The following is a 120,225-nucleotide window of genomic DNA, read 5'->3' on the forward strand; positions in this document are numbered from 1 at the left end:
GTGTGCACACCTGAGGCTACAAACTGGGTTTCCAGATAAGGGACGGGCTGGTAAGAGGCAAATCCTTCAAAGTGGGATAGTCCTTCTTACCATGCCAATATCTTCATTTACATGGCTCAGCTGTGAGAACTCCCTTCTGAAGTACCATAGGATGAAGGTATTTATCTCGGCTGATGCGCCATGATTAATTGAGCTATAATGGGTAAGAGATAGATGCAACACCTTAGAAGACGGTCAGTGACTTATGGAATGCCCCGTGATCCAGTACTGCATCATCCAGGGGAATTACAGGGGCCTTTCCACCTAGCCTCAGCTAATATAAACCCCATGGACCTGGTGTTTTGTGGGCTCTGTCCTCCCCACTTGATGGATTCAGTCTGCAACCACCAACAAGACAAAAGAACCAACTGTCATGGGAGCTGTCATTGGAGCCTATGGGGTGGTGATACTTCTGATGTTTATTCTGTTTCTCAGTCTCTTTTTCTCCCTTCTCTCCCTCTCCTCCACTTGTCTTTTTCCTATCTCTCTCTACCTCACATTTACTGATAAATAAAAATTGAGACTAATGCCGTTGGCATATGGTCTCTCTTGCACCTTTAGTTGGGCAGACACTTGTCTCTAATAATTTTAATAACCAGTCAGATCTTAACAGCTAGAGGCCAGGCAAATGTGTCCTGTAGTAGAAGCTTTGTCATCTTAGAAGTTTCTCGCTTCATTAAATTACTAAGGCTCAGGTGGCCCATGGCAGAGAGCATGGGATCTTCAGTACAATCATAATGAATGCTCTGCTGCTTAAAGACCCAAGATGATGGAGGGCATTGCTCAGGCATTCCTGTGTGTTGAAGAGTGGCATTAACAGTAGGGTATCCTGGTAATTCCCTTTTAGCTGAGGGCCATTTTGCTGCCATCTGCACTTTGGTTTTGAAACTCAGAAAAAGCATAATTAGAACCAAACTCAAAACTATTGACACATACAGTGTAGTTATAAAACACTATACATGTCTTGTGCATAAATGAAATGGATACATACAAACATATTAATGTTTGCCTTTCTTACTCCTTTCTGCATTGGCTGGACTTCCATAAAATGGTGAAATCAGAGAAGTTGCCGCATAAAGCTCAAAATTACTTCATGGATGTTATAAATGATGCAAGTTAAACTAGTCTCTAGACAAATCAGGAAGCTGTCCCCTTCAGCCACATAATGATTATCACTTAACAATCGATAACAATTGCTCTGTTCCATTTCTTATCAGACTGTTTCGACTTGGATCCTGACAATTTTAGTTGAATGTTAGCTGATGACTTTTCACAGAAGCTGTCTTGAAAATCAGAAGTGCAATTCCAGAGCAATCCTACCTTATTACAGTTACACAAAATAATCTTAAGTCTTTCTTTTCAAAGTCCTTGACCATTTGCACTTCCTAGATTTAAACTGCACTTACGCCTGACTCTTGTATCCAGGATGAGTTAGGACAACCTGTAGAAGAAACACAGCAGAAAGCAAGAAGGCTGCTTCCGTTCAGCACTGATGAGCACACACGTTCATGGATTTTGCACTTGCACTTTAATCATGGAAATCATTCTGCACGCTCCTACTGCTAATGATCTGATTGTTAGGAGAAAGGCTGGCCCCAGTCCTCTTGACTGTTTACATCCTAATGTGCTGGTTTTTAAATCTGTTTCCAAACTGACTGAGGTTCTATTGTCTGATGTTTCCTCCACAGCATCACACATTTTCAATCAGCACCAGCTCCTTAGCCATAATCACTTCCTGCCTTGGCTTGTGTTCAGTCTTGTAACTCAGTGCAAAGCAGAACTGTATATTTGGTCTGTATGCATGAAATGGTACAGATGAGGTGGTATTTACATGGCAGTTGGCAAGAAATAGTTTCATTAATTGGAAATGCTACAAACCAAATTTCAAACTATTATAGATAGCTGGGGGCAGGAGCAGGGGTTAATGCAGAATGTTTTTTCTTGGTCTTTTGCATGCACACGGCTTTGAATACAAGCTTGACAACCTGTCCCCTGTATCCAAGATCTCTACATCACACACAGATTCACCAGTGTGAATGCTGCAGACCCCAACCATACATCACTAGCAGCTCTGGCCAATTTGCAGAAACATGGCAGCATTTATGTGCATACAGGTTTCCATCTGCATCATAAACAGCGCTGAAGTCTGAAAATTACACAAGTAAGAATTACCAAAAACTTAAGCATAAAACTACAAGGCAATAACCATAATTAAAAAGATTTTAGGATAGGATGCTTCCATATAAAATTCCAGTGCCTTAAAATATTTCTGAGTAGAAAATGTTTTCTCACAATTTCTCAGTATTTCTTACGATTTATACAGATACAATAACTGTACCTGTGTTTAAGTGAATTTCACTACAATGACCACTGCTGTAAAGCCCAACTTTGCTCACATGCAACAGATTTCCATCCTAGTTATTTCTATTTTTTATGCATTAGAGTACTTCAGGTCCAACTTCTTCAATTTCTCCACTGAATAATTTCCACTCACATTTCTACACAAAGCACTGTAATCATCACTGCTGCATTCAACACTAAAGATAAAATAAACCTAGAGTATAAAACAAGATGGCAGGAAAACCATTAAAGAGGTTTTAGCAGACAAAAGCAGTGCATGCACATGTGCTTGTCCTCTCTAAAGCAATGAAAGCCTTTCATCTAAAAGTGCAAGGAAAGAAGTTGAGCACTGAGTGAAATTTTTTGGCATCCGGTGGCACTGTTAGTGATGTAAGGCTGAACAGCAGCAGCACATTGTTCCAAGCAAGTTCCAGAGCTCCTGGAACGTGCTGCAACGCTCCAGGAAGGAACATTAACAAGTAGATAAGTCCTGCTTTTATGGCTAGTAAGCAGGTTTTGGCAAAAGTCTGAATGCTATTGTGTTTTCAGCTTTGCTTTTCACCTGCGTCAGTGGAGCTTTTTATTTTCTTCAGGGAAAATGCTACTGATGTAAGAAATATCACATTTCTGCCATTACTGTAAAAATTACAGAAAAAAAGGCCCCTGAAAAGGATTCAGCAAAAATATAGCACTTTGAGAGAGACCATCAGGAACAGGATTTCCAGAACAAACACCTGGCTCTTTACTATCTTCTGTCATGTGTTTTTGACCTAGGTCTGGTATACACTTTCCCTCCCTCACCTCAATAATCTTGAACTTCTGGCACGTCTGGGTTTCATGGTTATTTGTCCATGAATACCTGATACTTGAAGTTATAATGCCTTATTATTTGAGCAACAGAGAAGTTAAAACTAATTGATATGACACAATTTTTCTGGCTACTTCAAGTTCCACTTAATCCACGGAATTCCTTTCAGTATTCTTATCAATAAGCTGCAGTTCTCTCAATTGGAAAGCAGACATAAAAAGCCATTAGTAAAAATTAGTAGGCTAGCATACACAGGTGTCACAAATGTACCACAGACCAAATATAACTAGCAAACACACCTTGGTGTTCTAACTGGCATAACTCACATTCAGTTTCCAAGTCTCTTCAACTGAGGCTTCTCCTTCTGGAGAAGTGCTGTTGTGGTCATTGCAATTTAATTCCTAAAGAGTAACAGCACGACTTACTATTTGTCATGTTAACAATGGAATAAATTAAATCTTTCATACCAATGCATGGAGAACACAACTCTGGTATTTAAGGATAATTTCTATATTAATCTCCAGAATAATATTCTCAGCAGAATGCAGCAGCATGCAGCAGAGGCTAATTGGTAGAATTATGTTGCCACGGGTACAAAACACCTATTCAGGCACACAGATCTGGTACATCTGCTACAAAAGTAGTATGGCAATGGCCATGAGATAAATACCATCAACCTGCACTTCATCTTCAGTTCTAGATGTGTATCTCAGCTGTTTACTTATAAAATGGATTGAAGAACAAACACCACCTCCAGGGCTAAGGACAACAGGCTATAGCTGATAGGAAAGGTCAAGTGGTACAGAAATTGTCTACTGTGGGATTACATCCTCAAAAGAGAATCCATGTTCTTTCAATCCAGTACAGCCAGTAACCTGCTTGTAGGCCACGCAATATTTGAAGCACTTTGACTGCAAGTATGTGAAAGGGACAGGGAGGTCAATTTAACATGGATTGCAGTTAGAGAAATTGCCCTTGGAGCACAGAAGGTAGTTTCTGTGTTTCTTCATGCACACCAAATTTACTTTATCTCTTCATAAACCAACTCATTCATTACACTGGAGGATTTTTCCACTACTAGTCAAGAGTTGTCCTTTCACTCCAAGATCTCTACTAACCAAACAAAAGGAGGAAGTGACCAGCCTATGACAATGCAGGAAATTTAATGGCATACGACAATTACCTCCAATTCAGCATTACTTCCTTTTGGCCTTAGTATTACCTTTCTCTGCCTCTCATTTTTGTACAGTATGTTTATTACTCCGCAAGGACTCACTGGATTTTATTGAATATCACCTCTTATTTACTGAATATTTAATCTAGGCTCATTGCAGAAAGACAGTTTCAGGAAAAAAGTATTAATGATCTCAGCAGGGCTCATGGGATCATGTACCCCATGGAACCAGCTGACAGTCATAAGGCACCAGCAATCAGAACTCTTAGGGAGCACCTTCAGTTCCAGAGAGTTACTCTTTTTTTGTTAAGAGTAGTTTTCTCTCCAGGAAGAATAAAGCAAAGGCTTTTAGCAGACAATACTACTTATCTCCCAGGAGAAATTTGCTTTGCTACATTTCTGCAATCAGTGTTAAACAGGAGAACCTTCAACCCAGCCAGCTGGAACACAGCAAACATACCCCTGCTCAACACAGAACTATTATCTGTGGTGCTCTTTTCTCACTCCATCCAGTCCTCCTTCATACCTCCTCAGCATCTGAGGAGTTAAGTTTTCCTCTCAAAAATTCAGCTCTACTCTATTTGCTCTGTTGTACCTTTTGACTACCTTCAATGTGCTTGCACTCTGACTGCAGAGTTTCTCTAGTGTGAAGACACAAGACACATACACAGGATTTACATGTGCTGAGCTTCCACCCCCCCACTCTTCCTCTGGGGACTAACACTCTCTAGCTTTCCTCAGAATCACTAATATTAGGCCATCAGTCTATGTCACTTTGTGGTTTCAATTGCATTGATTTTTCCCATCTTTCTTCATTTATAAAAACAATGACATAAATTACTCTCATTGGTGATCTGTTTTGTAGCCTAGATTGTGCTGCAGTCTTGATTCAATGAAAATAGTCTTTCAGACTGGTTATAATTCAACTCCATGCATTAAATACTATTTTACTGAGTGATTTCTCTGCAGCATATACTTACAGGTACCTAGTTAGCCACTATAGCTTAGAGTCACCGAAAGTTCACAAAGCTTTGACAGCATCTTAAAATTTTAAAAAGAATTATCAAGTCCTACATTTGATTTCAAGAAATCCCTTCTGACGAGGTCTCCTGGCTTTGATCCCTTCACCATTGGAAATGATGTGTTTGAAGTAGATGGTCTCCAAAATGCATTAGCATTCCATGATTAATCTTCAAACATAATTTCTCAGCTATAAGACAATGTATTTCCATAGTTTTTCCAGTGCTACTAGAAGTATTCAATCCATGTGTTTCAACTATAACTCTCCTAATACATCCAACAATAAGTAGTGCATTAAAAATCTGCTCATTCTGACTCCTCTTTGCCTCTGCACTTTTTGCTGAGCTCTAAAAGATCTAATTGAATAAACTGCTTTTTCTTTATCAATAAATTCAGTTCCTATACTTTTCTCTTGTGAAGGTATCAGCACTTCAGTAGCAATAAGGCTTTTTTCTTGACTTTTTAATGAAACTGATTCTCTTGACATAACCAATTACAGTCAGAGTTAGTACTGACTTCTGGTAATCACAGGAAAACCCTAATTTGACTTATTCAATGTTTGCTCAGCAGCTCCTGGTAGAAATGTGCAGAGTACTAGACCAAAAGATGGGTAAAGGCAAAAAAAGGTTTGCTGGGCTTCACATGCCCCACCAAGAACAATTTTAGAAAACGAGGTAGAAACTACAAGACTTGAGACACATTTTATGGAAAACAAGTACCTTCAATGTATTTGGCTTCCAAACAGTGAACTTGCAGTGAAAAATACTAAATCCCACTTAATATTAAAATTAGTATAAAACCCCCTAATATGCATATTGAAATTCCTTTTTTGTTTGTTTTGACAGCACATTTATATACAGGGGGAAAATACCAGACCTGTGGGACAGTGGAGAATAAAACAGCTTTGTTCAAGAGTACAGACTTCATGCTGATGTGGCATCAAAAACACTACACTGCACAGAGCTTGTCCCACCTAGCTTGGTACAAGAGGTCTGTATGTGATCATTGTTACATGGGATCCTCATATTCAATATGAGGCAAATTTCTTTCAAAATAATGATTTACCTACCAAAAGTACCTCTGTGTCTTCTAAACTACATTCTAAGACAATGGTTACACATTAGCAAACACCAAATTCTCTTTCTGTAGGTCTTACCCAAATTTTGAGCAATATGACAGCTGTTGAAAGGTGAAGACAGAGAATGAGTTGGTCTGGAATTTAATGTCCTTCAAATAAATGAATGCATTTGGGTTTTTTGTTCCTGCTCAAAAGTCTGTTTCTCCAATTTGTCTGCAAGGATTAAGACATTACAAACTCCTGCACCTCCAGTGGAGTCTTGGAGAACAAGGTCTGACACCACAAAGAAAAAAAAAAAAGTATTATGTGCATAAGTCATTAATTTGACTGTGAAAGCTTTTAACATTCTTCCCTTCTGCATACACACATGCACAGAAAAAATTACAAAGAACAGTTTTCTACATACAGCCACAACTACACTTAGAGATGGTTAAACATTAAACTGACTGTTACAAATCTACCCTCAAATAATCTGGGATAACTTGAAAAAACCTTGGTTTACCTTTAGGAATTAGACCTTATTTTAAGAACAAGGTATATATACACAGTATCAGGACCATCACTGATACTGATTGCATTTCCCAGTGAAATTACGTAGCATGAAATCCCAAAAGAAATTCAATGAAAGTATCTTTAGCAAAATGTAGAAACTTTAATTTACATGCAAAACTACAACATATTCATAAGAAAAAACTGGTGACTGAACAGATTAAACACAATTTGTAAAAACGGTCCACATTGCTAAATAGGTCTGTACAACCAAAGATTTACAAAGTCCCTGTGCATTTTTATCTTTTCAGTGCACAACTGAGTTTAAAGGTTCTGCTCGAATATTCCCCAAGTCAAGAGCAGAATCTGTCTCTTCATCAATTTCACCAATCACAGCACTGCAATTAAAAAAAAAAATCAGGTTATTATTTGTTGAAATCAAATCACACAGTTCTAAAACAGAAGCTGTATTTTATCTTCTAACAAGCCTTACTTCCTGTTGAACTATACCAACTTCTGATCGCTGCTGTTTATTCCATGAAAGCTTCTAGTGATGGACACAGAGTGCTCAAAGTACTTTGTACCATGTACTGTTTCTTTCCTTTTATTTTTCAACAGCTTCCCTATTTCATGAGAGTCCCCTATTTTGAAGTTACTGTTACTTAGCTGTTGATTCTTTTTACTTCTTCCTATATGGACAATGAATTTCAGCATGTTGAACAGTTGCATGAGTACATAATTATTACCCATAATAAATGTTTGAATCTGTTAAGACTGCAAATAATTATATATCACAGAAGCATATTCTGAATATATTTCAGTAATGTGGCTGTATGATAATGTCTTTCATCATACACTTCAACTGTATGATGAAACAGTGAAGTAGTAAACCATTATTTGCTGTTTTACACACATTTTTACTATCTGCATGAAAAGCTACTGGTAGAATGGCATACATAGTCCCACCTTTGTACATGTGTCAAATTACTTTTTCTTAAAAGTTTAAGTCGAAAGTGATGGAAGTATTCAGAATGACCCACTTTCTCAATGATGTTAGATAAATGCACCTAGATATCAATTTAGGCCTTGGCATTTTGTTATACAGAAGTATCTATTAGAATTAGAAGATGAAAATTCCTATCCAGGCTCATGTGGTCACTGCAACATGGTCTTTTTCCAGCTGTGATAAAAAAATAATCTTACTTTTGCCATTGGTTTCACAATGCTGCTGCAAAAGTGATCTTCCAAGCTGGCCCACTTACCAGGCCTTCTTCCACTTCTCTTGTGACCCTCCCATGGGCTTGGTACACCTACAGCTACTTCCCTCTGCACTCAATGAGCTTTCACCCTCATTTTGTGAAGGAATTTTATATCAAATACCAACTCATACATTTGACATGTTACTACACTGGCTTCAATACTTGCTACACTGTCAAGTCAGAACCTTCAAGGATTTTCCAGATTATAAAGTGTTCTCTGTGAACATCTGCTCTAAAGTTAAAAAAAAAAAAACAAAAAAACCCAAAAAAACCAAAAAACAAAACAAAAAAAAAAAAAAACAAACAAAAAAAAAACCCCAAAACAGTTGCAAGTCAACTTTGTATACCAGATTGCTGACTTTTTGCACACAAGTTCTATCTCATTTTTTAGTGATTATTCTTTTCCTCCATCATCTCCCAGCCTGTCCTTGGAGGAGAGATGCTCCAGCCCTCAGATCATCTTCAATCTCAACATTACAAGGTAAAAGAAGCATAGATGTTTGCTATTTAATATAGAATTACAGTCATTTGTTTGGGAAGATCAAGTCCAACCATTAACCTAACACTGCCAAGTCCACCACTACTCCATGTCCCCAAGTGTCACTTCTACACATCTTTTTAATACCTTCAGCTTTGACAGTACTTTCAGTGCTACCCACAGAGATGCAAGCTGTGTGGGGCTATCACAATTTACAGAGATTATGGATGTATAAATACACACACAAACACGTGTGCACCCACACACTAAGTCTGTATGAAAGGATTTAAGCAGGAGTAGGCTATACTTACACGTTATCACCTCTTACAATGTATAAGCCCAGCACTACTTGCTCAACTCCTTGTGAAGAGCTGAACACTCGTTCATGGCTTTCATCCAAAATCAAGTTTATGGTCTGATCAAAACCTTTGAGTGTTCCCTGAAAAAAAACACAGAAAGAAGCACAATGCCACTGCCCTTAAAAATTTCCTCTTTGCTGTCAAGGATATCTTAGAGTGGCAAAGTAAAGGTACTGGAGAACAGATGCTCTATTCAGTTTTTACTCTTTGGCTTAAACACAAAAGCTAAGGAATGAAATTTTAAAAGCAATAACCAATTTAAGAAAAGCAGCCATGCATTATTGTGTGTTCATGCTAAAAGACACAATAAGCTTAAGCTTTATTATTAAAAAAAATGTTTAATTTTATCAATGATGTTCCTCTAGACAGCAAATTTTACTATTTCTACACTGTTTTTTTGTATGGACGATGGACGTTTGCAGAAATTTAAAAAATTAAATAAAGACCAGAAAAGTTGGATTCTTGTGGTCAACAATAGTGAAACCATTCCTAACAAGCAATTTTAAGTGGTATCTCTTTGAAGATCGCCTTGTGTTTACTAAATTATTTTTAAAAAATGCAGGATTTTGTGGCACTTAAGTACATGTTTGGAAAATTGTTAACATAAATTTACCATCACTAATTGATTAAGAAATTCACACTCACATAAGAGATCAGCTTTACACGAAGCAGCCATAACATGCATTTCTATCACCTAACAACGGGTCATAGACACCAACTCCATTCAGATCTTTACTGACAGGAAGAACCTTGTAGCACACACAAAGTTTAGCAGACTGACTTCAGCCAAGCAGATTTGGTGAAGCCAACACATTTCTGCTTTCTCTTTCCAGAGGCTGCACAATGCTAAGTGCAGACAGAAAGACACAATCCTCCTGCAACAACCACACTATTAAGTCACACCCAAAACACAAAAGAATAAAGGATAGGGGGAAGCAATGCAAGGGAAAAAAGCCCAGAATAGAGAAGCAAAAAACCCAAGAATATTATACAGTCCAATATTAAGTTGGCCTATCCTCAGGTTTTCAGGTATAAACAGAAGCCCACAACACTTCTCCAGCTGATGTTTTTCTACAGCCATAGGGAAGAAATGGTTTTAGCAGGAAAGCTGAAGAGCATACAGAACAAAGTGGACGTTTTAGACAGAAACTAAATTACTGAACAGAAGAGGAATGCATCTTTTGGTTATTCCCACAGGAAAAGCCATTTGACAAAAAGGCCAGAGCAGCTGCACACACAAATTTATCAATGGAAAAAAGATGACATGACATGCAAGAAACAGTAAGTGTTCATACAACTATTTTTAAAGCTTTATGGCAATTGTTCTATACAATATAATTTAGTAGTGTGAGTATATGAGACTGTCCTAACAGAGTTTCTTTACTGCCATGATGGGAAGTCTTTATGGGGGAAAATAAAATGCTAAAAAAAATAAGTCTTACCACAATCATTCTTCCATCAGAAGTAATTACTGCAACAGTACCTGATATTTCATTAAGGAAACATTTAGTCATATCTGAAATGGAACCATTAATGCTTTCTGAAGCATACAGGTTTTATGAGCCACTTAGAGCCTAAAGCCTGTCAGCACCTTTTTTAAAGCAGCATGGTTGACAATAACATGTGACAACACAGTATTTTTCATTAACATCTCCTTGGAAGTCTCTCTTCACCTACCCATGGACAGTCACACACAAACATGAAAAGCCTTAAAAACAGAATATAGATTTGAGATCACCTCTGCTCCCATTACTAACTGCACTGCCTCAAAATGAAAACAACAATTTCACAAACATTTTAAGTCCTTAAAAAAAACTTTAAAAGGCCTTAAAAAGCTTTGCAGTGGTGATCTCGAGGCTAGTATTCTGCACCCCTTCTCCCTGAAGATCTGATTACTCCAATTCGATGTTCATATATTCATCATCTTGACTAATTCTGGGTAACTACCTTACCGTTTGTGAATAAAACTGAAAATGCCCATGGGTTACAAGAAGCACAGAAAAATTCACACCAAAAGCGCTGCAAGAAGCCCAGCTCACAGGCTGTGAGCAATCTAAAGGCACGCTAACAGCCCTCTAAGGGACAGCCCGCCGCCAACCCCGCTCATCACAAAGCTCAGCGGGCAGCTGAGGCGGGGCGCTGAAGGGGACCCTGCTCTCGGCCTACCCTCCGGCCCGCCAGGCCGGCGTGCCGCCAGGCGAGGCCGGCAGCGCGGCAGGGAGGCCGGGCTGCCGGGCTGCCGGGCTGCGGGCCCGCAGGATACGGTTGATGTAGTTCTCCAGCGCGGAGGTCATGGCGCCCGCCTCGGCCCGCGCGGCGCCGCCACCGCCGGCGCGCTGCTGACGTCACGCCGGCGCGCTGCTGACGTCACGCCGCCGCGCAGGCGCACAGCCCGGGGGAACGGGCCGACCGCCAGCGCGGGGAGCGCGCACGCGCCGGGGGCAGGGAGCGGCAAGGCGGTGGGAGAGGGCCGTACCAAGGAGCGATGGCCGCGTGGGGGGGGGGGCTGCGGCGCCCCCTCCGCGGCACGTGGCACCGCCCGGCGGGGCGGGCCGGTTGGTCCCGCGCGCGAGCGGCCGCCATCAGCCCCGGGCGGCGGGGCGCCGTCAGCGCCCGCGGGCGAACGGCTGAGGGGCACTGCCCACCCCGAGACCCGCGACTGGTGGTGTCCCGCCAGGGGCCGGTGCTGGGGCCAGCACTGGCCATCGTTATAGGCCACATGGAGAGTGGGACTGAGTTCGCTCTCATCAAAATTGCTGATATACCAAGCTGTGTGGTGCCATCAAAAGGATGCCATCCAGAGGCATCGGGATAGGCTTGAGAGATGGTCCCATGTGAATCTCATGAAGTTCAGCAAGGCCAAGTGCAAGGTCCTGCACCTGTTCAGGGCAATCCCAGAGGCTGGGTGATTGAGAGCAGCCCTGCAGAGAAAGACTTGGGGGTAATGGCTGATGAAAAACTCAGCTTGAGGCAGCAGAGTGCACTTGCAGCCCAGGAAGCCAGCCATGCCCTGGGCTGCATCAAAAGCACTGTGGGCAGCAGGTCAGGGGAATGGATTGTTCCCCTCTCCTCCTGGGAGACCCTGCTGTGTCACAGGCTCTGCCAGCAGAAGGAGGACATGGAACTGTTGGAGCAAGCCCAGAGTAGCACCACGAAGTTGATAAGAGGACTGGAGCACCTTCCTTATGAAGACAGGGTAGCAGTTAGGAATGTTCAGCCTGGAGAAGAGAAGGTCGCATGGAGACCTCACGGCAACCTTCCAGTATCCAAAGGGGTTCTACAGGGAAGCCACAGAGGGACTCTTTTTCAGGAACTTTAGTGACAGGACAATGAGTAATAGGTACAAACTGAAAGAGGGGAAATTTAAGTTAGATATTAGGAAGAAATTCTTTACTGAGGGTGGTGAGATACTGGAACAGGTTGTCCAGGGAGGCTGTGGGTACCACAGCCCTGGCAGTGTTCAAGGTCAGGTTGGGTGAGGCCTTGAGCAGCCTGGTCTAGTGGAAGGAGTCCCTGCCCATTGCAGGAGAGGTTGAGATTAGATGATCTTTAAGATCCCTTCCAACCTGTAAATTCTTATGAGTCTTGCTAGTATGGGAGCCATGTAATCCTCTCTAGGTTTCCTGTGGGCTGCTGGTGTGAGGTGGGCAGGAAGGAGGCCTGACTGCTGCCTTTCCACACAGCTACCAAGTCCCACACAGCAGCTTGCCCATTTCCCAGTCATGGGATGGGGGAAGGAATTGGGAGAATAAAAGCTGGAAAACTCTTGGGTTAAGATAAAAATAGTTTAATAGGGAATGCAAAAGCCGTGCACACAAGCAAAGCAAAACAAGGAATTAATCACTGCTTCCTATGGGCAGGCAGGTTTCCACCATTTCCAGGAGAGCAGAGCCCCATCACATGTAATGGTGACTTTGGAAGTCAAATGCCACCACTGTGAACATCCCCCCTTTCTCCTCCTCCCCACTTTATGTACAGAGCATGATGTCATATGGTATAGAATATACCTTTGGTCAGTTTGGGTCACCTGTCCCAGCTGTGTCTCCTCCCAGTTTAGATTGTCCCTGTTAGTAGCCCAACTTCCTTTTATTTCAGTAAAAGAGACAAATTGGCAAGAGGTCCAAACTAGGACTTTGTGTCCAGCCCATGGTTTAATTCCTGTAGGGAATACAATTTCTTGAAAGGAGAATGCTATTGTTTGTTCTCCTAGTGTGCCAGTTGTTTTCTTGCATACTATAGCCATCTGAACCACAAGGAAAGCAAAATTAATTTTTCTAAGGCAAATTAGCCAGGGTAAAAAAAAAAGAAAGTATTCTTTGGCACTTATGAAGGTACCTACACCAAAGTAGTCTGTGAAGAATTTGTCTAATGGCTCAGCCTTTATCAGAAACATGACAAGAGATGTCAGAGAACAAAATACTTTTGGAATTGGGCATTACATAATTCTCATCCTCTTAAGCTTTTATTATAAGGAGCTTAACAATTTCTACTAATGGTTAGACCAGGATTGCAATAATTATTCTGTAAGAGGCTAAAGGGTTTTTGTGGGGCTGGGGGGTTGACATTTTCCTTTTCATACTCTTCCTTCTCTCTATAAAGAGACATTCTCAAAGGCCAAGAGCATTGGGATACGAGGACGTAGGATGAAATCTTAAAATACTTGCAGAACATTGCCACAATACCTGATGTCAAGGATCTCTGATCCATCTGTTTATATTAAAAGTGTCCCTGAAAACCAGAGAAGGGCTTTTTTTAAAACTGTTTTTATTTTACAAAGGAAGATTAGAACTCAGAGAGTAAGGCCAGACTCCTGAAGTCCGGTCCCCAGGCTTTGCCAAACCAGGTGCTTAAAAGCAGTTAGCATCCTCAGGATAAAGGAACTTTGAAAGGAGAATTACTGGCATCATCTACTCTTGGGCTCTTCCTGAAGGCAGGCAGCTCTGCCCTTTTTCTCACAGCCCTAACTGAGCTTCGGTCTCCTGTTTGAAGCCACCACTGCTCTTATTCTCTTCTTACAAAACACCCCCACACACAGAGGAAATGGAGAACTCTAATTCAAGCCCGTATCTTTGGCGGGGCGGGAAGTATTGCCTGCGTCTCCCTTCAGGAGCAAGGTTTGGCAGGCTAAATGGCAGCTTGGGGCCCAGGTCGCAGATTTTGAAGTCGTGCCGGGCGGAGGGAAGGCCCGCAGCTGCGGCGCGTGCCCAGCAGGGGGCGAGCCTGGCCCGCCGCCCAGCGCTGAGGGCAGCGCGGGGAGCGGGGCCCTGCGCCCCCGCAAGGCTCCTCCGCCTCCTTCGCTACCCGAGAATGAGGTGCGTTTCCCACTGAAGATGCCTGTGCTTCGCCAGTGCTTACAAAGCGAGCCTACTGTGACTAACTCACATACGGACATTTCACAGATTCACATTTGCATTAGACCAGTCACGTTTTATTTCTGGTGACTGTATAACGCTGGCAATATTTGGGATCAGAAAACTGTAGATAGCATCCCTTTGCCTGTTCCTTCTCTTCAGTTGCTGCAGAGCTGCTCTTGGGGACATACTGAGTAATAATAATGCCCATTAAACTCTCAGTTGAAGAAACAAAATACCCTTTTAAAAAAGCTTCCTTTCTCTTACATTGTTTAGTTATAGCTTACTTGCTAATTACATTTCCTGCAGTAATTAAAATCAGTTTATTTCTGCAGTTGATTGTCCATACGTTAAGGTTGCTATGGCAAGTGATTGCTCCATGTTATGCTTTCTGCAGGGTATGTGACCAACTAATCGTGCCCTGTAGTGTCTGCACACTTTCCGGCTTCCTTAAAGTCTGCCAGGGCAGGGAGGAAGCCCTGCAGTGGCACTTGTAAGGTGTGTGTGCAAGCAGCTGTGTGCAAAATAGTTATCTGGCCTAAGGCTGGTAGAATGCCTCAGTAAATGCTTTGTTGCTAGTCACTGTATAATGCTTATCAGTTTTACATCTCTTAAACCGTGCTAGCTGCTGCCGGCTGTGCTTTCCATAGTTACTCAGAACAGCCAGATTTTATAGAGCCTGCCATGCTGAAGGGTGAAATGGCTTTGTGATGCTCTCATGAGAAGAGGGGCCCTGACCACTACTGCTGAGCCATGGCATGTCAAGCCATGTCCCTGTCAGATCAGATCAAGAAAGGTGCAAGACTCTCTCCTCCAGCTACCTTGGAAGCTGAAAATCTAGTATAATCACCTAATGACTGTTGGAACAGGAGTTTTAAAGAATTTAATATAACAAAACTGCTCAAATTAGTAAATCTGTCAGCCTGCTCAACAGGAGTTGCATTCCCTGGTTGCTGCTCAAGAAAAAAATAGCACCTGAGGTAGGGAATAATGGCATGGTACAAACAGAAGAAGAAGAAGAGGAAGAATCAGGCAGTATGTACTCCACAAGAAAACTAAGCATCCCCAAATCCCACATACTTAATTTACTTAATCCGATAGCCTTACTAATACTTTCTGGGACTCAAAGTTTTAAATCTCTCTGATTTTCACCTACATGCTCAGAATAACACTTCATAGAAAGAGCTTAGCCCTTTAGCTTGTCTTTAGTTTGCACACACCCAGGCTGGCTAAACATGATTGGTTATGTGTTCAGGAAAAACAGAAGCATCCCTTCACCTCTGCTTTATTCCTCTAAATCTTTAGAGACTTTAGGGCCCATTACCAGCAATTCAAGGACATAGGGTTTTTTTCTGGTAGCTGGAGAAAAGTAGCAATCTCACTCATCTTACGCATGACTAGCTGCAATCTAAGCTGTGTTTCATGTATATTATTATATCAAATGACAGGGATTTGCAATGAAACAACTGGAAAATATCACAGAAAGTTAACAGTCTGAAAAGGGTTGGTAGACTGTGAATGTGTTACAATGCATTAGAAACAAATCTGTAGCATAAGATCTCAAAGTATTTTTTATTTATCTTTAGAAATTCATAAACAAACACCTGATCTAAATTTTGTTATGATAGCAACTGCTGCTATGGGAAACATTAAAAAATATTACTCCAAGTGCTCCTTTATATGAGAAAGTGCATATTTTCCCCAGCAATTTTTGCTAAAATGTGCAAAATACCATACCAATCTTAATGAGAATATCCCTACTTTATGTCTTAGCATAAAAAAATAACTGCATGTTTCTGTTGGCAGGAAAACAAACTCTTTTCCATTTTCCTCTTTTTTTTTCTGAAGAAATGGATAACAGCTGTAGAAGTTCAGTACCATTATCCTCTTAGCTAATAATTTTAGGGGATGTTATGAGCTATTGGTAGGAAAAATGCCATTGGTAATGGGTCATGTACCTACTACAAAATAACAGAGCTAATGGATTCTTGTTTTCAGTTGCTCTAAGCAGAGCATAAAGACAATTCTGTTGAACCTAGAATAAATAATAAGCTTCAAGTAAGTGACATTTACTAGTATGTCACAGAATCATTTTTACAGTCATAGCTGAATTGCATTTGCTAAATTGCTTTCATGAAGTAGGCTTTTCCTTCTGATAGATTCCCTCCTTCTCAAAGTATAATTCATCTTCCTGTAAAAGCACTGATCCTAATCTTTAGTCTGCGTTAGGATGACTAGATCTTCCAGTTTTAATTATAAAGTCCTTTATCTTAATACTCTGCAGAGATGCCCATTTGACCCCATTCCACTTCGTGTTTCATATGCTCTGTGGCACATAATCACCATGTAAAAGGAACAGCACATTGTCAAAGGGCTCTGTTCAGAGGTGACTTACATTTTGCCTGCTGCTAGATATAATGTAGATTGCACTAAAAAATCAATATATTTCTGCTTTGTAATTTATATAGCATCATTATATTTTGAAGTAGCTTATCCATTGTACCACAGAGCAGTCTTTTGGCACCAGGACCTTTGAACCAATTATGAAAGTGGAGAAAGATTATACTGCAGATTTTGTCCTGCCCAGAAGAGGTGTTGGAATCCTTGTTGGAAACCCCAATGAAAAATGATCAACAGGAGAAGATAAATAGGACTACCTGCATTCCTTTAATAGGCACTGTGTTTTTTCTGATAAAAGACGTAGGACCAGAGGGCAGCAGGAGGCTATTTTTCTTGTCAGTAGGCAATGCTGTGAAAAGCAAACCTTGAAGAACAAGAAACAGAATTGCACCAACAGAATGAAGAGAGGTGGTACACAGGGATGGCAGATGCTATTCTTTCTTCAGAGCCCTGAGGCAGGCTGTCTGTTTTGTCATTATTTCTAGCCTAGGATTTTACAAGCTACTGCTTCAGCTGGGTATTTTCTCTTATTACTTCCATGATCTCCTTGGTAATCACAGCTGGCATCCTTGTTCACTGCCAGAGTATGTGCTTGTACTTTTAGGCACTCTCTTCTTGTCCTCTGGTTCATGTTTCAGCTGGCACTTGAGACATCTTCTAGTGATGAGTCTTTTTAGCTGCTGTTGTTGAGATACCTAAGTTGTTTAATGTGTGGGGAGTAAAAACAGCTTCAGTGAGATATTTGAGCTTTACTGAGGACCTTGCTTGTCCCAACTGAGGTAGCTCATGGCTCACTCAGGTGGGCAGCTGACACCAATGGCAGGCTAAGCACTGAAGCCTTTGGTGTGAAAAAGAGAGCTTTATATATATGCTGCACCTTGGACACTGTCAGCACAGGGGTATCTGGAGGGGAAGGAGGAACTACAATTGCAGAGATTAATACATGTAAAAGCAAGGGATAGCAGGAAAAATCCTTTTGGTTGGCTTTCTGTTTGTACAGTTGGTCTAAATTGGGGAACACCTTTGTAAATAAACAAAAAGGGAAAACCAGGACTTTGGATCATGACGAGATGGAATTTTATTGTAACTTCTTGTTTGAAGAAATATTGTCATGGGTAAAGCTTTTTGTTTGAGGCAGATCAGCTTCATAGCAAGTTGCACAGTGCTTAAGATTTTTCCCCCTTTTAACTGCAGGAAAAAAGCTCTTAGATTACCATGATCACGTGTCAAAGGCCTAATTGTGACTCTGGAGTGATGGATGGCACAGATAACCTCTGTGATATTTCTGGGCTATTTGAATTGGCACATCTAACACCTGACCTGAAAGTACTGCTTTGGTTTTGCAGCTCTATAGTGCTGTAAAGCTGAGGGGGGCAATGATAAAAGGCCTTGAGAAGTGTCCTCCTGTTGGGCTCTGAGCTGCTCACCTGGCTCTGGTGTAGAAGGGTTACCTGCACAGTATCTACATGAGAGGAGAGCAGTGTGTCAGAGAGCACAGTGCTAACCACTGGTAACTTCTGCCTTTTCATTATCATCCATTGTGCTATTGCATTATTGATTAATGCTGTTGAAAGCCATCCATGCTGGTGTCTTATGTTCTTACTGAAAAACACTTAATATCTCAGCCACATCTAATTGAATAGCAAGAGGAATGAGTGAAATACAATTCATAAGCACTCCTTTTATAGTCAGTGACAAAAATATATATCACTGAATGTTGAACCCATCCTGAAGGCATAAGATTTCAAATTTTAATGGTTTTTTAAAATATTTTACTCAATTTCTGCTAGCTATGGTGCTGCTATTAGTGTTCCCAAGAGTCACATGCTTCATTTATTGTAGAGGCTAAAATTATTGTTTCCATTAGTTGAGCATTACCATGTCTCAAAATTATTGGTAAATATTATTCTAATCATGTACTAAATCTGCAAGTTGAACTATATAGATGCTCACTGAAATAGCAGAGTTTCTTTTGAATTCAGTGGTGAAACTATAAATAGAAATTTTTTTAAAGCTGATTTTTAAATGTGGGAATTACAATGGCTCCAGAAGGCATCAGTCAATATTAGGGCCTCATGGTAAACCCTCCACACAGACATGTGAAGAGAGAGAAAAAGTTCTGGCTACAAGTACTTTGCATAGTGAATAGTCAAGAGAAAGTGCAGAGGGAAGAAGGTATTAATGTCTCCATTTTGAAGCCCTTAACAGCATGCCTTAACTTTTGTTCAGCCCAGAAGTGGTTAGACAGACTTCATGATCATTAAAGCTCCCTTCCACCTGAAAATAATCTATTCTGTTTTGTTCCATAGTATTTTACAGAGAGAATGCAAAGAAAAGTAATTTGCCTAGGGCTGCTCTGTTCCACCTATAGAAAAAAAATCAGGTTTCTGAACTATGTTCTAGGCAATTTCTAATAGTTTATTTTGCAACACCCTTTTGGTCTTTGAGGCAGGCTCTTCTGCTTCCCCCTCAGCATGTAATTTGGTACAGAATATGTAAGATCATTCCTCATCTTGCCCCTTCTCCTGTCCTTTCCAGAGACTTCAGGACTTTGCTAATCACCTTCATTCTCTTTCAGCCTCAGAAAGAGAAGTTTCAGAGTGGAATATGGATGCTACGTGTGATGTAAGTGACTATTATCATCTGCCTCACCTACTTGTCTGACTTTAAATAATTAAACAAACAAACAAAAAAATATAATTACAGGAATCTGAAATAAATTATTAGAATGGAAATAATATTCATTGTCATTCCTGGTGATACTGGCTTGACACATTAGGGTCTTTATACGTCTTTCAAAAATGGTTTGTGATTTTTTAATGTCAAATAAGTGATGGAGCAGGTACCACTCTTAGGCAAAAAAGGCCACTGCAAATTAAATCACAGTAACAAGATAAGGCTGTCACTATGCAAGTCTCTGCTGCCCTGAAGCTAATGTGCACAATCTGTTTTTGCAAGTGCTTTCGTGTTTTTGCTCTTTATTATGAACATATACAGCATGTAAGTGTTTTTAGTATTGGCTGACTCTGGTATTTTGTAGTCACGATTGTGGTATTTAAACAGGAGATGATCTGTTCTGCACATGGAAAAGGGACTGTGTTAAAGAGGAAATAATTTTAAAAAGCATTGCTTTTTTTTGGCAAGAGGATGTTATGTTTATTTCTCAAAGAACATACTCAGTGTTCATTATGTTCATGTACATACCCATGCTGATTTGAATCTGATTTCTATTCCGTACCTCGGAAGCATTATCACCATGTTAGAAATGCAAGTGTGCTATTAAATTGCAAAGTTCTTACATGTATATAGTCTCATCTAATTCAGATGTTGTATAACATGACTTCCCAATTTCACTCTAGGAGCTGTGATTACTTAGATTAAATAAGCAATGTCACTTGAATAGCAACTTCCATGAATAATGGGGATCTTTTTATAAAACTTCATCATCTTGTTAATACCCAAATGCATTTGGTATGGTAAAACAGCACATTGCCATTAATTAAGAAAATTTCGTTGAAAGAATCTGCCTGGCAGTGATTTTTAAAACACATTTCAAGACTTTCTGAAAGTCTTTAAATACAAACATGACATGATTGTGTTATGAAGATGTGTTTGATGAGGTGAAAGCAGTGAAGATTTGAGAGAAGTGAGTACTGATGTTATCTCCTGAATAAATTAAGAATCAATAAGTTTCTTAATGGAGAGCAAGAGTCAAGGTGAAGGTGAGAAGGACAAAACAAAAGAGTAGGAGGTGAGAATGAATCCAAACAGGTCCTAAGGCAAGGAGGAAGTACTTTCTCTCTGGTTGAGATAGTCTTTAGATTTGGTTCCATAGGATATGATGGAGTTGCATAAGGGCATAATTCTGAGCTCCATGGTCAAGGCACTGGTTTGACATAGTAAAGGAAGCTCTCTTCATGTGATCTAAAGATAGGTAAGTAAAAACAGTCATCTTTTGTTTCTGTTCAGCCATTTTGGTAACTTCTGTTTCTATTCAGCAGTTTTAAGTGAGAAGTATAGTGCTCTAGGCATAATTGCCTACCAGCAGATGGGTCCTCTGGGGGAGTGGTATGGCTATCAGAAAATGTGAAAAATTAGGTAGGATGACTGGACCCTGAAGTAATCTTAACACTCCCTTTCACTTCTTCCTGCCCATCAACTTCAATAAACCAGTGCACAAAAGCTGTTTGGAAAACGGCCAATTCAAAACAAAATTTTGTGTGTCATTGTAGTTATATGAATGCTAAGCAACACCTACAATGAAGCAAACTGTGGAGAAGCTGTGCCCTTTCAGAAACATTTCATAGAGTTCCATAAAAAAAAAAAAAAAGGTAAAATGTCTTTGGTAACAAGTCTAGCCTAGAAACTTTTCACAGCAGCTTTCCATGATGGTTTCAGAGTAATTTATGTCAAAAAATTCAAATATCAGTAGAAACTGTGATTTCCGTAGGTATAAAGTGACTCAGTGTGATATCATGGTGATAGAAGTGTGATACCATGGTGAAAAAACACACAGGAACTTCTGTTACACTTGTGTGAATAGGTGTGCAGAACAAAAAACCTCACTGAATGTCAAAGATGTGATTCTGTCATAGGTATTATCCCATCAGGCCTGAGGTGATGACATAAAATTGTGCATCTCTTGACTTAGTAGGTCTTTCATAGTTGATTTCTGAAACTATATGCCAAACAGTACCACCATCTTTCAGTTCATTCTAAGTGACAGATGGGAAAGACTTGTCACCCTTCCCTGTGTGCTGTGGCCCAAGCTTGTCCTGGAGAAGACAGTGAAATGTGTGCACATTGGCTGTGATGTCACCCCAGGAGGCACAACTCCAAGGCTAGACTGTAATCCTTATCACATGTATATCAGTAATTCCTTTCTTTTCACTGGAGTTTCACTGCTGATGTGAGGAACATCAGCTACAATTCCTGACTGTTGGAAATCAACCAGAAATTTGATTTCTGTAGATGAAACAATAGTTTAAAACAGCAGATTTATTAAGTCTTTGACTATGAACTGGAAGATTTATGTATGAGCCTAAGTCTTATGGCTTTAAACTTTATAATTTTAATGTAGCCTTATTTTTAAAATGGAATTCATTCATGTTACTACTGTGTAGTAATGTTTTACAGGCACTATTAATTCTTATCCAGGATTACAAATATGCCTAAGAATGAAATGGATGTAGATGTTATGGTATTAATTTATGTATTTTTGGAAAACATCAAAGTCACATAACTTTATGACTAATGATTTAATTTCATTATACAGGTCTGCATTTTCATCTTCAAAGAAATCTGCAACCAATGACTAATTAATCCTTGCAACAGTGCTTTGAAATAGGTAGATAGATGTAATTAATTCCATCTAACCAATTCCTTGCCAAAGGCAATATGTTGAATCAATATTTAAACTAAGATTAGAGGTCATTCTTACTTTTCAGTCATTTCACTAAAGTAGCAATTCCCAAGTGTCCTTGATGTGATAGTTTAGATGGACATATGCTTTGGCCTGTGCCAGATCTTCAGTCTCTATCATCCACTTCTCTGCCAAAATGCTTTCTGTCCTTCTTCCCCTCAGAAAAGTCTTCCACTCTGGTCAAGCCACATGTGCAATGTCCTGCTTTTCACCTCCAGAATCCCATACCTGCCTTTTTCTTTCTTATTCATATCCCTCCTTAACCAAGTCCTTGCAACCACAGTCCTCCTCCCACGACTTTTCTGTCTTCCAGGTGCCATTGCCCCTCTCTGGTGGATCCTTGCTTCTGTGCTTGGCATGCATGTAGCATCCCCTAATGAAATAGCATTGCTTTCCCCTGCCCTGGCCTCCCCAGCAGCCATGAGGAAGCTCTGCTGGTGTAGCTGCTTTTCTCTTCTAGCTGGCTCATTCTTGTGTGGTGAGCAGAGAGAAGATTGAAGGTAAGCCTTGCACCATTAAAGAGCACACACTGTTCTCATAGGCCATGGCCCATACCAAGGTGCACCTGCAGTTCACGTCTGTTGTTCTAGGTGGAGGTTCCTGAAAGGCTTTGCCTTTCATTGTGAGTCACAAAAGCAGTTTATAGGGTCAAGGGCAGGCATTGTCATTCAGTTAATATTGATGTCAAGGGAAGTTCATGAGTGTGGAACCAAAGAGAATCTTATCTAGTCAAAAAGAATACTACGTGCCTTGAAGATGGACTAGTGATAATATTGACTGGAGTGAGGCAGGTCTTGAGCACCATGGTGACCAGCAGGGATTGCAAAATGACAATAGTTGTCTGCAGCAGACTGTGATAATCTCCTGATTTGACAGAAGAAACTAATTCTGCATTGCATTCAGTGATGGATGTGGTACAAGAAAAGAGAGGAAAAAACAACAGAAAAGGAGATCCCCATCTCATTTCATCAAAGATTGGCACAAAACCATCAGAAATAGTGCCAGAGCCTGGACTTCCTACTGTGGTGGTGTTTAAGATCTGGTCAATCTTATTTGGCTATAGCTTTTCTTATCTGGTACGAAATAAGAGTTAATGTGGTATATTCTGTAACTTTAGATAATAATGCATGTTTGTATTTTGCTTTGATGTAATATGTCAGACCAGAAAAAGTATTCACAGTGACTGTAGGTAGTCTGCTCCCCAACAAATTAGTGAAGGAACCAGAAGTATTCCTGCAGGCAGCTGATCTGACTGCCCTCAATTGACATGCCAAACATTTTTGGACCCGTCATTACTTTATACAAAATGTTATGTCTTCATGTAACTGCAGGAGACAAAAGAGGAGGATACACAGAGAACCTGAAATTCTTTAGCAGCATTGCATAGTAGCTAAGGATATATTCTAAACCTGATGCGGTATTGCAAAAACTCTGATTTCTCTCAGCATTCCTAAAAGTGTAATTTTCTATGGGTGAGACTGCATAGCTATGTCTTCTTTCCTTTAGAAAAATGTTTGATGCTCTGCCCCTTATTTTCAAGTTCTCTGCAGCTGACTAAAAGGGCAGATAGCTTCCTAAAATAGACAACCTGACACAAACACAAATTGACTGAGATATGACTACATAGAATTTTATGTGGTGCAGAGGATCAGATAGATGATCGGAATTGTCCTGCTTGGCTTTAGATCACTGGATTTACTTGGGTACTTAGTCTCTCCATTCAGCATGATTCAAGAGAGTAAAATCCAGATCTCTATAAAATAGGAATTGTCCATTCAACCAAATGGAGAATGGCTGAGTATAGACATATGGCAAATTCATTTTTTTGCAAGCTGTTGATAATCTCAAAGAACATGTAGTAACAGAACAAATCAGCATGATGGTGGAGGTTCCCCCGCCACCCACAATGGGTGATATTTTGGGGCATATAAACAGGATTGAGTTACAATAACACATCCTTTTCAGTCTGAGTAATTTTCACTGAAATCCAAGATGACTGGATGCATCTGGTTCTTTCTGGTTTAAAATAATTATATACTGCAAATATATTATATACTGCAAATATATGCAGGAGAAGGCAAATCACTTAAGGACTTGTTTTAGAGGAAGTAACTTAATGAAAATATGAATGACTGTCAGTTTCCTGATATAGTTCAAATGTTAAATGACAGGTAAGCTGAGATCACACAAACTGGATGGCAAAGCTTTATTGAATGATGCTGTTAATGAAATCCTGCTTCTTGACGATTGATTTTTTTTTCACAGCAATTTTGGAGGTTGCTGCTCTGATATTTTCTCTTGCACTTACATGACTCTACAAGCGCATAAGTTATATAAAACAAATATAGTAGGGAAAATTTGTTGCATAAAATCTTGAAGGAAATTTTCTTCTGGTTTAGAAACATATTTTTTTGATTTCTGGAATTAAGGACCTGAGAGCATCTGACAAGCACAAGGCTAAAGCCTAACCCCACTGAAGTGTTACCAGGTACTGTAATGAACAGAATCCTTTAATATGATGACTGCTGAGATATATTTGGTGTTCTTTGTCTGTCTTAAATGGAGAGGAGAAAATGAAATGGTGACTTTTCATTATGCAGATTTTGCAGGCAGTTTACTGTGTTTAATGAACTCTTACAGCATATGCAGATGAACACTTCCCACCCTCTCGCCACAGATCTGACACACAGTAATCACATGTTCTGTGTTTCTGTGCTATATAATGGGTACCTCTACCCATAGAACCACAGCACTCAAAACTGAAGCAAAGGTCTTTGGTAAAGACTTCACTTTGCCAAAGGTTAAATCTGTCATGAGAGACTGACCACTGGTGTCGTCTCAGCTTTAAATCAAGCCAAAGGCTAGGTGGTAAGTAATAAAGTCTGCTGCCCTTTCTGTCCTACAGCAAAGACCAAGCAAGATGATTATTCCATTTTGGCTTTCTCCTTCAGAGTCACTGAACTCCCGTTGCTTTGAGCTCCATCTGACCGGAGTGACTTTGCCAGTATCCTATTGGAATTGAGGTAGTCCTACAGTACCAGTTCAGGTAAAAGGAAGCATATTGAGCACTTTCAGTGAAATTTGGCTCATTACAGAGAACACACATCCATCTGTAGGGTGCCTCTTAAGGTCAGCTACGTATAACCACAGACTTTCGCAGATCTCCTTTTTGCTGCTCACATGTTAGGCATAGTACTTCCATTCCTTCCTTTTCTCTCTTTGTTAATATATAATTGTGTCTGCATGTGTATGTTCAAGAATATTTGTTATTCAGAGTCTGTAGATAACTGCACGATAGCTTCCTGTCTCTTAGCTTAACTGGTATGGTGCTGCTCGGGTTAGGTCAGAGTATGAGCAAGAAACTTTGTGAACAAGTCAGTGGCTAGACTGCCAGGTGGGAAATGCTCATGCTGGGGGACTATTTTTCTCCATTTATACTACTAGTCCTATCTTCATGGTGGGACTGGTATTTGGACAGGTCTTTGAAAATGTTTTAACTATCTTACCATTACTTGGAAACAAAAGTGAACTTTCTAACAACTGGAATGTCTTTCACCGTGACAAATTGTTTATCTATCTATCTATCTATCTATCTATCCATCTATCTCTGTATATCTCTATATCTCTGTATCTCTCTCTATATATATCATATATAATATCTACTTATATACCTTATGCATAAAATAGGTATGTATGTACATCCACATATATATATAAAATGCTTACGCTGCCATTGCCTCCAATGGTAACATACTTCAATTGTGGTCCAGACAAAACTGTGAAAGTATTTTAAGGAATGGTTCAATGGATTTAAGTTGCCAGTCTTGAGAATTGCTAAGCATGTATGCTTGGTACACTGTCAATATCAGACTCTTTAATTATCTTAAGTTCAGTCTATAAAAGTGAGAATACCTTATGCTACTTGCAAGTTTAGTTCTCACAGACCTGCTAGATTTTGCAGTCAGCAGCTTTGCAGATGAAGCTGTTCAAAGTCCAGATTTTCAGGGAGGCTCTTCCCTCTCTTAAATCAGTCCTGTGACTTAGCTAGTGAATTGAAGGCTTGATTGTCTTATAAAGAAATCATCTGCTTTTGTGCTGGGTTGGGCTGCAGTTAATCAGCTCTCCAAACCTCTGCCTGATCATACTGCTTCAGTGTAAAACCAGGTAGACAAGGCTTAAGAAAGATATTTAACTCCTAGGTGGCTGTAGGCTAGTGTCTTCTGTACCTAAGAACAACGTGTCTTGCTCTTGATTTTGCCCCCAGCCTGTCTTGTTTTTACCTGCAGAACAGTGCAAGTAGAGACCACAAAATAATAAGCATGTAACGTACTTCAGAAGTGACATAAGAAATAAATTATATCAATACTGCATCCCTTTTGTTTGCTGTGAATCAGCTTCAGCTCAGCCTGACTAGAAGTTCTTTAAGACTACCTGGCCACCTCTTCCCCCATGAGCCTGGGAAGACCTCTGTCTTCTCCACTCTACTGCAGGTTTTGAATCCAAGTACTGCCTCTATACATACTGTAATCAAGCTAGAGTTACCTGCACAAAATCAAAGGGAGAAATTCCTGCAGTCAAGATGTTTTTTTAAACTTTTGCTCTCAGTCCTTACTAAACTACATGATATTTAGTGATCCAACAAGTCCATAGTCCCTGCCCAGGAAATAAAATGGTAGTATGTTCTTGGCAGGGATTAACGACATTGAAATACTGGAGAAATTGAACAAAATGGGGATATTGTGTAACAATGAAATAAATCAAATTACCTGAGTTGCCCAACCTACAATTTCAAACTTCCGTGTGAAGTTTTCAGAGTTTGTGTAGCAGGTTTATTTTGCCTGCAGTGCTAGGCAAAATTAGAATAGTTAGGCATTTCTGTAACTATTTTCTTTTCCAGCACAAGTATTTATGTATTTTATTTAATTAATTTTTAATTAAATTTAAGATACTGTTGTCCATCTGTTTTCTTCATCAGTGGTGGCTTTAAAGAAATACCACTAGAGGGCAAGCTGACAGCTGTAAGCCATCTGAATTTTGGAACTTCAGTCCCCCAGATGCTGAGGTTGATGAGAAATTATTAGCTCCAGTGGTGCTAAAATAAACCTTAAAAATCCATTCGCTTCCTGAAATTCTTAAAAACTTCCCCAAAGCCCTTAAATATGGAAAAGAAGCTATTTCATTTAAGCTAAGATGTTATGAAGGACTGTTAAATGTAATGAAATATCTATATGTATGTTGTTGATCAGTTTTATAAAACAAGAATATACAAGCATCACATCACGTGTCCTTCTTAAATTAGCTGGAGTTCTCTAATGTAAATAAACGGCAGATCTTAGCAATTCTGTTATAGGTGAATAAGGTATTTCAGCATGCATACAACATACAACATACACACATCTATCCATGCCTACAAATACATTTACCTCTACATTAACAGTATAGATGGAGTGCTGACAAACATGAAAAAGCTGAATTTGATTCCTAATACTGTTTTATTGTTCCCTAGAGCTTCAAAAAGTGCTTTAAAAAGTACCTAATGCAGTCCTAGAGCCAGAGGCTTAAAACTTGTTAGATGCCATAAACAAAGCCACAATGCCACAATGGTCCTGGTCAGTGCTTGAATGAGAGGCCTCAGAGGCAAGAAGGGACTCTGTGGCATGCATGTATTTTTTACTTTTAATCCTGTTACTCCTTCAGTTTCCTGCAGAAGTTCTTGTATTTCAGTTTGTTCTCTTTAGGAAACCTTTGTTTCCTTTTCTCCTTGTATTTCAAAAGAAAATTGTATACAAACAGTTGGAAAAATCCTACATTACCAGCTGGTATTTTATTCTAAACACTGTGTGCATAAGCCTTCAAAGGAAATAATAAGCAGAGTTTATAATTAAGTCTTTAGCATTTGGCTCTTTATTTAAAGGATGCTGTGGATAACATCTCAATTACCAAGTTACTGTGCCTGGAGCCTTTTCCCTCTAATTTTGTCCCACAAGTGCATGTTCCTGTGATAACACTTTTCTGGTACACGTATACAAGTCCCTAAACAGACTTCATGAGGCATACAGCTTGTTGTTATAGTAAAGGGGTTTCCTCCTGCAAAAATTGTGCATTAAGCCTAGGAAAAAAATAAGACTTTCAACAAAACTTTTGGAGGCTTCCTCCTAGTGGAACACCCTGAAACTTTGAGCTCTTCTTGCGTGACAGAGTGGGCCTGTAAGTCCCTATATCAACACCCTTTAAATCCCAAACCTGGTGTGTCAGGTCCAAAAGAAGTAGACTTTTGTGTCTGATAGGTCCTCATGAGCAGATCCTGTTGGCCACAAATCCAGCTGAGATGCCTGCCCTTTTTCCACACAGCTCAGGTCTCAGAGGAGTTCCAGAACTGAGCCTTGAGAGCCAGCCAGTTCCTGCACAGCATGGACATAGCAACAACACCTCCTGGAAGGTTGCATGAAGCCCCTTTCCTATGGAGGTGGCATCCCTGGGGTTTGGGAAAAAATCATGGAATGTTGAAGTGGGGGAGAAAAGTCAGGCGCTACCTTTTAGGACAAAGTGGACTGTGCAGATGTTATTTGTCCTGTTTGTCTTTTTCTCTTGCTGTCGGTCTCTCAGCTAATCTGACTGTTGGTAACAGTGGAGCCATCAGAGGTGCAGGCAAGGAGTGCAAACAGAAGCATCATCCTTATGATCCAAGATGGGGAAGGAGATTCCATTCAAGCGACTCTTCTTTATGAAATCCTGAGAGATCCTTAGTTGCTAATGGAATCCTGCAAGTAGTGATTGCAGTCCCTCATGGGGTATTAGTGGCATTGGGGACCAGACAGCTCTTAGAAGCTAGCACAAACCCCAGAGAAGCCCATTGGTTTTGGAAGGCTTCTGTAGGACTGAGTAATTTATTTAATGGATGGACGCACAGCTAATATTTTTCCAAGGAGCTAGATCTGTAATAGATAGGGTATGGCACCATTTTCTGGCTTGACTATGCAGTGGATGAAATTTCCCAACTTGTTTGGGGAAGAGTGTTTCTCTAGTTTCTGTGATCTAAGTATTCTTTCTAAAAGTTTGCATCACCACTGTTAATCATGCATATTTGAATAGCTGTGTGCCCTGTACATCAGGTGGCTAGATAAGATAGTGTTATCTAATGATGATCTTTGTAGCTGGTTGGGTATAAGTACAGATAGTCACATTTTCAAAAGAAGCATACACAGACACATGCACACAATCTGTGAGAGTTTTTCAGTGGCTTATTCTTTAATTTTGCAGGTAATGATTAATTTTTTTTTGTGTCCAGTTTCTCCATTTGTCCTTTATCTGGTACCTAACTACTGCTAAATAATGCTGATCACTGGAGTTCCTGACAACAATGCGCCAGTGGAAGTGCTCTCAAGACAGCATTATAAGAAAAGACAAGGGATAATGAAACTCACAAGACACCTGATTTTATTTCCAAACATAAAACTTTAAGTTTCAGAGAAAATGTTTTGTCTTTCATATTTTCATATTTCATAGAAAAATCAATGGAGCATGAAAAACAGACCTTGGAAAATTAACCAAAGCTGTAATTTTCTGCAAAAAGACTGCTTCGGTAGAAACACTTTCATCAAGCTGTCAAAAGCATGAGCCCCCCTGCTGATATAGTGCTCTGCTGTGAATTGGAAAAATGAGTGTGGATTCTTAGATATTTGCATACATCCTAAAGACACAAGTCAGGTTCCAGCAGAAGTTTGTTTTCATGCAAGATGTCAGTCTCTTGAACTCCACTGAAAGCTTTTACTCCCAGGCAATACATAGGAGATCTGCTTCCAGCTCTTAACTCTCCTCTTGCCTGATCTCTCTCAGAGCATCAATAAGAAGCTATTTGCACTTCCTGACTAAGATGCTCCTGACAATATTAAGCTATAATTGATCCTCAACTTCACCATCTGTATCAGTAACAAAGTAAAGCATACATTATCTTTTTGTAACACTTGCTTGAGTTGTGCAGTGGTTTGCATCAAACTTTTTTTTGTGTTAATGATATCTCCTTGGAATTCCTTTCATAGTATAAAATAGTTAATTATCAATGACAATCCTGCTGTGGGTTCTCTTTATTAGCCCTGTTGTCAAACAGCAAACAAAAACTGTGAGTGGTCTCTCTTAGTTCCTGTTGCTTTGGAAGCTAGTTACATGTCTTAATTTGTAAATTGGTAGTATTTTTTAAAAAAATAAATTTCAGAGAATCTTGGCTGGTTTTTTTAATCTTTCTTTCTTTCTTCCTTTCTTTCTGTATTGTCATTAATGTGCTCTGTTTAAGAGCTCTATTTCAAATTGGTAGGCTGCAGATTCTGAATCTTCTCAACCAGCCTTCTGGAAGCTAATTAACTCATAATTCAATTTAGAGCAGGACTTTATCAGCAGAAAGTCATAATCAGAGAGGAAGGATGGGGTAATGACTAATGAAGTATTTTTCCAAGGTCTTTACAGTCTTCCTTGGTGACCTTAGAAAATCTGTGTAAGCACTCTTATTTTCTTTTCCTATGTCTGTTTTATCTAGAGAAGAATTATTTTGATCAAGGACTATTGCTGTACATGAGAATGACTTCAAAGTGCTGCTGTCCTGATAATATTCTTCAAATATGTGTCATGTTGCCTTTGAGTCAGTAATGGGTCTCAGGAGCTTTTCCTAACATAAACAGGTTAGAAGGGTCCTCTGTTACTTAAAGTCTTGCAAGTCAGAAAGTAGAAAAGCATGGAAAAGTCTTTCAAAGTCCATGGTAATAAGGTCTCCACTATAAAATTTTAATGCAGTATAATTGTCATTATTTAGTTGTAGCTTTTAAATGGCATTTTCATTTGTTTTGAGATGCATCTGTCTAGCTAATGAGACTGAGAAGGAACTCACATGAAATATCAGCTAAGTCCATGTAATTTTTAAAAATAGTTGTTTTGGGAGATAAAATGTAGAATGGGTACACATCCATCCCATGACATTTCCTCTAAGTACGGTGTTAAAAACACATCTTCATCTAACATCTAGTAATTGCCTAGTTAATACAAAAAAAACTGTTAGGGTACTTTGTCTTCTGTAGCATACTCAGACATACTGAGTTATTTTTACATTGGAAGGCAGGAGAGAGTCTTATTTTAGTACTACCTATTCACCACAGTGCAAGATTTCTGGCATTAAACTGAAAAAGGCTGTTTTATTTTTGCCAGGAGTTGAAATGCCTTTGAAAGTTGCCAAGCTGACAACTCTGAAGACTGGCATCATGGTTTTATCTGTGGGATGGGTACAATGCTGGCAGTGATTGCTCAAGCTGTCCTGCATTGTTCTATTGCCATCTACTTCAGGCAGATGTAGAAGGCCCACCCATAAAAAGGAGAGAGACAACCTTCATGACTTCATATTGAAAAACAGTAACAGTTCTGCAGGGCTTTTAAATACTGTAATCTTTTGTTGGAATGACACTCACACCACCATGTTTATTTTACATCTGTTTTTGACTGATACAAGTTGAAGATAATTAAGTCCATTGAAATAAGATATTTTCTCCCTAATTTTTGTGTAATCAATACAGAAGTGAATTCTGCCAAAGTAAAGTAAAGAGTCTAAATTTAGGAGCAGCAAACTTCTAATGTCACTCCACACTCCCCATCAAATTGAAAAAGGTTGAGTATCCCTACAACAGACTTAGAGCTCAACTCACCAGTCTCCCTACAAGCTCTGAAAGTCATTACCTTTAGTCATTCTCCTAAACTACCTGAAAGGATGTTGTACCAAGATGGGAGTTGGTCTCTTTTCCCAAGAAACAATTGATAGAATAAGAGAAAATGGCCTCAAACTAGAGGAGGTTTGGGATATTGGGAAAAAAAATTCACTAGAAGCAGTGAAAAGATTTCACAGCCTGCCCTGGAACAGGCTTCCCTGCCCAGGGAAGTGGTTGAGTCATCATTCGTGGGGGTATTTCAAACAGTGTAATAGATTGATTTGGAAGGAATCTTTAAAGGTCATCTACTCCAAGCCCCCTGGCATGAGCAGGACTTCTTCAACGAGATTTCCCAGAGCCCCATCTAATTTGGCTTTGAATGCTTCCAGGGGTGGGGCATCTACCACCTCACTGAGTAACCAGTGTGAAGAAGTTTTCCTTGTATTGAATTGAAATTAACCCTCTTTTAGTTGAAAACCTAAAAAGTTTGTTCCCACCTTGTTGTAGGCCCACTTCAAGCGCTAGAAGGCTGCAATAAGGTCTCCCCAGAGCCTTCTCTTCTCCAGGCTGAACCATCCCAAGTTTCTCAGCCTCTCCTCATAAGAGGGCTGCTCTATCCCTCTAACATCTTGGTGGCCTTTCTCAGGACTCACCCCAACAGATCTGTGTCCTTCCTGTAATATAGATGTGGTAATTAGGAACATAGTTTAGTGGGACTTGGAAGTATTACAGTAATGGTTGGATTCTTAAAACTCTTAAAGGTCTTTTCCAAGTAGGTGATTCTGTGAATCTAGGATTCTAACCCACGAGGTTCCCGTTCTCTCCCCAGGAAACACTGTACAAGATAAAAGTGTTGTGGATAATGTATGGTCTTGAGAATGCACTTTTCCATATCCAGTTCCCAAAATACTTCAACAGAGGAATGCCTTGATACTTTTTAATATTCTGGAGCAATGTATTTATATTTCTCTGAATATTGCCCAGGACACCGATACTAATGAATCACATATTCTTATAGGTTTGAGATATTTTACTTTTACCTAGATATTCTGAGTTTGTAATACCAAAGAGATAAAATTTCAAACAAACAAAAGTACTCAATTTTAAAATTCCCCCCAAAAATACTATTTACTATTGTAAATATTTAATAACAGCCTAGCTAAAAATGTTAAAGAAAACCATCAATTGATCCTAAGCTTGTATCTGGAAGTCATCTAGCTCACAAGCCATAAACACTAGTAGTTGCCCAGTCCGTATGATCCATATGAAGTAGAATTAGCACACAGTATCTAAAAATATTGCATTCCTGGGAGATGGTATATTAATGTTGGACTGTAAAAGAGTGAGTGTGTTTCTTTTTAATCTTTTTGATGATGCCTACAAGGGAGCAGCAAGGTACTGGGACTGGGTTTCCACTGAGATTTCTACCTCCTTTGTGACTAGTGATCCTAAAGTTTTTCAAGATGGAGACTGATCCTCATAGCCTGCTTTTCCTTGTGTGGAAATGTTAATGCCCCTTGTACAGTCATCTGCTCTCTTATGGTAAACATGGCCTGTCTAATCTGCTAGCAAATCATTACTGTAGTGAGAGGTAAAATGCTCTGCCTGCCCTGGCATTCTGTAGAATTCATCCTGAAGCCATTCTCTACCGGGCACCTTAAATTTACTGTGGACATGTATCAACATGGAATTTGAGCAGCATCGCATTTCTGTGGCTCTAGAGACTAGAGGGTTTGATGATCAGTTTGGGATGGCTAATTTCCAAACCTTGTCCTTAATTTGGTGCAGTAATACTACTGCTTCTGCATACACATGCTCATTCTCTGCCCAGAAAATAGCCCATTCACTGCCTGACATTTTTCTTAGCCTCGTTTTTTAAGCACCCCTTTCAATTTGCTACCACAAGGTACATGCAACCAAGGCTGTTAAGCTGTCAGAAGTCTGAGTGTTAGATTGAAGCATGTGACACAAGCATCAGACACTCAAGACAAGTAGCTGAACGTTGTAACTGTCATAATTACTTTTCCTTTCTCAAGTAAGAAATATTTATTCCTGTTTAGGATCTATGTACTTACATTTTTCACAGAAAATGTTTTGCTGGTCTTTGAACTGCAAATTCCTCAGGTCTCCATAGGAACATATGCTAAAGGATGAAACTAGATGTTCTTGTGAAAGCTGAAATCTGCAGTATTTGAAAGATTTAATTCCTAAAAATGTGCCTCTTGATCTATTGTGAATCAGACATCTCAGTCTATCCACTCCCTACTTAATGCAAGAATAAAAATCCCCAAAATATTTCAGATTTATTAGAGACTTCTTCAACAACACAACAGAATGGAGAGTATTAAGTTATTTTCTTATAACCATTAACTACAGTAACTTTGAAATTAAGATAAATCTTACCTTCAGGTTAGTAATCCCAGCAAGAGTAATGAACAGCATTCTGAGTATAAGAATATATTGACCTCATGAGCATTTAAGGCAACTTGTCACCTCAATGAGCTTGGCAGAATAGTCAAGGGATTTTTTCTATAAATTATCTCATTTTGTTCCTCTTCCAAGGATTAGCACTTACTGTTCTGGGCTTAAATTCTGGCTTCCTCAGAAGAAAGGTAATTATAAAGTTTTTGAAAAACATATAGAACATTATACTTATTGTTACAAATGAAAAATATGCCTGGATACATCTAATTAGGTGAAACATAGTTGTACATGAAATGTATTTGCATGCTGGTGGTGACACTGCAACATGCTGAATGTCAGAAAAAAGAAAAAAAAAGTGTTGCCTCAGGACACTTTTTGTCAGATGATAGGGAATGAAATATGTATCTCAGATTTTCTCTTTTGGCATGCATTTAGTCAGAAGTCACTGGGTAGCAAAAGATGCTGAGTGACAAAGAATCTTAAGGGAAAAGCTCAAATGCTGAAAAGAGACAGAAGAGAAGCCTTCACTTGCAGCATGTTCTGGAGCTTGTAAAAATGTAATCAGTGCCTTCCTTCACTGTGGATAAAAGGATGTTTGAGAAGCATCTCTACTCTGATTATATTTTGCTTCTTAAAAATGCACTAGGACTACTTAATTGCTCCATCTGCCTATATACAAATTCTAAAACCAAAGGATACTAACTTTTCACATATCTTTGATTGTTTCTAGTAGAGATGAAAAAACACCCAAACCACCTCTGTGAAAAGAGCTGTGATCTCTGTTAAGATCCCTATCCAGAAGTTTTATATTTATTTAATGCCTCAAGAAGGTTGCTGTCTCTCACAACATCATTATTAGAGCCATAGACAAGGAATATATTGCTTTCTTGGAAAGCTTTCTGCAAGAGCATCATACTGTTCAAATTGTAAACAAAGACATAAACAATGTGCAAATGAAAAATATTATTATTTCATGTATCTGGTGGAACATATTATTTTTATTTATGCCTACAAGTAGTAGGCAATGAGGTTCAGCTCCCAGTGGGTGGAGACCAAGACAACACATAGGACTGAGACCTGAACCTTAGAAATATTTTTTGATGACAACAGTATACTTTTCCTGACATTTGATGTCTTGCTTTTCTGACTGTAATTCCTTCTTCCATCGTTACCTCCTGGAACATTATTTTGAGTCTAATAGGTTGAAACACTATTGCTTCAAATTAAAAGGTGATGCTTTAATCAAAAATCTCTCTTAATAGAGTTGTATTTGAGATGATGCATTTTTCTCACATTTAATTGCACCACGTTTAGTTTGATGTTTTGAAATATGATTCACATCACCTTTGTACCGTTAATGTAAGACAGTTTGATAGTTCATCCATCAGCTATTAGAAAATAGAAGGCCAAAGGCCTATATTCACAAGTAAGTAATGCAAGTATAAAGCAATGTCACCATAGCAACTTGGCTTGCACACAGGATGCTGTATTTAACCTTAAAAACTCTTGATTTCTGAGATAAGTGAATTCTGTGTGATAGTGGGACTCTGCCTTCAATGCTATAGCAGTAGATTTATCTTAGAAATACACAATTGCTTTGACCCAATATAACTTACAAGAAACCAATGGTGTATGAGCACTTAAGGACATGCCTCATGGAAATCTTGACTTGCAGGAAGAAATGTGCAAGATTGCTTGCTTTTTTTGTGGGACTGGGAAGGAGTCAGCTGTAGAGTTTATTGCAGTAAGACAGAAGCATCTTAACCAAAAATATCTGTAGGAATTACTCTTAGAGTTATTGGAGGGGTGGGGGTTTTTGTTGTTTTTGGTTTTTGTGGGGTTTTTTGTTTGTTTGTTTGTTTGTGGGGGTTTTTTTGGTGTTTTTTTTTTTTTTTTTGTTTTGCTAGTTTACACACGCCCTTCTATCTTCACGGTTACTGAGAGCTTTGTCAGGTAAAGGGAGAGAAATAGGCATGCTTTTGTGTTTCTCTTGTGGGTTTGAATTTTCAAGATCCTAAACTAGCTATGTGGATGGTATTAATTAATAATGTGAATCTATATGTCCTCAAGTGAGGTAAAAATCATGTGAATTAGCTTCACTAGAGGGTCATGCTGCTAATAAAACAAGCTCTAGATAGCCAGTTATTGAAAAACTGACATTTCAATAACCTTTGGTAGGGAACACAGGAGTTTTAGAAGTGTGAGATCATAGGATCAAAATGAATTCTTAGAAAGTACAAACAGTGGCAGGTTTGAATACTATTCCCTCTCAGCAGTCAGGCTGTAATGCTTCACCATTTCCCCATCTAGCTCAACGCTGGCTAGCATGATAAAATACCCAGGTCAAGAGGCCAGATTTGCTGGAGGGCCTGTTACCTAGCTGCCTTTCAGGGTGCCTAAATCACGTATTATTGAGTTTCACAAACCCCTCTTGAGCTACTTTGTATCTACAACCCCTTGGCACCTCAGTTTCCAGTGGTAAGTGGCCCCAAGTTCTTACATTTCTGCAGAAACAATGAATACACAACTACTCAGTGTCCTACTCATACCTCCTGCTCTGGCAAGACTGGCAAATGAGGCCTTTCCTGTCTGTATCTCACCTATAAATAAAAGTGCTCATGTCTTTATATATAATTATTTTCTGTTGAGAATCATCCATTTGGAGCAAGGAAATGTGAAGGGCAACTTTATGGATGCCTAAATTCCAAGGGAAGATTTAACAGAATAGTCCCCTTTAGCCTTCTAAAGAAATTATCAGCAGGTTTACCAATGATTGAAAAAAAAATACTGGTGTTCATAACATTAAAAAAAAAAAAAAGAGCCACTATTATAGAATTATATAATTCCTGAAATAGTGTGGATTTCAAGTATATAACTAAGAAATAGGCATAGAAACAGTTGTGTTAAATGTTTGGGGTTTTTCTCGCACTCTGCTATTGCACTCTTGTTCAGGTACATGTGCTTGTACTATGTTTTAGTACCCTGTCTGAACAGATAGTTTAAAACCCTCCATTATATTTAAGTGTATTTTTATTATTTCACAACCAGAAACTGTCATGAAAGTAGAAAAGTGCTGAAAAACAATCTGTTAAATAAGAGGACAAAAAGGAGCATTACTACTTTTAAAATTCCTGCCAAGTATCAAAATCAGGTTGCGAGACTAGCTGAGAGTATTTTGTCCACCCCTTCAGTTTCCAAGTCAGTAATTTGTAAAAGCTGTAGGTTTTTAAAGAGTCAGGTCCAATGCTTAGTAAATTCAGATGCCAGAGATTCCCCATTGCAGCAGAAATCCCTCTTTTAGGAGGGATAAATGTTGAAAATTTCCTCCTTCAAGACAAACACATTTTGGCTCAGCTTTTCAGTAAGGTACAATCCTATTATTTGCTGTGCTGCTCCAGTGACAACTTCTCAGTGGATGACTGCGATTAGAGACTGTCTTGGGGCCAGAGACATCCATCTGCCCGTCTGACCATCCTGCTGGGACATGGGCTTCTTGACTAATTCAAAAACCTTAGGCACAGTGGAAAGACTGTTGAGGCATATCCAGTCCCTGACTGTGACTCATGCTATTCATGTTACTCATCCATGTGGGCACTAATGAAGTGACTGTGAGGTTCTGGGAACACAGGGGATGGAGTCCAGGTCACAAGTGATGCTTGCCAATACTCCCATTCAACTGCAGAGGCCTACCCTGGGTCATATGAGTCATGAATTTGGATGCAGATCTTTACTAATAATGTCAGCACTGGGCTTCAACTTCCTTAAAAATAACATACTGCTTTTTAAAGGTGGAACGGTGGGAAGGTGGGAAGAGGGGGACTGTGACAGGGAAACTGTTTATTACCAGTGCTCAAGCTGGGAGAAGGACTTTGATCTAGGGTTAAAAAGATGCAGCCTCACTATCCAGAGGAGCCAACTACAGAATTTCAAATACTGTTTGAAATGTTACATGTCATTCATGTCATATTGCAGAGACTAGCAAAATGTCTAGCCTGGTTCCCAGGCTGACCTTCAGCTGCAGATCAGACCATGACTTCAGGTTATTTAACATTATTGTTATGGAAAGTTAAACTGCTTGCAAAACACTCTCTGAATTCAAAGAAGGACATGTAAAACAAAGGGTACTATCTTATAAATTCACAGAATTGCAGAATGTTTGAGGCTGGAACAGACCTCAGGAGGTCTGTAATCCATGCCCCAGCTCGAGCAGAGTCAGCTACAAGAAGTTGCTTAGGTCTGTGTCCATTCACGTTTTGAGTGTCATCAAGCTGAAGACTCCACAAACTTTCTGGGAAACTTATTAAAAGTGTTCGGCCACGCTCACAGGAAAAAAAAAAAAAAAAACGTAAAATTCTTGTGCGTATGAGTATAATTTCCTATATTTCAGCTTGTTGTCATTGCCACAGCCTCTCAGGAGATGGCTGAGAAGGGTCTGGGTCCATCTTCGTTACTTCCTCCCGGTGCATAACTTTTCTGGAAAGGTGGATGTTGGGAAAAAGTGTCATAACAGACTATAATGCTAGGCACTTCCACAGCCACGGTTGTGGTTTACCCATACCCCGGTAAAGTGAGTGCTGAACCACCTCATGTGGTCATGGAGTGACTGCCAAGAATAATTTTCACATTAAGAATGTGAACCCTCATGTGGAGTCCCATTTCTTCTAAGTAGCTTTATTAATGATTGAATGATGAAGTTGAATTAATATGTTTAGAAAATCTACAGTCAATATGAATGGAGAAGTTGTTCTGACTTCAACTGGATCAAAACTGGAAAATAATGAGTCTAAAAAATCAGACATCCTCTGAAATTAAAAGCAGATGAACTTCAACAAAGACATGAAAATAGACATGTAACAGAAGTGACTTTACACAGAGAAGGATCTGAGGATTGTGGTGAATCACAAATTGACTATGAGTAACAACACAGTATTTTTTCCAAGAAAAAGTCTTGGTCAAAAATACATTCCTGGGAATACAAAAATACATTCCTGTATTCAACCCTTGGGAAGTAACTGTTTTGCTCTGCTTCAGAGCCAACTGGATCTCAGACCAGGTATCCACTTTTACACACCACACTTTAAAAAAGATGACTGAAAAAAATCCACAGTATGGAGCAAAAATGCTAAAGTATTTAGCAAATGTAATCCATAAAGGTAATCCCATTCCTTTAGGCTACAAAAGGGAACATTAAAAGGGGATGTTTAAATCTTGTAGTATCTGAAAAAGATAATTATAAATAGAATAATGGCCACTTGTTACTTAAGACCAGAAAAGGACAAAAAAAGCTATTGCAACTAAATATTGTAATTTCTGAACTGCATTATTAGTTTAGTCCTTTAAGAAGTAATATTTTGACTTTTGAAGTATTTAATACTGAAGTATTTAAAAATATGTGTGAGTGTGTTTTATTGGATGTATTTAAGGACAGTTCATACTAGCACCTGTTGGGGACAGTGCACGGGATGGACACAGGACAGCGTCCTGTTGTCCTTCCCAGATCTGTATCTCTGTGGTTTTAGGACAATGAGTCTCAAAGTAAGTTAACAGGCAAATGTAAATTCTGGCTCCAACAAAGAACACACCTTGGAAGGGAAAGGTTCACATTTATCACAGTCAATGGATAGGATAAGGATAAGCAGAAACAAAAGCCCCAGATATTTTTTTCTCAAGTGTCCTGAAAAAATAATACCTAAATTTTTCCTACACAGACCCCAGACTTGGTGTAAATCAGTGTCTCTCCATTGGCTAAGAATGTGCACTTTGTGGAAGATGAATGGCATCAAATTTTTGTAGGTAATTAAATTAGAGGTATCAAAGCTGTGTTCTGAGTCTGGCAACAATTCTTAGAGAGACAGAAATCCAACTTTAATTTACCAGTCTGCAGTGTAAAGACAAGGTTATTAATCTGGTACATTCAGTTTTTATTAGTAAAACTTAACTACACAGCAAAGCTCTTGTGAAGGCAATGGCTGCTACCGCTCTCCCCCAGAAAATGCAGTTGCAGTGCCAAACCAACTGCATACGTGCATACAGAAACAAACCTGCTGCTTTTTGTCAGCCAGAAGATCTGAAATGAACTTTGACTAAACTGAAAAGGCACAGGCACCCCTGGGTGTTTCTTAGCTAAAACCTTGCTCTCTTTCCAGTTGCATGGGCTGCACTCAGAGCAGGAAGATCCTTCTCCTTAGTGGAGCAGTCATTGATCTCAGTCACTGTGAACTGGCACTCCTTCTTGTGGATGCTGTATCATTCCTCACTAGAACTAAAACAATCTAGGAATATAATGTTTTCTTGATTTTTTTAAAGTATAATTCCAAATGGCCTAATATATCGTGCAAACTGATCCCATAAAGCATTTTTGTTGCTGAATCTTAAAAGAGTGTTGCTCCCTTTTGTTAAATTCTATGGATTTTTCCCTAGAAGAAGCCATTGGTAAGTGCCTTTCTCTATGGCAAAGTCATTTCAGGGCAATATGCAGAAATTTCTTTACCTACACAGAGTAACTTCATCAACATCTCTCTAAATAATTTTATAATAAGTTTTGTGGGACAGATTCATTCCTGAGGAAATACAGCAGAAGTCAGTATAAACAGACTTATATGAGTGCCTTTTTTACCACAGATGAATTTATCACCAACTCTGGAGCTGAAAAGTTTGATCCAATAGTAAGACATCTGAGAATGAAAATGCAAACTTATAATAAGATAAAAATACTGTCACTACCTGATAAAACCTATGTTAAAAATACTAATGTTCCAGCAAACCAAATTAATTCCAATAATTACACAATCATTAAAGCAACAGTCTAAAGGGGAAAATACCTTCATAGAAGAGTTCATATGAACAGTTATTTAATCTACTTTTTAGACTATCTAGATGAATGACTTTTTGCCTAATATAGGACATTCTATTATCAGGTCTTTGCAGTCATTCTAGTTAATTACTTCTCTGCCAGCATCATTTGTACTCCTAGATCTCTATATAAGGCTAGTTTAGAGGGAGAAATTTTACTCCTGCAGCTCTAGGAGAGGCCTTTACATCATTCTGTGAGTAATTTCACACTATATTTTCCTCACATTATCCAGCACTAAATAGACAACTATTAATTTCAAGGTAGCCTTTTCAGTAGTGTATCTGATGGCTGCTGCCACAATCAGAATTGAGCATTCAAATTCCATTTTATCTCCAGTATCAACATTTCAGTCCCAAACACAGATCATTAACACCATGTCCATGCTGCTGCTTAACCAGAAATGCACACATATTTCAAAAGGATGTGTTCCTCTCACCCACCTTCCCCACTAGGGTCCCTAACAGCCCAGTTATAGACACATTTCTTCACTCCATTCTCTCAGGAACCCAATGAATATTCATTCCATGCAAAGTGGAACAGTTTGAACAGAAATAATGGGATGCCTCACCTTTGTGCCTTAAAATAGCCGACCTTTTTGTGATCAGCATATTCACCTCCAAGTGGGAGATACCAGGTCAGATTCCCTCATGCAGCAAAAGAAATTTAACCCAAGCCTCACAAAGCCATGCTAGGATAGGTGGGTATTATGATCCAAGATTTTCTTCACTTTATCTTTCTGGTTATCTTGGCTTAGCTTGTGTCTACATGTAACTCTTGATTCCTTAAATAATATTGGTCATTTATGAAACAAATATGATGGTCTCTCTGATGCGTGGCTGGGCTTCCTCTCTGTGGAAACGGTGTGCACAGAGCTGAGACTCCAGCCCTACCTAAGCAGGATAGATATGTACTCAGACTGAGAAATGTGAAAGTGGTCACTCTTTACATGGTCTGGATGCTATCATTACATAACTTGAGATACTGGAATCTCTGGGAGATCCCTCTCTTTCCTCATACTGTGTGGAAGGCAGAGCTTCACAAGCTTTTTAAACTGGACAAACAGCTAACCCTTTGGAAAGAAGTCTGTCTTGCAGTGTTGCCACAACTGTTTTAATTGAAAAATACCTGCAGATATTTTATCCTGGAAAGTCTGTTTATTCCTTTTGCTTTTTAAACTCTCCTTGCTTGTGTGCCTCTGTGTGTAACACTATATATACATTAGGGGAAGATGTGTTTCAGTTTTGGCACTGGTTTTATGCAAAACCTTCTGATTTCTTTCAGACAACTAACTGAGAGTTGTGGGTCCTTTATATACTATGATGGCTATCTGTTCCACTGCCAGAATCTCTGCAAACTTGCAGTGATTCATAATTGTTACTGAACTTTTCTTCACTGCATTCCTGAAGAAATGGTTTGTGCTAAAATCCCATTGTCAGAGATGTCTGCTGCTTTTAGAAAGCTACCTAGAAAATCATGTTTCAGGGCACTTTTTAATGAAGAAACCATTTTATGAAATTTTATGCAGTGGGAACCACCCCCACCTGGAGCTGTGAGTATTCACTATGCCTGCAAATTCATCCACAGCTGTTTCATATTAGATACCCAGAAAATGAAGAAAGCATAACTTGTGGCCACTTTTTGAAAACTGTGGTTTGGATGACCTTCTCAGCACTGTGCAGAGCTTGAGGAGAGATGCAGGAACACAATCCCAGCTCTGGATGCTAATAATCAGATTTGGAATGAAAGTGGCAGGTGTTGGTTGGGGGCAATATTTTCCTCGGGTTCCTACCCTTCATTTGACATAGGACAACATGGACTGCATGCATTGAATGTGTCAGAATGCCTGTGAAAATAAATAGTATATGATAATTAAAATAAAGGCTTCATTGTAACATTTTTTATAAAATCAAAATACTCTTCAACAGCAGTAGTAGTCCAGGAACAGCCTGTCTTGTTCTTTCTGAGTGGTGGCATTTCTGGTCAGCATGGGCAAAAGGAACTGTGGCTACAGAACCAAATGTTGGCTTATCAGCTGATGTGGTAATGTACTTTGGTTTATAAAGGTTATGGGGAACTGAGAGATGAACATGGCCATGGATTAGTTTATATAGTCCAAACCTTAGGAAATGAAGCAATTATATAATGAATTCATTTGAAGTTTTTTTCTTTTCTGGCAGGTGTGAGAATTTAACTTACAGGAGATGTTAATAGAAAAATAGTACCAAGACTCACTCTAAAGCTTACTTTAGGCTCAATGAGAAAGCAAGTACATATTGATAGACAGTGGGGACAGATAAAACCTGTGACTGTTATTACCTGCAGTAGTGGTCTCATGGTAACCTGGGGTTAAACTTGATAGTAAAATTAATGGAACCAGGATGGCTTGTCCAGAGGAGCCTCTGTGTGTATACACAGCATCTGTATGCCCATTGAGTTGAAGGCAATGTCAGGAAAGTACCTATAAATATGACCCAGAGAAGCAAAGCCTGAGACCTTTTGAGGCACTGAGGCAGGAAAACTTCTACATTTATTTCTTCTGTGGCTGGCTAAGCAAAATTACCTTGGGTTTTTTCCTCCTCTTTTTCTTTTGTTAAATAATATTGCAAAGCAAATGTCCCTTTTTTCTTCTTCCCTCCTGTACCCCTTCTTTTTTTAAGTAAGATTGACTTTTATTTGAATGCTTCATAATTATTTTACCAAAGAAACAGCAATGGTAAAGCAGACTTCAGGCCTGAAACAGTCTTGCAAATGCCTTGGAAAGATATCATCTGAAAGCAGTAGGGGAAGCAGAGATGTTAACAGATAAACCTCTGAATTGAAGTCATATGGTTTTTTTCTGCGATTCTGATTATTTATGGTCATTTTTGTTTCTATTTATGCCCTTTTTCCTTCCCTTCTTTTAGGAAGTGCACAGCAATATTCATGGAAATTTATTATCAAAATAATAAAATTTGCTTTGAATTTATCTTTTACTTCATGAATTCTAAGAAACTATCTGGTCTAGTGTAAAGTATGTAAATTTAAATAGCATAGTTTCTAGAAGATTTAGAAGACAATTTTATTAGACCTGTTAGAGATTATTAGATATGCCTAGACTTAATAAAAGCTAATTTTAAATCTTTTTGAGTCAGTGTAGTTTCACTGGCAACTTGACTAAATCAAACCTTGACCAAGGAAAAGTAACGTTGGAAAAAACCCCATCTTTACAGATACTACTCGATAAATGGGGGAATCTGTGGATAGATAGAAGGTAGGAGAATAGAGATAGTGGTGAAGGTAATCTCACCCCTGAGGAGTTACAGCTGTGCCAATTATCAAGCATTAAGAACAAGCCTGCCCTTAACAGGCCACAGCTGGATCAAATTAAGAGGGGTATTATAAAAGAGCAGGTTGGCTGGTCTAGAGGTGAGATGGAGTTTGTTGGCTGTGCTGAGAAGAAGAAAGAGTCAGTGCTGTGAGAAGCTGCCCATGAGATATCACTGAGAAGGTACGAAACCTTTGCAATAAGATGGCAATAGGAATCATGCGGTGATTTTTATATATCACAGGCTGGTCCTCAGCCTACCAAAATAGAAGTAGCAGAAAATAGTTTCAGTAGAGGTGCTGAAAATAGCTTTAGAGGCTTGGTTCTGCTGGTTCTACTTCAATGTCATTCCTTGAAAGTAGTGATTCCTGCAACACAAACTGAAATGTAGCTAAGCCTCTTGTCCTAGTTTCTAGTGCAACTAACCCAGCAATACAGTGTAAGAAGATGCTGCTGGTTCAGCAGCTAAATGGAAATGCACAAATATTGTTCCAAAAGTAATGACTTCTGATCACTACATTAAATTATTCTGAGAGAAGTCATGCAAAGTCAAGTCCAGGCTGGATGAGGCTCTGAGCTACCCAGTCTGGTGTTTAGGAATAGTGTTTCTTTTAATTTGTGGCCTACAAAAAATGCTGTAGTAATTTTTTGTGAATGTTTGTATAACTTCCATTAATAATTTGTGTTGCTTTTATTGACATATAGCGGAACAGGACTATATGATGCCTTTCACAGTGTGACTTTATAAAAGGGAGGCTACGCTTCTGCTGCGGCAATACTAGCTTCCAGGAGAGGGAGTTTGTTCTTCATACCTGATTCAACTCATCTCAGACAAATAAAACAAGAATTGTAGATAAACCTATAACAATAAAACAATAGGAAACATCAGATGTGCAATTGTGATTCTGTGATTCAATACTTAGTGTTATTGTAGGCTGGCTAAAACACAGACAGTATGCTACACTACAGCCATTTTCTGAGAATTCCTATGTAAAGTTTGATCTTTATTCTATCAAGATGAAGGTTTAAGAAATCAAGAAGTCAGAATTGCAACTGGAAAATTTTGGGGGAAAAGGACAAATGCATAATTTATACAAATAACAAAAAGTCACTCTTGCAAATGATTATAACAATTAATCCTTGAAACATGATAAAGGGATGTGGTGCTCACCCTTGCATCATGGTCGTTGCCTTGTTTTGCCATAGGTCATTACATACAGACTAGAAGGAGATGGGGCAGAACTTTCAGTAGCAAAACGTATCCTTTATATCCTCTACATAGTAGAGAGAACATCCTTTCATTGGCTATTAAAAGGTTCATAAGATGATCTGTGATCCTTCTTGAAGAGTAGCTTTTGTTTACCCAAACAGATGAGATGACTTCTATGTTTTTTCAATGTTGATTTCCATTGGTAAAGAAGCACCAGGTAATGACTCCACTAACAAAAGCTAAAATGTGCAGGGGAAGGTCCAGGACAGTTTTTCTTTGATTTGCTTTGTGTAGAAACAGATTTGTATGGCACTCTGTAAAGATGGAGAATGAGTATTTGCTTAAAAGAAAGATGTCTAATTCTGAGTTTGCACAAATTTTAATTAAGTAGAAGATAAACCTTATTTTTATTTTGCCTTTTATGTAGCAAATAAATTCTTTTTGTAAATTATTTTCCAAGGATAATCCCCAGCAGACAATGGTGAAATGATTTGAAGAAAAACAGAGAAAGATTGAGCTTTCATCTTTCCTCTGAGAGTATGCAAGCCGTACTCATGAGAGATATGGACAAACTGGCATGGCAAGAGATACTGGAAAACCTAAGCATAAAGGAATATGAAAGATATGGCAGGAGAGAGAATTTTTAAGTGGAATGCAAAATTATGCAGAAAACATGTGAGTTATGTTCTCTCGAAGCTGAAAATTACTCACCCCTTTCATATGCAAATGTTGTAAAGATGCCTTCTATCTGAAAAGGTAAGAGCACTCACTTACTAATGACACATAATATCAAACATATTTTAATTCAGTCTATTTGGAGTCTGCTAGTCAGGAAATTGATCTATGCAGCAACAAAAGTAATTTGAGATATTTACAGAGGTTTCAAAAATAGGCTATACATTTTTACCAGAAGTCTGTATCCGAGAAGGTGGAAGCTAGAATTAACTTCAATTTCCTTGGTGACAGTAATGGCTGAATGAAAGTTTTCCTATAGCGTGGTAAAGCTGGTGCTGTGGTGCAGCCTTGCAAAAAGTTTTTCCTTTAAACCAGTGCTCAAGATTTTAAGTGAAGTTCTAGTGCGATTTCTCATGCAGAAATCTTAAGTGAGGTATTTGAGGGTTTGGTTGCATATAAAAGAATTTACTTACACTTGAGGGTGAGCGGATAAATTGGAGTAACAATCTAATTAAAAGATAATTTACAAAAAATGAAATTTTAAAAATTCAGTGTCTGACTTTATTTGTAATATTCTTGAATGAATCACAAGTTTAATTCTCTCTGCTAGAAAATTATTAAACCCCCCCAAGTTTCTGTTGGGATAGATTCAGCAGGGTGTCTAAATAGCTAGTCTACAGAATTGTTTGAATTGTCAAAATGTTCAAGTGAGCTAAAAATAGGCTGAAATAAAGTTACACAGTTTGCTACCTCCACAAAGTTGTATTCTTTTTCCCTCTGGTACTTCATGCATATCAGTGGAATCCTTTGTTATAATAGGGTCTCTGCTCCTCATCAGTCAAAAATAAGGGGGAAGAAGTGGGTTTGGAGACTGCGCTGTGCAAATGTGTCCCTGCCATGTCATGGCTGCACTGCTGCCACTGAGCCAGCCCACCACCTGCACCCTCTGCTGTCACCTCCAGCAAGGATGGCCTCAGCTTTGTCAGAACTCTTGCTGGCAAACAGATACATGCATGTCAGGCTTTTTCGTGATCTTTCTTCTAAAAGGTTTCATCATGTGTGCCAAAATTGCCCTGAGTTGACAAAATCTTAATGTCTTAAAAAAACTGTCAGTTGTAAGAGATCAATGCTAAGAATGTGTGGATCTTGTCCTCTGTAATAGATCTTCTTAGAATGAGAACTTATGACACATTTTGGTAATATCACATGGGTACCTGCTGCTAAATCTATTTTCCAAGGAGTCACAGGCCAGAGTGGAGGAAAATTACACTTTCTCAGCAGTGGTGACATGCTGCCCAGCTTTATTCCTCTCAGTCTGCCTGGCTCCCATTCGCCACAAATCCTCCAGCTCAGAAATTCTAAAGTCTGATTGAAAGCCTGCTGAAGTCAGAGCTAGTCCATTTCCTCTGAGAGGCAGAATGATAGCTTTTAGCACATCAGTAATATTTTTAGTGCATTTAAAATTATCACATATTTTACTAAGTATATTTCAGAGGCAAATAATCAACTTGTGGATCTATAACCAAAATAAATTCATTGATAATAACACTATGACAAATTTATTTTATGCTTTTGGTGGGCTCCTAATACCTGTCTACTGTGCAGCAAGTCAAAATCACAGTGCATGTGTGTAGGATATACAGATAACTCAGTCCGTTTTCCTCCCTCAGTGAGACTGAGTCATGAAAGGAAAGGTTCCTTTCAGATCTTGCAGGATATTTGTTCTTTAACACAATTCTGTATTTTGTTTTGTAACAAAAAATGGTCTTTAATAGCTTTAAGGTGATCTCTGTTTGTGTAAGGAAAGATGTGGAAAACCATTTGGCACACTGTGACTAATGCTGAGGGAAGCTGTTTTTGTTATTGTGTTTAAAGAGGATTATACAGTAAAATTCTTTGATTTTAGCAATCAGGAAATTTTAAAAGAAGCCATCTGATCATGGCAGCTCTGTGTCTCTCTGGAGTTATTATATTCAATGGTAAAACAGGCGTTGCTATGGCAATTAAGCATTTTTCAACATTTTTGGGTTTTTTCAGATTTCTTCAGTTATTAATAATTTTCCTGAAACAGTTTGGAAAAATACTGGTACATTAGAATATCACTTGTTCCTCATAAATAGACTATTTAATCATTGTTTTTTAAAAGTCTGTGTCAAATATCCCACTGACTCTTACAGAAACGTGGCTTGACTTTAAATATTTCAATTTCTGTATTATTTCCTTTGAATATATGCTTTCTAATCAGAAATATTGAAAATGCTATGGTTTCTGACACACAGATTCCACCAGGGCTTTTGCAGGCACCTTGTTTGTGGCGGCACAGTTCAGCTAACTTGGGAAGCCTCAGGCCTGTCTCGCACCTCCTGCCAATGCAGTGTTGCCTTTTGCGGCAGTGCAGCACCCAAGCGTGGTCATTCTCAGCACACAGTGCCCAAAAGACTGTGAAACCAGAGATTCTCATATGAACAAGACAACTTTGTAGGCAGGAAAAAATAAGAGATTATAATAGAATCCTATAATCTTAGAAGAGCATGTTTGAAGGGACCTCAAGAGTCATCTGGTCCAAACTTTCTTGTGAAAGGCACAGTCTAGACAATATGGTCCAGAACTGTGTCTGCTGAATCTTAAAAGTGTCCAATGTTGGGGTATCCACCACTTCCCAGGGAGTGGTGAAAACCACCCCCAAGCTACCTCTGCCTTAGGGTGCCTTTCCCCCATAACTGACTAGCAGGATGCAATGGAGAAATTCCTGTACAGCAGGATCCTGGAGGTAACTCCCAGACTGGAGCTGAAGGCTATGTCACCCACCTCTGCAACACCCAAAGTGACTGTCTCTGCTCCTGGGGAGAGCAGAGACCTCAGAGGCTGCCTGGGCACCACCAGGCAGCTCAAAACAAAAGTCCCAGTAGCCAGGCACTGGGTGAGGAGATTCCTGCCTGTGCTTTGCTCAGACTGTCCTTTTGGATGTCCACCTTTTCAGACATATCAAGTGGCTCAGTCCTGTGAAAAGACAAACTGGGCTGTCTTCCATCTTGTTGAGAACATTTGAGTGATTAAAAGTATCTTCAGTCTCCTCTTTACTTGGCAGCTGCCCTGATAGCTAAGGTAGTGTATAAACAGTGATCAGTCACTGCTGCCACTGCCGTTAACAGCCCTTGCTGTTTCCATTTCACTTAATTCAGTGCGTGTGCAGATCAGGCCTCCAGATGGGTCTCCTAAGAGGCATGCCTATTTTGTGAATCTTAAGATGAAGATGGAATTTTAGGTGGGAGATGGGATTATATCATATGTTCAGGTCAAGTAAGAAAATAATATCTCTGGCCATTTGTGCAAACAGAATTTGGCACCCCAGTAAGTTTTCTTTGGATAATGCTTAGGTACAGACAAATTTTCAGGCATCAGAGGAGGGGTCAGGATTTTTTCTTTTTGAATCGATGTCTTGAACAGTGATATCTTCTGCTTCAGCAGTGCTTTAGATGCCCAAATGTGGGTTTTTTTTACTTGTCCTAAAGGAATTATGAGACTAATTGTCATGTCTGCTTTGCCAAATACCTAGTGTCTATGTCCTGTATATAGTACTGAAATATTTATGAGACTTCTGCAGTAAGATGAGACCAGTATAGACAAAGTTTTTTACCTTATTTTTACTAACTGGAACTTCTACCACTTTATTAAGAGCTCAGGGAAAAAAGTGAATGGTTTGGTGCAAGATCATTCCTCAAGTTGAAAGAAGCCTCTTTTCCTTTTCTCTGCTGGAGTCACAAGATCTGGAGCGCATCAACTTTGAAGAGACTTCAGCCCAACATGATCTTTCCAGTCTGTTTTATTTAACCAAAGAAAAAATTTATTCCTTGGCACAGTATTCATTCTAGTCTTGTATTTTTGGTGCCCTGATTTTTCATACAGGGTTCCTGCAGTATTCTAAAATTACTTTTTTTCTGAAAAAATATGTACAGGTAACTTGGGCAAGTACCAGCATAGGTCTTCTCTCAACTGCTCCTCTCTTCTCCCTTCTTCAGAATGGTAGTTTACATTACTTTGATACAGTATGCCTTACAGTATGCTTCCTTGTTTGCTTACTCAACAGTCAAGGATCTATATCTTTAATTCAAGATTCTGTCTCCCAAATGATCACACTTAGTTCAGCTTGTAACAGGAAAAGCATAAATAAGCTTTTTTTCACTGAAATGATGCAGGAAAAGCTGGCCTTAGAGCTCAGACAAGGAGCTGGCCTCAGTATATTGCTGGGTCTGTCCCCAGTGCTTTGGATTATCCACTCAGGTGATTGATGAAAAGTGTGGTAACCCAAAGTTTCTATGGCAAACATAGCTAAGTCAGCAGATAACAGCTTCAGAGACAAGAATATCTCATTGTCTGGTCCATGACTATATGTCAGTGATGCAGACTGACTGGCTCAGAGTTCAGGAAGTTCCTTTTCCGTTTTGGTCTCAATGATTTCTTTCCTTATCCAGGAAAGTGTGTTTGTCAAAACTGTAGTCTGTAATGGTATTGATTATATCTATTATTCCCAGGCATCACTACTTTAGGTGGGATGAAACCAATATGAGAAATGTAGCCAAAGAATTTGCCAACAATAGCAGGTCAACAGTCATCGTTGCCTTGTCTTCTCATTTTCAGAGAAGTCATTTATCTCTGGTTAATTATCCACCAGATATATTTAATACCAACCAAAAATCAGGAAACCCCACAAAGATTAGTATGCATTTTCATGGGTTATCTGAAACTGAATTTCAGATGAAATCTGAAACAGATTTCATGTGCTTGGTTAATATTCATTTGTAGTCTTTTGAGCTAGCCAGGTTTGCAAAGTGGTCAGACACTAGTGATAACACTGATCTCTTCAGTTAACAGAAGTCAGTTCGTGCCAAGGCCTTTCACTGGAAGTCTTCACTGCAAGCAGTTAAAGTTTGCAAAAATGAAACAACACATGTAGCGTGTCACAATGAACAAAACATCTAGAACAGGTTACTTTCCTGCTTAGACTTGACAGTAGCTTCTGGAGATTTTTACCAAAATAAATTGCAATTCTCAAGGTAGCTTCCTGAGCTGTACAAAGGATGTGAATAGATGGTTTCTGAATGGGAAGGATTTGCCCAAACCCTGAGCTAACAGTAAAATTTTCTCAGTATTTCAGTTTCCTGGGCAAGTGTGGCTCAGAGTTTTGACAAATATTTCTCCTTCAGGAAGAATGCAAATTTAGAGTTCTGGAATTTCAAAAGGGCTCAAGTAGTTAGATGTGTACCTCTGCAGGATGGCTTTGCTACAATGACCGTGGCTTAGCACCACTTGGCAGGTTGTAACAAGGCCATTTTTTGATAGTATTCCTGAAAGCAAACAGATTTCAGTAAGCTCAGCGAGCCCATTGCCCTTCAAGTGTGTATGCCCAGTTTTCCTAGCCCAATAAACACCTTGGGAATTCTACAACTCTGTGAACACTATAGCTTGAGCTTTGACCTCGGTCAGCTTTTGATCAAGGACTAAATTTTTATTTCCACAGTAGTTCAGCAACTTTCACTCAAGGTCTTTGATCTTTACAGATAAGGTCCTGTTTTCATACCACAGCTGTTCACTTACCATTCATGTGGTGTTTAGGCACCCTTACTCAGATCAATAATGTTTGATCGATGGGCAAAGATTGAGATGAGCCAGAACAGGCTTGCAGGAATTTCCTGAGGAAGAATGACAACAGCCCAAGTGTGACTGTTAAACATAACACTGAGTTGGACACTGAGTGTGCAACAACTCACTTGAGCATCCTTTGCAAGTACATGTACTGGAAGAGGTGTGCCATTGGGGCAAAATGAAACCACTCACAACAGAAATATTTTTTAACAAAAACTGCTACATGTAAGATTCATCGTAGCAGATACTGCCATCTTAGATGCAGGGAGCAGATTGCTGGACAAATTGGATATTTTTATGAGGTTCACTGTGATCTGGTGACAATGTCTATTATTTAATGATGACATCAAATAATAATATAATCATTGTCACTTGGCAGAGCGAGACTGTGACAAATCTCTTGCTGCTCTGGGTGCTCCTCAGTTTCAAACCTGTTGTAACTGTGTTCATAGGTGTCGCACAAACAATTTATGAGCAGTATTTAAGGAGGAGATAAAATATTTATCAAACTTCCTAACAAAGTATTAGGTAGTCTCTTTGCTTCTTCAGATTTTTTTTTAAGGACTATATAATATTTTGGGCTTCTGGATCAATGGCAGAGAGCTACTCAGATCCTTTTCTGGCTTATTTTTTTGTTTTGATGCTCACCCAAACCCCTTAGATTTGATTTTCCACTTGCTTCAATTAGAAGCAACATGAAAAATAAATGGTTCTGGGGTTGTAATGCTATAAACAGAAACAATGGGGGCTAAGACCCTACTTTTTACTCAACTCTTTCATTGCTAATATAAAACTTACTTTAGCAGAGCTTCCACTATTGCCTCATGCTAACACCATACAACAGGTTTATTCTATTAAAGACACCTATAGAGCTTCTTAATGTTGTGTATCTTTATTCAGGGGCTGCTTCTTGGAAGAGGAAAGGATTGTTGGAAACAGGGGAGGGGTTGGTCTCTAATTTATTTCAAAAGAAAACAAAACCTTTCCACATAAGCTCAACAGAGAAGGAAGACTCCACTTAATAAATTAACTAACTCTTCTTCTACTTCATTCAAAAAAGATATACTGAATATGCTGGTGCTGTTACAAAATGTTTAGCTTGTGTAGTCTGAACTTTGTGTAGATCTTGTGTGAGGCTCTGGCATTTCCTTTCTAGATTTTTAATATCTACCAGTTCATGCTGCTGCTGCATTTAAAAACTCCTGGATCTCATATTTACTATTCTCTATTTCACTCTAGGGTCAATTGCTCTCTAAAGGGGCCTTCAGCATTATCCAAAGGACAAGTTGCTTAATGCCTCTCTTCAGTATATGAGTGTATTTTTCACAGTGAAATTTGGTGGATGCTCAGGGATTACTCTTCCCTGGAACAAGGAGTTCCGGGGTGCAGCTGGGTGTTACTCAGGATGAGAACTAGGAAAGATTCTCGGGACAGCAGTCTCACTACCACAGGACTAATTGAGAATGAGCAAGCAGAATCACAGAATGGTTGGGGTGGGAAGGGACCTCTGGAGCTCGGGATCACCTAGAGCAAGTGGATGTCTGTGGCTGCCCAGGCCTCAGGGCCTGTGGAAATGCAACTAAACATGCAAACTTTGGGCTTTCAAATGTCCCAGACACTTTTCTGACCAGAAATATTCAGACAAATGAAGATTATTAATAATATAAATCATGATGTGTGAGTTACAGAACCTGCTCTTTTTTTCACTTGAAGGTCTGACATGTGCTAGAGCAACAGCCACTCAGCACTCACCAATTTAGGCTCTTTAAAGCTCAGTCTATCTGAATAATTATTATAGTCAATGCATCAGACAATTTTTGTTGCTGCTACCTTACCTGGCAAGCCACATTATTTTGGGTAAAACTCGCTGTATAATGCATTGCTTCTGAAGTGTAGGAACATCAGACAGTGGGAAAAAATGGGGAGAATAGTTTCTGATTAGCTAAGAACTCAGGTTTAAATCATGTCACACCACGTAATGACAGGTAAAAGATTTGCTGTATCAGAATTACTGATTTTCATGGCTGGTGACATTTCATATCCACTGCTTCACTTCTGGAAGGAATGATTGCAAGTAAAGGTAGACTCCCACTAAATTGTATTTCCAACCCAAGTTTGAGATCTGAACTGAAAATTATAGATAGTCCTAAATGTTTTTATCTTTAAAACTCTCTAAATACTTTTTTTGAGATGTATGCTCTGTATCTCTAAATGGGTCTCACAGAAACACTGAATTTTATCTCAAAAACTGAGAATAGTGATCTGGGGTGGTATCTGTATCTTGAGCTGGTTATGACTTATTGTAATTCCTGAAAGGCTAAGGCCTACAGATATTATGTATTTCTGATGGTGACACTCTATGTCACATCAATACTTATAAACAGACATGAAGAATTATTAAATTGTAGACCGAAAAACCATTTAACAGTTCTGTATTATGAAAGAAAAAGTTCCCTGGATTGTGGCAGGCAAGGAAGGGTCAGAAAACCCCAGCTGTGTTTCATGCAACACGGCTGCTTGCGAGTAGGACTAAGAAGTAAAAATACATTGAGCTGTTGATGTTGACTCAGCCTTCAGCTAAATTAGAAAACAGAGATAAATAGGAGATAGTAAAAATAGAACATGTCAATTGAAATACACATGAGGGAAGATAGTCCATTCTGCAGGATAGGAGCAGAAGTACGGGAAGCTGGTATCAGAGTTGGAAGGGAAGGTCTTATGATGGGAGAGAAGGACAAATGAACCAAAGCTGAAGACTAAAACTTAATCACTGATGTATCAGCACATTAGTCAGAGGGAGGATCAGAAGGTGAGAAAGGAGAACAGGTGAGAAATCATTAAAAATAATGACTGTGAAATTATAGGGAGATTAAATGATGAAGCACAGAAGGAGGAAGAGGAAATATGAAGTTGAACTAGAGAAAGAAATAAGAGAACAGCCAGTGCAGGCCAAGTTTGTGAACATGAACACTGAACTGGGACTACCTTTTCCAGGGTAGCTTCTCTTAGCTATATAAAAGTTGTGCTGTGAAGATTTTCTGCTTTTGTGAAAGGGGACATCCAGTGCTTATCTTGTCACACTCTCTTTTTTTTCTCCTTCTTTCACTTCCAGAGGCATTGTGTTTGTCCTCTGGAAATCATCCTTCTCCTGTAAGATATTAGGCAGCACACTTTTCTTAGTGCCTGATAAAGAGCTGAAACAAGCTATTTCAGACTTAGGTATTTTTAGTGCCTCACCAGTCACTCCTTTAATAGGCTTTTATGGCTCAGCACGAATTCCCTGCAGGTAGATACTGAAAGACTAATCCAAAATTGCATGAAGACAACTAAAAGAAGTAGCATAATATTTGCAAGCAGATCTGCAATTCCTTTGTCCTGAAAGAATGTCATCAGAAGCCTAAGCTAAAAATACATTTGTTCAATATGCTTATCTTAGCCCTTTGAGAGAAAAAAGAAAATAACAAAAAATATAAAAATAGATATAAAATAATGGAAACAGGAAATATGGGGTATTAGAGCTCTTTCTACTTAGTACAAAGTGTAGCAGAAGGATGTCGGGTTCTGCTAAATGTATCTCCATTGCTAGATAGTTTATGAATGACCATTTCTTTTCAGGCAGCAAATCTAATGATTCTAAAGATTTAGTCTTAATTTTTGTCTTGGGCCTCATTTGGGCAGTTAATAGCATCAGGAAAAATTCACCTTAGATGTTGAAATGACCAGGTGCAGCTGATCTAATTTAGACAGGAACTACATGACCAGACATAGTCATCTCCTTTTTCTTCAGCAAACAACTGTTCCATTGAAAATTTCAGAGACTGCTACCAGCTGTGTGATAACTCTTCCAGAACATATCAGATTCCTAATGAACAAAACTGTTCACCCAGCTTTGTAACTCACCCAGCCGTGGCACCTTCACTAGTAAGAGAGCACAGTTGGTTGCAGATCCCTGCTGCAAGAGACCTTACACTCCCCACCGCCCACGTCTGCTTTCCACGGTAGGTTCTTGGCCACCAAACAGCTGGTGGGTTCTGGCACAGCGATGCTCCCTGAAACTAATCAAAGCACATTTTTCCCTTAAAAGTACATGTGTTAAGCCTATCACTCAGCCTCAGTGTATTTAACCCCTCAGGTTATGGGGGTGATCAAGTGCTTCCTTATGACATTCATTTCCATTGCAAAATAACAGTTTGTTGGAAAATAACTCCTCAAGCCAACACTTCTGCCAGTTCAACCTTTTCTTTGATTTTATTCAAAGTCTCTGCTTGTTTCTGGTGACCTGGAGGTAGGCTAGGGTTTCCAAGTCCCCCAGCTGGTGTTGCAGGGGTAAGGTAACCAGTGTCTGAGCAATACATAACTCAAGTTGTCACTGGAGTTAGGGTTCCTGGGCTCTCTTGGCTAGCTGTCTCTGCAAATCTCACCCCAAATGCTGGCCTTCCTGGTGGCAGCAGCCTCTTGATCACCAGGAGAATAGATTGTGGTTAGCTGGGTATCTGCTGCCTAGGGTCTCCTTATCAGCCCAGTGAAGGAGAGAGCAGCAGTTCCTTGGTTGGTCTCTCCTGGTAGCCAGCAGGTTTTAGGGTTTCTCCCTCATGCTCTCTGCTCATCCCTCTCTGCAGAGGAGGTTTTCAGTTCTTTGGGAGCCTGCCTACATAGCGGGCAACCAGAGGAGCTGGGCAGCCCAGGAAATAAGCTGAAAAAATGCCTACATCCTTCCAAGGCTTTTCCCTCCCACAAAAATGTTCTGATTGTTAGCTTTTGTGTCCCAGCTTAGCACAGCTTTGCTTTTCTTTCAAAAATAAAGCAATTTGGAAACAAAAGACAGTCTTCCAACCAGCTCTGGTTATTTTATTTCCCTTTTTGGGCCATACCTGGATACTCACCAGGATACCCTGACTGGGGAGCCAGAAGCAATAGGCTGTCATGGAAACTAAGGCCCAGATTTCCATCTCTGGATGGAAAGCCAACCCAATGAGCATTAAAATAACCTCTGGATCACAGTGAAAGTTTGGCCTAGTGGCTCTATGGCTCTACATAAAAAGAGAAGTCTAAGCTGGGCAATACTTGAGGTGCAGCATAAAGCTGTTTTGGCTGCACTCTTTTTTAGCTAATCTGATGATGTTTGGACCACATAATTACTTCAGCTATTTTTATGAGAATAGGTACTTCATGCTCTTAAACTCGGAGAGGGAAAGAATGAGAAACAATGAGACACTTAAATAGCAGAGCCTTAGCTGGTTATTGTCAGTATGCAGGCAGAACACGTGTAAGTGGAGCTCACTGATAATAACCTGCGTAAGTGGAGATCACTCAGCAACAGTAGCAATTCAGAAAGCATCTAACAAGCTTTAGACCCATATAAAAGTCATGCTGACACTGTAGAGTTTTGGAATTTGGGTTCTTTCCTTTTTTTTTTTCTTTTGTTTTCTTATTTGTTTTTGGCTTATTTTTGTGGTTTGTTGGGTTTTTTGTCATAGTTTTTGGGTTTGGATACATTATATATCTGTGGGGATTATTACATTATGTGTATCATAAGGAGATGCTTGCCTATTAAGTGTTTAAGATTGCTCTTTTTAGATTTATCATGGCAGGAAGAATTAAGTACATGTTGTTACATATTAGCAAGATTGACTAGAATATTACATGGCACACATATATCACATGTATTGCATTTTTCTGAGGTTTGTACTTCTATTGTGATTTTTTAAACCTGATCACCTTAAAATTGTGATGAATGCATTCCTCATATTTTATTTTTCATAGTAAGTATGTTTCATAAATACAGCATTAAAATGTTGTAATGGCTCTTCAAAGATCAGACCTCAGAAATTGAATGGAAGTTTAAGAAAGTATTTTGATAAGTCCATTGGCTGAAAAATGCCTTATTTGATCAAGTAGAGAGGAAAATTGTAAAAAAGAAATGCAAAGAACAGTGTATTTAAATTCTTACTATAGAAATTTTAAAAAGATAGCAAGCAAACAATCTTTAGTGAGCTTTGTCAAATATTTAGCATTTTGCTGCATTATATATATGTGCCAGTATTGAAAAAAATATAGGAGAAGTAGTAGCTCATTTGATTTAAAAAAGTAGTTGTCAAGCACCTTTCATCCACTTTCTAGATGGTTCATAAAATCAGCAATCTATCCTTCATTTCAGTAGAGAATCATACTGGATGTCTTTTGTGGGCCACCTATTGAGGTGTCATTTCTTATCAAATATACTCTAATTGTATTTTGGTGACTGATTAGCAACTCCAAAGTATTTGAAATGACATGAAACAAAAGTTATCAAATGAAAATAAGTATGGTTTGCAAAGCATTAATTTCTGCTATTCATTGATTTCATGCTCATGAGTTCAAAAACTTAGCAGGTTCCAGTGAGTCACACAGTTTTTAGTGAAAAATAGGCAAGGCTCAACTGTGCTTGAAGAATTAATTACTTTTTTACTTGAGTAAACTTGAAAGAAGAGAACAAAATACCAGTCTGCATGTAATTCTTTTAGTATTAAATCTGACTTTGCAGTTGTCTAAAAAGCTTTGACTTTTCACAGTCAAGTCTTTCCACTCAACCCTAAAATGAAAAGTGCAATCTTGTGTTTCTCACAGAACCTAGCAGTGTAGCAATGAATGCCACTAATTCATCCCAAAATTACGTAGGAGGAGAAGTGGGCTTACTCCTCAGCCATCTTATTTATATAAATAATAATGCTGCCTCATTTTTCTCACAATGCTTTTTTTGTTTTCTTCTCAATCTGAAATATTTTCAAGAAGCTGAGAAATCTACACCTTGCAGTCAAGAAGAGTTATGAAGAGGAAAAATAGTGTCCTGTGCATCTCCCTGTCTGTGCTGTGTAGGCTCCAAGTCACATGCTGAGTTCTCCTTTGTTGCTCCTCGGAGGGCACCCACCACCCACCTTTGTGCTCCTGGCAGCAATGCCTCACATCACCTCCTTTGCCCCACTTATATTCATCACATGAATGGTTTGTAAAATGTCTGTGCAGAAGCACTACATATACAGATAAGAGGAAAACCAGCTGCCTTCTCCAAGCCCACAAGTCTGATAGAATCAGACCTCTTTTTCTCATCTTAAAATCTTGCTCCCGTCTCTAATTAGACAATAATTCAGTGCTGTCACTGGCATAATTGGCCATCTGTGTACTTTCATATGTGTGAAACAAATACTGGGAAAGGTTACACAGTCTGGTGCCACTAATGCTCAGGAAGGATTGATGGAGACTAATCTAAGACTAATCTTGGGAGCTGGATTTGAGCTGAAATTCTCTTTGGAAATGTGATTTTTCTTGTTGGCTTTGAGAGTTTTGAAAGGACCAGACAGTACAACAGCAGAGTCTGATGGCTGGTGGAAAAGCAAAGGTGGGACCAGAAGGCTTGCACTTTGTTTCAGGGGAAAAGACAATTGTGTTTTTCATACTTGTTGCTCAAGTTTTGATTTTCTTCTGGACAGCTTCCATTATTAATGCAAAAAAGGACAGTATTTCAAAAACACATCTTCAAAGTGACCTCTCTGAGAAACTCAAATAAGAGGCCATACTAACTATAATACCTTTTGTCCAAGCTTTTCAAAACTTTAAAACTAGTATGGAGAGGGGAGAATCCTCATCCTTACTTCAAAAAAGTTCACTGTAATAAGAAATCATTGGACAAGGCTGCCAGCCTTGAAAAGGTTATAATGGAAAAGTGACACTTTTCTTGTGAGATAATACCTGGTGAATATAAAGTATTGACAATCACATCAAAGGTCCATCTCCATCCACAAAACCTATTCAAAAATAATTTTCTGGTCAAAAAAAGAAGCCTTCTCTCAGCGAAAGAAAAAGTCTTGTATAAGAGTCCACTTTCTCTTTTAACACATAAGGGAATATTGCTCAGGTATAGAGATAATAAATCATGAGCAGTTAAAGTGGTTTTCATAGTTCTGCAGCAGGATGAAGATAAATTTTTGAAGATCTGCTTCTTGGCATCCTCTGCTTGTAGTTTGCTTGTCTGCACTCCCAGGAGCCCAGCTCAACTCTATCAAAGGTTGAGGGTTTTCCTTCCAGTGACGAAGCTCTCCAAAATGTTATTAAATGACACAGAAAGTGGTGGCCAGGAGAAAAATGCTGCTATAAAGCAGTATGCACATGGTATTACGCACCAACCAGGGGTGTCTGTATTGTGATCCTACTTTTATTGTGATCTTTCAAAGCTTATGTATGCATTACATGTATTCAGATATCTATAAACATCTACTATATCTCACTTGTCTTTGAACTGTGAAGTCAGAAAGGCATTTTGATATTGAAGTCCAGCCTGTGTACACATGGTCACACACATTTATGAGCCAGCTTTGCACATAGAAACATTGCCTTGCCAGCACGCACATAAACACATACCACTCACAAAAAGCCCAGGAAGCCCAGTGCTGTTCCTCCTCTCCAGCTGATTAGGATTGAAGTCCACAAGCGGAAAATACACATGTGTATTTTATGTATTGTATATATAAAAAAACACATTCTGGATCATTCTGATAGCAGGTCAGAACTTTCCTGGTCTCTCCATGTGCTGGTACCCAGATATACTAGTTTTGGAGTTTCACCTTCCTACTTTTCTGCAAGTCCATCTTGAAGCTCTCTAGCATTCACAAATTTCTACTAAGAACAGAAGATTATTGTAAATAGGATTAAACCAGAGTATCAATTAGATTGTGGTGAGGAAGCACAGAGCTCAGTTGGGCAAGTGCACTAACAACCTGTTTACACATAAATAGGTTGTTGCTTTCGTACCCATTTATCTCCATTTTCACTTGCTTGTTCCTTCCCAATCTACCTTGAAGCCTGTGCTTTGTTTCATCCCCTAGATATCCCACGAGTGCCCTTCATTCCTATGGTCTCCTTAAGCCCTGACACAGTAAGGTGCATAAAATCCCAAATGCCTTTCCCAGTGTCCTGTAGTGATTCCTGTGTCCTTGTAGGCAATAACCCCTGGCAGTCTGCAGGGTCTGGGGTGATAGCTTCTTCAGTTAAATCCTCCTGGTGGGTTTCACACTGGATGTGATTGGTGAATGCTTCTCCTTGGATTGTTTTAAGAGCAGCCATTTCAGCACATGTTGGTATTGCCTTTCTAGGGTTTCTCTGCTCCATTGTTCATCTGCTCTTTGCCAGGCCTTTGTGATTCTGGTGGTTAGCCTTTAATCACATGACTAACAACCATCAATCTGTGCCAGAAAGGCCTGGAGTGTCTGATTATGAACTGGATGTGACTATGACAACAATCCCTTAGTGCTGTAGAAAGATGTGCTGAACCTGAGATTGCTGGTCTTCTTTTAAAATTCTTTTTGATATTATGCCCAAGTACAGTGCTGGGGAATATTATACTCCTGAGGGATTATTGTCTGGAACTGAAGTATGGGGTGAAGAAGACTGTGTGCTTGTAATGTGACAACAGTGTCATTGTCCTAGCAGGTTCTGGGACAAACTTGTGTTAGAGGACATGTCCTACCCCAAATCCAAATTGGATTAAAATACTGTACTAATTAAATATCTTCTGTTGTCTCATTGGTAAAAACAATTAGCTCACCTTTTCTAAAAGCTAGCATAGGAGATTATTAGCCATCTCTCACATTTTACGCATACTGATGGGAGCCCCTAGGGGTGGAGCCAAAGACTCCATCACCTTCCTGAGAGGCAGGGCAGGAGGCCAAGGAGACAAGGCTCAGGATGGACAAATAGGACTGTGCTGCCTGGAGGCCACCTCCTGTAGCTTAAAGCTATCCCATGAAGGTCATAGTGGTAATGCCACTGTGACTTGCTTAGCAAGATGTCAAGTCCCAAGCTAGCCTCAGAAAATTGTAGGGATGACAAAAGAAAAGAATGGAAAAGCACCACTATCTTTCTTGAGGCAGAAGGAGCTATATGCATTCTTACACAAATGTCTTTTATTTGGGTACAACTATATTTGTCTCTATACCAAGGTGCAGTAAAAACTTCTGTGAATGCAAAAATATACTGGCAGAATGTTTTTTCCATGCTAATGTGGAATACTGGGATATGAAAGCAAATTATTAGTTAGAAATTTGTGAGATGGAAGTGACTGTGGTCCTCCCTGGTAATTAGCAATAGATGGAGCATGTAAACCAGAACAGATTTTCAAAAGATCTTATAGCAATAATTTCAAAATGGAGTGCTTTAATGATTCAATAGAAGTCAGGTTAGAGATACAGACAAAAATGGTTCTTAAAACACTAAACAGCTTGGCTGGAAGAGAGTTTTTTTCTTAAGAAGCACTACAGAATTTAATATTTTGAGATTATTGCTTTACTATAAATTGTTTATCGTGGACAGGTGTCCCTGCCCACAATACAGGAGTTTGAACTAGGTGATCTTTGATGTCCCTTCCAACTCAAACCATGCTAAGTTTCTATGATTCTGTGACCTATATTTGTATTTTAAATATAATTATTACAGTACTTATCTAAGGTACTTTAACTTAATTTTATACAGTTTAGGCTCTAACTCTTTAATATGTGTGAGCCATTTCAAGTACTTTTTTCATACCACCCTCCCCACCACCACCCCCCAATTTGACCAAGGGACATTATAAAAGGATATGGCCAATGTTTGTGGATCTCTGAGTGTCCTTTGACTGTGGAGGAAATGGCTTTCTACTGCCTGCACAACAGTCTGTGCTAAGGCTGTGCTTGCCTAGCTCCTGGCAATCCTGGGATGCTGCAGGTGCATCTATCACCATGGACTGCAAGCGTGTGCTCACACACACTAACGTGGGAAATGACAATTCAGGGCTCTCACCAGAGAAGTAAACTGAAATCTGATCTACTCTTCAGTAGTACTTAGTACTTAGCAAAGGTCCCTCTGTGAGAGGACTTCAGCAGCTTGCACTCAAACACCATGTCTTGGATGGTAATCACTCCTGCACGTGTCTTTCCCAGATTCAGGAAGGCAGTGTCTGAGGGGCTCTTTATCCTGCATTATTCCAAGGTTTATCTGTGGAGTCAGCTCCACTCCAGACCACTCATTACTTTTTCCATTAGAATCATACAATAATTTCCTTTGGAAGGGAGCTCTGAAGGTCCTCCAGTCCAACTCTTCTGCAATGAGCAGGGATATCTTCAACTAGACCAGTCCAGCCTCACCTTGAATGTTTCCAGGCATGGGACATCCACCACCTATTTGGACAACATATTCCAGTGTTTTACCACCCTCATTGGGAAAAAAATTCTTCCTTATATGTAGTATAAATCGAACCTCTTTTAGTCAAAATTATTACTTCTCGTCTTCTCACAACAGACCTTGCTAAAATATTTGACCCCATCTTTCTTATGGGCCCCCTTTAAGTACTGAAAGGTTGCAAATGCCACCTTCTTATTTTAGAATGTTACTTAACATCACGCCAGCTGGAGTTTTAAATATTTCTCCAGAAACTAGATCAAGAAACCAGTGCACTCTGTGATGAATAAATTAAGACTGTAGAGCTGCCACATTGCCACATGCACTGTCACCTAACTAAACGAGTGCACAGATACACCACCAGAGCTGTGTGAACAGTCTAAAGAGATCTCTATAAATAATTATCTGAAAACCAAGTTATGAGTTCATGACACCCTCACATTCACATCTAAATGAAGACAGGCTATTAAATTGCACATTTGGTCTAGAGGGATGTTTGACATTAAATCTCCAGTGGTGTATTTGATGATGGCAATGAGTGCTTGCCATTTGCCTTCTACTGTACTCTTTAATCCTCAGGCAAGCCCAGCAATGCGTGAGTTACTCAGCCAAAAATGTCTGGATAACCACTGCTCTGTTACAAAACCCTCACAGGCTCTGCACTTGGGAAATGTTGCAAACCAATTTGAAAATAATTTTGAATAATGAGCATATCTGAAGATGTTGAAATCTGCCTGCACATATTTCTCAAACAGAGGAAGAAGTGAAAGGCAGCTATTTATCCATGACTGATTAACAAGGAAAGTGTTAGAATTTAACTTGCCTGCTGATGTGTTATGTGTGCCTGTAAACTCTTAGGTAAGTGTCCACTGCTGACTTTGTGCCCTGCTATACTTGTGATAGGATTTGAGCTATTTTTCCTGTCCTTAAGGCAGGCATGTGTAATCTACTTTCTGAATCAGCTCTTGGACTGATAAAGCTTACAGAGCTGATTGTATGCATGAGGATAAAGCAAAACAAGAACATGTTTACCTTCATTGCTCAAAATTGCAACAGATGAGAAGCTCCTGCCTCGGAAGCAGCAATGGCCATGAAAGAGGGATAGATGAGGGTAAAGCACTTTGATATTGACTTTAATATCATGATCCTGCTATCTCGAGTACAACTGAGGCCCTTTTCTTTCTCAGGTTTTGCCCCAGTGCTTGCACTCACCCATCGAGGAGGGGTTTTTACTAAGTGGCACAATGTATGTATGACCTTGAGGCCAAAAATTGCTTTTGCTTGGACTGATTATTCTCTTCCCATCTTGCAGTTGCAGGCTAAGTCAGAGAGGTAACCCCCTGCCTGCCTTCTCACAAATCTCTTTGTAGCCAGAAAGGCAGGCAAGTTCATTGGAAAAGTGGTATGGAGCAAAAATTCTATTTATGGCTGTAGAAAGAAGAGCAGACCAGTCCAAGTGCTACCAAGAACTGCCTTCTTGGAGAGGGCACAGGGTCTGAGATATGGAAATGATCCAAATTACCCTGTCGTAACCCAAGAGCTCAGAACTGGATGGCCTCTTGACCATGCAGTGAAGATCCCCCTGAAGGCGCTCCCTCTCTGTGCAGAAGGGCCTGTGGCAGGTGCCTTTGGGGACTGCCCTCTCTGGGCAGGGGAGGGCACCTGACTGCTGACTCCCAGCCAAGCTGCCCTGGTGAGAAGTGTTCTGCCCTTGTTTCCAGGTCTGCAGAGGCCAGTGGGTGATGTGCAGATATCTCCAGTTTGTGACTCAGGTCCCAGGGGTACCAAATTGTCTTCTGGTGACATCTTCATCTCACTGGCACAGGGACACCAAACAGGTATCTTAGATGCCACAGTTGGTGTCTAAACTTAGGTGACATTGATCTCCCACTGCTCTCTCCCTTCTAATTCCCAGTTGTCATTAGTCATGTCTTTACACATATATAGCGATTTTGTGAACAAAACTGACATGCAGAGTCTGAGAAAAAAAGAAATCAGGCTGAAAACCCTTTTGTAACTAACACTCCCACAGAGAGCTAAGAACAAAAGAAGAAAGGCCAAGACAAAATATCTTCTGGTGGTGCCAGGGGGATGGAGGAGGGAGTCATATGTCTATTTTTTATTGCCAAGCAACCATGAAAAACCCCATATTATATATCACTGGTATAAGGGATTTAGGCTTTTCAGGTTTTTCTATTTCACTTTGGATATAAAGCTTACAAAGAGCAACTCTTTTGCAGGAAACTTTACAGCTGTGGCATAGACCTACAGAACAAATAGGTTATTTAAGAAGATATTTTTTTTTAAAACCTCAGTGAAAAAAGTTAAGAAAATTATCTATTGGGCAAGAGAAAAGAGATGAATATACAAAGAGTAGAAGTCATCAAGAACAGGCAGATAATCCTTTGAGTTATTCATTTACAAAATCATTGATTGATATAATCCAGATTTCTCACCCATCAAACAATGTTGTTAAGTGACATTCCATCCCGAAAATCTCAGAAAAATCCCAGATTGCAATCACTGTAAGAGGAAGAGCTGCCTTGTACCAAGATTGTGTTTGACCTCCTCTATTTCTTTCTCTTTGTTTTTCATTGATAGTGTCTGACAAGAAAATGAATTATCTACATATAGTCAATAGTAGATGTAGGGGTTTTCTCTTCCTAGTGTGTCATGTCAGTGCATAATTTGTACAGCATAATATACTTTATTTATTACTCCTGAAACCTGGGCCAGGAGTATATCTATATATCATTGCATTTCTTTTGCATATCTGTGCAACCTAAGAAGATTAAATGTATTTATGTAGGACATGTCTCATGTCAGAACTATTCTTCAACCTTTCCATTGAGAGAGACTGCTCAGACAGTATTTACTGAACAGTATTTTTCCAGGCTCTACAGCCCCTCAGGTATCTTCTTTGCCCCAAAGTTTACTGTGAGTCATTAATTGCAGCTTCATAATTTCTACCATACAGGGCAGTTTATATCTTCATCTTTGCAATTGTTATTATGTACTTCTACAGCTGAACTTAATTTTTTTTTTTATGTTACACATCAGACTTCTGTCCACTTTAATATCTTTGCTTGTCTTGAGTGGGACTACTGGAAGAGTGAAACCCGTTGTGAAAGAGTTGAACAGCCCAAATAAGGACTTTGCAAAGCAGAAGAGAATATTATTCCCTGCTTTTTGCAGCTTCTGTGCCAGTTTCACATTCTCAATATGGTGTTTGCCCACTTCTCAACAATGACTTTTTTCTGATATACATGTGCTGTCCATGATGAGCTATTAAATGGTATCTTTAAACTGCAGAATATAACAGAAAGGCTGACTACCACAAAAAGTAATCCTCACAACTAACTTGGAGAACTTGGCATAGTAGTCACAAAGACTTGCAGAATACATTGTGACCCTGAATGTCATATATGTGTCAGGAGAGAAAGTCAGCTAAACAGACTGATGTTCAGCTTTTTTCTGCCTTGGATTATGGTACTTTGAACTATTAAGGCTTTTGATGTGATTTTAACATCAAAAAATATTGAAATAGGATGAGGTAGGTTAAAAATTTAATCCATGTTTTTTTTATTTCAATAGGTATTTAACGGGATATAAAGGCGGACAAAATCAATGACAATAGAGGTGGCTTTTCCAGAATTCTTTGAATAGGAATCCACCAGATCAGTGTAACCAATTTTTGTAAAACCAGAGAAGTGTTCACTATTTTTGTCTCACACTTTTCCTTATGCTTTCATTTTTTTCTTTCTGCTCTCTTCCAAAGCAGTTCCCCAGTTAGTCTTGCCTTTACTGTGCTTTCTCTGACTTTCCTGCTGTGAAGATCACTTTCCAGTAAACACCTCAGCTGCTTTTATGCTCTCTCTCTCCTGATGCTACATTTCTTCTTCAAGTGAAGCTTTTTCCTCTTTTTCCAAGCCATCCCTACTACTGACTTTATAGCTGTTCAAGATCCCCCTCAACTTTCTCTCATAGAGCTGCAATCCCTCTGCCCAACTTCCACCGCCTTTGAGGCCATGGTACCATCTGCCACACTACCTGCCAGGTCTGACATCTGGATTTCTGGTCTCTGCTCCTGGGCTGGAACACAGATTCTGGTGAAATAAGTGTCCCTGCACTTTTCATTGCCACACTCATTCTTCTTCAAAGCAGCAACAATAAGCTAAATAAGATGCATATTTGGTGAAAAGGTCTTTTTTTATAATATATATATAACTCTAGGATCTTAGGGTGGAAAATAGAAGAGGGATGATTATCTGTGGCATCCTTCTTGGAAGGATTGTGACTTAGAAGCCTGAACACTAGGCTTCTAGAAACCAGTCCCATGGCTGCACTTTCTTGGCTCAGTGTCTCTGAAAATCAAACCAAACAGTCGTGTTTTCCTACAAGCTATACCCCTGCAAACAAACCAAATGCTGCTTAGTGTCAATAACCTCATATTTGAGGGCCTGAAACTATAAGAGAATTGGCCAGCATATATTATAAATAATATCTCTGTACATAAGAAAAAGGCTCAAGGACAAATGAGTCATAAAACTGATTTTTAAACTTTCCTGGAAAGCCCAAAGATGAAAAAGTAAAAAGTAAAAAGGATTCAATACTTTGGATGTATCGTTAAAAGGGTAAAAATAAGAGACACAACTGCATCTGCAGTGCATGCAGATATTCCCACCCCAGGGGCTGTTTGCACATATACATTCACTAAGATGTTGCAGAGGCAGCTTGCCACAGAGTTAGCTGTTGCTCAACAGCTGTGCCTTTGCTGACACAGATTAAGTGATTTGGAGCAGGAGAGAGTCTGATTCACAAAAAGTCTGATGAATTAGAGTTTTGTTAGGACCATTAAAAACACATTCATGACAAAATATTATTATCAGTCTCTGTTGTGGGGATGGTGACAGGGTTAAAGGAGATTGTCAGTCTAGAAGTATACAAAGATCCTACTGTAGAATAGAGAAGTGCTGAAAAAGATTTTTTGGGGTATGACTCTAGGATATACAAGTTATGATAATTGCACTATAAAATATGTGCTTTCCTCAAACATGTTTTAGACAGGGCATGTTCAATTTGGGCTGTTGTGTGCAGGACCAGGAGTTGGACTTGATAATCCTTGTGGGTGCTTTCCAGCTCCAGGATATTCCATGTTTCTGTGATCCTAATCCCAATCAGTACCTAGATGATAAAACTGAAAATATATTGTCTATAGACTTTTGTCAGACAACAGATTGTGTTCAAACTTATGTAACATGCATAATTTTTGCTTTGCACATCTGAGGCCCAATATAGCAAACAGACAGCATGGTCACTTGGGTAAGAGCATGTGTAACAAAAGCTCAAAATGTACTTGCTTTTGCACTGGAAGTCTTTGTCAAAATAGCTGCCTGATTACACAGTACTTCCACGGTATTGCAATAATGTAGTCATGTGTATTATCAAGACCTTTAAGTCATGTGTCATTTTCATTTCAACTCTCAGCTCTTTGGCCTTCTGACTTTTTAATCAGCTTGCTCCTGAAGTTTCATCAGTTTTGCCTGTCAGAGTCTAGATGTTTTGAGCAGTGTCATTGTCATGAATGAAACATTTTCATTCATTTTTTGTCTTGTCTCCATTTTCTTTCTTCATTTTTATATTCCACAGTTTCATTTTATGGCCAGGATTTCAAATTGTGAAAAGGCAAACAACATGGTTGTTTCAGAAATTAAACACAAAATTTACTGCTTTGCTCATTCTTCCTTTGCAAATGCATTTTAATCTCTCCACAGGCAAAGAAAGCACTTACAGTTCTAGGCATTTCTATTTTAACCTTAAAGTGTATTTTATGTTCAAGGGAAATTTATATTATATTTTACAACTGCAAAAATTAAGCATACTCCAATAAAAGGGCACACCTTTCATAAAGCCTTTCACAAAAAAATTTGGACTTAAAGCTTCAAAGAAAAGAAAGCACCTCTAGAGCCACAGGTATAAAACAGATGCAAGTGCTTGGAAGCAGGAAGTGTTTCTGTTACCTACAGTCATGTTGTACATGTATGGAAAAAATTGCTTTATCAGGCACTGTGCAGTAGACAAAACTATTCTAAATGGTCTTTCTTCACAGCTTTGCTGGTCTGAATTTTCAATAATGTGTTTTTATCAGAGAGATCACACTCTGACATATGAAACAGCTAGGATTTGCATTTCAGTTCAAAACCACACTGGTGAAAGCAAGGACGTTGCATGTTTCTGTGTTTGCTTATCTGGGATCTCACCTGTGCTTTGTAGATTAATGGATATCTCTTCCCAAGACACAAATTTGTCAATCGGGAATTCATTACCCAGAGACAGATTCCTTATTAATGTTTATTTTTGAAAGTGTGTATAATTACTATAATATTAGCTGAAGTCTACTTTTCACTTTTCTGATAACCTGTGATGCTGCAGAAAGCATATTGACAATGTAATTTGGAAAGTATTTCTTACAGGCTGCCTAACAATGCTCAGCTACAGTTAACATTAAGCCTTTAATTTCTGACTGACATTATTGGACACTCCAGCTCTTCATCATCTCTTTAACTAGTTTGTCTAGTTTTTCTTTTTGTCTTCCTTTTGGCTAAATGAAAAACATCTGCTTCTTTATTTACCCATAGCAGAGTATTTGCTGTGTAGCTTTGATGGCAATTTTGCATAGCAAAATAAGAGTACAGAGAAACAATCCCATAAAAATTGTGTATAAACTAGTCAGCAAAAAGTAATTTTTATACTATAAAACTCTCCTTTATGAATTTTTTAGTCGTGATCTAACTAGAGGTTATAGTTGGTGGGAAACCAGTGAAGACAAGCTGTTGAGAACAAACCTTGGAGTAAAGAGTGAGAAGGCAGTTTATCACACCTGCTGGAGGTCCTGCCCTTAGCCAGAGAGCTGCTAGGCCTGGAAATGAAAACTTCAGGGAATCACTCTACAATGATAACAACCAGTAATAACACAAAAAAAAGGAAGGGCCAGGGTTTGCTGGCTTAGGGAAAGAAACACAGGGAGACTGTATAAAAGTGCTTTGAGGCCATCCTAAGCTACAGTTGAGGTAGCAGAATATATATATAACCTATTTTGAGACCTGTTTTCTCAGAGAAAGAAATAATACTTGGAGGCAGTTGGCTGGTTTTAATTGCTCTTGTAATTACACCTGGAGGGAACAGAATTGCAGGCACTGAAAATAACTCAGCCCTGCCAAAGTAATCACTGTTAGTGCTGCTCTGTGGGTTAGTTAATCAGGTGACTGTGTGGAGGTGTGTGGTGGTGAAGGGGGTAAGCTCTGATGAGAGCCATACTCAGAGACAAATCTGAAATATCTGCAGGGTAGACTGGACCATGGGGATGTCCAGGGCATTCCTATCACAGCAGCATGTACCCTCGCAATTGAATTACCAAAATACCCAGAGGCTGCTCGTAGTTTGTCTTTACATGCCAGGACTAAGGCATGGTAAAAAGTCAGGCATGCCTCCTGACCTGTCTCAGCATGTCAGGAGGACTTTTGCACCTCGAGCACCTTACACACCTGTAACTGCATTAGGTGACATCAGTATTCACCCAAGTAACAGCACTGAAGTCAGGGTAGGAAATGTTGAGCTTGCTATCCTATCTCCCTCTACATACCCACTAGTTGTGTACTGTGGCTCGACCGCATGATATTTACCTGAGTTTTCTCATTCAGGACTGTCAAAAGTCCCCTCTAGCCCATGCCCAGCTGCACCCTTTGCACCACCATGATGTTACATCAACAAAAGGTGCTTTATTCTTGCCACTCAGACAGGAAAAGAGCTTGAGTGTGCTGACATGGACAGCATAAGGCCTGTCAAGGAACACCTCAGAGTGACTCTGCTGAGCATTATCAGCAATGTGAAACTTCGGTGAGACATTTGACAACCACAGTCATCTGTGGTATTTCCAGACTGCAGGAGTGAAGCTTAATCTGCACAAACAATTATGGAAACAAGTCCCTCCTTCTCCTCCTTCCCTGGTGTTGTGGAACTCATCTTGGAGAAGGGCTGATGTCCCGATGGGGTAGAGATTTGTTGGAACTGGGGCTAAGTAACGATTGGCCTGTTTTTGAAAAAAATAGAGGAATAAGAAGTATGGCTGACCTGATAATTGTGACAGATACTACTTGTTACAGGACTTCTTCCAAAGACATTTTGTAGGATTTTGAGTAAAGCAAATAGTCTGCAATTACAGTAATTTGCCTGCCTCTGTACCCAGAATCAGCAAGTTCCCATCAACTGGGAATTCAACTGACTTGCTTTCTTTTGCAGAATTCAGTTCCATTAGAAACAAACATGTTCTGAAACTGTCAGTTTTGAAGGAAAAATTTCCAGTGCTATTCCTCATTCCAATTCATCATTTCAAAATTATATTTTAGACAAGGTCATTTTTCTGAGCACAAGTAAAGCCTTCGATGCTGTTTTCCACAGCAGTGTTTGTCCCTGGAGACACTGCCTGCTGATGGCTTGGATGGTGTACTGTTCACTGGGTAAAAAACTGGTGGATGTTTGGGCCCAGAGAGTGGTGGTGAATGGAGTGAAATCCACACTACAGCTTCTCCCTGGGGCTCAGTATTGGGCACAGCTCTGTTCATTATCTTTTCCAATGATCTGGAAGAGAGGAGCGATGGGACCCGTATCTCAGGTGTGAAGCACGAATGTGCACTTAAATGGAATAGGATCCACAACACAGTAATTTCTGACATAGCTGCTTGATAATGCACAACAAAGATCAGTGGCATGACTTTGCTTCGCTAGCTGCCCAGGGGTTCATCTTATCAGCAATTGCCTCATTAGCCACATCTCACAAAGCAGATCTGCATGCAACCTGTCATGACTGTCAGTGCAAAAATAATCTTAAGCAAGAAGAATGGCATGGATGAGAGCATCTTGGTCCATAAAGTGTGGCAGCCTGAGCAGTGCATACATCCTGCATTGCAGACTAGATCCTAGGGTTCCTTAAGAATCACAGTGATAAAGTTATATTTGATTTCTTTGTGCTGAGCACTGAATAGCAAAGCACAATATCCAAGCCAATATTTTTAAGTCCATAAAACAATGTCAAGTTAAACAAGGAAAAACATACCTGCCTCAGCTATCAAATGCCACCACCTATACTGAAGTCTAAGACTGATGAAGCTTTTCAGTGGGAAGTTTTTTATTTGCAGCAGCCCTAAAGAAAAGAAATCAGAAAGATGTTCTCAGAAAAGAATGAGGTTTTAACTCCTCATTTTGTCTCTGTTTAGGTGCTACACACACAGTGGCATTGCCTATGTCTATTTCTGTGATTATCAAGCATGAACTAGATCTCTATATGCCTTCCTACAAAAATCAGGTTGGATTAAGAGCAATCCCTTAAATAACATTTCATTTATTTTACGTTCAGGATGGTGTCTAAGCAGGAGGCTGCAATTAATGACTGCATTAATGACTTAGCACAAACAGGGTATGTGTACTTTCCTCTCCATTTATGGAGCATCTGGCAGCAAAATTAACTGACCTTCAATGATTCCTCTGCATTGTCATTGAGCGCAGTACCAGTCAGTCACTTCTCTTATGCCTTCTGAAAGCCAAACAGACCTACTAATTTGCTTTTGTGTAGAAGGCAGAAGGTAACAATAAGATGATATTCACAGTATTCAACACTTAATTATTAGATTTCTGCAAACTTTTTGGTTAAGATTAATGATGCTTCTTTCAAGCAGAAATATAGTATGAGAAGGCATTAATCTTCCATGAGAATCTGAGGTTATTTATCAGCAACAATAACATAATAAAGTAGAGAGTAGTTCTGTAGCTATTCTTAAAGAAACATCCTCATCTAAAACTTTTACCAGAACAACATCACTCCTGCAGTCTGGAAATACCACAGATGACTGTGGTTGTCAAATGTCTCACCGAAGTTTCACATTGCTGATAATGCTCAGCAGAGTCACTCTGAGGTGTTCCTTGACAGGCCTTATGCTGTCCATGTCAGCACACTCAAGCTCTTTTCCTGTCTGAGTGGCAAGAATAAAGCACCTTTTGTTGATGTAACATCATGGTGGTGCAAAGGGTGCAGCTGGGCATGGGCTAGAGGGGACTTTTGACAGTCCTGAATGAGAAAACTCAGGTAAATATCATGCGGTCGAGCCACAGTACACAACTAGTGGGTATGTAGAGGGAGATAGGATAGCAAGCTCAACATTTCCTACCCTGACTTCAGTGCTGTTACTTGGGTGCTTGGGGTTTCAGGGACTGATTTAAGATATGATTCAAGCTGGCAGTTGGAAAATGGCACTATAATCATACCCCCTTCTCTTCAAGATAGCTTCCTCTGCAAGGGCAAACCCCAAATGCTTATGTACATGGTGGCTTGTTGATGTGCCAGCAAGTGGTTTCAGACCAGCTTGATGGCTTTTCAGAGGCCAGTCAGCAGCAGCTGAGGCCTTGCCTGAGTCTGCAGCTGCTTTCACAATTCACAGCACAGACTTAGAATGTCAAAAAGTGTGAAGGTGTTCTTAAGAGGTGAAAAAGCCAATATTATCTGCAGTGATCGGATTTTTATTACTTACTGTTTGCTTCAGACCTCAAACGTTAGTAACAGAGAAAGGAAGTAAAGGGTAAAAGCCAAAAAATCACAGGTTAATAAGCAAACCAAAGAAGCAAATACATGAAAGGTGAGTTGGGGGCAGGAGGCAAAATATACACTGAGTTACCCATACCAGCTTCCTCAAGCAGGATCTTGCACCACATTAATCCTTGTAGACTTTTATCAGACAGCATGTAATTCCCCCAGTGATAATAATGCACCACCTCACCTAACAGCTTGTTATGCTGACTCCCTGTTCTCTCAGGTCAGCTACCAAAAGCAAGAGCAAAACCAAAAATCTGGGGCTGCTGTGAAAGTGGGCTTAGTGCAGCTGGTGTTGGAAAGGTGAAGACCAGCATGGGCATCAGTGCTGCCCAGCCCTGCCCCTGGGCAGGCGATGCAGCTCCCCAGGGCCAGATGTGCAGCCATGCACCGCCTGCACTTCTGCCCACGCTGCTGCCAGACACAAACACCCTCAGCTGCTTCCCAAAAGTGCTGGCATGGCTGCACAGGTACTGTGTAGCTCAAGGCTAGGATAGGTGCCAGCAGCTTCTGTGTCCTGGGGAAAGCTGGAGGCCGAAAAACCACTGGCCATGATCAGAACAAGCCCGCTGCCCTTGCCAAGCCCCATGGGAGCTGTGCTGTGGTGCCCTGGGGACATTTTATGATGCTTTTATGGAGGCAGTTTCTTCTTTTTAATTCATAGCCGTCTTGTGCATAGCAGCCTCCTTCTGTGAGTTGGCACTCATTCACCTTTTCAAGGAGCAGTTAGATCCTCAGGGAGCAGTGTGTTGTTATGCTGCTAGGTATTGTTATTATTACTTAGTATTTCAATAGTTAGTGTGATGCTTTAACCAGATGAAAGTGGGATTTCCAAATAAAACCTGCAAACAGTGAATCTATTGAGAAGTATGTTGCATAAAAATGAATCCCACTTCAAAGGCCTTACTCAGATTAATACTGCTATAGCTTAGAGCAGAATTTAGTCCCATGTTATTACCTCTGGAGGAAGATTAAGGCTCAAGATGCAATTAGTTTCAGTTTAGTGAAAAAGCCAGGATGGATCAAGTATTCCAGTAGCGTATTTTTCATAGAAGACCAAAAACCTTTCCTGTTGTTGTCTGAATTATGTATTTCTCAAAGTTTTCCCTAAGTCTTTAACAAACCGGTCATTAGATAAACAATATCTTTGTATTTCAGGGGGTTTTGGGGGTGTTTTTTTGGTCTTTTATACACTGAAATAATTACTTCTGTAAAATTAAATGCAAGAATATTGGTATGAAAATGTTCTTAGGAATAATGTCAGTTCTGTTTCAGAATAAAGTCTACTTGTATGAGCCCACTGATACTGGATATAAATACTTTTCCCCAGATACAATTAAAGCAATTCAAATCTTTATGGGAAACAGAGCCATTTTCCTATTCCCATGTATCTCTTTCAATCAATGTGAGGAGGCGGCAGTATGGGAGTCACTAGAAACACGCTTTTTGCTCTCCAAAAATTTAGATTTAGGAGGCCTAATAGGTCTGTTTAATGTCAATACAGTTCTGTATTCTGGTCTGGCACTCTTTATTCAATAACATTCTCTAAACTCCAGCAATTTTATAATGCCTTAATGCCAGAATGGATCAGGTCTATTCTTTGTTCTTTTTCTGCTACAACTGATCTTTTTACAGTGGTTAGTTCCCCTCTCTCCTTTGTTTCAAATCAAAATTAGAGAAAATCTCTAAACATAAACAAGGTTTTTAATAATTTTGCTAATATGGACTGCAAACTTCTTTGGGTAGGGTCACACTATAGGGTTGCCAAATCTTTTAGCTCCAAGTGATGAAATATTTAATCGGGATCTCTCCACATTACCATAGACTACATGTTATGCATTAAATGTTTGGTTTGCAAGTAATTCTGGAGGATATTTATTTTTCCTTTTTGAGAAGTGTGCTGAATAGAATAGGCTATGGAGAAAGCAGGAATGCTTAAAAGGAAAAAGAAAAAAACATTTTGAGAAAGTTTCATTTTAGACATAGTTAATATAATAAACTTCACTGTTTGCATCAAGTGATGCTTAAGTATGATTTCTGACAGGCACTGTAATTTGAGAATAGGCTTTGTGATTACTAAGACAGTAACTGGTTGAGAGTAGCAAAGGAAATAATGAGGAGAAGTCTTTGTCAGAGGAATGTTCACAATTTGAAAGCCCCAAGCTGCTCTAGAAACCAGAGCTTCTCTCAGAGACTTAGGGGCTCCAAGCACCCTAATTTCTGAAAGATAAAATGTTTTCCCACTGGACTATGGAGAGCTTGCGGGATGTATTCTAGAGAGAACATCTGAAAAAAATGTCTTTTCCTCAGAATCACCCCCTTTCTAATGATAAGGGTGAGAGGATTAGGAATGTGATCCCCCCTCAAGCTCTCTGGAAGCAGAGCTCACAGTTCATGTGCTGCGGTGGGTTAAGGTGCTCTGCGACTATTTCCTTGATGAATTACAAAGAAAATTGCCTGTCTTTCTGCGTGTGTGGGTGGGCAAAAGACTGTTAAGTTATCTGTTTTTGTATGCTTTTGTTTGCACATCCATTGCAAAACATGCAGTCATCACTGGATTAAATTGGCAGCCAGTTTCCAGCCAGTCCATATAGGCTGGAAGACCAGCCTTGTCTGAGGTCAGTGTAAACCTTGAGTTCTCCGATTTCTGACATGTCTGACAGAGGTTTCTATATGTTAATACAAACCTGAGATATATCCAGCAAAGATCTAAGAATTTGAGAATACCTTATTAACCATAGCCTTTCCCTCTATCAATATAATTCCTGTCATTCCATTGCCCATAATTTTTTCTTGCCTTAAATAGAGGTTAAATAATACTTCTGATTGTTTTGAAAAATTAGAGCCACTTTTTCATATCCTCTGTGATTAAACATACCCCTTACTGTAGGGATTTGAATTATATGAAGGCATTAGCTCTCTATTATAATTTCCTAGCTATTTTCAAATACCTTGGTGCTTTCTATTTAGCTGTGTTTAAACAATAATCTTTGGCATAATAAAGTAGGAAATAGGATAAAATAACAACAAGGTAATCATTCAAAGATCTTGAGAATTTTACAAACCATCATCATTATGGATATAATTTGCTCTAGAGGCTAAGTAGAAGTATTTATAACATTAGAGTAGTTTGAAGTCAGAACAAGCAGTTGTGTAGATACTCAACAGATACTTTATCTTTATACTCAAGATAAAGCTTGGAAAACCAGGAGCAGTGGGCATCAAAGACTTCCACAGAGCTGAGAAGATTTCTAGAATGACATACATATAGTCTGAAAATCATCAGTGGAATATCTTTGTCCAAAATGCTAAGCCTTAGTTGTCTGCAGTCCTACACAAATGCTGTTATTGATTTGTTACATTTGGACAGCTCTACCTAGAGACTAACTTGAGAGCCCATTTGGGCACAGAACAATACACGGGATCCATATTGAAGGGTCTTACAAGTAAAATAAATGTAAGGAAAAGACATGGTATGAACATCAACAAGGCAACACTTGAATGTCTTTTAGCTCCCTTTAAGCACTGTCTTTCAAGTCAATTGCATAGAGTAACAAGTAAATGCAAACAAAAAAGTCTTGTATTGGGTAGAAAAGGGCAGCAGAGGAAAAGAAGGGGTGTGCCTGTGGAGGCATGGATGCACATGTTTGTGAGGGAAAGAGAAGGGTTAGGCAGGAGAAGAGCACTGAGGAGGTTTGTGGTTACACAGGGCACTCCTCATCATGGTGCAGTGGGTGCAGTGTCCCGGCACACGTGCAGCGGGTCCTCTGCATGCACACATGCACCAGTCACCAGGCTGGGTACGCCAAGGAACCTGCCCTTCACTGTCCTCGTTCCTCTCTTCTTGGGGGCTGTTTGAGACTTCTCCAGGCAGCAATCCCAGCTCTGCAGATTATGCCTGCCAAAATCAGCTTGTACAGTCCTCCCTCATGGCATGCTGCAAGAGGAGGGTAGCACCAGCAGAACTTGAATACTTGCTGGCAGATTTGTCAGTGCAGACAGGTGCTGGTGGGTGAGTGCACCAAGGCTGCTTTGGCAGCTGTTGTGGATGCACCAACTACCTGGGCTGCTTATATGCAACAGGAAATACACTTTCCCCATGGGAAAGCAAAGGAGGATTCATAGCCAAATTTCAATAATACTGACTAGTTACTGGGGCTATCACAGATTTTTCTTGATTCTTGAAATTAAATGGTCAGTTGTTGTAGGTGGCTTTGTGCGACACAGGAACAAGTTGTTGGTGTGGGCATGATATGATACAATTTTCTCCAGAAAGACAGTTAAAACCTTGTAAAATTATTTGAAGCAGGCTCTGTGTGTTAGCTCAATTTAGCATTTTGCCTTCTGTTACAGAAGCCCCTCTTAGGACCTGACACCATCACACAAATAGGAAATACTAGAAATAAAAATTCATTATATATCTGGGTGTGAGAAGGATCAGAAATAATAAATCCATGTTGATTAGAACATAACCATATGGAAAATTCAAGCTTGTGTAGCCTATGTGCACTTTGCCAGCCTGGCACACTGAAAAATGCCCATGTCAAGTGCTATTTTATGAAAGGTAGAATAGTATACTGGCCATCCAGATTTAAATTCAAACATGGCCCTGGATTCATACCTGCAACACACATTTATGATGAACCCGGGAGAATATTGTATTAATGAATGCAGTTTATACACTACTGGAATAAATGATGTGCCACAGATGGAGAGATCACAGTGGGATCAGCTTGAAATGCATATTTTTCTGATACATTAAGCCAAAGAACTAACTGCAGTGCAGTTTCTCATGCTGAGGTATTTTTGACAATTTTTCCTTAGGTTTGCTTGTAAAGACAGAATAAATTGTCCTTGACATTCATAAATATATTTCTTCTGTCAGTCCATGCCCCTTCTGTCTCTATGTGATACCCCATGGAAACAGTGCATGGGAGAAGCCATGCTTAGTATTCTGCAACAGCAAGTGCCTGAGAGCTCTGAAATGGGGAGCTCCCCCCTCCAACAAATTACTGCAGGGAAAATTTTACCATGCTTGCTTTCAGCCTACAAATATTTGCCTTTGTAAGTGTAATGCAGTTTAGGAAAGCAATGCTGATGGCATTTTCAAGTGAATCTGGATTTCCTGTGTTACAGAGTACTGGAGAAAGATGAAGAGCTGAACCATCCGAAATAACCACCCATGCTATTCCAGCTAATAACATAATCCCTGGACTATATTTATTTGCATATGTACATGTATGAAATCTTGCATATGTACATTATATAGCTTGTTACCACCAAGAAGAGAAAATCCTACCCCAGCATCTAATGATGCTAACTGTAGTCCAGTTTTCCTTCTTTTCCCACAGTCATTTACATAAAGACCTCATCTGAGGCAGAGATTGTGTCTGTCCCAATATTGGTCATTTGCAAATGCAAATCCATTTCAAATTTTGTTGTTAATCTGTCACACAGGTCTTTCCTGCAAAATAATCTGTCACAGTCTCCTTTGCAATTCTGCTTAACAGGAACTTGAGTGTTTAGGCTGATGGTTCCCTTCCTGTCATCCTGACAAATACTCTGCAATATTCTTTAGGATTTCTCTGCCTCTCTGGATTAGTTTGCTGTCTCTAATCTTCTACTACATGATTTTTTTTTTGTTTTGCTTTCTTTGGTGATTTGTACAGCTCTTCAAATGAAGAATGTTGGTCCTTATGCATTAATATAATGCAAATAAATAATAATAAATGAAAAGTGAATTCATTAATAATACACTTAAACAGGATGAGAAATGAACAGTAAATCCTGAAGGAGTTAAACTAAATTAAATCAGACAGAAAAAAAGAGAAAGAAACTCAGGGAGCATATCCTGCTGGCTGCCTTTTTTTTTTCCCAAAGATAAAGAATGCAATCTGTTTCCTATTTGAAGGATAACAAGATTTTCACAAGGTCCGTGTTGGCTAACTCAGACACACCAAGATACCAGAATTCAGATATTTTTCCCTTCTCTTAAAGTAACAGGAAATTTCTAAGCAGCTGTATGCTTAGAAACCAACCGACAGGACAGTTTCCCTTATTCCATGTTCTGCACCTGAAGAAACCTGCAAAATATAAATTGCATCAGATGCACAGAACAGGCATTTTTTGCTCACAAAACCGTTGTGCTGAAATGCCACATGTACAGCTGAGCTGACCTGGGCTGTGTGACCCAGCTCACAGTGCTCAATTGCAGCTGAAAAGCTGAAACACCACCCTGCCTTTGTGTCCTCCCTCGCCCTGTTCTGCCAGCCAGTGCAGAGGCAGAGCAGAAGGAGCAGAACGTGGCTCAGTATCTCTCAATTCCAAAGCCACTAAAAATAAACCCATTGATAACCAGGCAGGCAGAAGCTGGCGCTGCAGCGAGCATGGGTGCGGCATTGCCTGTGGAAAGCGCAGAGGCGTGAGCTGGTGGGAGTGCTTCTCATGGAGGGTACCCAGTCCCCAGAGGAAAACGACTGACATAGCGTGGAGATTGGCACTGCACATTTGCAGTATGCAATCAGTTTAGATTGCGTGGAATGTGGGACCCAAACTCGGCTCTGCTTAACCCCAAACACTGCATGCACGATGCCTCTGCAAGCTCCGTTTCCATGGAAATGGACGTTAGCATTAGCTTCCTTCCTAAAGTGAATCTATTAGACCCAGCTCAGTGAAACAGGTATTTTGTTCTCATTTCATTCTGAGAGAAGATAAGGATTAGTTTGAAATCTGCACGTGGCATTTTAGGAGCATGATTTGATTATTCTTTCTGGGCTTTATAAGATTGGGAACTACTAGAGCGTATTATGTAGGTAGAAGAATAACCATTTAAGCTAAGGCTGACTCAGATACGTAACTCTGCCAAAACCTTATCAATCTCACACCAAAAGGAGGACAAAATAACTGCTTGCCCTCAAATTAGACTTTATTGACTCACATGCTTGTCCTTCCAAAAAAGTATCATTATTCTGATTTCTAAAAGCAAAGAAGTTGTTTCTGCTGCCCTCCTAATTTTTGTGAGGATTGGATGTATTTCCTGCAAATAAACCCTCCTTTTTACCACAACATTATATTAATAAATCGTCTAAGTCAAGTGAAAAGCAGACTTTTTTTTGTAATGATATTAAATAATAAGATAAACTCTATCTCAAATATAAAGGAATTGCAGGATTTATATAGATTTGGTGTCAGTATACTTTACCAAAAACACTGCCTGATCAATTTCTCAACAAACTCTCAAAGAAATGGCAAATCTACAAGGAGTATTCTGGAAACAAAAAATTTAAAGTAAACCTAAAGAGGTTGCAAAGCTATTTTCAAAGCATGGGAGATCACAAAAGATTGACAGAATTAGTACAGTGTTCACCCAGTTTAAATGTGGTAATCTTATTTAAAGTGGTCAGTAAAAGGACTAATGCAACAAAAAAAACAGAATAATTTTTCATATTCCCTCTTCATACCTGTAAGCACTGGAGAAACAGAATATCTCTGTGGGGGTACATTGTCCTGGTTTTATGGATCATTAAAAATGAATCACAAATAGAAACTCAGTTATGGAATCATTATTTCCCTTTCTGTGACAGAAACCTAATAAGATTTTAGATCCCAGGCTGGATTTATGGAACGTGGTTTACAGTTAGTAAGACCAAAGATAATTTGGCCCCTCAGACAGAATCAAACTGAAACTTTTATCTAATTTTAAGTGTGGTTTTGGTTCTTTTGAGGTAAGGTCTCCATATAAAATAACAGAAGGTTGTACATGTCCTACCATGCTGATATATATGTCAGCATGACCCTTTGCATAGCAAATAAAGAGAGCACAAGCAAGGGGGCCTCTCCTGAATTGCAGGAGTGCTCTGGTAAATTCAGGAACATTCTCCTCTCCCACCAAATCCTGCCAGGCAGGGTGTGCCCATCATCCCACCCATATTACCAGCATTTTACAGCCATGCCATCTTGTGAGGGACTGCAAAAGATATTGACAGAATTAATGTCTTCTTGTTTTTAAAACTTTTTGTTTTTTCCCACTAAGTCCAAATTTTCTGAGGCCTTCTGTGTAACACCTTTAACAGTAAAGTTTTCAGGTAAACCTACAGAGTCTTTTTTCCAAGTCATTATTCCTTCCCTTGCAAACCTTGAAGTGTATAAGAAATCTAAAATTCTTAGAAGTGTATGCTTCTGTCATTCTAAAGCAAATACATAGAAAAAAACCCAATTATTCAAAAAATCTGCATATGAAACAAAATTCTTTCTAACATGAATGTGGTTATAAGTGTGTCTTCGTCGAGCACAACTAATTCTATTGGGGCATAACCTGATCTCCTACCCTGCAACAATTTACTGTTTATAACACGCTCTTTTAGATCAGTTCCTGATCAAATTAATACCCAGTTCATTAAAAATTATTGTACCAGAGTAGCTAATAAAAGAACTAATTGGGACACAGGCCAACATCTCCCAGCTTCCTGATAGAGTTCTGACATTTTAGTACTTTTAATTAAGTGTATGTGCTGGTGTTAAAGTGTGCAATAATTTGTGCAGTAAAGATATGGAATAGGTTTCAGAATTCTTTCTTTGGGAGAAGACAAATTTATATTTTGGTTTTGAAACAGATGGACAAAGCCCTCTTATAGTTCTGTTCTTGAACAAATGCATGAAATTTTGGAAGCTTCTCTCCTCCTCTTGGTTTCATAATTCTGCAAAATCTTTCTTTTCTCAAGTTTTTCAAAATTTCCCTGCCTGTAACAGAAGCATAAAGCTGGTTTTTTAGTTAGCTTTATGTCAGAAATCTGAGCAGAGATCTCAAAATGAGAATGAATCTGCAAATAAATTAAATTTCTGTTTTGTTTCCAACATCACTTCATATTTTCATTTCTCCTCTTTAGCATCCCGTTTGCTGGGGATACAGTTTATTCTTCTTGTGACACTTTCCAAAATGTTTGTTGCCATCATCATTTAGGTCAATAGAAGTTCTGCAGTGGGCCCCTGCACAAAGAGACTGAGACTGCACCACAGATACGTGCAGACAATGGGACAGATCATGTACAGAAAACAGGGAGAACCTAAAATCACTAAGGACATCACAATATGGGTATGGATCTTGCTCATGCCCTTTCTATCCACAAACAAATCCTTATTTTTGGACATGCTATTGGTCCTTCCAACTGACACAGCTGAAGTTTGGGCTAAAATTTGGACTGGGAATTCACTTGGATCAATCCTTCATAGCAGAGACAGATGTGCACAACGACACACATGATCGGACCAGCAGCTCCCCATTAGTCACTCCATAAGTCAGAAGAAGATGCAGGACCTTCCTGTAACTCATCAGGAAGGAAGCACCAAACAGCTCAGACCAAGGTGACACAAAGACTTGTAGAACATGCTGCAAGAACTTCTGGCTGCCTAGAAAATCTGCAACATGACTATGCATGTCCATGTGGTACCCAAAGAGCAGATTGCTCACTCTAGCTAATTTTCACTACAGTTACAGTGGGAAGGCCCTGTAATACAGTGGGAAGGCCCATCTAATAAAATTTTCCATTTCAATCCACTTATTTTCACTGTGAAGCTATCAACGGTGTTTCCTGTGTTTGATCTTCTTAGCTGAGGAGGTGACTGGGTAGATAATAAGCAACTTCCATTTCACCCCTATAAGTCCTGGTCTCTACCTAGATCCTTGCCTCCATAGCATACATTTGTCATTTAGAGTAATTTGGAGGAACAGTGTGGAAAGTTAGTTCTGTGTCTGAATGTATCTTTTTTATATTGCTAAGAAATCTTATTTCATGTCCAGAATTGTCTGCAGGATACTTTTTATAGGCATATAAGTCAATAAAAGGAAGTTCAGTGACATTTATGACACAGCGTGATACTTCATATATCAAAGTTTTGACCCTTTTTAAGGGTTTGTATTCTGAATAAAGATAACTGACTGTAATTATTGCATCACAACTTATAATGAAATAATTAAAGGAAGAAAGAAAAATAATGGATTTGATTACATTTATCTGCCAACTTCTATGTGTCTGTTACAATGGTGAAAATCCTAGACAACAACCACAAAATTTAGGTTAAGGAAGATGATAAAGGATTAGCATCTGATCAGGCATCTATAAACAAGTAATGTAAAAAAATGCTTTTTGCACCTAAAGCCTAATTACTTGGGGAGAAAGTCCTTCTCTGCACACAGAAGGATAGATCATGTGCTAGCTCTAATTTATGCTGATCCTTATATACTGTGCAGTAGGGACATGCCTTATCCCTTGACTGCCTCTATGTGACATGTAATTTTTTACAGTACTTCCCAGTGATTTTCAGAATCCAGAACAATTCAGCATGAAGAACAATGGCATGCAGGACATGGTGAGTTGTGCCTGCTCCTGTCAATGCAGTTATGTTATCTTCCAACAATATGAAAAGAAATTGCATATTACCTTGACTATGACTTGCTTTTGTAACACCAGTAAAGTGGCAAATAATTTATACCTTGTCTTTTGCAACCTAGCCATATCTTCTTTCTGAAGTCAATTTGGTCTTTTCTCTCTCTTCATAATTTATTCTGTATCAACACCTTAACTTCTGAAGAGGATGAAGCCATGTAGGTTTATGTACAACAACCACCAGACATCCTACCAAATACAAAATGTTTCTTCATTGTAGCATTTATCTTTATAATCTCTCTGAAAGCTCTGCAAAATCTTTGGGTGATAATACTGATACAGTAAGCATGGTTATTTTAGGTATATGTTCATATTTCAAGATTAGCAGGAGAATTTTTTTTAATATGGCAGTTACTATAGTGACAGTGACAGTTTCAGAGAGGAAAGATGATATTGTGATAAAGATATTGTACTCAGATTCAGCTGAAATTGACAGGAACTCTTCAGAGAGGGTCATTATGATCTTTTTATTTTCTGGTATTTTTTATTGTGGCAGTGCTTTGGTGAACAAGTTGTTGACCTGAATTGCAGAAGTAAAGCTGGCTGAGAGTTGTTCTTTCATTCTGCAGAATTCTTCTACATTTAAAAAATATTTTTATTTTGTATCAAACAACCCCAAATCTCTTGAAAGCCATTTTGTGTAAGTAAAATCAACCCTTCCTGCAAAATCTAATGCTCAACACCTATGCTGTGTGCAGAAGGTGGACTTGACTGCCTGTCCCTAAAAGCCTAATACTGCTACATAGTGAGGAAGTTCTGTGGTTTACCCTGTTTTGAAAAGGAATTTCATTCTTTATTTGGAAAAAAAACCTACCCAAACATTTTCTGATAGTAACTTTGTCATGGTTCTTTGTTGAATTCATTAGAAATTCAGCAAAGAATCATGCAAACACTGCTTTGTTTCCCTAAACAGCATCTATAGCCTGCAGAACTCTGCTGGTCAGTTTACAGTTATCTAAATGAAATCAAGAATCAATCTGTATTGATTTCCTGAATATGTGTGTGTAATTCTACAACTTAAAAGGTTGAGTTCTAATTCAGGCTTGATCAGAGTGTGCCTGTTTACATGTCAACATTTAATCCGTGACTAACAAGCTACAGAAAGCCTGTTCTCATAGTTGCAACCAAGGATTTTTTTTGGCTCAAGTTGCAAAGATAAAACTCTGTAGTCCAAACCTCTTCAACAAACATCTTGAAAGGAGCCTGCCATCTCCCAATGAGCTGTCAATGTCCATGATAATTATTGAAGTAGCCATGGTATATCAGTGGTGGCCCAGGTAGTCCATTCTTGCCTCTATAGAGCCTTTGACAGCTTAAATTTACTGTACATATGGGATCATTCATGGCTGCTGGCAGCTGAAATGATCATGGCTAAAGTCCCAGTGACAGCTGGGACAAGGTTCAGGCTTCTTATCTCTACTCCATTTCAGTAGCTGATTGCCAGTTTAGAGCTGGCAGTGTGAAGCCTTGCTGTCTGTGGCCTGCAAGTGTAAGCCATTGCTGGACACAGCCCAGCAGAGACTGTCCCTTCCAACCCAGGATATTCTGTAGGATGCTGTCACTAGATTCACTTAGGCAGCACCAGAATTCACTGATTTTTTTCATTGCCTCATAGACAAGATCAGTATCTAACTGACTGTGCTGGCAGAGAAGATTCAAGACCAGAATTTTTATTCCCAGTTGTAACTGAGAACCCATTCCTTATCTCTTCACCTCTGCTACTTGTGAATACTCCAGAGGAAAGTCTACTAGCTTAGCTTGTACCACCAGTGTTCACTGAACTGTGAAATACTGTCCTGGAGGGACTGGAAGTGTCAACATAATCAATTACTATATCTCAGGAAGCAATCCCAGAGAAGCTTCCTGACATTAGGATAAAGCCTTTCCCTTTGCACCCTCCCAGCAAGAACAGTATGTTCCAGCCACATGGTAAACATGCCACATAGTAAACTTCTGGTAATACCACTGTACCAGAAACACCACGATCTCCTGAGACAAGGCTGTTTGTCTTTGGTAAGTTGAAAAACTTATTTTCCCTTTTATTTTCACCTTGTCACTTGGGTAATGTTGCCTCTAACTGGTGACCAATGATGGACTCTCTTCCAATGCAGGATGAAGAAACCAGATTTACTTATTGACACAGTGTTGTTGGAGTGGTGTAATGAGAAAACTGTTATGTCTTATTTGGAGGTGATTTGGCTCGTGGGCAGCATTGGCATTATTGCTATTTGGCATGGAGCTGAAAGGCCTAAAAAGCTGATTATACTGAAGTGTTTGAAAGAGGGATTCAGGACACAGCCCTGAGAGCATTAAAATCCTGCTCAAGCACAATATGATTTAAAAGGCTGCTGTTCCATTCCTTTCTGTACCTGGAAACCTCTATCCTTCAGACCAAAGTACTTCCTATTTTGAATAAGGTGATATGAAAGAAACATTGTGGCTTACTCCACAAATTAGCTTTTCAAAGGGCTACGGAGTCAGAGCAAATCTCTGTTGGTTCTGCTGGCAGAGGGTAAAACAAGCGGTATTTAGGTCTTGAAAATATAATTCCATCTGAGCTGCTTTGTCAGCCAAATCTGTAATGTTTAGTAAGACGGGTTCAATAGGTCACATTACCTTGAATGAGCTGGTTCATAGTGGGACCCTGGGTACAAGCTCTGCAATCCATCAAGAGAAGAGGATGGAATCTGGAAAGGTTGGATACTTTATAACAGAGTAACAACAAAAATAATATTAGGGTTATGGCAAATAGAGTTACCTCAGGACCTGCAGAGAGACCTTGACAGATTAGAGGGCTGGGAAATTGCCAGCCTTATGAAGTTCAACACTAGAAAGTTTCTGCACCTGGGATGGGGTAACCCTGGATGCATGGACAGACTGAGGAATGAGATAGTGGAAAATAGTAGCACAGAAAGGGACCTGGAGGTCCTGTTCAATGGAAATTTGAACATGAGCCAGCAGTGCCCTGGCCTATCCAGCCAGGAGATGGGGTGCATCAGACACAGCATCACCATCCGGGCAAGGGAGGGGATTGTTCTGCTCTGCTCTGCACTGGGGCAGCCTCACCTCGAGTGCCAGGGGGTGGTTTGGATGTCACAATATAAGAAATATAAAGCTATTGGAGAGTGTCCAAAGGAGGGCAGTGAAGATGGTGAAGGGCTTTGAGGCAAGCTGTGTGGCTGAGGTCACTTGGTCTGTTCAGCCTGGAGAAGAGGAGACTGAGGGGAGACCTCACTGCAGTTACAACTTCCTCGTGAGGGGAAGAGGAGGGGCAGACACTGATTCTTTTCTGTGGTGACCAGTGACAGGACTTGAGGGAATGACCTGAAGTTTTGTCAGGGAAGGTTGAGGTTATTAGGCAAAGGTTCTTCCCCCAGAGGGTGGTTGGGCACTGGAGCAGCTCCCCAGGGAAGAGGCACCAAGGGTACCAGAGCTAAAGAAGTGTTTAAATCACTCTCTCAAACATACAGTGTGATTTTTGGGGCTGTTCTTTATGGAGGCAGAAGCTGGGTTTCGATGATCATTTTATGTCCCTTCTAACCCAGGATATTCTGTGATTCTATGATTCTGTTTTAAGAGGAAGGTGAGGCTCACAGGAGGAAGAAAATGGCAAAGATGATTTATAGTTGTCATGGTTTAAGCTGAGCTGGAAATTAAGCATCACACAGTCACTTGCTCAAGCCCCCTCTCTCCCACCCCACCCTAGTGGAATGGGGAGGAAAATCAAAGTAAAACTTGTAGGTTGAGATAAGAACTGTTAAATAATTGAAAATAAAATAAATTAATAATGATAAAGGACGGTAATTAAAAGGGAAAAAAGTGGTGCATGATACAATTAGTCACCACCCACTGACCAATGCCAGACCCCGCTTCCTAAACCCAGATTGGCCCCCCTTCCCAGTAGCCCCTATTTATATACTGGGCATAATATTCTATTGGAATATACCTTTGGTCACTTTGGGTCATCTGTCCCAGATATGCTTCCTCCCAGTTTCTTTTGCAAACATCCTCACTGGCAGGTCATGAGACTCCTGGGAGCAGGGTTGGAATTGGGTCTTAACCAAAAGGACAGAGACTTAAGCATGGTTAAGTCAGCATTCATCTTATTTAGGCTTTTTTTACCCCTTCACATCTTATCTGCACAGTGGTCCAGCTTAAAAATGGAGCTGGAAAACAACCCCACCACAATCATATCATCAGAGCCACCACCCACCATCAGGAGGTAGATAGGGAGCTATTTAGGTTGAGGAACCAAATATTTATCCTACTAGGCTGAGTGATTGCTGTCTCCTATCCTGTAATTTATTCCTAGTTTGGCATCTATTCCCTCAAGAGATCAGAGAAGAGCCTGTTCAGACGCAGCCTATGCCTGGGGCTTCCTGTAGGTTAGTCCTTGGCATCTCCCTGGATATCATCCAGCATCATTCCATATTGCAAGTTCCTCAGCACCCTACAGAGTTAGAAAAACAAAATAAAGGAATCATCTGAGGGACTTTTCTTTTTGTTGCACTGATGTGTTTGTTTTTTAATAATTTCAACATCTGAATTGGAAGACAAGGCTTGGCTTCATCTCACCCACATTAAACCATCTGGAAGATAGATGTTCAGTCCTGACTAATCATGTCAGCTCCCTCTGTGTGCAGTTATGGCATATGATCCCTCCAGGGATCAGTTCTTCTCACAGTTTTAGTGTCCTCTTCAGCTGTCTGTCTCTCTGCAGTGATTTCTTAGGGAGATTGTATCATTATTTCCGCCAGGATCTCCACTTTTAGCTAGGTTAATGTGAGTTGAATATCATTACATTCTACAGTTGTACATCAAAATGTGGTCCAGTGTAGTCCATACATTAGCCACAACAAATGCTAGAACTACTAATTTGATTGCACAGATCCTATTTTTTTTCTGAGAATCTTTGAGTTAAAGATCTGTCAGAAATTATTCCGTACAGAAATTGGATAATAACATCCTGAGCCCTGCCAGCATGTTTCTGTTCAGGTTAGATGGAAGTTGAAAGAGAATGGAGAAGGTGGTGGTCCAGGATCTACACATTAGTACACATTAAGGAGACTGTCCCAAAAGGGAAAATTATCTGGTTGCAGCTTTTCTAGTGTTTGAAGTTTAAGAGAGGTTATTTTACAACACTCTCCAGACAAAACTATGCATCTGTACATATGTAGGACATTGAAAGAATGCAATGATTTCCTCAAGGGCAAAGTGATACCCCACTTGCATAAGCTGTTATCCCTGAGGCAATGTGAGATTATGCTGTCTTTTCCACAGAAGCCTTATTTGTGGCATTTAACCAGATCTAATAGACTTGCTATTAGACAAACACTGGGAGCTAAAGTACCATAAAGATGCAAAGAAGGCTGCTTAAAGTGGTGGGATCTTATCATATTGTAATAGTTGTATTTACTGCAGTAAATACTTTGGATAGTATGTAATATTATTAGCAGAGAGTTTTCATAGCTTTAAAGGATATGCAAAGGTGCTTTAAAATGATGCTTTCAGTAGCTGAAGGAAAAGAGGATCATGCATGTAGTTTGTGTCGAAACTGTTGCTTTCAAACATCTCTAATTATAAAACAATATTTTTAACAATCCTAATATTTGAGGCTGGGAAGTTTATCTATTAAGCAGCTTGATTATCTTGGCATAGGAAGTAATGGCATAAATCTTCTTCTGGTACCTGAAGGGCAAAAATATAATTGAGGAACAGTTTGCAGTGGTGGCTGCAAGCCATGTCAGTGCTGGTTGGTCCTAGACCAGCTGTATGGTGATCTACTTTCCAGTTTCCACACAGTAGCCTCAGGCTGCCCTTGCTTGTACCAGTTTCCCAAACCCCAGCACTGCTGCTGCGATTGCTGAGAGCAGAGAGAGACACATGGGAGGCATGGAGGGGGGAAAGGTGCCCTCACCAGAAGAGCCCACATTCTGGAACCTTCCACCAAGACCTGTGCAGAGGAGCAAAATCAACTATTGGATTAGACTGGCTTAGATTTTACAGGTTTTTCATTTTGCCACTAGAGGCTTTTTGTATGAATTTTTCCTTACACTGTTGTGCTTTGTTTTTGTCCGCAGTGAGGTTGTACTAATTAATATTGATCATGCTGTTTTCATAGAGCATTCCCTTGTGATGGGAAAGCTGGGATATAAATAGTTTTCAATCATTATTTGGATATGTTATATATGTGATATTTTAAAAATACTACTGTGATATAATTTGAAAAATAATATAAATTTAATAGAAAAAAAGTGCTGTCTTCCTTCTCTGAACCTTCTTTTTTAAAATCTTACAATCATCAATTAATTTAGTTCCCTGCATTTTTTGCAACAAGAGCTGAAATTACTGTTTTGTCTTCAAAGAGGATGGGCACAGCAAAATCTTCATGCACCTGGGCAAGTATCAAGATGTTAGTGGAGGTCTTGGAATAGGGCTTGTATGTAGGATATGTGTATATGGGAGATGCTTAATGCAGTACAGAGGTATTTCTGTATTGCTTTTGGTAGAGGCTAGGAATCAAGTTTGTATTAGAAATGGCTGAGACATTTCTGCATAAATGGCAATTTTTCAAATGCAAATGTTTCAGAAAGATGTATCAGTTTCAAACAGGGACTTTTACTGGGGCAGGGGGACATCAGGGTAGTAGAGAAAACTGCCAGGAGCCAGCAGTGCCAGCAGTGCTTTCATGGGACAGTACAGGTTAATGTCCCATTACGCTATCCAGAGGGACCTGGAAAAGCTCAAGAAATTGTCCCATTCGATTCTCTTTAGGTTTAATAACACCAGGTGCAAGGTGCTGCATCTGTATTGCCAAAGGTTTGGGGATGAACAGATGCAGAGCAGCCCTGCCAAGAAGGACTTGGGGTGCATGAGAGGCTGCACATGAGCAGGCAAAGTGCCCTCCCAGCCCAGAAAGACAATTGTATCCTGGCTGCATCAAAAGCAGCGTGGCCAGCTACTCAAGGGAGGGGGTTCTGCCCCTTCTCCACTCTGGTGAGACCCACCTGGAGTGGTGCATCCAGCTCTGAGGCTCCATCACAGGAGGGACATTGTCCTGTTGGAGCGAATCCCAGGGAGGCCACCGTGAGAGGGATGAAGCACCATTGCTACAAGCGAAAATGGAAAGAGTTGGGGTTGTTCTTCCTGGAAAAGAGAAAGCTCTGGAGAGACCTTATTGCAGCCTTCCAGTACCTGAAGGGCAACTATAAGAAAGACAGGGACAACTTCTTAGCAGGGCTTGTTGTGATATGACAAGGTAATGGTTTTATAATAAATGGTATCATGCTAAATGGTATTATCTTGGATATAAAGAGTTTTTTTACAAGGGTAGTAAAGTACTGAATCATGTTGCCCAAAGAGGTGGTGGATGTCCCATCCCTGGAAACGTTCCAGGTAAGATAGATGGGACCCTGAGCAACTGATCTCATTGACGATACCTCTGTTGGAGGTTGTGCTTGATGACCTTTAAAGGACCCTTCCAACCCAAACCATGATATCCTGGGACAGGTCCTAACATTTAGACATCCATCTTTTCGATGAAATTGTCAATATTTTTTCACTGAATTAGGCTTTACTGAATATCTTAGAAAGATTTTAATTTAATTCCACTTGGTAGTAGCAAACTCCCAGTAGGTGTCACAAAACAGATTCATCTTGATTGAGTTGGTTTTGTTTAGAGTGGATGTATAGATAATTTTAAAAATCTTTCAAGGTGTCATTCCAAAGATGCACACCTATAAAAATAAATTATATCAGCTTACATTGCGCTTTAGGAAACATGACAGTCAGATAGTCACACATATTTTAGTTTGTTTGTGGTATTAGCCAACAGTATCTCTTTCCAGAACAAATGTGTTTCTGTACAAATACATAGAAAAAAATATTCAGCAAACTTCATAATCTTGCTGGCAGATTTTTTACACATAAAATAATTTTTAAAATTTCCATTAATTAAGTATATTAAATCATTACATTATAGGCCCAGAAATAACAGCTTCAGCCTTTGGAGTACAAGAAATCTGCATGCTACTTATGGAACCCATAGCAGAGGTCTCATGATAATGTGGTCAGAAGGCACAATGTAGGTTATTTTCAGGTATTTTATGGAGTACTGTTACAGATAAATAACGTCAATTTATAAGGAGAAGGTTATGAAAAGTAGCTCCAGTAGCATTTCTAAAAATCCCCTTAAATATTGTGCTTTCCCCACCAATATATGTGACATCTCTCAGCAACATATGTGCTGCTGGGGGTGTGAGAATTTTGCATAAGTTTTCTCTTAATTATTTAACTGATTCATGATTTATCTCCTACATGTAGATAACTATCCAAAATCCTGATTACATTATTTTTATGTGTCATCAAATAATTTTATATTGAACTACAAATTCCTTAATAGCTTAAAAAAAAACCCCACTGATGGATATATATATATATATATGCATGTGTTTACTGTCTTGTTTTAGGCTTTAATTTTGTGCCTTGATAGTCACTGCATGAACATCTGTCAGTAGAAGTTCTGCTCCAGATCACACAGAACATAATGTGAAAAACTTCTGCAATGGAACTGAACAATTTGTATGAAGATTAGTACTCATCTAAATCTTAACAGTAGTCTTCATCACATTTTGAACAAAACCATCCATAGGATGAGAAAAAGGGTTAATCACAAACTTCACTTAAAACAGCATGGACAAACATGGTTCATGATATAATTTCATTTTTAAAAGCTGGATTTATGGATTACAACCAACTGAATCAATTATTCCTGTGAATACAGAGAAAATAACTACCTTTCCAACAAGAAGCAGCTGTGTTTTTCCAATACTATTAAAATTTGAATTAATACTAAAAGAAACAAAAAATTAAGGGAGTGAGTGGATTATAGGCATTGCTTGTTCCAAATGACATAATTCTACCACAGACTCCACACTAAGTATTTTTGGTAAAATGATACTTCAGCTTTAACTATAACCTTAACTATAACCTTAGTCATATTTACTGAAAACTCTTCTCTGTGGAATTGGTAATCACTCTCATGAACAAAAGAAAGATGAAAACCTCAACATGAATAAAATATTTTAGTTTAAAATCTGATTAATTAAATCTCAGCTCTGTCCTTCACAGATTTCTTTCATGAGATGATGGCCAGTAGGGACCACTATAATTCGTTGGTCTGACCTCTGTCTGCAGACATTTCCTCAGAAACGGGATTAAAACATATTTTATAGGAAGACATGTAATAATTTCTTGCAGACCTAGAGTTATGATGAATTTACAGCCTCCTGATAAGCTGATCCAATTTTTACCTACTTTCACAGCTAAGAAAAATCACATGTCATTTTAGGGCTCAGAGTTGTTTTTTCTCCCCTTTATCTTCAGTCCAGCTACAGGATCGTTCCAATGCCTTTGCCTGGGAGACATTATGTGAACAAAAGCTTTGTTCATGGATCAGATCTTAAAATAATCAAGCAGTACTCTTCAGTGTCTGCCTTGTAAATTTGTCTTTTGTGACCCAGATTATTTGTGACCCCCTTTGTACACTCTGCACTTTCCACACTGTTGCTTAATGGGACTGTCAAGAGTCAGAAGCAGGATTCCAGCAGTGGTTTTAGCACTGCTGTGTTCAAAGTGCCTTTCCAGCTTATTCTTGCATTACCCTTGGAGCGTATGCAAGCATCTTACTAAGTGCTATGGCCAGGTCAGCGAAGGACACTTGAGTTTTTCTAGTGAATACTTCAACAGGTCTCTCACCTGCGAGAACAGCTGGCCTTCTTTGCATCCAAACACTATACAGCACTTGCTTGAATTAGAGTACATTTTGCTGGACAGTGTTTTTGTCCCTAATCTCATCATTTGCTGCCTCCTCCATCTTGGTGGTATCTTTATTTTACAGTTAAACTACATGTTCCATGGGTCCTTGATAAAAGCATCCAATAACATTGGTACAAACTCTTCTAGGAGATTTCAGGAGACACTGTAGATGCTGGATCTAGGACTAAGTATGAGTTGAAACTCATTAATATCATAATTTCATTGAGATCTTAATATGCATTCCTGAGTGGAGATTAGTTTTTCACTTCTCCATTGGCTTTCACAGTACCTTATTTTCATTCCTGTCAGAATTTGTAGAAGTTTTTGAATCAATAAAAGAGAAGCCCTTTAAAATCAGTGGTGGTTAAACTTCTCCAGAACATGTAAGAGCCTGTGATTGGCCAAACAACATGATCAAAATGCAGATGGGTGTATGTTGTCTGTGATACCATGAAGAAATACAAGAATTGGGCAAGGTATTTTCACAAACCATCATACACAATGGTGAAGGAAGAGGATGAAACTATAAGAGCAGCTGAAAACTCAAAGAATAGAGAATTCAGTTTGTTGGGATGTTTTATAAAATCTGCATGAAAAAGTAATGAGTGGGGTAAGGACAGTCACTGAAAACAAACAGTGGTACCAACTGCTGTGAGGGTGAGCAGAGCACTGAGACTGCCTAATTAGGACATTAGTTATCCCACAGTCCTGTGGGAAAGTCCAAAAGATACAAAGTTCATTGCAATTTTTTGGAGCACGCTACTGCTGAGCTTCAGACCCTTGCATGCTTTACAAATAGCTGTGTAACAATCAATCAGATTTTTCTGATTGATTGGTTTTTTTTCCTCAGGATGTTGGTTCATGTTGCAGTCTTACCAGTAATCAGGCAAAATCTCTTAGCAGGTGAAGACTGCAAAGTACTGCTGTGAGAAAGGGCACTGACTTATTCACCAGCCAGAGGAAACAGGTGCATGATGAATGGTGCAAGGAAAAACAAGTGAGCAAGGATCTAACCTAACTTGAATGGAATGGCTCTTCAGTCTGCTTTGTAACTTGTGGTTTTGGCAATTTTTGGTATGCACTACAGAGGCTAAATCCCTCCACTCTTTCTGATACTTTGTGCTACACCAATTGACCTAAGGATAGGATTTAAACATAAGGTTGTCCTTGAGGCAAGGACTTTGAAACCAGAAATGTGGAAATTAGCTTTTCCTCTCCTTTAGTGTAGATTTACCACCAACTCAGAAACCTATGACGCAGTTTCCTCCTCTACCTCTAATGACACAGATGCCTAAAGTTCTTAGCCTGAAAACCTGAATTTACCTCTGCTTATTTCTCCATGTAGGATGAATGATTCATTTTGTTCCATGACGCTGCTTCCAACTGCAAAACTGTTACATAAAGGCACTCAGGCCTTCTGCTTTTCATTCAGCTTTGGGAATTTCCTCTGCTTTATCACCAAGACCTAGGTAGAGTGAAGTTCAGGATGATTTTGAATCAGCAATCCACACAGAGTATATTTTTTTGTATTTATGTTATGTTTCTGTTATAGTATACTTTCTGGTATTTAACATTTATCCCACTTCAAAATTCAATATTTTTAAGTTAAATACTGCTTTGTCTTGTCTATGATCATTGTATATCAGCATGATATTTACCCAGTCCCAATTCAAGAAGACTGTCCTCTTCAGAAGGGAGCTCAGGAATCTGTGTATATCACAAGACCAGCAGTGGGAAGAATACACACAGATTTAACAAATGAATAGAAATGGCCTGCACTGGGAATAGTTTATTCCCCAAAATAACTCAATTAATTCTATTTATTCTTGTATATTTTTTAAAACCAAAAACGTATACAGCTCTTTTAATTGTGAAGGTTTTTTAGTCCTAATTTTTCTCCTGGCTCTCAATATTTGTTTATTTCTGTTTATGAGTTTTATGCTCATCTATAGCTTCAAAGGTAATTAAATATGCACCCTCTGATTAGGCAGGCCCCACACATGGGCAGCATCTGTTCAACACAGTGAGATGTAGACTGACCTATATAGAGATGGGTGATGAAGGGATGAGGACTTCTCCTGTTTCCTCACCCAGGTTTCCTTTTTGTATGATAGACTAGGATGCTGCTTTGCTCCTAATATAATGGTTAACCATTCCTAACAAAGTGATTTTCAGTAGGTGAAACTTTCCAGTTTATTAGCATTATTTTGACTTTGAAAAAATGATAATTAGTATGTGCTAAAATGGTATACCTGAGGCTTTCTGCTATTAGCTCTGAAACAGGAGACAAAGAGCCAGGAGTAATAGAACATTTTAAATTTGGTTTGGGAAGTATTAATATGCTTCATGTAAAACTATTATTTCTGTTCACTGTAAGCTATTATTGAAACATATTAAAGGCAATCATCACAATATTCTAGACATCATACTATTCTCTGTCAGTATGTTATTAAATAGCATCATATATATGACAAATGTGTTCTCTAAGCATTTAAATGATTTGTTTTGTTTGGGGAGGAGGGGAAATGCAGCAAAACAGCACTATTGGGCCATATTTTTAGCTGCTGCAAATTAACATAGCTCCACTGGGAGTAGTGCCAGGAATTTAAAATTATTGTTGAACTTTACAGTAGAATCAGCTACTGTGGCACTTCAATTATATGGAGGGCTGGGGTGTAGGAAATATTTGAAAGAAAGCATAATAGATTATCTGTGGATAAGCTCTGCTTCCATGCCAGGTGGGCTGAATAAAATATTTCAAGCTGCAAAATATTGAATGTATGTAACATGTTTCAGTACTGGCATTATAAATACTCTGTAAAGGAAAAACTGACGCATACAAACTCCATAACTTTCTAATACAGTAAAATTCTCAGTATGCAGACTCTGAAGTAATAGCTAAAACCCTGTTTTTATAATCAACATGGGGATTTACATATTCTCTAATGAAATCCCTGCTAAATAAGCCATATGGTCATAACACTATGGTTTGCAGCAAGAGAAAGAGTATTATTCTGAATCAAAAATCAGATAGAGGCAAAAGATGAAACAGTTAACCATTTTTTTCAGAGGGCAAAATGAGATAGCAAAACTTGTGTTCTAAAAATTAGGTAATAGGAAAAAAATCCCCACAGTTAAGAGCCATAAGATTTTTTAAATGCTTAGAAGTGAAATGCAGTATATGTATAAAGAAATATACTAAAATATCCTTACAGTGTGGCTGAATGTTTATTATATGTATAAGCACTGAAAAAATCATTTGGCACCATGGAGGACAGGTCAGAGCAGTCATTGTAATCCAGTGTGAGGTCCTAAGAATACTGGTGGGACCAGAGTAGAAAACACAACTGAAAGTAATCTAAGATTGTGTAAATCAATCTTTCCTGGAATGCTGTGTTCAGTTCTGCTCAGCTTGTCTTATTAGATCTATAAACAGGAAGAAGAAGGGTTCAAAACTGGGTCATTGACATCATAAGCACTAGTGGAACTCATCACTATCAGTCATCATTAAAGTCAAGACAAAAAAAAAAGAAAAAAAAAAGAAAAAAAAGAGAAAAGGATTAATCTTACAGTAAATTAATGATGAAAACATCAACAGTTATAACAATCAAGACACATCACATCTCCCATAGATGGGAAGACCAAGTAAGGAATTAGCAGGACCAACAAGGATTCTTTATAAAAGTTATAAGTAATTTTCCCCAGCTGCTAACTGTTGTCACTTGTCTGGACAAGCCCCATCTATGTAAACCAGCAACGGGTATTGGGCCTTTGGTAAAAATATGCAGTTCTGTCTGTGAATCTCAAAATGAAGAAAGTTATTAAGGAAACTGAAATTGAGGTGCAATAATAATTCCTTGGTTTGTAAAGGAGAGGACTCTTAGGAAAAAAACATGTGGAGGGTGATACCCATAAAATAGCCTAGAATTAAGCAACAGGGGGTGTTAGCAGTACGTGATTAATGGTTGGACTAGATGATCTTTGAGGTATTTTCCAACCCAAACAATTTTATGATTCTATGAAAATCATAATCCTGAAAGAAGAAATAAAGCCTAGAGCCCATTACCTGTTTCAAGTGCTGCCACCCTGGTGAATAAAATTCACTTCTATGAGAAACTCATCTCAGACACAACTGGAAGTAGAATTCCAGTAATGAAACACAAATTTTTTATATTGATTTCCACACCAAAGCATGGCCTTAGGATTCTGGTTTTAGCCCTTTAGAGAGTAGAAGTGAAATGAGGCATTTCCTCATTTAAGATGTAATGTTAATGTGCAGCCTCTGCTAGTTTCTTTTAACATGCTATTACTTCTTCCTTGATAAGATTCAATTAATTGGTGAGATAATGAAATAGCTAATCCCCAAGAATTGTTATGTAACTTACATTAACTTGTCTTAATAGAATGGGAGATACCAAGGTTAGAAATATTTTATTTCTTTACTGTTTTCAGCTCTTTTGCACATTCATTTTACACAGTAAACATTCAGTATTGTAAAAAACTTACAACCTCATGCATTTACTGTTTTCGCAGCACAGCTCTGCTGATTTGTTCAGTGAATGCTTGTTTTGTTTTTATTAATTACAAATGTGTATGTAATGATGCACCGGTTTGATATCATTATGATACACAGGCTATCTAAAGCTATTGCCTAAGGACTGTAATACAATCTGCTGGATCCTGGGCAGAATTACAGAGTGCTGTACATTATCCTGTAGTTCATGCATCACTGAGTGTTTTCCTCTCCTAATTAGAGACCAGCCAATTGCACTATTTATAATTACTTAATATGATGAGCATTTATGTAAAGAGGGGTTAAATAAAGAGAGATTTAGCAAAAAGCACAGAGAACAGAATAAATATTTAATTAGCATAGCAATAATCTTCAGGATACTGAGATCTTCAAAACTCGTTTTCTATTAGTTTGTTCTTTAGAGACCACTTTCTCCAAGTGGAAAACACACTGACACAGTCATAAAACCCCCTTCAAGTCTTACATAGAAAAACACTGACACAAAATCTTGATCTGAATAAATTTCTTGATGCAGATAATGTTATTTCAAGGCACATATTATGTGCCTTTTAGGAAACAGGAGTAATTGTTCCATATTGTTCCATAAAAGCTAAATTCTGTTAAAATACAGGAGTATTGGGGGGTGTTTTGGGGGCATATATGCTCTTCAGATTTCTTTAAATCAGTTTTTCTGAAGGTAATTCAGTTAATTATTCATACTGAAATTTGGAGGAAAAAACATGCAAAAACCCACATCTAGCACCATGTGCTCCTGCTACTTTCCTGTGAAGCAAAACTGCTTCTAACCCAGTCCAGATCAAAGCAGAACACTTCAGCTTTCTCTGCTTTATATTTTCTTCTTGCCTCCCATAGATTTCATATTTCAGGGACTAGAGCATCTCATATTGTCTCAAAAGGCCCAGTTGCTTGAATAATTTCTTCTCTAGCAAATTTGGATGAAATTATTAATGCTATGATTATGCAAGTAGTTTCTTCCTTGCTCTTTGATGCAATCTTATCTGAATGATGCAAGTTGAAAAAATAAAAAGTGCTTAAATGTAGTGTTTCCCCTAACCCAAGTCATACAGACAACCAGGCTAGCATGCAACTGTCGTTGATATTATACCAACAGATCAGAGCTGAGAATCTGTGAGTATATTAGAGAAGGAATCTTTTGAAGTCCTTGATCAACTGAAGTCACCTCAACACATCTTACCACAGTCCTAGCAAAGGAAAAGGTTTCTGTTCTGTTTTCATAATATTTATAACTTGTCTGGGCTCATCATGTCTGCAAAGTAAATTAGAGGATGAAAAACCATTTAACATAAAATCTGATCTGGTAGTATCTTGGGAGGGACAGAATAAGATTTACATTCAAAGGCAGAAATACAGGATATAAACAAAGCTATGAAATTTTAAATTATAGTAAACGTAAGATGAAGTTGTTTTGGAAAAGCCAAGGCTACAAACATAAAGCACTTCAAAACAGCTAAGCAATAAAAAGCATAACTCATCATTTGTCAGCACCTTTTTGGAGTGCTTCCAAACACACCTCTTTAACATTGCTCAGCCTATACCATTTACACAAACCCAAATGTTTAGAAATGTACATCCATGAAACTAGGGGCTTCTCTCTCCTATATGTCATGGCTAATCTATGCTACAACTTCCCAGAGATGACAGAGGCAGGACTTAGGGGAAGTGCGTCTAGAACATCAGGTTTTTGTGGTCTCTCTCTTCATGCTGATCCAGTACATTCCCCTTTGCTTCCCAAGAGGATACTGTACACTGAGATATAAACACAGAGTTGAGACCTCCTTACATATCAATTGTGTCTCAATGGTGTGAAGGAGTGACAGAAGAGGAAATCTTTATTCAGCAAAGGCACAAATACTCTAGAAGCAGAAATGCAGATGTAGCAACATGTGTAGTGTATTTACTTTGAAAAATGGATAGATAGGTCTCTAAAGACAAGAGATGAAGCTTTAAGGAGTGGTGGGCAGACTGTGACTTCATGTGTTTAACTTCAAAGACAAAGTTACACTTCCATCTAATCAACATCTTTCCTAGTACAATCCAGTCCAATCTGTGTTGAATATATCTAGACTATCAATGCATACCACTGTGGAAAACATTCATATACTCTGGCCTAATTCAGTGTACTGGAACAGTAGACTTCTTTCAAATTTTCTAATGCACATTAAGTTAAAGAAATATGCAAAATCTTCAGTTACTTGCTACCAACATAGTTCTGTTGCAAAATAAAATTAGAAGACAAAGCCAAAACCAGTTGAATTATGTCAGTGCTGTGGATGGGGACTGTTGGAAGGACACACAGCAGTGAGAACACAAAGGAGTCTCACACTCAGGCTGCAAGTTTCCAGATGTCTCAACAGCTGGGCTTTCAAGCAGTATGGATGGTCTGAAAGAAAGGCCCAGCACACACTGGCACCTGGACAGGTAACCCTGCTGGAATTCAGTGAAGTATGCTTTTAAAATAAAGGTTGTATTTGTGACATTTAGAATAATGATGTAGCAACAAATGATTAAGGGAAGGAACAGAAGCTCTGGACTGTTTTATGTTACTCTTCCCCTCAATAAGGTGGTTTTTATTGATGCTTTAACTTGTATTTGCCATTCTATAGTATATGTCTTGTACAGATGCTATAAAAGACTGGTGAAAGTTGTCATGTAAAGGAAAACTGTTGTACAAGATATGCCGACGTCTTAAGGCTGATTGCTGCTCCTGTTTTCATGCCATACAAGACTGCAATGTTTCACAAGGGTAACCAAGATCAACATAGTTTTTTTGTTTCATGCTGTGAGAAATGCTCATGTTAGAAAACTCATGGTTTATTTAAAATATCTTAAATATCACAGTAATCATATGAATACTTCCTTTGACACAGAGGATTTTCCTTAATGAAGGATAATCTGTTTGGTGTGTTGGTTTTGTCATCCAAATTGATCTCCTGTGAAACATTTTGTACCTTCCTGACCATGCTGAGAAATGTTCTGCCAAGCTATTATTTTAAAAACCTAGTGTCCTTTCTGAAAAGCACATTTCTTTCTTAGAAGACAGACAGTAGAAGGTTAAAGTTATCCTAAAGGTAAAATAAGGTCAAAGCTGTTCAGAGTAATCAAATAATTTATCCTGGGAAAAGAATACTGACAGGCTGAGCTAATGAAAGAGTTTGGTTGATTGATCATTGGCTATCATGTGATGGGACTCTCTTGAATGTCCACAACTTGTTGATCCCTTCTGCTTCCCCTGTATTACTGTACCCATCAAAGAACACACATCAGGAGCTCTGCTACAGTTCTAACCAGAAACAGGGCAAATATTTCTGAAATATTGATTAGTATCTTTAAATCTAAGTACTTCCTCAAGCTGATGAAAAAATTTCTAAGCCTAGTAAACTGGTTGGAAAAGATCTCTTTTGTTTCCCAAAGAACCACTGGAAAGTCATGTAGTCTTGATGTGCCTGTGAAATAACAAAGTTTTTAGAAAATATTCCTTTTCTGGGTTTTTTTTGTTTGTTTGTTTGTGGTTTTTTGTTGTTGTTTGTTTATTTTGTTTTTGGGGTTTTTTTGTTTTGTTTTCCTCCTAATCCTGCCAGCTGCGCATTCTTGGTTATATATTTGTTCTAAATGGAATAGCGTTTGTAATTTAGGCTATATGTGATCTCTACAGCTATATTTTCCCTAAAAGGGAGCATCTATTATCAGCAGTTATTGTTATAATGCGTTGCTCCCCTCATGGTTTGCAATCAAGAATTTCAATGTCACCTTGTGTTTCTCCTTTACTTCCAAAGACCTTTATTTGCTAGCAGTCCCTAATTGCCACAAATCTTTCTCCTGTCCTGCTGCATGAAGATCTTACAGCTTTGGTTCCTTTTTTTCTTCAGATGAACTGCAGTCAGTTCACCTTTTATATATTCTCTTCAATTTATTGAAGTAGCAACTAGTCAAGTGCTGTACAAGTCATGAAGTAATTAAAACTTGTAAGAAAGGTATCATTTTGATCAATGGCAGGAATGGGGACAGAAAAAAACTAACCATATTCAGTTAGAGCCAAAAAGAACTCCCTAGAAAGCTCCTGCACTCTCGGAGAAACCAGATGGCTCAGGACTTACATGGTATATAGATGTGTTGCTATCTGAATGTTAGAGAACTTATAGAGCTGCTAGAAAAAACCCTGCACTCACAGAGCATAAATCTGCAATAATTCCTTTAGCCTTTGCGGCTGCCAGTGAAATCAGAATGACTCTTTGTTTTCCCTGTTTTATGTGATGAATAATATGATCATCATAAATGCAGAGTGTCAGAAACCCCCTGTGTTGCATCACAGGGATGAGAATAGATTTCCTTTAATGTTGCTGGGCAGCAATTCGGACAAATAGATGCTCCTGATGAATACACAGTCTAATGTCCAGCTCCTGCTCTTAACACAGCAAATAAAACTTTTTCTTCAAACTTGAATTTAATCAGAACAAAAAGAAATCCTGGTCATTTGCTGTCTGCTTTTCTTAGGTTTGCCCTAGGCAGTTTTTAAATGACATCTTAGACAGTGTGGAGATAAATAAAGAATTTAGGTTAAGGTTTTTAATGTCCTTTAGCTAGATTTCAGATTTTTGTGGGACTAAACTGTTGCAACTTGAAGACTTATCTTCAGGTGTCTTAAGTTTAAACAAAAGAAAAAAATACAATAAAAAGTAGGACAGTACATTAAGTCTTGTTTGTCCTTGTTCCTATTCTGGATAGAAAGCATAAAAATTTAGTGTTTAATATATGTGAACCCTTGTACTGGACAGTATATACAGTGGAAGGCCAGGTTTATTCACCTATGGTTTGTTCACTGCAAGGCTGAACTCAGATATGAAGGTCATGAGGATAGTCTCCAAGCAGGGAGCAGCTTGATATATCCATGTCTGGAAAAGAAGTTGTGAATGGATTCAGCAAGAGAGGGGGTGGGCAGCATCAGGCCCAAGCTTCTATCCATACTACCTAGGCTCATGGGCCTCTAGTTTCTGAACAATCCTGGCCTAGGAGCAAAGCAGGTCATCTGAGACTGTGTGTGCTGAAAGCAGTACTTTGGTTCACAGCCTGAAGCAGGTCACAGACCTATTTGGTGCTCAGTCTCACTGTGCTGCTTTTGGAGCTCTATGACCTGATTCAGGGAGAAGTAAGGAAGTAAGGAGGGGTGCAACCACTGGCTATTTTTCTTTTCCTCAATTAAATTAGAACATCACAAAATGTGTTAAAAGTTGTTGTTCCTACAATATTAGTCTGACCTCAGGTTTTGTGTCTGAATGTGCAGAAGCTGTGAGTAATTAGAAATCAGTTTATAAGCCAATGTAAACTCTTGTTTACCTAACAGGGAATTATTCCAATTGATCCCTTCTAAGAAATACTTTTAGGGTTAATTGCATATTTCCATAAATAATATTCATAGCAGCCACTATGAAGCCAGAAAGAAGACATGATAGCAGACATCCTAAGATATTGTGGATGATATCTACCATTGGCCAGGCATAGATTTACAGAGCAAATATAGACTTATAGCACTGCCCTAGCACAGTGTGAAGCACCAAAAACTGTTACACACTGTGGAAGAGGCAGTTCCATGGTTGCCATCCATTTCAGAAAAATCAGGAACTGGAAAGGAGATGCATTGCGGCAGTGACCGTTCACTGCACGGTGACAGGTAGTGGCAATGGTATTCTGAAAGGCAGACTTCTGCCATGGCAGAGCTGGGATGGGAATGTCACAGCACCTAAAGGAGGAAAAATGTCTCCAGATCTCACACTGCATTGATCTCATGAGAAGGGGGTAGAGATTCCCATTGTCTGCCAGGTCAGCCTACTGGTTTTTGCCATGAACAACAGGCTCCAATGGAAATCTTCTATGGTTTCTAATCTAAATGATATTTCTAAAAGCATATGGCTCATTGCTGCCACTGCCAACCACTTCTGTTTATGTCAACAAGGCACTAGAGGTCAGAGGTTTAGCTCCCGGATCTAACATGCATTTCTGCACTGTAGTATTAAAAGACAAAGTGAAATTGCTTTTACATCCAATCTCATGGCTGACACAAACTAAGATAGTTCTATTCGTGGCATACATAATTCTTTTCATAATTGGAGATTCACACCTTTATTTTTACAATACAAAGAAAAATCATATTTTTACAGTATTCATAAACAAATTAAAATAAAAGCAATCTAAATCTGAATGGTACAAAATTCTTACCTTCATGAAATTCAGAATTGCCATATATTTCTAGTTTTTACCAAACGTGGCTGACTACTAAATGTGCTTATTTATGTTTGAGATAATCTGCAACTCCAACAGCATAACATGAAATTTGTATTTTTAAGGTAAGATCTTAATTATTCTAATCCTCTTCAAAAGTCTTTTAAAATACAACACCTTTATCCAGTGCCAGGAGTTTGTATGTGCCTTAGCAGCATAAAATGGACACAATGAGGGGTGTGCCAGCCAGAGTCTGCATGGAATTGATATTAGCAGAAATCTCTGTTTGAAATAACAGTTGTTTCTTTGTTTAATTGAGTTCATTTCCCGAGCTGACAAAAATTCATAACAATATTGTGAATGAAAAATAGATATGTTTATGAAGCAAAAATGTAATATATTTTATTTTCAGGCTGATTCTAGTGGTTCTAGTATGCATTTGAAGTTTGAGCCTACTTGTGTCAAAAATCCATGCATATTAAACACATTTTGAGCATTTCTGGTGCACTGAATTTCTGAAGGGGAAATCTTCCTTAAGGTGAAAAAACACAGTGCAGAGCTATAAGTGTGTAAGAGGATTACAAACCAGATAAGCTTTTTTTGAAATGGACAAGGATCTCACATTTTGCATACTTTTTGTCTCTTAGCAAATTATTGAAGTCCATTCTATTTGCTAGACAAATCTTGCAAAATTCAAAAAACATATTTTAGAAGAATTGCCTGGATTAAATGTAAGGTTTCAACAAACCTGAACATACCTTCAAATATTTCTTTCTTAGCTACTTGACAGTGTTATCTCACACACTGCTTTTGAATTAACATTTAGAGAAATGTTCTTCAGTAACTCTATGTAATAAGGTGACAGAAATGTGATCAGCTATTGGAGTTGTATTTGCATGCCTTGAAAAACGATTGCCATTTTGCATCTCCGTATGAAGAGCCCAAATTCTGCTCTGCTGCACACTTCTGCAACAAATCGATCTAAGATGAATCATGATGATGGTGCTACAAGCAAAATTCAACATATATGTGAACATCAGTCTGAAATGGCAACCCAGGTCAACAAATCCATTTCCCTGTACTAACAGGCATCTGCGGAGTCTTGAATGTCCTAAACCCCCTGCTTCCTGCTATAATAGTCCCAAAGTTTTCTTTGCCACAAACAACAACTACAACAAATAATTTTTTACAAATCTATAACGACCTACAGAAAGTAAGCAAGATGAATAAAAGATATTCCTAATACTGTAGATTCCTGCATAGAAGGATTTTTTTTTTTAATTTGCATAAGGTACCTAGGACAAATACTGTGCCCTTCAATATAGAGGAACACAACAAAATCAAAAAACCCTATAATAGTTCCACTTGGATTAGGGGGAAAGTTCTTCATGGTCCTGAATCTAGCTATCAGTTCAACTATAAGCTTACTTCAAGTGGCACCAGGAGCATTTCAGTACTGTGCCTTTGCATCCTGTCTAGACATGTTGCCTATTTCCAATTGGCTGGTCATTAGAGGAAGAGAACAAAAGTCAAACAAAAAAATACCTATGAGGCAATTTATACATCAAGAGAGAAAAGGAAAAAATAATTCCCCTTGGCCCAAAGGCAGCCAGTGAATGCCCTGAAGCAGAGAACTAATATGTATGTCACAAGAAAGCAGTGATCCAATCTCCTTTCAAAACTTCTTGGAGACTTGGACCCAAAAATGTACATCTGTCCAACCTCGTGTTTGGTATTTGAAGGTGTAAACATCAAAACAGTTTTTTGCAAGTATAGCTTCTCACTCTGGGGAAAAAAAAAAAAAAGAAAAAAAAAAAAAAAGGAAGCTTTTATCTCTGTAGAATAAATAAATACATAATGATGCAAAGTGACATTTCACAGCCTGAAGTCAGCAAAATAAGTACTCCATGCCCAGAACCTGCTGGTACCTGGTCATCTTGGAAATGTAGTTAAAGAGAAGATGTGCAGGCAAAGAAACTGGGAGCAAAGGTTTTACAGCAGCATACAGAGTGCCCTGTGAGAGCCTTGAACAAAAGGTCCATGCCATTCTATCCCCACATCACATATTAAGGTTCACTGCTTGGACATGCTATTACTCAGAAAACCAAAGCACGAGAACCTGTATTAGTAGAACTGGGGACTTGGCTGGATTTCTGGGAAGTCTCATTTCATGTTCTAGGCACAGCACTTAAATTCTGTCACAAGAGGCCTAATAGATCAGTAGAAACTTCAGAAATAAAGTTGTGGTGAAGGCCATGGGGATCATAGGAATACAAGTATTTGGGGAAATAGGAATTCTAGTTTATTTCTATAGCATCCTAAGCTCATTTTTTCTGGTGTATCTACTTTGCTTTTATTAAGTTATCCATTCCTATTTGCTAACATAGGCTAATCAAATATAGACTTTATGGAAGATGAACATATTGCCCTCATCTAGACCATTATATTTGTTTATGTGTGTGTCTCTGTGTGTGCATTTCTGAACTGAAAGAAAAGAACTAATTGTTTTTATTTCTTCTAACTTGAGAAGAAAACATCAATTATTTTTATTAGAGGTAAATTTGTTTCAAAGAATATTGTTTGTGTTGCAGTAGTGCTAAAATTCCAGCTGGAGTTGGATACCATGCCTATTTGGCATGCTCTGTACACATCTATCTATAACAAAAAGTGTGCCTGATCTCAAAACCTTACCATCTGCACAGTTAATGAGAGGTAACAATAGGCTGCAGCAGAATGAAGAAATAGAGACACAGTTTAATCAGCCATAATAGGCATCAACCTGAAATGAGCCAAAGACTCATCTTACAGTGCTTAATCAAAGCAAAGTGTTCTGTTATCTAATGTGCCTCTGTTTTGCACTGTGTAGAGGCAAAACCCTTCAGAAAGGTCATTCCTTTTTCTGGCCAGTGATTTCAATGACAAAAGGAAAAGTATTACTAATTTAGTATATACATATTACAAAGAGAAGGGTTTACACTGCTCCACATGATCATGATCATTGAAAGGAAATAAAATGGAGTTGTCTTGTACAAATAATATTTTAGATTTCAAAAGATGGTAATGAAAATGGCAATAGAAAAGCAAAGGTATTCTAAAGGAAAGAGGATCTACAGTCAGATTTACAGGCAAATTAATGCAAGTTCACTTCCACTATATAGAATTAGATAATACAAGAAAATGGTAATTTTCTTTATATACATTTAATACCATCAAGTTGAATACTGCTTAGATTTTTTATAGCTAAAAGTCCCCTTCAGTGCGTAAGATGTGTGAGAGACTTTTTGGTACATTTTTATTTAATTCTTTTTAATGGCAGATATTGCTGCATCAAACCAATTTCTAGCAGATGATTTTTACACAACCAAAATCACAATGACTAATCAGAAGTGCTCCCTCAGGTTGCATTTTTAGGCAGTTTGGCAGTTGCCAGCTCATGGAAAGTTGCATAAATGAATGTATCTTTTCATAGAAATTCTTGGTAGAAAAAAAAAGATTGATCTATTTACAAGCTAACGCACACTTTTTATTTTGAATATATTGCATTCTTGAAAAAGTAGAAAGAATAAAATTGTAACTTCTAAAAAATACATCTTCTTTAATATTGTAAGTTAAAAAAATCTTTCTCCAAATATATACAAATAAGATTTTTCATGTGCATTTAATATATACCTAGTGACTCATGAATTATACCTCTTAAGTACCAAACTGGATAGCTGGAATCCCACAGAGTGAGAAAATGCCTTCCCTCCCCTCTGAACAACCATTTCCTAGGGCTTCCTGACTAAAGAAAAGAAAATGGTTTCATAAATGGTTTGGGTTTTTTTTTTTTCCCCACAGGGATTGAGGGTAGATTTGCATTGAATTCTTGATCTCCTGATTTCACACTCTGTAATGAACCACAGATTTCTCTAGCATTAGTACCACAGGAGCTGAGGTTGGGTACCTGATGCTCCCCTTGTCCTCTTCAGTCTGTCTTGCTGCTCAGCCTGCTTTTCTGGTAGTCCCAACCCACTGAGTCCTGCCAGGAATGGATGTCATGGAAGTGCACTGGGAGCAGTGATGAGGATATAGCAGAATGAACATGCTGTCAAACTGCGTCTGTCTTTTACGTATTCATTGTAGGAAAATAGAGCTACATATTGCAGCTATACAGTAAAATAGTATCTCATCCAGACCTCAGCTTGTATGGGTATGTAGCAAATTCAGAATATCACCTAACCAGAAATCCAGTGCTTGGTTTGCATAATACCCCAGAGTGATGCAGGGGATGGTCTAGGTCCATACGTGGGTGAGGTTTGTCTGAGGACACACATGGGATTGCAGAAAGACACTGCTTTCTGGCTATTTTTTTTGAAATTGTAAATAACCTTTTCCAAAATATATAGTTTTGCATATGTATTTAGGAAAGGAAGACATGTGCCATTCATTTGGTAAAAAGATGGACTAATTATCAGGCTGCCAGATGGCAAAATACAAACTATAATTCACAGGCAATCATTCAGCACAGATCAACACCTCCCGTATGGCTCCCACACCCCAACACCAGTTAAAAACACAGAGCTGCAGAAATGAAATGCTGCAAGGATCTCAAGATACCATCTAATCCATCCTCCTGCATCCAGCAGGGAAATTTTTGGTCAGTGCAATACATTTTTATTCCACAGAAAGTCTCTATGGACAAAAGGTTTCAGTAGTTAAAAATTCCTTCAAATGCAAAATAGAAAACAAGAAATCCTCCTAAACCCCAGAGCAAAACCTTAAAGAATTCACTGAAACCTAAACCACAGAAACCTCAGAATACAGAATAACCACAACACAAACTGACTGCTGCAGACATGTGTTCCTTTAATGTGGTTACAAGCAGAGCATGCACTAGGAATCTTTTTATTGCACATGGGATCATTCACATACAAACTGAGCAAACCAAAAAATACATTTCTATAACATGTGCAAAAAACCCAGATCTGACAGACTGTAATACAAGCTTTGCTGTAATGGGCACGCAGAAAGCAATATGATGGACAAGCTATAAGAACCTGAACAGAATATGAACAACATTCACCACTTCTCGGAGCCAAGAAAAGCACTGATGAATCTGTGCAGGCAGGCACGCAGCTGCTGTGTGCTGCGTGTGTGGAACAATGCAGGTGCTCCTGTCCCACCACAAAACACAAACCATGAGCTCTCCTAGGCACTGGCAGCAAGGAAGGGCACCCAAAACCTAGGAACCCTTGTTCAAAGTGACAGTGCATTTTGCCTGTCACTTTCAGGACCAAATCCAGTGCAGTTGCCTGGTCAAATGCCCAAGGGGACCCAAAAGGGGACCCAAAACCTATGAACACTTGTAAATTTATCTTCATAAAAATTAATTTTAAAAGACTGTAATGCCTATGTTCACTCTGGACTCAGACACACATTAAGTCAGGGCTCTTCCTTGTGCAACTCTTGATTTGCACCTGAGAATTGTTGCTGTGCCACCCTGTGATCTGGAGACCAGTTTTGGGCTTGTCTTTGTGCCATAGTGCTGGGTGTACAACACTCCACCTGCTGACTGGCTGAGGACAAATGGCAGAGAATGGCATCTTACTGTGGTTTTTAATTAATTCCAGATTTCTGCACTAGGTTCTCTAAGAAAAAAAAGATGGTAAAAGTCTTTTATACATTCACAATTGTCAGCAGAGAATATATTTGGGGTTGTCTTCTCTGTGTTTAGAAGAGAAAATAAGAATTTAGAATGTATGTACTTAATTAATGCCATTTCTGCACAAACCTCCTAATCAACATTCATGGTAGTCTGCTTTAAAGAACTACAGCATTTTCTATTTCTATATTTGCTGGTTGGTTGGATTGAGTTTCTTCCCTCCCTGAATAAGAGAAAGCAGAACAAGAATGTTGAGTTTCTTTCCCTTGAAAACGTTCCTGGTGGACACTGACCAGAGCCACTTCTGCGCTGGCACTGGTGGTAGACAAAAGGTCCAGCTCTCAAATAGTGCTGGATTTTTGGTGCCCTCACATATGAACTGTGGGTGCTGAAGTCTGTTCTAAAGTTGCCACAGCTCAGTCTTCTGAAACCTCAACAATGATGGGAGATGTGAAGCCAGAAGGGGAGTGGTGAGCTCTGGCAGGTATCCTTGACTGCAGAGGCTGTCTGCCTGGTTTTGCAAGCTAGTGCATTTTCCTGTCACTTTCAGGACCAAATCCAGTGCAGGTGCCTGGTCAAATGCCCAATCAAATGCTATATACACTAGAAAATTGCAACTAGGTCTTTACCTGTGAAAGTTTATGAGGGAAGGGAAAGCTTTTTATTTTCGAAGTTTAGCATTCATATATTTGCACAACTCCTGTGGCTATCAGTATGTGCTAGGGGTTTTTCTCCTGTTTGGTGCTTTAAAATTTAACTTTCCATATGCACTGCAAATGTAGGCATAGGCATATACCCTTTATTTATATTTACATTTACAAATGGACATGTTTGAAATATTTTGGAATGTAAGTACATAATGGAAAAGTGAAGTATATTAAAGAACCAAACACATAAAATGTGAGAAATGCACTTTTGCAAGCATATATAGTGTAAACAGCAAATTTAACTGTATTTTCTACAAGAACTACTGAATGGCTGGTAGCAGATTTTCTTACATTAACCTGACTACCTGAAATTTAACATTGTGAAACAATAAGCATAGAAATGTCACTTATTCAGCTAATATACCGCTATCTTTCATATTCAGATTTTGCTGGGATGCTAATCGGAAGCTTGGATGTCAGGCTCTTGTTAATAGACTAGTCCCTGAGGTGTACCTGCATGACAACACATTTCCTCCTCCTCTGTTCCTCCAGTTGGAGATCACCTCTGCCTGAGTTCTGCTCTTCCCACAATACTTTAGATGCTTAGGGAAAGGCTGCTATAAGTCAAGACACTTGGGAGAAACAAAAGTGGCTTTGTTGAATGTGAAAACACTTCGGAAGCCTGTGAAGTGGGTGCTGTGTACTTACTTTCCCTGGAGTTTCATTTTCACAAGATTACGAAACAGTGTATTTCAAATAACAGACCAGACGGGCTGTGTTTCACTGAGTGCACAGATTCCCTGCTCAGATGTTCCCAGTAGCTCCACTTTCTGAATGGGAAGGTTATAACTGCTCCCACCATGTCACTTCCTACTTCTACAAGTGCTAAATCTTTCTGGGGATTCATATTTTTTGTTGCAATATTTACATAGTGCTTGACATCTGCAAGGTAATTTCATAATCTTAACTTTATTCAGACAACCATACATTTCTAAGCACCTTTTTCTGCAAAAAACCCTGTAGTGGGTCAAAGAGTGTTATTGGTTTTGGTCCTTTACAGAATAAAGTGTGCCACTCCATGTAGCAACTGCATCAGAATCACGTAGTCAAATGATGTAAATATTCCAGGATAAGGGTGGTTGCATCCTGGAATTCAAGAATTACCTCAGAAGTCTTTGTTTTATATCTAAGGCAAACACTATATTTGGAGTACAAATTTAAAAATTCTGCAGCCTTTGTAAATTATAATTGTAACTATTGTAAATATGGAAGATATTTCGAAGTTTTGAAACAAAAGGCTTCTCCTTCTTCTGAGCAAGATTCAGTTCTTACTGGAAAAGAAAGGCAGAACACAAAGGAAAATATCCCCCTTGGAGCTGACCACTCTGCTGAGAGTAAAATAGAAAATGTATTCCATAGCACTTCTCTGCAGGGCCGATAGCAAAAACTGATTTTGTAACATCTTTTCTATATATTTACCCCAGATTAAATCTGATCTGCTCTGTGACATTATCTTGATAAAGCAAAGTATCCTAAAAGGTTAAGACAAACATGACTTGAAGACAGGACACCTTTTGTCCTGAACCCCCATATTCACATGAATTGTAAGCTACAAGCATACGGGATGTGTGCTACAATCAGAGTCAAGGCCACAGTGGAGCAAGAGAGGCACCAGATGGTGACAGATGTGAGGGCCACCACCTCAGGGTGCTCCGCAGGTCCAGGGCACGCTCTGGCAGCCGAGATGAACAAAGAAGGCAATGAGACCAGGGGGGAAAGAGCTCCAGAGAAAAGAGTCCTGGGGGGAATAAAGCAAGTATGTCTGGCCTACAAAAATATCCTGCTCTTTTCTGAATACAATGAACAGCTTTGTGCACAGCCCTGCAAGGCCTATGTATAAACAGTGCTCAGTTAATTTATCTTATTAAAATAATTTTATCTGGGGACAGAGAAAAATCTATGAACATTTCCTGCATCTGAAATTCACTTGTATGAACAAAATCTCTAGTATTAATTTTCATACAATTTCAGTTACCTCTGTTTCATACTACCCTAATCCCAGTTATTTCAGCCAACATTTTACAACATGACACCTGAGTGGGTCCATTACAAGAAACTTTAAATGTCATAATCTTAGAGGGCATCTTGTGGGATAACATTTTTAACTGGATATATTCAGACCATAGTTTTTCTACACCTTTTAAATGCTGTGTATAAGGAACCATAAACAGCCTTTGTGGAAATGAAAGTTTGAAATCACTCTGCTGAAAGCTTCAAACATTTGTGAGATTCACTATTTATAGACTGATTAGATTTACAACTCTACTAACAAAAAGGATAGTTCTCTGCATATTATGTGTTGTTCCTATTTATGCTTCCCCTTCTCACAAAGCATGCATTGCATTTAGCCTTTTGTCTTACACATAGGTGACTGCTCTACAGTTTTGGGATTTCTCTTTCCATTTCTCAGTCTTTAGTACTTGAAATTCAATAAAGATTAGATTTTGCATATTTGAGTTGGGTGATGATTTTATTGGCATCTTGACTAAGGGGCTCTAAGATAAAATTTAACTTCTGTAATGCTTGTAGCAGTCATAGACAAACACAGTGTATAGCATGCATATTTATAAGGGAATTTCTTTTCTTTAACTTTTTGCATTAACCATGTGCTATCCTGTAAAAATAAGTCTGCCCAGAAAAGGTGAATAATGTGACTCCACTAGTATCACCCCTCCCTCTATCAGTCCTGTGTCCTACTGCTCTTCATTCCCCATCCTAAGCTGTATGCCACAGAGGGGTGGTCATTCTTCTGCTAAAAATAAGGCTTCTGTGATGCTCAAATGGTGTTAAAATGTAGGGAACATGTATAAATCCACCACAACCAGCTGCAATGAAGTGAAGACCATTACAAACACCATGCTCCTCCCAGTAGCACATACATTTATAAGGCTCCCCCAGGCACTGCATGACACTGTGAGGACACAGTGACTGAGTGAGTAGCCACTGTGCAGTAACATGACATTTTATAGCAGGGAACCTGTGTATGGTAGGCATGGTGCCACACAAAGATTGATTAGAATCAGATGGTAAAAATGCTTTGCAGTTTGTATCCTGATGAAATTGCTGGAGTGATCATTAAAATGGTAGTCTGGTCCTCCTGAAGCAGACACACCTTCCCCAAGGCACTTTTCCAAGCTCTAGATATCAGTTCTGGGATGGAAACAGTTGTATACACTCATGTATAAATGTAATTTTGTGGTGTACAGTATGGTACAGAGCTCACATGCCTACCAAACTCCGATCAAAACAGATGTTCCCACACCTCCTTTGCTGTTTCAGAATTCAGCAAACCTACACTTAGTTCCTGTCTCTATTCTACCACTGCAGTATTGTCCATGTGGGTAAAAGCCTACTCCAGTTGCTGTTACTGGCAAAATTCCCATTGACCTGCATAGAAAGAGATTTTAATTCTTAATCTTCATGTTCCTCATCTGGTAAATAAAGAAGATATTTAATTTCTCCAAGTACATCTGTATATCTTTATTCAGACTATAAAATCCCTTTGGACAAAGACTTGTTAATTTGTGCTGTTCTTTAAAATTAATGTCAGTAATAATCTGTGTCATCTCCAAGTCAACATATGACAGCCTAAATATCAATACTGTAGGTTTCTAAAAATCAAGTGTGCTCACCAATGGATAAGAAAGTACAACTAACAATTTGCTGGTCAGCACTACACCAGCTGCCTGCCCAGAAAGAATAAAGGTTTTCCTGCAGCTCACTGGAAACTTAGAGCAGCTCATCTGCCCCAAGCACATTGAACAATTAGACCTTTCTCTCTACTCTTACAAAAAGTCTGATTATTGCAGCATAGTAGGTGCTTTATGAAGTAGCCTGTTCTCTATTGAGCTAGATTAATATGGTTTAGAATATTAAACTTAGTCTTAGATAATATCTAGCACAATATCTACCTCAGTCTCAGTTGAGATCTCTCTGGGCTACAGTGATATAAATAATACTTAAATAATTACTGTGGGAATTAACTGATATTTAGCAATTTCAATTTTATTACAGCATTTGCCCTTTGAAAACCACAGATGAAGCAATAGATTCTATAGGAACATTTGACACTTTGAAAACTCAACTGTAGTTAATGACAACAGAAAGATCTATGGAGAAAAAGATGTAATGAAATCTCGTAACAAGTTTACAATAAAATAAAAAAAAATTATCTATAGCACAAACTGGAAGAATTCATTTTACTTGTTCTATGTATTCAGCAAAAGTTTTAAATATGTAAATACTGAAAGCATTCTCTTTTTCTCCAAAACTGCTGAAGTTTAAATTTTATTTGTAGCTCTCCCTTCTGTGAGACAGTCCATTCTACTGGGGAGGCCATGTATTTTTTCAGTCTAGTAATATCTTATTCCAGTGTGATAGATTTTGTCTTACACTGCAGTACAGAGTGAATAATTTTCCATTATAAGTAGGACTGTTTTCTCACTTCAGAAAAAAAAAAAAAGACTTCATTTATATCCTACCAGCATTTAATTCACTTTGGGGTCTATTTTTCATTCTAGTTAGTTGTGTAATTCATGCCCATCTGTTTCTCTGCAAGCCAAGTGATAGTTTTTATTTTTGAAATGTTTTCTTCCTTTTCTATATAGCAATAAATTTTACAGCAATATTTTGATGACCATTTGACTATTTCCACTTGTTACAAAAGACATTTTTTAAAAAGAGCACTAAAGAGCCCCCTTAACATCCACAAGGTTCACAGTAAGGGCAGAAATCTTCTTCAGTCACAGTAGAAATGAAAGCAGGAGTGCCAAGTTTATGCTATGCCTTCACAGTCAAAGGGATGTTCTAGTTTCTAAATGCAAATCCTTTAATATGGTCTCTTAGCTCTAGAAGAAGATAGAAGAATAAGGAACAGGAAAACCATCCCTTAAATTCACATGTCAGAGTTCTGCTCAGATCATGAATAGACAGCAGGAAGTAAAATACGCACTAAAGGAAAAGGGAGATGCAATTATTCAGCAGTAAAAATAGTGAAATTATCCTTGGGTTTCACTTACAATGGAAAATTAGATTCTTTCATTTCAGGTGAAAATATGAATGTAACTTGAAATGTTGTAGAACATCTTTATTAGCATACATTATACTGTTTTGTCATAACTTGTCCTAGCTCTCACCCACAGCATGGGAAAAGACTTCTTCCTGCCCTTAGAAGCACTTCTTAGCCTGGGCTCCAGCTGGTCTCCTGTGCAACAGCAAGACCTCCTTATTTCCTTCCAATTTGTGTAAGACCAGAGCAGCTACCAGATTCAGATGTTTGTGATAATTGTTCCTGTGCTGTATTCAAGGGGAAGAAGAAGAGTACAGTGTGTCAGAGGCCAACCACCTCCAAGGGATGCTCCTGGAAGGAGAAGATTATCCAGTACAGTTTACCCTGAGCGATCCCTGCAGACCCAACCTAGTCTTTGGCTTTTGTGGCTGCTGTGGCAAATCAACTTCCTCTTTTCAAGCTTAGAGAAAAAATTAGTTGCTTTAAAATGAAACATTTCAAATAATATCACACAGTGGTGAATTGCAGTGTTGGTAGCAGGTTCACTTTACTATCCTTCCATAAATACAAAAAATGCCCTCATTGAGGCATCTGCCCTCAGCCCTCATTTTCATTTCCAAATAAGCTATTGGCACCCTAAATTTTTGTTTTCTGTTGCAGGGCTCCTGTAGCAAAGCAAAAGAATCATTCCTAAACAACTGTGAAGATACATTAGAATTAGTTTTGTCTGTTTTGAGGCATACTCACTTTTTTTTCTAGCCTATCTTTCCAAGGATGTAAAGTTTACAAAATTACACCCTTTGTTGCTTCTTTTAGCTGCCTGGCAGTCGTTTCCCCTCCACCCCGTCCCAGTCATTTCTCATTATTTTTGGCACTCCCTGACCAATTTCAGCCCCACAAAGCAGATGGTTAGAGATCTCAAATACAACAAATGTCTACACTGAAATATAGATGCTGATTAAAGAAGAGAGACCTTACTCGTGTTTCCTCTGAGGTAAGGGCAGAAAGAATTCAGCATGATCCTTTCAGCAGCATCCAGCTGGGCAATCAGCAGGCATGTCCTGACTGGCCAGTTATCATCCACATTTTAGCAGGCTTAATGCAGCTATTTTATACAGCTAAAAGCAGAAAAAAATAGCTTGGACTTCTGTGAAGTGGTGGTGTGGGAAGAGCTATATTAGCACCAGCAGGCTGGGGAACTGCTGTGGTGTGAGCAGAGGGCTCGGGGCTTTGGGAGGGGCAGCGCTCAGTGCAGGGGAAGCGAGGAGGACAGCAGGTAACCCCGCAGTGAGGCAAAGGGACATAAGGCTGTGCTGAGTGTGTTGTGGTGAGAGTATTCTAAAGGATATGCTTAATTCACATCTACTGCACAGACCCATAAGAAACCCAGCTTCACCAGTTCCACTGGCTGCGGATTATCTGCATTACCATATTTACCAGAACTTCAGGAGTGAGAAAGAGTCTATGGTTTGGAAATCCCAACAGAACTCATACAACTGAGCTTGCATTATGAACCTTCCTGCAGTTAAGCAGGCAGGACTGAGAAAGCCCAGTAACAACTTCAGGAACATCTCCTACAATGGTGACTTAAAGGGATCCCAGAAATTATTTTTCCTGTTCAGACAAGTCAGTCTGGGACTACCTTGCATGCCTTTCATGTTGTGTGACTAAATTTTACCTGGCTCATTTTGATTTTATGGGTTGATTCTCTGTTGTCTTAATTTGTGTAACTTCATATATTTCCTAATTTCCATGCATCTGAATCAAGAGTATAGAAGAACACAACAGGAAATGGTTTTCCAGTCTTGCAGAATTCTCAGCCTTCCCCCACACCTTATCTGACTGAAATTGAAATTTTCCAAAAACATCAGAGGAAACAAGATGAAATACATCCCTTCATACTGGAATAGCCGTGTAACATGGTCATTCACACAGAATCCACATCACCACCTGAACATCCAGAGGAGTGAATTTAGAGGGATTCATATCCAAGCCTATAGCAGTTTATGAATGTTTGATCTTTAATATAAAGTGTGTTTATATCAACATACAAAATACGCAAAGATATATGCCTGGATAACTTGTCTGTATGATGTGTGATACAGAAAAATCAGCAAAACCTGTCTTCCGAGCCATGTCATCATAAGTAAGCTTTTTCAGTTTTCAGATTTTTCAGGTATACATGTAGAACCTACAAGTTTGCATGTAGATGTATAAATACAGATATGTGCACATACAAAATTTGATAATATTAGGCTTGCAAGCATGATTACAGAACAGCGAGGTCAAAGTCAGTGCTTCTGCATGCCACTCTCAGTGCAGTGAGGTTGGACATCTGTTCACCTCAGCTGTCAGTGAAGCCACAGGACTGGGACAAGACTAGCTACATGCAGTTGAGGTGCTTCACTTTTTGTGTACTATTTTATTTTGCCAGTGAAGGTAATCTGCAAGATGAATTACAGAATGTGATTCCCTCTCTGAACAGGCCCAGTGTCCTAGCAGGCTGTAACAGCCCTTGCTTGGATTCATAAGCCAAAAGGGAAAGCAGCACAGAACAATTGGAGAGTTACATTCCTGCTGAGTTATACTGGTGGTCAGACAAGCCTATTATGTCCTTTGAAAGATTAAATAATTAAGCAATAGGTGGACATCCCTTCCATAGAGTTTAAGATCGTTAAGCAAAATTACTTGGAAGCATTCCTAGCCTTGCAATTGTTCTTATTAGATTTAATAGTATCACAGGATGATGTGGGCAGGCAGCATCTTTTCTGATTCAGTTTGAGTGATGAGCTTCATGCTGTGTAATTGGAAGTCAAGTCATAGTACTACTATCCATTATTGTTTTCCATTATTATTTTCCAAAACATTGAAATATTTTCCCTCAGCACTGTGCATAAATGACATAGAGCTGAGAGGCCTTTGTTGAACGGCTACCTGCCTTCAACAAGCCCTCCCAACAATTCATTTAAAAAGTAAATAGATCAATAAAGTGACAAAGTAGTTGAGTGGATATTACTCACTTCCTTGGTAATGTCATCAGGCAAATAAATACACAGTTATGGCTTGTCTACACAAGGAATAAAAGACAGCCAATTGTACAGACTACATATATAAAAGATTATCCCATCACTTTTTTGAAGACAACTCAGACCATAATAAAATAATCACACTCCAAAATTTTAACATTCTGTGCAGTGCCCTAGAAATAATACTGTTATATGAAATTAGAAGATGTAAAAGGATCCTCTTTTCCTACCTGTATTCTCTTCACATTTGGCCAGAACGTGGCTGAGATCCACCTTTATTGCAAGTGAAGGAATGAAGGAAGAGCTGTTGTGTCTCCAGTTTGCTCAAACCTCTGTGAACTCCTTCTGGAAAGCTCAGCCATATGTGAGTGATAGAGGCACATCAGCATTCTCTCCCTTCGGAAAGATTTAACTCTCATTAAATTTGGAGCCCAGATGAGCATAGAAGAGGATGGAAGAGTAAAATGAAAGCATGAGCAACATTCTACTTCACATACCAGTCTGTGTACTGACAGGCTGTGTAGCAGCTGATAATGGTCTCCTCACTGTCTCCACTGCATCTAACTAACAAAGGTTCTTTCCTCTTCTTTTTATTTAAATATGTAATTTTACCCATCACCAAAAGTTGTTATTATTGGGAGATGGTGAAGATATGTCCCTCAGCATATTGAAAAATGTTATTTCAATTAATGATGATTTTCCAGGATTAATTCTTAATTTCATAGTGTTCCATTACTGAAAAAGTCAAGGTGTTTACACTAGAAATTTAAGTGGAAAATATCCAGGTTAACTCAGAGCAAGTATAGTTCAGCACAGTGTCTGTATTTAACTTCTCTGAAAAAATTCCTTTGTGTCTGCTAAACCTTCTTATAAAGACACTTTAGTACACATGTCCTAGGGCCCCAAAGCTATTGGTGGGTATCTCTGACTTTCCAGTTCCTTTCCCTTTCTAGGAGTTCATTCTGATTGAAACCCTGTTTTACAA

The 120,225-nt window shown here is 39.0% G+C and overlaps 1 protein-coding gene and 2 long non-coding RNA genes across 9 annotated transcripts; 1 reads left to right on the forward strand and 2 right to left on the reverse strand.

The window, feature by feature from the left end:
• Positions 1-7,091: 7,091 nt before the first annotated feature.
• Positions 7,092-11,403, reverse strand: LSM8 (LSM8 homolog, U6 small nuclear RNA associated). The gene is made up of 4 exons (XM_064422314.1): positions 11,308-11,403; positions 10,487-10,527; positions 8,997-9,124; positions 7,092-7,346 (listed from the first exon to the last, which is right to left on the reverse strand). The coding sequence occupies exons 1-4, from the start codon at positions 11,336-11,338 to the stop codon at positions 7,256-7,258; spliced, it is 291 nt and encodes a 96-aa protein (XP_064278384.1). The 5' UTR covers positions 11,339-11,403; the 3' UTR covers positions 7,092-7,255.
• A 286-nt stretch (positions 11,404-11,689) lies between these two features.
• On the forward strand, positions 11,690-96,751 carry LOC135301833 (uncharacterized). Of its 7 annotated transcripts, XR_010363570.1 has the most exons (5): positions 11,690-12,384; positions 19,374-22,717; positions 46,152-46,447; positions 92,256-92,357; positions 94,994-96,751. It is a non-coding gene; the product is annotated as an uncharacterized LOC135301833 (long non-coding RNA). The 7 variants fall into 7 exon arrangements; XR_010363569.1 differs by lacking the exons at positions 46,152-46,447; positions 92,256-92,357; positions 94,994-96,751 and adding exons at positions 25,169-25,263; positions 27,193-28,259; XR_010363568.1 differs by lacking the exons at positions 92,256-92,357; positions 94,994-96,751 and having other exon boundaries at positions 46,152-47,107.
• Positions 60,481-61,750, reverse strand: LOC135301285 (uncharacterized). Its single transcript, XR_010363024.1, has 2 exons — positions 61,587-61,750; positions 60,481-60,661 (listed from the first exon to the last, which is right to left on the reverse strand). It is a non-coding gene; the product is annotated as an uncharacterized LOC135301285 (long non-coding RNA).
• Positions 96,752-120,225: the final 23,474 nt, after the last annotated feature.

Source organism: Passer domesticus, chromosome 5 (assembly GCF_036417665.1).
Source record: "Passer domesticus isolate bPasDom1 chromosome 5, bPasDom1.hap1, whole genome shotgun sequence".
Lineage (NCBI taxonomy): Eukaryota > Metazoa > Chordata > Aves > Passeriformes > Passeridae > Passer > Passer domesticus.

Coding starts and splice junctions, on each gene's coding strand:
- LSM8 (XM_064422314.1), bottom strand. CDS start 11,338: ATGACCTCCGCGCTGGAGAACTACATCAACC. Junction 9,125..10,486: donor CTGATGGAAGAATGATTGTG/GTAAGACTTATT, acceptor GTTTTTTTTCAG/GGAACACTCAAAGGTTTTGA. Junction 7,347..8,996: donor ATTGTAAGAGGTGATAACGT/GTAAGTATAGCC, acceptor TTTTAATTGCAG/TGCTGTGATTGGTGAAATTG.